Raw genomic sequence first — 144,179 nt, forward strand, 5'->3', positions numbered from 1 at the left:
TGTTTTAAAAAAAACATGTTTTAAAAAATTAACAGCGTTAAATATTTAGGAGCGGAGGGAGTATTTTAATTCAGACTATATGCATGCGTGGATGACATAGCATCGCATTGTGGTATTTTTTATTGGTCGATGACTTTATTAAACCATATTGTAAACATGATGGCTTGTTTAGACAATATAAAACGTCATAAACTAATTAATCATGAAGCAGAAGTTCAGAAATCGTATAGGCTAATTCACCCTTCCCAAATACGAATACTAATCAAACACGAGTACTGGATTATTTGGGAAAGCACTCCAGTTGTTACTTTCCTTATATATAACGTCTGTAATACGTTACGCCTTACCAAGAAAAACACGGAAACAGAAAAAAAAAATCAGTAGTAGTATTTCGCCTCGTACTTGCAATGGAAACACATCAAACTCTAGGATAGACACGGGGTGTGTGGCCCACCTGCAGCGTCACGCATCCTCGGAGGAGCAGGCCGTGCCGAGAGCCCATTAAAAGCCCGCGCGCCGCCGCCGCAGCAAACACCAATCCGATCGAAGGTCTCTCCCTCGTCTCTCCTCGGCACCAACTGCAGTCTGCAGATCGATCTCGCTCGCTCGCTCGCTAGGGTTTTGTCTCGATCGGGCGGGGCCTGTCTCTTCCTTGTTGGGCCGAGCCCGCGACACGACCTCGACTCCCCCCGACCTCCGCCCAAGGTGAGGTGATCCGCCTCGCCTCGCCTCGCCACCTCTCTCTCTCTCTCTGTCCCTTCCTCCGTGCGCTGCGCTCTCTTCTGCCGTTCGCATGGTCGACGAATTCCAGTGGTTTTACTATTCGAGGGGTTTGGTTTTGTGTTGTTGTTGGGGGGTGGTTTGGGTTTCTGTGTTTTGGTAGATCGTGTGTGTTGAGGCGTGATGTGGGGGGAGGCGGAGGGGCAGCCAGGGGAGGGGGGGCCTTCGTTTCTTTCCTAAATTCGTGGGTGCGGCTAGCTGCTTGTGTGTTTTTGTGGATTTCATAGGTTTATTTATCATGTTCATGCTTCTCTCCTGTGGAACCTGTAGAATGTTATTATGATTCTGGTGAGTAAACCAGCCGCGCTTGTCACGGTAATGTTGTCTTCTGCTAACTGCGGTTGCCTTGGTTGGATGCTTTAGTATATTTCTTTGGCGGAAATTGCTGAATCTTTTAGTTATGTTGTTTAAATTTGCTGTATCCCACGGCTGATAGACTCGACTTGTGTTTAATTTGCTACTGGTGACCGTCAGATATGTGTTTTGTTTTCTGCAAGATGAGATGGGTTTGTTCCATAGCTCTCTCTTTTTTTTCTATATCAAAATTACAGGATTCATTGAGTGTCTTTTTCTTTTTCTTTTTTTTTTGAAATATCTTGACTAACTTCATATATTTGCTTTCCTTGAGCATTGTTCAGTTAATTCCTTCCAAAAGATAATTGAGAGGGATTTTGAGAGGACTTATTTCACACCCCCTCAATCCCCTCCAAACCCTTCGTCTTGGGGATTAAACGAACAATCCCTTATTGATATTGGTTACACGTATCCAATAAACAAGTTGAAGTTGTGACAAGCTCTGATTTAATTGTCTACCACGCGTCAGGGAATTTGCATATATTCTAGAAAACTTCAAAACCTGTGCTTACACTTGATCAGTTCAGGGATAGTTCGTAGCGTATCGCTTAGATTCTGCCGGCGCCGATGCATATGTAACGGTACGTCCATAGTATCGGAAAAGATTTACATGTGCCAGCCATTATTTGTCGGTTGAATTTTCTGCTCTTGTAGTTTTGTGTACTTTATCTGTTGCAAGTTGCAACAGATCCCTGAGGTTTTCCATTTGCAATCTATCGGTGAATTTAACTTTTTGCTGACTATAGCCAAATGCTTGTTCACAGTGATCCCAATGAAGAAGATGCTTGTTCATTGCGAGGCATTATGATTTGTACATGATCTTTTTGACAACCACTTATGACTTTGCAAATTAAACATACAAGTCCAAATTAGTGTTGTCTAAATCATATTTTTAAAATGAACTGTATGATGATGATCTTGTTTATAACCTGGCACATCACTTAAATTTTGTCACCCTTTCTGTTATGCTTTTTGTGAAACACTGACACTCTGACAGATTGTGGCATCATTCCCAAACGTTTTTTTTACAAACTGATTATTGCTATGATCTGACTGACATGGTTTTGTTTGTGCGAACTTCTTAAATGACAGGATTTTAGGTTGTAGCAGTAAAAGCCTCCCCACATGGATGAGATGATACCTAAGCCTTTGATCAGCAATGACAATGAGATGATGCACGGCCATGGCTATACCACTATGGTCCACGGTAACAACGAGATACTCAATGGTAACGAGCTTGCCGTTCATGCCGAGGTGATACCATCAGCCAGCACAAGAGGCCAGAAGAGAAAGTCAGCAATTTGGGAACACTTCACTCTTGTAGATGTCTCTGACGGGTGCAAACGAGCAAGCTGCATACATTGCAACCAGTCCTTAGCATACAGTTCAGGCTCAAAGAATTCAGGTACTAGCCATCTCACCAGGCACATTGCAGAATGGTGCCGTGTGTTAAAAGATCGGCAAAAGAGCAGGCGCTACACTACATATAATAGCAGCAACGAAAATGCTTCATTTGACCAAGAACGTAGTTGCTTACGATTGGCGAAGATGATCATTCTGAATGACTATCCACTTCACATCGTTCAGCAGCCAGCCTTCCTATCTTTTGTTGATAGTGTACAACCCAATTTCAAGATGGTTGACATTGGTACAATTGAAACTGAGGTGTATGCTATTTATCTCAAGGAAAAGGATCACCTGCAGCAAGCACTTGCAAATATTCCTGGAAGGATCAGCCTCACTGTAGGGTCATTGACCACAAACCAAAGTATTAGGTACATCTCACTTGCTGCACAATTCATTGACTCGGAATGGAGGCTGCATAGAAGAGTGCTCAAAGTCATGATGGCACCTTGGCCTCAGTCAGAGAATGCAGTTAGTAGAGCCATCATCAAGTGCCTCTCTGATTGGAACATGCAGGACAAGCTGTTCACCATCACCTTGGAGCACGATTGCTCGTCGCACGATATTTATAGCGCAAATCTGAGAAACCATCTCTCAGGTGACAACATTCTCATGCTGAAGGGCCAGACCTTTGCTGTGAGGTGCTATGCCAACATTCTAAATGCAGTTGCACATGGTGTCCTTGCTTCAGTTCACAACGTCATCTACCTCATCCGTGAGAGTATAAAGTTCATAAAAGCCGATGATGCCCATGAGAACAAGTTTGCAGAGATTGCCGTGGAACTGAAGATCACTAGTAACAATAGCCTGTGCTTGGATGTTACATCCGAGTGGAACACCACTTATCTGATGCTGTTGGCTGCCCTGGACTACAGACAGGTGTTCACTCTACTGGAGTCTTACTATGACAACTACGGTACAGCGCCTTCGACGGAGGACTGGAAGAAAGTTGAGGCCGCGTGTGGCTTCTTGAAGCTACTATATGCGTTCACGCTTAACATCATGTCAGCAGAAGGAAACCATCAAACTGCAAACATGTTCTTCCATGACGCATGGGTCCTTCAGCTAGAGCTTCAAAATGGCATGGCTCATGGAGATGACGTTATCCGTGGCATTGTGATCGGCATCCACGAGAAGTTTGACAAGTACTGGAAGGACTGCAACGTCGTCTTGGCCATTGCCGTTGCCATGGATCCACGCTTCAAGATGAAGATGGTCGAGTTCGCCTACTCCAAAATCTATGGCCCAACAGATGCAGCCAAGTATGTCAAGTTGGTAGACGATGCTATCCTTGACCTCTACAAGGAGTACGCTGCGCAGCCTGAGCTACTCCCATTGTCACCGATCTACGTCGACCAAGTGCCAGCTGACGGTCTGCCTTTTATCGAGACCGGCGGCGCTCCGGCGACGGCTTCACCGTCGACGGCGGCGGCTGGCGCTGGGCTCGTGGACTTTGACATGTACCTGTCGGAGGTGACCACCATGGGCCAACCGTTCAAGCACGAGCTGGAGCTCTATCTGGAAGAGGCCCTCACCCAGCGCACCCCGGATTTCGACGTCCTGAAATGGTGGCAGGACAACACGCTCAAGTACCCGACGTTGTCGAGGATGGCACGGGACGTGTTGGCCATCCCGATGTCCACGGTCGGCGTCGGCAGCTCGGTTTTCTTACCTGACAATGGAAGCAGGAGCCTCGACGACTACCGGAGCTCACTGCGCCCTGAACTCGTGGAGGCTCTCCTCTGCGCCAAGGACTGGCTCCAGTATTCGCCATGAAATCCGTAATGTAATTAGTACTCCCAGTCCCATGTGAAGATGGCAAGCCATTATTCGCGTAGAGCTTATGGAATTAAACGTGTTGATACTAACTGAGAGCTCCTGAGCTCCTGGTTTTTTGTGCCAATTTTGATTAGGTAGAGTTGCTCAGTGGAAATTTCATTTTTGTCGAAGGCCGCGGGATGATGTTAGTCCGTCGCGGCTGCTATCACTTGTGTCCGCTCTGCTGTCAGTGTTACATAACTTCGCATTTGGTTCCTTCATTAGTGAGTGGTGTTGCATATATAGCTCCGTATTCCGGAATTTTTTTTGTTCTTTTAGGCCTCATTTAAAGCCCACAACCCCCAGATTTTAAACTGAAACCCCAGCCTTTTAAAGGATGTTCATTTTGGTAGCTTTACCTGATACATGCTCAAGGCTCTTTTCCCTACTTATCTATTCCATCCTGTCATGCTTCAGTAAGCGCAATAGGAGAATTATGGGATACCTCAACATGTAATTTCAAACACCATGGAACCATGTGATTTAACTACCGCTGAAATCTCTTCCTCCACACGACCGAAATTCCTCCCGCTCCAAACTTCAGTGCAGCTGCACGTGTCTTTTCTTATGAATGTACTCCCGAGAACCTTTTCCAGGTCTGATATTCTCGCGGTTATCTTCCTGCTCATGGAGTCAAGGTTGAAGAACGCCAGGTATATTTCTCCTATATAATGGACCACAGACATTAGCCCTCAGAAAAAAAAAATCTGTGACATATATTGCCACAGCCCGCCTCTTAGAAGCTGCAGCTAATGTGCATGACAAATAGGACTAAAACAAATGTCTCACTGCAAACGATTATGTCTAGATTAACATTTGAAGTCTGGTGACATATTCAGAAAAGTGGCAGCAATTTATAAAATCTCTACAACTGCTAAATGCTAAATGAATCGAATAGATCTTAAATCATAATTGTGGACTTAGTGGAGTAGTTTGTGTTTGAAAGTCAAGCCATCAGTTGGCAGATTCATGCTTAGTTTTGAGTTCTTTTTATGCTTTTGAGCCGCTAGAACATATATGTATCTGCATTTATGAGAAGTGGATAGGAATGAGGTAACAGTGTAACACTAATGATACAATAGAAAAAATTATTGAAATTGCATCTTGCTTGACTACTCTATTCAAAGAGTTTATTACAGCTCAGAAAGCAAGTCATGGCCAGTTATCTAAGGGAATATTTGTACTGTCTAATCAAGATAACTTGAGCAACTGACTGCTAACCAAATAAATAACTGGGTGACTTATTCATCTGTTTGTTGCTGTTTAGCATGTGTGGATCAATGCCATGTTTTTCATTAGGGAAACTCTTGTTATATAAAACCTTTCTTTGATGAAAAGAGAGCAACATGATCTCACATTAACAGCATGGATGAAAGGTTATGCACAATACTGCGTCAATACACTGTCACAGCTGCTGCCGGCAAAAATACAGGTTCTACTGCAATAATTCCTTACTACATCACTGGGAACTTCTGTTTAGATACTAGTAGTAAACTTTTCTCACAAAGTACAGAAGCAAAAACCATTCAAATATTAAAAAAGGGTTTTGGGGCCACATAATAGATTATAAAAAACGATTTCACAGATTTTCCAAACAGACCTTGTTAAAGGAAGTATAAGAATTTCAGGAACAGTCAAGTTTATCATTACTATTCAGTTTTTTATTCCTCGCAATGTTAAAACAAAATTCAGTCCGGGATCGTATGTAAGAGATGAAAGATCAGCTACCTTTACTCCCAGTTGCTATCCATGCACGTGCTACTGCTCCTGTAGTTACAACTGCATACAGAATTGTGTTGCTTATCTAATAATGTTGAAACTAAGTCACCATAATTTTCTAAATAAAATGTTGTAGTGTGTACCTCCTTTATTGTTGGATTCCACCGTGGCACATAATCTTGAGTAACTGCTAATGAGGTTTCCTTTCTCATTCAGCTCCCACATCTAAAGTAATTGTTCATGAGTAATGAAGGCATTAATTCAATCTCCAACTAGCAAAAGTAACCATTTTGCTAGAACTTGCTACAGTACAACTCAGTAGAAGAAATTTTGCCACATAGGTTGTTCAAAGAGATTAAGCAAACATGGGCTTAGCTATTTTATCAAAAATAGAAGGGAACATTACAAATTTGACCTGGCAGCAAGAAATGTATTTTGTTTGATAGGACACTCTGATTCTGTAACATGAGCTTCTTAGAATCCAAGAGGAAATTAAGCAATTAAATAGAGGACAGTATAAATACAAATATTTTATAATCAAAATACACAGCAGGAATTTTCAAATGCAAATCCAAATTCAGGTTGCAGTAACTCTAATATTCTGTATGAGGAATGTTTTTTGTCATTTACCTGCATAGCATGCCACCTGCACCTTGAAAACATGGGAAACTTGCTATCTGAGGATGTCCTCCGTTGACTGCCAGATGCATCCAGACAAGCATCGTCACTGTCCATATTTGCCAGGTGAAACTTTGTTTGGTATTCTTCATTATGTACGATTATATCATCCCTGAAATGGAGAAAATATAATCACAAAAACTGTTTAAGTTACTCCAAATTTATAAATTGGGTGGTGCTTACGATGTCAGGAGAGGAATTGTTTTGCCCAGGCAAAATGAGATATTTTTGTCATCCTGCATCCCATAGTTCCTGCATATATGATCTGATTTACCATGTTGTGAAAACATATACCATCCATTTGCTTTGTCATCACTGCAGGCAGTGAGACCAAGAGATACACCATCAATCTTTGGTACGTGTACAAGATCTTCGGATATGAAACGACTAGAATGCTTGTCTTCTTTGGAAGTCCTTTCACTGTGCACATGATGGAACTGGAAATTTGTACAAGCTTAGTGTTGTATTTACGCCTACAAAATGCTCTATCAGTACGAATAAAATACAGGGTACCTCCATATTATTTATGCTGTAGTGATTTATTTTCAGTAATGTAGGATTTGTTATTATGCTTAACGTGTCATTGTCGAGATGCCTCAAATCTCCTCCATACATTAGAGGAGACTTAGCCATTGACCAAAGTGCTATCTGCGAGGTCATGTGAACAAAAAGAGTTTAGTGGATAGAGAATATTGAATATCAGATATAGATTTCCACAAGTGCAAACCTGTGTTCTCTGTTCATCAGATGTAAGTTCACATTGCCTATGTGGACCCTGATTGACACCTATATTAGAGCAAAAATGTTTATTCCTGTTATAATTATATATGCTTCAAGGAATCTAAGATTCTTTCCTTTACAAAGCAGTTACTTAGTAATAAATATGCAGCACTTTCCTAACATTTGAAGAAAAATCTTGATATGGCTCAATTACATGTGAATGGTTCAATAAACCAAGAAGATATTGGTTAAGATATTTCAATATTATATATAATCGGTCAAGTCCTATAATGAGCAAAACCCTTGTTTTGTGTTGCCGAGACATGCGTCTAAGGATAAATTGTGGTATGTAGTGGAGGGTTTTGAATTGGAGTGGTTGAGTTAATCTTTTGCTCAAGCAAGTATTTTAATCTTCAGTGTTCGGTGATCTGTCCTTAATCGAGATATGTCATCCAGTTGCAGTATTATGAAGTTAGGGATAAGATTTATGTTTGAGTTTAAATTAATTTTATTCTGCTGAACAAAAATCTAATGGCATAAATCCTCTAAAACAAAAGAAGTAATGGCATCAATTTATTTGGTACGGACAAAAGTAACAATATAGCCCATGCATAAATATAAACTAGATGATACTCAGCGTTCTGCAAGATATTGATGTACACACCTAGGTTCCAGGTTCCATAGTATTAAAATGCAGATTCAATAGGGATTTATGATTCTAATATTTTTTTCATATAAGTGATTTATCTATGCTGAACAGTTAGAGGGGCATGTCAAGACAAACACTTTCTAAAGAAAAACTGCAAATAATTACCTGCATTTGTAAGCCAGCCAAATGGGAGCATGTCTAAATCTGGCCAAGATCTTCCTCGTAATCCTATGGCCCCAATTTTATTTGCAGCAGCAAAGGAACTGTGTACAATATGTAATGGGGTAAGAAGAAATGATTTATTTACTAGAAAAATAATCAAGCGTTTTTAGATAATGAGAAAAAAAGCAAGTTAAAGGTTAATTAATGGATTGAATTCTTGCAGTCAGAAACTGCAGACAGAGCATATTGGCTCAATTTACCTAGACACGTCAAAATGTGAACTAACATCCTTCCAGTTGTCCCAATCATCCCCTGTTATCCTGTACATGTTAACATGTTGACTGATGTTTTTGGCTAATGCTGGAGTCACTTCGGTTCCTGGTGAGATGGACAGGATGATGGGGCGGTCAAGCTCTGCCAAGAGCTGCAATTTAGAAATTAGCTTATTCGAATAGTGTAATAATTTGAAAGGACATCAACAGGATATGGGGCTACTAACCTCTGAAATAGTTATGATTTCTTTTGGGCTGTAATCCGTACCGAAGATACAATCAACCTTCACTGTGAACAGAACAGAATGGTACAAATGAAACCATCAGAATAAATTTCAGTTTCGGTATGACATGAAAATGATCATCTACTGCCTAATATATGATCTTTCTACACAGTCCTCACAGTTGTAATAACTAAACTGAAGAATTATGCTATAAGAATACCAAAATCAACACCCCAATCAGCGTACTGTTGATAAAGAGATCTTAGGAAGGCCTTTCCAGCTCCAATATCAGTATTTACACTCATAAATCCATGTGGCATCCATGCACATGTTCTATGTGTAAGACCTATATCACGAGCTGTCCATTGCCGGCCATCCTCTACGTAGGGTTTTCCCTGAAAAGGGCCAACAGAACACACTTTGAACAACAAACAGCAGTTCAATGACTTATGTTTCTGGTCATTTTCTTGCTGTAGTATTTCAACCCCCTTTCTTGCAATTAATTTGAAGAATTTTAGAGAAGTTCCTTTTTTTCACAGCGAAGAGGAGTTCCATTTTGCAGGGAAAATAAACAGCCAAATATTTGAATCATCAAATAATAGCATAGCATTATTTGCACCCATAATGCATAATGGAGCAAATTAGTAATTTTCACTAATGATAATATGTTTGTCTGGAAGACTACAACAGGACATTGAAATCCAAAATGGTTATCCCATAACTACCAGAACACACATGTTTAAGCTATTTTACAGTATGATCTTAAAAACGTATTGGAGGATAAAGATTGGCTGCTGAATAGACATTCTACAACATAATGTTAACATGGATCAATAATAGGATAGCATTGTTTACGCCCATAACACATAATGGAAAAAAATAGTAATTTCCTCCAATGATAAAATATGTCTTAATGGAATGAAGCACAGTTCTCCTGCACTCTCAAGAAAAAAAAAGGATAAAATGTTTGTCTGGATGGCTACAACAGGACATTGAAATCCTACATGACACTCAAAATTTGTGTAAATTGCTGGTAGACATCATAAAAACGTATCACAGCTGAAAGACACTCTAAAAAACTGGTAATCTGCTGGAGGACACTTTCGGCTCAATTGGAGAGAGAAATTCTTCAAAAAGACAAGAATGCCCTTAGGGTCAAAAGCTTTTGAGGTGAGACTGGAGCCAAGATGGAATATAATCTATACTAGTGATGTATTTGGGGTGATGACAAATTTAAAGTTGCATAATTTCTATTTCTTCCCCTTAAAATCATGTTTGAAGCATTTGGTCTTAGGGTCATTCTCGTCTTTCTTAATAATTTATCAATCCAATTGAGCCAAAAGTGTCATCTAGCAAATTACCAGTTTTTTAGGATGTCTTTCAGCCGTGACACGTTTTATCAATGTCTATCAGCAAATTACACAAAATTTGGATGTCCTATAGCAAAATTTGCCATAATGTTATGTTTATGCTATTTTATAATTTGATCTTAAAATTGCATTGGAGGTTAAAGATTGACTGTTGTATGTACATTATATAACATATTATCTCCATCCCAAAATATAAAGGATTTTGACAGTACAAATGCATAGCCAAAATCCCTTATATTTTAGAGCAGAGGTATGGTAGTAACTTCAACAAAGGATCAATAAGAAAATTGAGGCAGTCTCAAAAAGTGGAGGAAAAGCATAACTGCCAAAGTGGCTGTAGTTGTTATCCAACTCCATTTGAAGGAAGGAAAACATTACCGTTTTAATGTCCAATATGGGTGTGTTTCCATTCACAGCCTGTAAACTTATCCCTTTCATTAAATGGATTCCGAATTTCAAGCCCATTCCATGCACCTTGTTCGCAAGTTGACTGAACCCTTTATCAATTCTGGATGATGGAAATCTTTGAAGATCAGGAAATGGCCGACCCCACTCATCAATGTTATCAAATCCATATGAATCTGTGTATGCCCCATGAACATACTTTCGGTACCAGAGGTAATCAATAACTGCAAACTACCCACCAATATGATGCAAAATAGTTAAAATGATGATAAAGTTTATATTTTTATATTCATTTTGCTATCAAATAAGAAACCGACCAGCAATTTGAATGGTTACCTCATATCCATGTGGGAGCAATTTTTCTGCCAAGATCTCCGCATTTTGCATGTATGTATTTTCATCAACTATCCATGAAAAGGAATCATAGGAATTCCAGCCTCTTGGTGGAAACTCAGCAAGTTGTTCATTAGCCTCGGAAGTGCCCCTGAAATGTAAAAGCATGAGTAGACGTAAGCCTTTCCTTCTTTTGCTTCGAATGGGCTCGGTTGTCAAAGGATGGAACAGCGACAGTCAAGCTGGAGTTGTCCCCTTGTCAGAGCACACATTTGCACATTTTATGTACGCAGGTGTAATTATACTTTGTAATGAACCTATAACCAAACTAATCATCAAGGACAAGGAAGCACTGGGTACAAAATACATGTTCCAGGAAAAAAAACACACACACACACACATTGATAAATCATAGGTGCGGCCAACTAGTTGTCTTCAACTGTATGAAAAATGGAAACAGAAGAAGTATGTCCAAATCTCCAATTACAATCCGTTGATAGGTAACTCCACTGCAAGAGTATTTAATAAACAAACAATGATGGCGTTTGTGCTGTTGATTCACAAAGTTTTAATTGGGGTTCGAAAAGCATGTCAAAAGCCCGAAGAAAAAAAGTTCTAATTGGGGTTGAGATTTTCTTCCAGATTTATTTATCCGAAACAATGACTCCTCTGCCAAATGAACTCCTATCCTCACAGCAAGAATTGGCAAAAGCATTTATTACTGTTACAACAGCTCGATCCTCTGGATGGCCACACGCAAGAGCATAGCAAACTGAACCAATCAATGATAATCGCCGGGGGAACCAGCTGAAACTAAACGTGTTGAATCCACTCCAAACCGCTAACCAACATACGGGCTAATCCCATAAAACAGCGAACAGCAAGGCGCCCATGGAGATTCGAGATGAGCGGGCGAGGGGAGAGCCGGGCACTGACCAGGGGGGGAGGAGGGCGCAGAGGAGGGCGTAGCGGAGGAGGCGGCGCCATGGCGGCGGATGGGAGGATGGGGCTCCCCTTCCCATCCCGTCGGGCCGAGGCGTGGCGACTGGGGAGTGGTGAGTGAAGCCGCGGCTCGTGAGTGCGCGAGCTGAGGCTCAACTGACGATGATTGATAGAGTACCAAGAGCGAGAGGAAGAGAGAGGTGTCGTGGGGAATGTCGTGTCGCGTACTCGCGTTGCGTGCCGTATAGCGTGTGACGAGTGGGCGCTTGTGTGTTTGATTTTTGGCACACGAAAGGCGGACGTACCCCACAAGGCCATTAACAATGCACACATATGACATTCAGCCCTAACCTTTCACGTCAAATATTTTCAGCCACATCCAGTGGCGGAGCCCGATAAAATTATAACGGGGACTTAATAAAAATGACCAAGAGCAACTAAGAGAGATTTAAAGTTGGGTTAGAACTTTTTTTTTTTGCCTTCTTAGCCTTTTGGGCCTTCTAACAACCTCAAACAAAATCTATATTAGCCCCTCATCTATAAATATATGGATTAGAATTTAAAGGGGTATTATGAAGGCTCTAATGGTTTATTAGGGGATAGGGAGGGTCGATCTAAAGACCCCCCCCACCCCCACGCTATCTCCGCCCATGGCCACATCGATCTCTCCCATACCCAAGTGAGGAACGTGGAGCCTAAGTTGGTCGCGCATTCCTCATCAGAACGTGCCAGTGATTCTTCATGGAAAATAGAGAATACAGTGGCTGGGACGGAGAAATAGAGAACGAGGTGAGGGTTTCGGGCCTACCAGGGAGCCACCGTCACCATAGTCTTCGACCTGCCACCGCCGCGCTATCGAGCTGCCGTCGAGCCACCGTGCTGGATCTAGAGAGCTCGGTGGAGGGAGAGGCAACCGCCACCACGAGTTGTCGAGCTGGGCTTGAGCGGCGTGCGATAGTTGAGAGGCGTAGGTGAGGAGGGGGAGCTGCCGCGGTAGTCAGGGAAGGGAGCTGCCCGGCGATGGTGGGGAAGGAGAGTTGCCCCGGGTTGGATCCAGTTGCCCTGCTGCCACTCTGCCCAGCGTTGTCACTGCTTCGGCCACCTCTTCCACCCGGGTGCTGTCGCCGAGAAGGACGTGTCGAGCCGCCGATGTTCCAGATCCGCCCCAAGATCCTCGCCATCCACGCACGCACGTGGTGCTGAGCTCGTCGCTACTTTGGAACCGGTGACATGGATGGTAGGGAGAGCGGCAGAGAGGGAGAGGGGCCCCGGTAGTGGGTAGGAGGGAGAGAGGGGCACTGGTGGCGGGGTAGAGTGGTTGGTGGGGAAATACAAAGACAGAGGAAAGATGAAAAGCAAGGAGAGAGAACGGGTGGGACCCCACTATCATGTACTGTGAAGGATAAAATAGATCATATGCAGTGTGGAGGGTGTTTCTTACAACTTTCTTAGTTTAACTGGCGTCGGGCAGTTTTGGCTCCTCAAATACGGTAGCTGCACTGCTATTGCCCTAATTAGCGCCTAGTCATACGCGTCCCTCCCCACGTAACGCGCCACGTGGCACACGCGGGGAGGGGGACGGCGGACGGCGTGCGGAAGAGGTAGGTGGCGCCAGTTATTCCTTCTTTTATCTTTTTTTTTGTTTTTCTGTACGTTTTTTTTGGGTAGGTGGCGCTGGTTTTTTCTTTTCGGTTTTTCTTTGGTTTTCTTCTAATTTTTTCGGTTTTTAATATATAGATACAATACAAAGTTTCTATACAGTTTATATATGTGATGTTTTTTCTTGTTTATTCAATTATTTTGATACGTACGTATATAAAGTTTGTATACGTGTATATATTTTTTATATATATCAAAAGTTTATACATATTAAAAATATACATATGTACATACTTTATATACATACGTAAAAACTTTATATATATGTATACAAAGTTTACATGTATATACTTTAGTATATACATATGTATATAGGAATAGTAGTATATATAGCATAATTAATAGTAGTATACAGTAGAGTAGTAGTATAGAGACTAGAGAGGGAGTGGGTCTGGTTGCGTGCCCACGTGCGGGCGTGACCAGGTGCCAATTAGGAATCCCCGGAGACGGAGGCTGGGGCAGCTAGGGGCCCCTGATGTGCGCCGCGCGTGACCAACCGGGGCCTTTAATGGGCGATCGCTCGTCTGGAGATGGGGGCAACAATCAATTCGCCCCCCTCTCTCTACCTGATTTTTTTTTGGCACCGTATTACTTTCCTATTTTAGTAAATTTATGTATCTAAATTTTATACACCTTAAGTTTACACATCTAAAGTTTAGAGACCCAAAGTTTATAAGTCAAAAGTTTATATATCCGATTCAAATTTGAATTTGAATTCAAATATTTTTTATATATAGTATTTCTATACATCTAAAGTTTATAGACCTAAAGTTTATAAGTCAAAAGTTTATAGACCTAAAGTTTATATACCCGTTTCAAATTTGAATTTAAATTATATATGATTCAAATTGAATTCAAATATTTTCTATATATAGTATTTCTATACACCTAAAGTTTATAGACCTAAAGTTTATAAGTCAAAAGTTTACGTGCCCAATTCAAATTTGAATTTGAATTATATCCGATTCAAATTTAAATTTGAATTCAAATATTTTATATATATAGTATTTCTATACATAAATTTTTTTAACTTTTTGTTTTTTTAAATTTTTTTATGGTGTACTGTAATAGTAATAGGAAGAGAAGAAAGGGAGGAAGAGAGGAGCATAGGGGGAGGCGCGGGTGATCGCTGGGGCAGCGCGGGGGCGATCACCCGCGCGTTAGGATTTCCGTGACCAACCCTGCATCCCCGCCCCCTCTAGTCTGACTCAAACTCTATAGATAGAGAGTTTTTAGCATCCTTCAAATGGAAAAAAATTACAAATATACTTAATTTTTCAATAATTTATGTTTATATACTGCATGGGGAGGATTTGCAAAAATATCTCTTTTACATTTTAATTAAGGATGAGCAAATCTAATGTTCCTACAAATAGTAGAAAATAGTGAGAATGTGCACCTCAATATAAACCTCAAATGCACGCAGTTCTTTACTATATTCTTGGAATTAATAAGTGAAGTTTTTTCTCATAAACAATGCAGAAGCTTGATCTTTCATTTAATTTGCCATCAAAGTCAAACATGTATATACCATACTTCCTCTCCCCCAAAAAAAACAATTTTTGGGAATCAATCCGAAATTCAGAATTTTCCCTAGAAGTTAATTTTTTTTTCTGTAACTATGGAGTGTATATAACACATCACACATAATTAATGACTCATAGGAGTTCGATTCAATTAATTCAATCACAACAGTACAAGCAATTGTTCTTTGCAAATCACACACAAACCAGGTCATTCCCTTGCACACAGGCTGACCTTTCTTATTTCAAATACACACCAAACGATCACAACAGTACACGCTTATGTTCTTTGCAAATCATACACAAACCAGGTCATCATCCCATTGCACACAGGCTGACCTTTCTTATTCCAAATACACACCAAACGCGAACCAATACCATATCATAAAAGCTGACAAACTGATCACGAAGCCACATCAATGCACGAAATGAAGCGGCACAAGGTCGTGCAATCAAGGTGCACTACCGTGGACACGCAAGCAATACTTGTGTCCGATGTCTTTATTTTGTCTGACGAAAAACATGCAAACCACACACAAATGCGACAGAAAGGTAGTTAATGGCACCAAACACATCTCTGCAAACATGGATAGTGATCACCACTTCTCCTCAGCAACGCTAGGTAGGCTTCAACATTGGTGGAAAATCACCTGTACAAAAAAAAATCAGATACCCATACCCATACTAGTATTTGATTTAAGGGCCCAACAACATTACAAATAAATATTCGATTATGAGAGAGCTCTAGTACTATTTGCCTTATGAGGTCACTAACTAACCAGGCTGCTAAAGGGGGTGTTTGGGAGAGAGGAACCCTTAGGGCTGACAAAGCATCTATTATTGTATGATTAATTAAGTATTTACTAAATTTTTTTTCAAAAATAGATTAATATGATTTTTTAAGCAACTTTCATATAGAATTTTTTTTTAAAAAACGCACCGTTTAATAGTTTGAAAAGCGTGCACGTGGAAAATGAGGGAGGGATGTTGGGAAAGGGAGGTAACGCACGGAGCAGGTTAATTCAAAACACGAATGAAAGAAATAACACATACCTGAGGACTGATCCCCGGGGCAGGTCCTTCTTGTAGTAGCGTGAGTGCCGTGGGCTGAAGAGACTGCGGCTCGCTTCCATGCCGTCGCCGTTCCACTCCAGCTTGTCCCATACGTCCTTCTCGCAGTCGACCACCGCCGGAGGCTTATCGCGTGGACGGCCGGCGTGGATGGCTGGCAGACGTTTGATACCCCAGCAGCCTCTGAGCTTGATGGTCTCCAGCATGGGTGCTGACATGGCTCTTTCACATATGTCCTGCAGCATGGGGAGATCTTGGAGATGGATTCGTCTCAGGCTTGGGAATTCAGTACGTTCTGTCCAGCAACTACCCGGCTTTGGGAAGATCTGTGTGAGCTCACCACAATAGGTGATGTGGATGGTTTCCAAGCTCTCCATTGTGGGTAAGGACCAGGGGAGGACATGTCTTAGTCTGGGGCAGGAGTGCAGGTGTATGCACCGTAGCTTTGATAAGGCTGCAGGTGTGGTCCTTGCTATTGGTTTCCAAAAACGTAATCCTGTGCTCCAAATGCAGCGGGCTTGTACAAGGTGAGATACCCAGAGTGTCTCCAGGCTCGGGAAGAAGTTACCATACCTCCAATCATCATCACAGAAAAAGACCGTGTGCATCTTAAGGCACCTTGTGACATGACACCATCTGAGATTTTTGAATTGTTTGTTCCCCTTGACTCCAAGGTTACCAATACTGATGGACGAGTTGTCATGTATATGCAAGGATTGAGTATTATAGATTAAGGAACCCATACCATAAAGGTCCTGTTCGATTTCCAAATTGCTTCCTCCTTCGGCAATTTCTATATGGCAATCGAGAGGCACAGGATGCTTGCAATATGGCACTGAACATCCATCTTCACCATCGTTGTTGAAAACCTTGTCAATGACATCAAGATATGGGAATCCAGGAATTAATCCATCTCTAGAACTGGCATCTTTCTCCTTAGCTCTTGGAAGAACTGGTTTGTCATTGACAGTATCAGAGATATGCAAATGGAAATGCTGAGATGGAACATATCTACCGAACGCAATGGTATTTCCATATCCACCAGCCCTGAAGCCACGAAGGAACCTAGCATCTGTAGCTACAACATGTGTAGACGGATGGGCTTCATGCTCTTGTTGGGTGAAGAGATGAGATCCCTGACAGACACCATCCATTGCTCTTGCTGCTTTTCCTCTTGTGTCTATGCATAGCAACTTCAGTGGTGGGTTGCTTGGATCAATCCATTTCACTCTGGTAAGGTTCGCACAGCCCAGTAGAAAGAGCCTTTCAAGTTGTTGGACCTGCATAGCTTCGAGGTCGAGTGCTTGGATTCTTGTCCCCGACAGGTTCAGCTCCTTGAGGTTTGGCAATCCACGTAAGAATAAACTCTTCAGTTGCTCACATCCCTCTAGAGATATATTGGAAATTACACAAGTATGCTCTTGATTTATATATGTGTTTGGTCGCGCTTCTTCTTCTTCTTCTTCTTCTTCTGACCTGGATGCTGGTCCAAATCCATCAAAACTGAATGACTCCAACGACCTAGGAAGGGTATTGGGCTCCACTACTTCCAAGCCAACACAACCATCAAGGATGAGCACCTTTAGTTTACTTGCCCCTGATAAATTTGGCAAAACATGTAGAGTGGTGTTGCCTGATAAGTCAAGGAGCTCCAGGTTCATCATGTGTTGGAACGAGTCATGTACCGCCGCTTTCATGTATGTAGAGGAATCAATCACTCTGAGCATTTGAAGCTTAGAGAGACAACTCATATCAAGAAAGATCTGATCATGCCAGCTTCTTCCTGTAGCCTTGAGATACAGCTCCCGCAGTTCAACCATCAGCACCACCTTTGATGGGGATAAGATCCAGTCCCAGTTTGTATCACGTATGTCCAACACCCATAAACTTTGGAGAAATTCCCATTGTTTTCCGTTCTGCTCGTGATACCATTCACCAGTTAAATCAGCATCCTTGTTTAAGCAGCCATCTATCAGAATAAATTTGAGGTTCTTGCAGCAGGTAAAAGGAGGGGATGCAAAACTAAATGTACACCAAGAGAGTCTCAGCACACAAAGTTCGTTGCCTTGACTAAACATGTGATTTGGCAGTACTACTGGAGGATCAGATCTTTGGAACGTCAAAAAATAGGATGTCACTTCCAGTGGAACTGAAAATGTTTGTATAAGTTTTACCTCATCTGAATTCCTGGGCATAACTGAAACCCATCGATAATCCCTTGCTTGTATTTGGCTCCCAAAATACTGCGGGAACCAAAAGTCATGGTTGTGTCTTGTAGGAAGATATTCCAGCCGCATCCGGTGATAAAGTCTGTCGGCAATCTCCCATGCACTGTCTCCTTCTATGATCCCACTGCATCGATATCATGGGAAATGAAGTTGGAGTGGTTATAATACATAAGTGACAGGTACAACCAACATTCGGCAATTCGAGCTGGGCTGATCTTACGGCTAACTTGTGCAGCCTCACGGTGCAGTAATTCATTTCTGTCGGACCAACCTTCTTGATCTATAGAAAGGAAAAGATCAGCATTTTTCACTTTGTCTTTGATTGCAGGTTCAAGCCGAAACCTCCCCCTGAATGTCCACAACACTGTGTTTCTCCGCTCAAGCACAGGAACACCAAACCTAAGAAAATCAATCTCATCGTCACTTCCGTTGTGAACAATCAGCAAACAGCTACGGTCCTTTACTGCCTGAAAGATGAGCTTTGCAACCTCATCTATCTCAGCTCGGGAGCTCTTTTCTATTCCACTGAAATCGTCATCCTCGTCCTGCTTGTCAAACAGGGCCATCGTGGAACCGCCGAGGTTTAGCTCCTTTGCGATCATCCTCTGCAGTGTTCTCCTGCTTTCCCACACGGAGCAGTCTACATGGAGGACTATTTCATAGTCCATGGATTTCTTACGTCTAGCTAACTCTGCTATGTCCGCAAGGATGGCGGAGGTGCCAAACCCTTTCCAGCCATCAAAGTAAATGCTTTGCCCGCCCTGATAATAGGGTCTATCGCTGTTACTCAGATACTTCTCAAGTATCTGATCCGCGGTGCGCGTAACGCCATCGAACATGATGATCTGCAGAAAGTTAATTAACACGGTTCAGTATGCAGGCCACTTGTATGACTTCAAACATTCAATGTTTTGCACGCACGGTACTCGAATATATATGCAGGAGAATGAGAAAACTTAAGCACTTTACTTTCTATATATTACTGCACCACCAAACTAAATCAAAAAACACCGCACACGTTTGTGTAATTGCCTACTGTGGAAACTAGAATTATATATATATATATATATATATATATATATATATATATTTACAGAAATGGATCATTTGTTTATCTTTTCATTACTGCTCCAGCTAACGGACATAGAGACACATGTTATATACTCCATCCATCCGTAGATAAGCGTAGCCTTAGTCTAAAAATTTGTACCTAAATAAGTGTAGTTGTTGGAGTGGTCCACTAGACCTATTTCTTTTCTTTTCGTTTTCTTTCATCCTTTTCATAATACTAATTCAGCCTTTTCTTTTCGTTTCTAGCCATTGAAACAATAGTACGTGATCCCCCCTACTCCTGAATAAGTATCTGATCCACAGCTTCCGTAATGTTCTCAAAGTAAACCAGAAGCAGAAAGTATTCTAACGCAGTTCAGTGCGGGTCGGTATAATAATGCTTGCAAGAATATGGAAACAAAACAAGCACTTTACTATAATATACCATTGAACAACTCGTGTTGTCATGGATTTACTTGTTTCTATACGGTGTTGTCATGGATTAACTTGCTTCTATAATATACCATCGAATCGTGTTTTTTCTTATATACTATCGCCGTTAATCGATTGTTAATCAAACACTGTTAAGGGATAGAAAATATCCATTTTACCCTTAGGGTATCATGGGTACTCATGAATTTAATTGGTCATGATCCATTATATCTCTCATTGATAAAAAAAATAGGAATAAGCGGTTTCTATTTTTTTGTGAATGAGAAAAAAAAGCGAATCATGGCCCATGAAATCCATAAGTACGCATATTACTCTAGGGGTTATATATATATATATGTATATATATATATATATGTATGTATATGTGTATATGTATATGTGTATATGTATATGTGTATGTGTATGTATATGTATGTATATATGTATCTATGTATATATGTATATATGTGTATCTATGTATATATGTATATATGTGTATCTATGTATATATGTATATATGTATCTATATATGTATATATGTATATATATATATATGTATATATGTATATATGTATATGTATATATGTATATGTATATATGTATATGTATATATGTATATGTATATATATATGTATGTATATATGTATGTATATATATATGTATGTATATATGTATGTATATATATATGTATGTATATATATATGTATATATATATGTATGTATATATATACATATATATATGTATTATATACATATATATATATGTATTATATACATATATATATATGTATTATATACATATATATATATGTATTATATACATATATATATATGTATTATATACATATATATATATGTATTATATACATATATATATATATGTATTATATACATATATATATATATATATATATATATATATATATATATATATATATATATATATATATATATATATATATATATATATATATATATATATATATATATATATATATATATATATATATGACACTCATATGGGGCACCATGGTGCCCGGGCACCATGGTATGAAATACACAAATTCGCCCAAATTTTTCAAAATTTTCAAATTGTGAGTATATACCTACTTATAAGTATTCGATTCATACCTATACCTAGCAACAAAACAACTCAAATTTAACTTTATTTCACAATCCATTATTACATACCTAACTAATTATATGTTTGGATGCTATATACCTAGAATCAAAATCTAACAAAAGCAAGTTTGAATTCAGTTCAAACTTGCTTTGAACTAGTTACTAAAGTAGTTAACATTAATACCTAAATATTTGAAAAAGTTTCATACTCATTTGAATTGGGTATATAGTAAATTTCAATCATGGTGCCCGGGCACCATGGAGCACCAAACAAATTTACTATATATAGGACATATATATATATGTATATATATATATATATATATATATATATATGGTGCCCGGGCACCATGGTATGAAATACACAAATTCACCCAAATTTTTCAAAATTTTCAAATTGTGAGTATATACCTAGTTATAAGTATTCAATTCATACCTATACCTAAAAACAAAACAACTCAAATTTAACTTTATTTCACAATCCAATATAACATACCTAACTAATTATATGTTTGGATGCTATATACCTAGAATCAAAATCTAATAAAAACATGTTTAAATTCAGTTCAAACTTGTTTTGAACTAGTTAGTAAAGTAGTTAATGTTAGTACCTAAACATTTAAAAAAATTTTATACTCATTTGAATTAAGTATATACTCAATTTGAATCATGGAGCCCGGGCACCATGGAGCACCAAACAAATTTACTATATATATATTCTCCTTTTTGAAGGAACTAGTATGTTAGCCCACGCATTCACAATGGCATGTATTGTACGTTTTGTTTGAGAAACTTATAAGAGTGAAATATTGGCCGGATGATATTTGCCACATTTGAAAAGCAAATAGCACTTCCCTATTATATGCATGATCTATAGTTTTATTTTTTATTTTATAAAAACCTAGTCAATATGAGCCATAAAATTTAAAGTTAATAATAACAAATATAACTTTTGAACCAACCCTGTACTCCTACCTATAATATTTTTCATTATCTAGAAAAAAAAACATATCTATAAGATTCTTATCCTAGTTTTTAAGACATGACCCATGGAGGTTTAAGATTTTTCTAAAAGGAGATCTAATTGTTGAATAATGGATTATTCGTTAAGTGGAATCCTACCATTAGATGATTTTTATTACTCAAAATTTCTAAGTTCCTTTTTAAAAAACATTTAAGACATGACACATGGCGACTTAAGAGCGCTATAGAGGATTTAGAATGACTTGCGCTGATATATCTTCACAATAATTTTTTTTTGTTTTCTGGGTTGCCATTCAATAAACTGGGGTATATATTAAAATGACATATTTAATATTTATACAATAAGTAAGGGTAGTATGGACCTTGAATTATTATTAAATAATTGCTCAAATAGACTGAAAACTTATGAATTATGATCTCTTTCTAGCTATTGACTGGTCTTTATATTATTTTGTTAGTTAAGAAAAAGAGAGGAAGGAATTGAGTGGGAGAGAAGATGAGGGGAGATTTAAATGGGAGAGAGACCGGAAGGGTACATAATTACGGAGGAGAGGAATATACCCGAGGGTGAGGAGACTTTGTTTTATGTTTTCTTTAACATAGATCTAATTGGTTTGAGTTATTTATAAATAATGGTATAAAATAATAGGTCTACCGCATTAAGTGAAATTTAGTAAAGAAAAAAATTATAATCATATTTTTATGCTTTACAAATTTAATGTATTTTAATTACTACTACTTTATTAACTAAAAACAGAATAAAAATTAGTTTTATTCACTGATTAAGATATATCATTTTTAATATTTTTTCACTTTCATTTTACTTCTATCATTTTAGATGTAATTTAATTATTGTGAAGTTATGCATCACGATAAAATCTATATCAGTTTTTGTTCATAGTATTTTTAGTTGTTTGATTGACATGTAAAAGTTAAAACCAATAGAAACATAATTATACTGCAAATAGAAATATTATGAATATGAGTCTTTAAATATAATTTTAGTCTAAATAATCTAACGACGTAAGTGGATAAAATTTTTATGTGTGATATATGATTTAGGTGTTAAAGTTATTTTTAATTTTTTATTATAAAATATACTTCTAACTAACGTATAGCATGAAAATTAAGGAAAGAGAGATGGGCTACAAGGTGAAAGAGTGAGTACGTACATACGCACGTGGGCTAGGTGGGATGTGCTTTCTTTTGTTTTTTATAAGATAGATATAATTTCTAACCAATGTAGAGTGGAAAAAATAATTTTAGGGAATAGGAGGAAGAGAGCAAAGCAATACCTCTTTTTTCCATAGGATTGCTAATGGTAGGAATAGGAAAAGCCACATTTTCTCTATACAGCAAGGGGAGGAGGTTCTTTCAGATTTCCAACAAATACAGACTCATATTTATAATTATTACAAGCAGTTGTTTGGGAGGGAAGAATTGAGAAACATTCATTTGGAACAGGGGGTTTGGGCTGACAGGTCAAGTTTGAATGAGGGGGATAATGAAAGCTTGATGAAACCTTTTGAGTTGTCAGAAATTGATCATGTCATGAAGAGTATGAAAACAAATACTGCCCCTGGTCCTGATGGTTTTCCAGTGGGTTTCTATAAGAAACTTTGGCCTGAATTTAGGGGTTTGATCAAAGAGATGCTTGATGATCTTCAGAGAGGAATTTTAGACAGTGATAGGATAAATTATAGGGTGATTTCTCTGCTGCCAAAAATTAAGGATGCTAATACAATAAAGCAATATAGACCCATTTGTCCTCAGAATGTGATTCTGAAAATTCTAACTAAAGCTTTAACCATGAGGATAACTGGTGTGATTGGGGGGATTATTAACTGGACACAGACTGCGTTCATTCCTGGGAGGTATATTTTGGATGGGTGTGTAATTCTCCATGAGGTTTTGCATGAGCTCCATAAAAAGAAAGAATCGGGTGTTATCTTTAAGATAGATTTTGAAAAGGCTTATGATAGGGTGCAGTGGGGGTTTCTTTATGAGGTGATGCAGAAGAAGAATTTTAACATCATTTTTATTGAATGGATTAAGAAGATCACTGAAGGGGGTAGAGTCAGTATAAATATTAATGGGGAACATGGACCTTTTTTCAAGACTTTTTCTAATAGGGGGTCTGAGGCAGGGGGATCCTCTGTCTCCTATCTTATTTAATCTAATAGGGGATGCTTTGTCAGTTATTCTGGATGGTGCTAATAGTAATGGGGTTTTGGAGGGGTTGGTTCTTAATCTGGTTCCAGGGGGTCTTACTCATCTCCAGTATGCTGATGACACTATTCTTTTTACTAAAGCTACTAAGGAAAATGTGTTAACCTTGAAATTCTTGCTGTTCTGTTTTGAAGAGATGTTTGGAATGAAAATCAATTATCAGAAGAGTGAGGTTTATGTGTTGGGGGTTCCAAAGGATGAGGAGGAATTGTATGCTGACATGCTTAATTGTAAAGTGGGCTCTCTTCCTTTTACTTACTTGGGTTTGCCTATGGGGGTTGGTAAGGTAGGGAAAAGGGATTTGCTTCCAATCATGCAAAAAATAGAGAAAAGATTGCAATCCTGGCACATTGGTCATCTCTCCTATGGGGGGAGGGAGATCAGGATCAATACCTGTCTGTCCAGTGTCCTAATGTATGCTATGGGATTTTTTAAGCTTTCTGAGGAGTTCCACAAAAATTTAGACACTGTAAGGGGAGATTCTATTGGTAGGGGAATGGGAAGAAGAAGAAATATCACCTTATTAAGTGGCAGGGCTTGTGTAGACCTAAAGACTTTTGTGGCTTGGGATTCTTGGACACTAGGACCATGAATATCTGCCTGTTGAGTAAATGGATCATGGAGTTGGAAGGCAACTCTCAGGATATGAGCTATGTTGTTCTTAGGAATAAGTACTCAGGAGTTCTGCTAGTGGGGGGTCCCAGTTTTGGAAAGGCCTTCATGAGTGCAAAGTCTGGTTAAATTATTCGGTAGTTAAGAAGATTGGTAATGGAGAAAAAAACCCAGTTCTGGGAGGATGTTTGGTTGGGAGATGTTCCCCTAAAATTTTTGTTTCCTTCCTTATATATGGTGAATAATCAACAACATCTTTTGGTTAAGGAGGTTATGGGTGCCCCTAATTGGGTTTTGTCCTTTAGAAGAAATCTAGATCAGTCTGACAAGGCTCAATTAGACGTTTTGAAAAGTTTGCTGCAGGATGTGAGGCTAGATGTTTTGCCTGACAGCTTAATTTGGCCTCATGAGAAGAATAAGAAGTTCACTACTAAATCTATGTATAGGTTGTTAAAGTTTGGGGGTGTTGTGGACAAAGAGATGAAAGAGATTTGGGGGTGCAAAGTTCCTTTGAAAGTCAAGCATTTCTTGTTTTTGGCTGGGAGAGGGAGAATACCTTGCGCTAAACTCTTAGTTCAGAGAAATTGGAAGGGGTACTAAATTTTGTAAAATATGCCTGGGAACTGAATCTACTAACCATGTTCTTTTTACTTGTCCTATTGCTTGCTTTGCTTGGTGCTCTGTAATGGAGGTAATTGGGGGGGGGGGGGTGGGGTTAATTCCAACCAATTTTTGGGATGGTATAAGAGTTGTTAAGGATAAATTGGGGGTGAACTTAGGTCTTTTTCTTTGTGCTAGTCTGTGCTGGGGTTTGTGGTTGGTAAGAAATGACTTTGTTTCTGAGAATAAATTAGTGAAATCACCTTTGCAGGTAGTGTACAAGGCAATTTCCTTGATGCAGAGGGAAGGTGCTGCTGTCAAAGGAAAGAGATCGCGAAGCTCTGAACGCGCTGCTTGAGAAGCTGAAGGCTAAGCTGGAGTCTCTACGTCCAGTGAATGTGCTACCGGACAATATTAGTGTTTAAGCCAGTAATGTTGCTCTTGGGGTTGAGGTTTCCTAGTCGTTTGGATGTCCTTCTTGGCGGGGTTTGTAAGCCTTTTGGGGTTTTAGTTTTCTAGCGCGTGATGGGTACTGGCAGCCCCAGTTTTACTCTGTTTTTCCTTAAAGTTATTGTATTCAGACCTTGTTATGTCTGGCTTTCTCCCAAAAGCCGGGTAATCAAATTACCTGTTATCAAAAAAAAAGGAGGAAAAGAGCATGGTGTGAATAAGGGTGGGGAGGTCGGGGGTGGACAAAGGGGTAATTTGGTACGTAGAATTCATAGATACGGGTCTGGTTAGGAGTTGGGATGCCTTTTTTTTAAGATGGATCTGATTGTTGAAAAATAATGGACCCAAATGAAAACAGACAGTTAGATGTTTAGTTTTTTTTTCTTAAAATTTATAGTGATTTCTCTAATTTATTATAGTGCCAAGTAGCGATATAAGAGCATTTGTAGAAAATTTAATGGACATTTAGTATATGATAGATAGTTAGATAGATAGATTTGACTAATGGTTGACTAGCGACGATTCCACTATTATTACATATTTAATATTTCTACAGTAATTAAGTATAGTATATATGGACCTTGAATTATTTATTAAATTATAAATAAAATATTCGTTCAAATAAACTGAAAACTCATGGATTATGATCTCTTTCTAGCTATTGACTGGTTTTTATATTAACTAGCAAAAATGCCTGTGTTGCCACGGAAAGAAAAAACGAGAAAATTGAATTAAAATATATTAAATTCTAATTAAATGAAATACAAATTTTCTGGAATATTTGGGTATTTTTTAAGTAGGTAGGTATATAATTAAACTAATTTACAAGTAAAGTAAGTGTGAGAAACAAAATGATATGGTTGGATTTAATTTTTATTAAATTCTTCATATTAATTACACCTTTTGAAGTTTTATTGCAACTTATAGAGCTTAATTGCTAATTTTTATAATACAAACATCATTTCAGCATTTATTTAAATAAAAATCCTTCTTTCCTCTCTGAGCCATTTTCAGCCCATGTTCTTCAACCCGCAAGCGACAAAAGTCTAAATAATTTCCCCATACTCCTCTCACTTGCTGTGCGGCCCGTAACCACAAATGTGTTGGACCACCAGCTCGCGTGCGGCCCAAGTGGTCCGGTCCGGTGATGCAGGCCAGCCCAACGATCGATGGATCTGAGCCGTTCGTTTTGATGCACGGCTCAGATCGGTTCCAAATCAATCAAAACCCTAACCCTAACCCTCCCCATTCCCCGATCGGCTCGCCGTCCCCCATTCCCCCTCCCACCGCCGGCCGCCTCCCCCGCCCGACGCCGCCTCTCCCCCTCCCTCCCACCGCCGCCGGCTCTCCCCTCTACCTTCCAGCGGTGCCGCTTCCCCTCCCCTCCCCTCTCCCATCCGGAGGCGCCGCTCCCTCTCCCCCAATCCCTCCCGTCTCGCCGGCACGGCGCGGAGAAGGCGGGCGCGGCGGAGACGGCGGCGACAGCCGTCCCTTCCCCTCTCCCTCTACCTATCGACCTCGACGGCCGTCCATCCCTCTCGGCGATGGCGCCCTCTCCACCCTCAAGATCCGGCGGCGCCGTCCCAACGGCGGCGTCGACAGCGATGACGGTGTCGGTGGCATCCGCGGGTGGATCCGTCGGCCGTGGTGGCAACCGCGGGCGGATCTGGCAGCGGCGGCTCCCTCCACCGCCTCTTTTCTCAATCCCTCCGGTGGCGGTGGTGGCGTCGGCGACGGCCGCGGATGGATCTGGCGGCGGTGGCGACGACCAAGGGGATCTGACGAGCGCCCCGTGGACGGATCCGGTGGTGGCGACGGCGTTGGTGGCTTCCCGGTGATGTTTTTATTTTTCTTCCGGTTCTTTTTCTCAATCGCTTGATTCTCATCCTGTAATCAACATAATAATCGCTTTATTTGCCTTATGATGCACTCGGAAGATAGATAGACTGAATCTGACTTTTCTTTTTTTGTTTTCATGTTTTTTCACCCTTTTTCGTTATTACGAACGACGGAAACGTCTTTAATTTTTTTTACCTCGTCACATATAATCGGATCCGTGTTTATATTAATTTGTTAGTTAAAAAAAAGAGAGGAAGGAATTGAGCGGGAGAGAAGAGGAGAGGAGATTTAAAGGGGAAAGAGATTAGGAGCGTACATAATTATGGAGGAGGGGAATATACCGGAGGGTAAGGGGACTTTGTTTTATGTTTTCTTTAACATAGATCTAATTGGCTTGAGTCAAACAAGAACACTTATAATGGGATCGACTCCCGACTCCCGTGTTGCTCGCCCTAGGCGACACGGGAGGCAAACGGCCCTTGTGCGCGAGGGCTCCCAGGCTGCATCCGCTCGCGTCACTGATGCCGGCACCGGCGACGGCGGTGCCGGTGGCGGCATCTCCCTCCTTCTTTATCTCCCCTTCTTCCTCCTCTCTCTTCTCTCCCTCCCTCCTTTTCTCCAGATCTAGGGCTTCCGGTGCCAAGAACTACTCCCCACTCGGCGGCGGCCTCCTCATCTCGGGCATGCAGCGAGAGCTGCGCAGGGACGGCTGGATCGGGCTGGCGGTCTTCTCCTCCGGGCGGATCTGGGGTGTCGCCGGTCATCCAGCTCCGGCGGCCTGCCTCACCGCGTCCGGCGCTGGCCCTCCCATCCCGGGTTGGTGGCGGCGTTGCGGTGTTGGGCGGCAGTGGTGGTGTGAGGGGGACGGCCAGACCTGGCTCCTGTAGGTCTAGAACCCGGCGCGCCCTCAGTTGGGGTCGGGTGTGGCCGGGCCCCTAGTGGCAGCGGCGACGTCGGTTGCTCGACAGAGCTTGGGCGGCCTGTGTGGCCGCGCTGTGGCACCGTCAGTCCAGCTCTGCCACTCGGTGGAGTTCGGTTGTTGTGCAGGTGATGTGAATACTGCAGGTACCTTCGGTGTGCAGGTGACATTTGGTGGCTTCCGCTATGGTTGCTATGGTTGAAGGGGATTCCGAGGTGAAAGTCGTGCTCTGCTTGCTGGTGCTAGCAATTGCGACGCCCTCGGGTGTCGTTCACCTTCTTGAAGACATTGCTATTGGAGCCCTTGTTTAACTTCACTTCAAGGAAATTCTCCGGGTGAAAATCTTAGAGATTCGTTTGCATCGGACAATATCACCATTCTATCGGTGTAACTTTCTTGAAGGCTTCGTTTTAGGAGTTTTTTTCTTTATTGGACTGCTATTCTTAGATTTAGTATGTCGATGTCAGGGTTCAGTATGCTATTCTTAGGTTTTGCTGCTGCTTCCTTGTCAGTGAGAGGAGTGAGGACTAATTAAGTGCCTCTTTGATAAATATTTACACTTTATTTACTTTATTTATGTTTTGATCTCTATATTAATTTGTTGTTTTGTATATCCTAGCTGAATTCCTGGATAGAAATTTATACACAAGATAGTCTAGATTTCTAGGCATAACTGATTGCCACGCATCGAAATCAGTCATCCTCACCGTCAACGTTCGGCTATCCAAATCTGCTCACGTCTTCCTGCTGGGACACCCATACACGGCAACGGCGGTGCCACGGGCTTTCTTCAACGAGGTGGTCAGTCTCCATGACATTCCGATCTTCATCGTCAGCGATCGTGACCTGGTGTTCACCAGCTCTTTCTAGTAAGAGCTCTTTTGGCTGGCTGGCGTTAAACTTTAACCTCAGCTCGTGACAAGTGCTATACATACTAAAAATTTCTTACATGGGTTTTCTAAAAAAAATCTCAAATTAATATTTAATTAGTGTGGAAAATCAAGATTCAACTACAATGTGCCACATCAACATTTTCATGGTTTTATTTTGAACGTCTACCTTTTCCTGGATGAATTAATCAACAAACGACTGTGTAAAAAGGAGATTATGTGGCCCTAGTATCACAATATAAAGCCCTATGTATATTTAGTAGTGTTGTTACTTCCTCATGTGTTCAGATTTATCTTTAGAATTGGATTTTTTTTTTTGGGACGGAGAGAGTTGTACACAATACACACTATGTTTTGGATATCATTAGAACGAGACAACTGCAATCTTTGAACCGCCAGTCAATTGACGACGAAAAGTAATTCACCTAAAACACACTACTATTAAGTAAATTTACTTCTCTCTGAAAGGTACTGCTAACATACGGAATGGTACCTCACGTTCCATGGTGTATACTTTCAGAGAAGATCGTAGAGCAGGGACGATTCATGCCAAGAAGTCTAACCCATGATATATAGTAGCCGAAGATTCCTCCAGTCCCTAAGACAGCATGAGATAAATGTTAGTAGTCCACACCAACGCAACATTATATGAAAGAAATATTTCAAAAGATTGGCTAGCATTCTAACAATGGACTAAATAAACTTGACTATTAATTCTTCTTGCTGAACTGGAAGATATACAATGGCAGCTTAGACGCGGAACACATGCATGGTACCTTGTCTTTATACAAAACCAGATAACAGCAGAAACAACACCAAGATTAACCCAGGACAAGCAGTTCAGTTCAACTCCTGGGCACCATATACAACATGATGTTAGTCCTCCAATATCGTGGATCAAAGAAAATCAAATTAATGTTTGTCATACCTTCGTATTAGCAGCACGGATGCAGGGATAATTTTGAGATAACAGTTGATGCAGAACGCTGAGCTAACAATATGATGCGCCTCCAAATGAACTTGATCCCTTAGGCATTTGCTTGGTTATGTTACCTTCCTTTTTCTAAAGCAAAATTCAGATTCTTTGCTTATCCCTGGAGGTTATAGGCACGTAGTAGTATAATATACTCCCTCCGTCCCAAAATATAAGCATTTTTTAAACAGTGACAAGTCAAACTTTTAAAATTTTGACTATTAATAGCAAAACATTAAAAAAAGATTAATCATGTAAATTTTTACATTTGATGTTACTATATTTATCATTAAATTAATGAACTATCATAGTATGCGACTCTTTCTTTCTATTTAAGACATTTTACTTTTGTAGATATTATTGGTTTAGCATCTCGAAGACTGTCCAAATTTTAAAATATAAGAGGGAGGAAGTAAAGAAGTAGTAGCAGTTGGTCAGTTGGACTATTCTTTACCCATTTCCAAGATAAAGAGATATGCTGGTTGAATCATAATGAAGGGGCCAATTGTAGAAGACAGGATGATGTATCTGCGCTTCGGCTTTTGTGTGTGAGAATAAAAATTAGTAGAGTAGCCTTGTTTAGCAACAGCTTTAGAGCAGCCAACTACTAGCGCTAATTCATCTATAGCTAATCTAATAGCTCATTTATATAATAGTTACATTCTATACTATTAATATATGGTCACACCTGTCATACACACAATGCGTCTTGGAGTCTGTGCTATAGCTGGCTATAAATCTGTAGCCCACTGCTCTTCTCTCTATCTTCTTAAAATATATTTGCAGTTGGTTTATAGCCTACTGTTGTACCTACTCTTATATGGTACTATACATGGAGCAATTTCCACAAAGCAATGAACTTTAATAATTTTGGTAAAGCAGACTTCCACAGCATTCCAATACCAGATAGTTAGAACTAATTGACATTATAGACGGAATAATATGTTGCCACACACAAAATATCAATTCCTACTCTTTTTACGAAGATATTAAATCATAGCTTATGCCATCTGCCCACCTACGTTTCTACTAGATACTAAACTCCATTTCTGACAATGTAATCTCCATTACATGCATGAAACCTACCACCTCATTTAATTTTATTTTATAAGGGATTTTGCCTTATAACTGGATGGGAAAAAATATTTATATTTTAGGACGGATATGGTAATTAGTTAATTTGATATCTAATGAAACAGATGAAATTGGAAATGGAATAATCTTAGTATTTGATCCGCATAAATGAATGAATAGAAAGATCAAACAAGAGAACATAAAATGCTCACCGCGCGCAGTTGAGACACTATCATTCTGTAGGCTATACGTAGCACATAAATTTAAAGGTATCTATTCGTGTTAACTTCATAAGCATAAGACGTTATGCAAATAATAGAAATTTGAACTGTTTAATACTGAATATCAGTTTTATTATCTACTCAAAGCATTTTTTTGAGAGCATGCGTGGGTATGAACATATGACATGATAACTAGTTTTATACGATATGTGGCAGAATTAACCTTTGTTAGTAATGTGCCCGTGTGTTCCAAACGATTTACAATGAGTAAAATAAACATGATACCTTACGTCAGCTACACATGTACTCCGTAACTGCCGTTGTATCTTGTCTAACACAAATTTTCCTTCATCTCTATCATCCTCTCACCTCTGCATCTCCTTCCCTATATGTTTTTTTTTATGATTTCATTTGGACTGGGACTTAATTTTTGTGTTGGATTGGGATTTATTTTTTATGATTTTGTCATGATTTTGATTGAATTGGGATTTAGATCTTAGCGTGAAGCATTGGCTCAATTTGATCCAATGCATCCAGACGTTTTATTTTCATTCATAGAACCTCAAAGGTGCCAGTTTAGGAACCGATATCTTGAGTCTTCACTTTGGTGCCACCCGCAAGGTGATGGTTAGAAAATTCAACACCTATGTCAGGTTCCCAGCTAGCATCTATCGGAGTTTCTGTAGTAGTGTCTCCAGAAAATGTAGATGGATTATTCCTTAAGATCTTATGTAATCTTTATCAACACAAAAACACTGAGCCTACAACTTTCATAACAAGGCCGCAATCCACAATTGCGATTTCCTTCATCTCTACCGTCAGCAATAGGAACATGAGAGTATAGTAGGTGACCAATAATCTATCCGTAATTCAACATTTTCATCAAGCATCACTTTTAGGATATACATTCTCAAAAAAAAAAGGATATACGGCACCAGGAAAAAGTAAGAATGCCAAACATGGTATTATTTATCTAAAAACTATACAAGAGCGCGACATAAGTCTGTGACCAACTAAACTCACATGTCGCATAATTTTCAAGAACTTCATAAAAAACAGACGCTGAAATAAAACCTTGAAACTTCTCAGTCCGGTTTCCAGTAGTGAGATAAATCATGAAATCTTTGTTCGGATATATTACCATCATCAAGATAGGGCCAACTTCTGTATCACAACTATCTCAGCTGGAAGATCGTGTTCTAGGACTCGAGAAAATTACTGAATACTATGGAGCAGAGTCCTCAGGACCAAGAATCATCAATTATGATGCAAATGCTACAGCGCTGTCAGCCACATCGAGGATCCATCAAATCTAAAAAACGAAAAGCAAGCAAAGGAAATATGAGAGTAGCCAATTGGCCATACTCAATTGAAATTTATCTCAAAACTAGCAATCCAAACTTGAATATCATACAGCAATATTGTTCTATGGGAAACTGCAAATACTGGTAACGTAAATTGACGAGGTCCGCTCTATACCATGAATAACTTATCCGAGTTTTGTTGCCGCTAAACCCTCCATCAACTCCTTGACATTATCAACAAAACTAAGAAATGGACACTGGGACCAAATCAAGAGATTGAGTTTGACATTCCTCCATTCAGACTACAGCCTTATTGTGATCATCACTATTTGAAAAGTTCCTTTTTCGCTTTAATGAGCCTAATTATTCAGGCAAATGGTTATGACCAAATTTGCAAGTAACAAACACAAATGGAAGCAACTCTAGGAGCAAATGAAACTACATCATGCAAAGCAGAAACTGAGTTTTTCAGCTGGAGGAATATATGTCAATTTAAATAAACTGTAGAAATATATGTACAATACAACTAAGCCGATCAGCAGAACACTATGCTATTACCACCACCGCCACCACACCATCTACCTTCGAAGGATTCAATGAAAAGCATGATTTTATACATGAATTAGGAGCAGGGAACACTTTCCTGGTCGTTTTGCCATGTTAAGCAACTGATGCTCAAACTGCAAATGCATACAAGGACATAGCTACTATCTGATGATTAAATAAATATCTATATGTGAATCAGTCCTCAATTAACTGCTAAACACGATTTAAAGAACAGAGAGGAGTAATCATGACATGAATCGTAGAATGAAGTGTACAAGAACTAAGTTGCCGAAAGAATTACAACATTGAGCCAAGTTCATTATCCTGAAAGCTTAACCTTATTGCTGGTAAAAAGAAGCTAGTTGCAGAGAAGAGAGAAGAGGGCTACATATGGTCAAATCCATTGTGTAGGATCACATGCAGGCTGGGTAAGACACCACCATCTTCTCATACAGCATTCATTGAGCCCAGCAAAAGGCCTTTATCCTTAAAGGATGAAGACAGCAATGGCACACTGGAAGCCTTTGTGTTTGTCTGCTTGGCCTTGAGGAACAATGGTCGGTACATCACTGAACTCAATGTGGCTTGGGTAGCTGCAGACAAGCCCTAATCATGTGTTTGGTTTCGAGACTAGGTGGGATGGGATGAAACCATCCTTGATTTTGGGGTTGGAATGATCCCACTCACATGCTTGGTTTGTAGGATGGGACGATCCTAATTTTTTTGTTTGGTTGAAGGGATGAGGGAGAGATGTGAAAGTGCATCTAGGCCCCTAATGATTTTGGTGATTAATTACAATGCGATTAGAGAGGACTAACATTTTTCTTTAAGCAAATGTGAAGGTTGTTATGTCCTCAATGAGTTAGCGTAATGCGTATCCCGCCAAATACGTTGATGTGATGTGATGCGGCAAATGAGCAAATGGTATTTTGTACCTTTTCTTTTTCTTGAGTCAATAGGAATGCCACACTATTAAGAGGGATGATGCATTGATATATGAGGAGTGATCAAAGTGCTCAAAATCAATTTTTAAAAGTGTTTCTCCTCAGTTTGATGTGTTCTGGAAATTTTCGGAGTTTTCCGAAAGTCATTTTCGGACTTTCCGAAAATGCACAGAACCAATTTTCGCTTCTGGAAATTTTCGGATATGTCTGAAAGACATTTTTGGACTTTCCGAAAATGACTGCGAAGGCAAATATGGTTCTGTTTATTTTCGGACTTTTCCGAAATTGATTTTCGGAGTTTCCAAAAAACTTCAGCAAAGTCAAAATCGCTTCTGTGTATTTTCGAACTTGTCCGAAAGCTATTTTCGGACTTTTCCGAAAACATCCAGAACGATGTTTTTGCTTCTGGAAATTTTCGGACTTGTCCGAAAAGTTTTCGGAATGTCCGAAAAATCTTCAGTTGACTTTGTTGTTGGTGCTGAGCTGGAATTTTCGGACATGTCCGAAAATCTTTCGGAATATCCGAAAATCACAATTATTGTGCATAATGGGCAGAATTTGGGCTGTGGCTATAAATAGCCCCCTCCCCTCACTTGTGAGGGCTGCTGGTCACATTGGATATTCTTGTGCCCTTGGCTTGCTCTTGTTGAGATTCACTTTTGAGCCTTGCTTTCTTGTTTCCCATCTCACCCGTGTTCGATTCGGATTTGGTGTGTGTGAGAATTGTGGATTCAAGTTTGTGTGAGTGCTTGTTGTTGACTTCGTGAAGATTTGTGAGCACTTGCATCATCTCCGGGAATTCATTGCTTCATTTGTTACTCTTGGAGGTTGAGGACTCCTAGGCGGCTAGGTGTTGCTCCCGAGCCACCGATCTACTTGTGGTGGCCGGGAGAAGTTTGTGAAGGTTGGATCACACCTCCGAAAGGGAAGAGATACCCTTAGTGGAAGGAGGAGTGCTTAGTGCAACCTCTTGAGGAAAGGGTTAGCTAAGACCCGGCTCTTAGTGAGCTCCTCAACGGAGAGTAGAATCCCCTCACGGATTCGAACTTCGGGAACAACTTCGTGAGCTTCATCTTTAGTGACTTTACTTTCTCCCTCTCCACTAGCTTTGCTTGTTTGAGCCTCTATAGGTCTAGTTGCTGTTTGTGCTAGCATATTATTGTTGTAGGCAACTAGATCTAGGACTTACTTTGCTATTTGTGCTGACTCCGAAAATTTTCGGATATATCCGAAAATTTCGGAAATGTCCGAAAGTTACTGCTTCCGCTTTTAATTCAACCCCCCTTCTAGGCCTAATTGACACTTTCAATTGGTATCAGAGCCTAATCTCCTAATTAGGCTTAACCGCTTGGAGAGATCATGTCGGGCCAAGCGGGGGATGGGAATGATGGTGATAAGGGAGTTAAGATTCCTTATGACTATCCCCCTACATCTACATCTTATGTGAGTACATATAGCGGCAAAGCTCCGTACTTCAATGGTACAGACTATGCCGCTTGGAAGCATAAGATGAAGATGCATTTGAAGTCTATTAACCCATCTATTTGGAGAATAGTCGAAAAAGTCTATGTTTTGCAGAATCCCGAAGATCCCACCAAGGAGGACGACGAGAACGAGCACAAAAATGCTCAAGCCGCTAATGCAATACTTAGCGCCTTGAGTGGAAGTGAGTTCAACCGTGTAGATGGCATTGAGAGTGCCAAAATGATTTGGGACACGCTTCGGAACTTGCATGAAGGCACAGATAGTGTTCGTGAGTCCAAGGTGGAGATCCTCAAGGGGCAATTTGAGAGGTTTGTGATGTTGGATGGTGAGAGCCCAAGCAACATGTATGATCGGTTGAGCAAGATCGCCAATGAGATCAAGGACTTGGCTCCAAGGACATGACCGATGGGGTGGTGGTCAAGAAGATGGTTCGAGCAATCACTCCAAGGAACTCTACCTTAGTGACCATCATTCGTGAGCGTCCGGACTACAAGACTCTCACACCTCACGATTTGCTCGGACGTATTCTTGCCCATGACATGCTCATGCAAGAGTCCAACGATGTCATCCAATACATCAACCAAAGCTCAACCACAAGCATCAAGAAGGAAGACTTGGCATTAAAGGCGAAGGAAGAAGAAGAAGAGAACCGCAAGAGTAAGAGCAAGGCGGAGATCGATGATGAAGAGATGGCTCTCCTCGTCAAGAAGTTCGGCAAGTTCATGAGGCGAAGCGGTTTCTTCAAAGGAGGTTCTTCCAAGCACTACTCCAACAAGTCAAGTGGAAAACACTCCGCAAGAGTGTGCTACGTGTGCAAAGAGCCCGGTCACTTCATTGCGGATTGCTCCCACCTCAAGGATGGTTCTCACATCAAGGAAGATAAGAAGAAGGGTGAGAAGAAGGAGAAGCACAAGCATAGCAAGCAGGAACATTATGGCCAAGCTCACCTTGGGATGATCTTCGGCTCCGAGTCCGAGTCAAGCTCAAGTGATGAAGGAGTCGCCACGTTCGCCGTCAAGCCTTCATCACCACCGAGACTCTTCGACTACTCAAGTGATGAGGATGCTCCCATTTGCCTCATGGCAAAGAAGCCTAAGGTACCTTCTCCTCCCAAGTCATTTAATGTTGACCTTGTTAGTGATGAGGAGGATGAGGTTATGGATGATGAATTGTTCAAATCCATAACTAAGGAATCCCTACCACACTTGAGTGAGTTGCTTGGGAGAATTGAGGACCAATATGCTACTCTTGAGAGGCAAGAGGTTTTGCTCATTCGTGAGAAAGAGCGGTCTCATGAACTCAAGAGTGAGCTTGCTAAGGAGAGAGAGAAAAATGAGGCTTTGGTAAGGCTTTACAAGCAAACCAAAGAGTCTCATGCTAATCTTGAGGTGGCGAACGCTCAACTTCAAGAGAGAGTGGATGGCTTGGACAAAGCTTACCTCTCTTGAAGAGAAGTTCGAAACCTTAAATAATAGTCTCTCTCTAGCGAGCCATCTTGTTCTAAAATTGTCCCAAGTAATGAACCATGTGTGAGATGCAAAGATATTGATATTGAAGCTTGTGCTACTAACTCTATTTCCTTGAGTGCTTTGCAAAAGCAAAATGAGAAGCTTATGAGACTCCTTCACAATGGCCTACTTAAGTGCCATATGGGTAGTAAGGCCCTAAAGAAGTACCTAGGCTATCAAAGGGACAACTTCAATCATGAGGGTCTTGGGTATGTTCCTCCACCAAAAGGAAAGGTGGACAAGAGTGTGATGATTAAGAGGCCCTAAGGTCTTAGCAACTTTGTTAAGGCCAAAAGTATCCTTTCTAATGATTATGCTTCACATTGTTCTTTTGATGCATCTTATGTTCTTAGGAAGAATGATAGTGGTCGTGTTGTTGCTAAGTATGTAGGCCCAAGGGGCGAGAATATTTCTATCAAGAGAGTACTTTGGGTGCCTAAGGCACTTGTTACTAACATGAGAGGACCCAAGCAAGTGTGGGTACCTAAAACTAGAAATTGATCTCTTGTAGGAATATGTTTCCGGTGGAAGAAGTTGGGTGATTGATAGTGGATGCACCAATCACATGACCGGAGAAGAATCAATGTTTTCAACTCTTGATCCAAATGGCACTTCACAAGATAATATAGTCTTCAGGGATGATGGAAAGGGAAAGGTTATGGGATTGGGTAAGATTGCAATCTCTAATGATCTTTCCATTGCCAACGTTCTCTTGGTAAAATCTCTAAACTACAATCTTCCGTCCGTTTCTCAATTATGTTCTATGGGTTACAATTATCTTTTTACCGATGTTGATGTGACCGTCTATAGAAGGAATGATTCCTCGGTAGTCTTTAAGGGTGTTCTCAAGAGAAAGCTTTACCTTGTGGATTTTTCCTCAAGCCAAACATGAAACATGCTTAGTGGCTAAGTCCAACACGAGGTGGCTTTGGCATCGGAGGCTAGCCCATGTTGGTATGAGGAATCTTCACAAGCTTCTAAAGCACGATCACATCCTTGGACTAACAAATGTTCAATTTGAGAAAGATAGGGTGTGTAGTGCGTGCCAAGCCGGCAAACAAATTGGAGCACATCATCCCGTCAAGAATGTGATGACCACTTCAAGACCATTGGAGCTTCTTCACATGGACCTCTTCAGGCCAATTGCTTACCTAAGCATTGGAGGTAACAAATATGGTCTTGTTATTGTTGATGACTTTTCACGCTTCACGTGGGTGTTCTTTTTGCATGACAAGAGTGAGACACAAGCCATCTTCAAGAAGTTTGCAAGAAGAGCACAAAACGAGTTCGATCTCAAGATCAAGAACATTCGAAGCGACAACGGCAAGGAGTTCAAGAACACGTGCATCGAGAGTTTCCTTGATGAAGAAGGCATCAAGCATGAGTTCTCGGCTCCATATTCACCTCAACAAAATGGAGTAGCCGAGAGGAAGAATAGGACTCTCATTGAGATGGCGAGGACCATGTTGGATGAGTACAAGACATCAGACCGTTTTTGGGTCGAAGCCGTCAACACCGCATGCCACGCCATCAACCGCCTTTATCTTCACCGCCTTCTTAAGAAGACTCTCTATGAGCTTCTTACTGGTAACAAACCAAATGTCTCTTACTTTCGTGTTTTCGGTAGTAAGTGTTACATTCTTAATAAAAAGGCTAGATCCTCTAAGTTCGCTCCTAAAGTGGATGAGGGATTCTTGCTTGGGTATGGGTCAAATGAATGCGCATACCACGTTTTCAACAAAACCTCCGGTATTGTTGAGATCGCGTGTGATGTGACATTTGACGAAACTAATGGCTCTCAAGTAGAACAAGTTGACTCACATGTGTTAGGTGAAGAGGACCCGAGCGAAGCAATCAAAAGGTTGGCTCTTGGGGACGTACGTCCTAGGGAGCCACAACAAGGGGCCTCTTCCTCAACACAAGTGGAGCCACCTACATCAACCCAAGCCGACGATCCCTCTACCTCAAGCTTGGATCAAGGTGAAGAAGGCGAACAAGTGCCACCCTCACCGATCAATTTAGCTTGCCCAAGAATCCACCAAAGTATCCAAAGAGATCATCCCACCGACAACATTTTAGGAGACATCAACAAGGGAGTATCCACTCGTTCTCGTATTGCAAATTTTTGTGAGCATTACTCGTTTGTGTCTTCTCTTGAACCTCTAAGGGTGGAAGAAGCTCTTAATGATCCGGATTGGGTGATGGCGATGCAAGAGGAGTTGAACAACTTCACCCGGAATGAAGTGTGAACTTTGGTGGAGCGACCTCGGCAAAATGTGATTGGCACAAAGTGGATCTTCCGCAACAAGCAAGACGAGGCCGAGGTCGTAATAAGGAACAAGGCGAGGTTGGTGGCGCAAGGGTTCACCCAAATCGAAGGATTAGATTTCGGTGAAACTTTTGCGCCGGTAGCTAGACTTGAGTCGATTCGCATATTGCTTGCTTTTGCTACTAACCTCAATTTTAAGCTATATCAAATGGATGTCAAAAGCGCCTTCCTCAACGGGCCTATCAACGAGTTGGTATACGTGGAGCAACCACCGGGCTTCAAGGATCCAAAGTATCCCAACCATGTGTACAAGCTCCACAAGGCACTCTACGGGCTTAAGCAAGCCCCTAGAGCTTGGTATGAGTGTCTTCGCAATTTTCTTGTGAAAAACGGCTTTGAAATCGGGAAAGCCGATTCAACTCTTTTTACTAAAAGACATGATAATGATATTTTTGTGTGCCAAATATATGTCGATGACATTATATTTGGTTCTACTAACAAGTCTTTTAGTGAAGAGTTTAGTAGGATGATGACCAAACGTTTTGAGATGTCCATGATGGGTGAATTGAAGTTCTTCCTCGGCCTTCAAATCAAGCAACTCAAGGAAGGAACCTTCATTTGCCAAACCAAGTATTTGAAGGACATGCTCAAGAAGTTTGGGATGAAGAATGCCAAGCCAATCCACACTCCCATGCCATCAAATGGCCACCTCGACCTCAACGAGCAAGGTAAAGACGTCGATCAAAAGGTATACCGTTCCATCATTGGCTCACTTCTTTACCTTTGTGCATCTAGGCCCGATATTATGCTTAGTGTGTGCATGTGTGCAAGATTTCAAGCCACTCCGAAGGAGTGTCATCTTGTGGCCGTGAAGAGAATTCTTAGATATTTGGTGCACACACCTAACCTTGGTTTTTGGTATCCTAAGGGAGCGAGGTTTGATCTCATTGGCTATGCCGATGCGGATTATGCCGGGTGCAAAGTGGATAGGAAAAGCACATCGGGTACTTGCCAATTCTTGGGTAGGTCCCTTGTTTCTTGGTCTTCCAAGAAGCAAAACTCCGTCGCCCTATCCACCGCCGAAGCGGAATATGTTTCAGCGGGGAGTTGTTGTGCTCAACTTCTTTGGATGAAGCAAACCTTGAGAGACTATGGCCTCAATGTATCCAAAATCCCACTCCTATGTGACAATGAGAGCACCATTAAGATAGCCAACAACCCCGTCCAACACTCCCAAACCAAACATATAGATATTCGCCATCATTTCTTGAGAGACCATTCCACAAAAGGCGACATAGATATCCAACATGTGAGAACCGACAAACAATTGGCGGATATCTTCACCAAACCACTAGATGAAACTAGGTTTTGTGAGTTGAGAAGTGAACTAAATATCTTGGATTCTCGGAATGTGGCTTGATCTATTGCATGCATGTTTGCTTGGTAGAATAGGTTTGCATACCACTTTGTGACAAAATGGTCATTCAACTCATGGATGGACACTAGTCACTTTTGTGGAGAACATGAATCTATGTGTATGGGGATCTCATTTTTCAATGAATTTTGGTCCTAGCACAACTTGAAATAGATTCACACATTCCCTCTCTCGAGGGTGAATTATCTTGTCTCATGATAATTCCCTCTCTTTTGATCCCTCGGATCGTCCATTTGACTTTTGGCTATTGTTTTGTGTGATTGATTGTGTGCTAGTCACAAGTTCAAATGGAGCCTCTAGTGCTCGACCATCCCTCCATTCCTAATTCCTATAAAAATCTTTGTGAATTGTGTTTTTGTCAAAAAAATTTCCCGATGCTAGTCCCCTGCTAAATTCCTTTAAAAAGTTTGCAAAACTGTTTCTTCAAAATTCCCGGCGAAATCCCCTTGCAAAACACAGTTTTCCAGGAATTTTCGGACCTTCCGAAAATTTCCTGTCCTGTCGCTCTTCATTCTCAGCAATCCCAAGTTTTTTCGGACATTCCGAAAAATTTTCGGATTTTTCCGAAAATCTACAGAAGCGTGCGCAATCTTCTGGATCTTTTTGGACTTACCGGAAATTTTCGGAAATATCCGAAAATCTCGGGGTCCTTATATATCACCCCGTGGACTCCTTTCTCTCTCCTTTCCACTCTTTTTCCCCACGGGATTGACTCCCTCCTCCCTCCCCACCGGCGACCACCTCCTCTCCGGCGACTTCCCGCGGCTCCCCTCCCCTCCATCCTCGTGGGAGCGCGTTTGGGGGACTTCTTGGGGCTTGCATTGTCGATCTTCACCGCGTTCTTCAAGTGTTCTTCGCGTTCTTTAGGTATTCGCCCTAAAATCAAATCCTTTGATTCCTCAAGTTTTATCTTGCAATTCCCTTTGGTGGAGATGTTCCCCTAGTGCCCTAGAACCTGTGGATTCACTTTCACCAGTTTTTGTTGGCGGATTTGTGCAGCATCTGAGTTATAGGGTTCAGCCAGAATTTTTTGGACTTTTCCGAAAATTTTCGGATATGTCCGAAAATCCCTGGCCGACCCCTATCCCTCGGTTTTGCACGATTCTTGCCTTCACTCACTTGTTTCTTGCTTCTTTGGCTTACATTCACTGATCTCTTGTATCCCTTTTGTTTGAAGGATGCCTCCCCGCAAGCAAACCTCCCACAAGCCCAAGCGCCCGAGGGACCGCTCTCCCACTCCATCCTCTCATGATGATTCGGATAGTGATTGGTCCGGTGGAGAGGAGGCGGTTCCTCAGGTTGCGCGGGTGGCTCGGGGCGGCAACCTCCCTCCTCGGCGATCTACTCATGCTCTTGGTGGTGGTGGTGGTGGTGAGGGATCCTCTCGTCAACCGCAAACGCCGTCGCACCAACCCAATGTTCCCATTGGTCCTCTCCGCATTCATACCCCTGAGAGGGATCCGGCGGTGATTCGCCAAGTGTATGATTGGCGGCGGAAGTCTGAGGTTGTTGCTCCCCGCCGGGATGAGGATCCGCGCCCCCTTCGCCGCACCGCCACGGATCCGCGGTTCTGGACTCTCTTTCAACAAGACTTTTATGAGTCTGTGATCAAGTCCAAAGCTCATCCCACCGTTCCCATGCAATGGATCAACTGGGAGGAGTTGCAGGCGCATAATGATCCGGTGATAAACTATGTGATTGCAAATTGTGATCTTATGGGTATTCGATCCTCATGACTTTGCAGCAGAATTGGTGCAACGAAATCATTGCTCAGTTTTATGCCACCATCTTCTTTGATCGTTATCGTGCCATGCACTGGATGACTCAGGGGTCCTGGTATTCTGTTTCCTATCAGCAATTGGCTGAGATTTGGGGTTTCCGTCTTCGTTCCTTGCTCAACCTTAATGACCTGCATAATCTTCAGATTCCTGCCAACACTGAGTTGCTCCCTCTTTATACTCCAAATGATCCTAATGTTGTGTTGGGCAAGGTCGACGGTCTCAGGCCGTACTTTGCCTACTTGAACCGGATGTTTCGCCGGTCCTTTGTGCCTAAGGATGGTGATGCTAGCAGCATTAACCACCTCTCTAGGACCGTGCTTCTCAGGTTTGATCCCCCTCCTCATCGCTTTCATGTTTATCACTTTGTGTGGGAGGAAATCCGCATGGCTTCCATTCAGTACAAGAAAGGGTTGGTCTATGCCCCTCACATTATGCGGATGATCGAGACTGTCACTCAACTTCAGTTCCGTCATGATGTGACTCATTCCCAGCTTCACTTGCGCCTTGTTAAGGCCCCCGCTCCTCAGCTGCTCAGGACATCCCTTCCTCTTCCACTCAGCCGCCTCCTGCTCCTGAGCGCCCTTCCCCTGTGGCTCGTCATGAGCCGTCTCCCTTATTCCGCATTTTGCAGAGTCTTTTTGGTCTTTGCTCCGCGGAGGCCAAAAAGAACCGCCGATTGCGGAATTCGGCAAAGAAAACAGCTCGCGACATCAAGTTCCTCAAGGCAAGGTATTATGAGGACCACCACATTGATGTCCCTCCTCCTCCGGGTTTCAAGGCCGAGCCCGATGAGCCAGAGGACGAAGAGATTGAGGATCCATTTGCTGGGTTGCCTCCTGACTTCGACTTCTTTGGTTATGGCCATGGCTATGGCTATCCTCCACCACCTCTAGAGGATCTCCTCAGGCGTCCTTCGCTTGAGTCGTCGTCTCATCGTCCTCTCTTTTTGGTGTCTTGATGCCAAAGGGGGAGATTATCTATCATGTCTTTAGGGTCGAGCACATTTGGCTTTTATTTGTATTAGACTATGTGTGATTTCTAAGTTAAGTTTAATGCTTTGTAAGACTTTATTGTTTAATTATGGATGCTTGAGATGTAATGGATCTTATTATGTTTAATGTGGTGCAATGCCTTATACTCTTTATATGGTGCTTGTGATGAGATATAATTATTCTTATGCATGTGATGTGTTGGATGTGATGAGCAAATGTGATATATTTGTTGTCTTGTGAGCTTCAATGTGGATGCAAAGATTTAGGGGGAGCTCTCCACTTGCTTTTATGCACACTCTTAGGGGGAGCTTTCACTAAACCTTTGCACCAAAACCTTAAATTATACTCTCTCTCTTGTGTTCTAATCGTATTGTCATCAATCACCAAAAAGGGGGAGATTGAAAGTGCATCTAGGCCCCTAATGATTTTGGTGATTAATTACAATGCGATTAGAGAGGAGTAACATTTTTCTTTAAGCAAATGTGAAGGTTGTTATGTCCTCAATGAGTTAGCGTAATGCGTATCCCGCCAAATACGTTGATGTGATGTGATGCGGCAAATGAGCAAATGGTATTTTGTACCTTTTCTTTTTTTTTAGTCAATAGGAATGCCGCACTATTAAGAGGGATGATGCATTGACATATGAGGAGTGATCAAAGTGCTCAAAATCAATTTTTAAAAGTGTTTCTCCTCAGTTTGATGTGTTCTGGAAATTTTCGGAGTTTTCCGAAAGTCATTTTCGGACTTTCCGAAAATGCACTTAACCAATTTTCGCTTCTGGAAATTTTCGGATATGTCCGAAAGACATTTTTGGACTTTCCGAAAATGACTGTGAAGGCAAATATGGTTCTTTTTATTTTCGGACTTTTCCGAAATTGATTTTCGGAGTTTCCAAAAAACTTCAGCAAAGTCAAAATCGCTTTTGGGTATTTTCGGACTTGTCCGAAAGCTATTTTCGGACTTTTCCGAAAACATCCAGAACGATGTTTTTGCTTCTGGAAATTTTCGGTTTTCGGAATGTCCGAAAAATCTTCAGTTGACTTTGCTGTTGGTGCTGAGCTGGAATTTTCAGACATGTCCGAAAATCTTTCGGAATATCCGAAAATCACAATTATTGTGCATAACGGGCAGAATTTGGGCTGTGGCTATAAATAGCCCCCTCCCCTCACTTGTGAGGGCTGCTGGTCACATTGGATATTCTTGTGCCCTTGGCTTGCTCTTGTTGAGATTCACTTAAAAGCCTTGCTTTCCTGTTTCCCCTCTCACCCGTGTTCGATTCGGATTTGGTGTGTGTGTGAGTTGTGGATTCGAGTTTGTGTGAGTGCTTGTTGTTGACTTCGTGAAAATTTGTGAGCACTTGCTTCATCTCCGGGAGTTCATTTCTTCATTTGTTACTCTTGAAGGTTGAGGACTCCTAGGCGGCTAGGTGTTGCTCCCGAGCCACCGGTCTACTTGTGGTTGGCCGGGAGAAGTTTGTGAAAGTCGGATCTCACCTCCGAAAGGAAAGAGATACCCTTAGTGGAAGGAAGAGTGCTTAGTGCAACCTCTTGAGGAAAGGGTTAGCTAAGACCCGGCTCTTAGTGAGCTCCTCAACAGAGAGTAGTATCCCCTCAAGGATTCGAACTTCGGGAACAACTTCGTGAGCTTCATCTTTGGTGACTTTACTTCCTCCTCTCCACTAGCTTTGCTTGTTTGAGCTGCTATAGGTCTAATTGCTGTTTGTGCTAGCATATTCTTGTTGTAGGCAACTAGATCTAGGATTTACTTTGCTATTTGTGCTGACTCCGAAAATTTTCGTATATATCCGAAAATTTTGGAAATATCCGAAAATTACTGCTTCCGCTTTTAATTGAATTTTTGAATTAGCCTATTCACCCCCCTCTAGGCCTAATTGACACTTTCAAGATGGGATGGACGCTGTTTGCAACCACCGTCAACGAGCGGGCGTGCGAGCAAGCAAGCCGGTGGTGTTCGCAAGCAGGCGTTGTGCACGAGATGGGCCGGCCGGCGGGCAAGCAAGCCGGCGGCGAGCAAGAGGAAGAGCAGTGAGGGCGGGCTCACAAGATGGACGACGGCAGGCGGAGATGCGTGACGACGGCCTAAGAGCGGAGGAGCTCCGGCTCGACGGCAGCCGGGCGGGCGGAGGAGCACGACGATGGCCGCACGCCGCCGCCAACGACCATCGTCGTCGCCGCCCCTACCGCCGGAGCACTCACCCTTGCCCTCTGTCATCGTCGCCACAGCCAGAGCCCGCACGGCGGATCCGAAGATCGCCTGCGACAGATCCGCCGCCGCCAAGTCCCCCGCCTCTGGATCTACCGCCGCCGCCCTCCCTACAGCCAAGCTTCGCCGCTGCAGCCCTCCCCATCACCGGATCCGCCGTCACCGAGTCCCTACCGCCACCGGCCCAAGGTGCCTGCCACCGCTCGAGCGCGCCGTCGTCATCACCACAGGGGCTCCCAAGGACGGTGGTTCTAGCTCTCCCGAGGGCGGCGTCACAGGGCGAGAAGCGCGAGCGAGCATGGACAGACAACGGCGCACGCGAGCACGGACGATGTGAGCGAGCGGGACGAAGTGGCGCGGCTCACGCCGTGCACTCGTCCCAGGTGGGACGAGCTCGTCCGACTGATTTTGCCGGATCGGTTGGTTCCGGATCTAAGAGGAATATTCCTCTCCAGGGACCAACCCAACCCACTCACCCCTAAAAGTGGGTTCGCCCTATCCCATCCCATCCTTGCAACCAAACACTACCTGAGTCCCAAGATTAGACACCAATCCCCTTGTGAGTCCATAGTGATCCATAATAGGAGGAAGAGAGATGACAAGGTTAGCAGTTAGCATTTACAAAGAGGTGGTCTGGTGGCAGCATGTAGGCGTGACCGTGTGACCAAGGGAAGCGGAGGCCAGAGAGGAGCGGATTGGGTGGTAATTTTAAGCTTGGTTCAATTCAGGCTCACAGAACAGTGTGGTTGAAGAGGCAGGCAAAGGAAGAAGGGTAGGGTTAACGAAACTCTCCTTTTAAAGTAGTAGAGATAATGATCTAAAATAACAGCTAGACTGCAAAGATTAGGATAGGCCACTATGCTTAATGTGTCAAATGCAATGCACAACAACATCAACCATACCAAAATATCCTAAACTGGTCATATAACACAAATTCACAAGATCTAAAAAATTTTGGATTACCCAGAGTGAATTGACCAATTCAAAGAACAAAAGACATCCAGGGTGAGATGACGTCACAGCGATAAGAATAGCACAATTTAGAGTTTAGGATTTAATGAACAGAGTAAAAGGGTTTAATGGAAGGTACATCAGGAAAAAAAATTAAGATGTAACCAGGCAGGACTTCAGTATAACTCACAAAGTTTTCAACAGGCAAACCAATTGGATATAACTTGTAAGCTATGAAAGTCATTAAATCTACTCCCACCCTCAATCAACTGATCCATCTGATAAGAGCATCAACAACACCATTGAAAAATTGAAATCTTGATTTCAACCATTCCAACTTATTATTAAGGAATGTAATGAAACACACCTTTTTCTCAGTACTGAGATATTCCAGCATCACAAGGTAGACTGTTAATTAAATAATTATTATTATCAGTTTTGACTTTTAGCAACTTCACACGTGAAATTAGTCTTAATGTGTTCCAGTGTATTGGAAACAAGTTATAACACTAATGACTAAACAGAACAGATGTGGTTTGTTTAAGAAATAAAATATGAAATGATTTGATCAAAAATAAAACAGAAGTACAAAATATGACCTGGAATAGGGGGAAACCTGAAACATGAATGTATCACCAATGCAACATTTCCAACATCTCCACATCAGGCCCAAGATACATTGCCAAAAAGAGTATCCACAGTGTCTGCAAGTACAGATAAGCCTCCACTCTACAATCAGCCAGGAACTATATATGCGTACTATTACTATGTATGATGCCAGAAAAATACTCGTCTAAGAGTAATATTGAAAATTAAGTAGGGAATTGAAATATGAAGGCAAGTATCAAAGCATTTTGTGAACACCCCCCCCCCCCCCACCACCACCACCACATACCACGAATTTGCATAGCTGAACAAACATGATCTTTAATACATAAAAGAACAAGCGCACTCCAAGAAAACGTCATATGTACATCATTAAGACAGAAAAGCATGAATTCTACTTTTATTTATTTTAGTTCTTAGCCGTTGAAAGCTCAACATTAGTAAACAAAGGAAATCTTACCGTATTATCAACATTGCTAATATTTTCTTCAGTGCTCACTGTTTGTAAATATTCAGTGGAAACAAATCACATGACATACTCCCACTACATGTAGTATATGGTTGCAAATGAAAATCCATGTACTTGTTGCATTACATCCAATAAGCAGATGGAGGTTTTTGTAAAGAATGACTCATATTCTGACAAATAGAAGCTTGCATACACAACAAATACATAATAGTATTTAGTTGAAATAACTAGCCTGGAAATACAAGAAAGTGAGCTTCATCATGATTTTGTTAATATCTGCTCCTATTCTGCCAAAAACCAAGAGATGACAGTAATAGCACTGGTTAGATCCATGTAGCAGTGTTTTAGTAAACCATATAACAATCTGGACTGAAAAAAACACCGTGATGAACATGAAAGATGTTTGCAATTTACTGAAGTGTACAAGACCACATAATCCAGGGACAGAACATGATCGGAAAACTGTCAGTGTGTCTTAAGAATTAATTATACATGCACAATCATGAGCCAACACCAGAATTTGTATTTATTTTTAATCATTGATAGATGTTATAAATGTTACAACCTGGGATGACTTGAACCGAAGCATCATGCAGTTATACTACATAAATATTGCTTTCTTTTATATGACAAACAACTAGAGGATCTAGTTATGCCTATTTACACAGACATTTGGGTCAAGATTAAGGCAAAGATGGAGAAGTCGTTTGGTATCTCACAGAAACATACAAGTCAAGAAAACAACCTCGTCAGCCTCAGCTGCACTATCCCAGCAGGAGTTCCACGCGCGGCTCCACGACATGCCCAAACCACCGGCGGCTCTCCTCAACGTCCAAACCAGACACTCGTGACAGCCTAGTCCACCCACCATCCACCGCATCAAACATCACCAGCCTCCCATCTACAGCATTGTACAGGCAAACGATCCCCATTCTGTCTGCAGCCTGAAAATGCCAGAAGCTGCCATGCCGACCAGCCACAAGCTCATCGAACACCTCCTCCGGCATCGCTCCCACCTCCGTCCACTCCGCGGCCGCCTCGGAGCCCTCCAGCCTCCACACCAGCACACGTTCCACCACCCCAAACCTCTCCACCCCGCCTACCAAGAACAGCCGCCCACCGAAGACGAACAGGTGTGCCGTCGTGAGGCCGAGTGGCATCGCAGCGGGCAGCACCGTCCACTGCCCCGTCGCGAGATCAAAGACGAGAATCGCGTCGGGGCCGCGGCCGAGAACGAAGAGCTGGCGGCGGTCGCCAGCCGCGTTGCCGAGGAGCGCGAACGGGAGAGGGAGATCCCCTCGAGGGTCCCACCGCGGGGAGGGATCGGCAGAGTCGAGGGTGTAGGAGCGGACACGGGCGCCCGCGGTGACCGCGACGAGGGTAAACTCGCGGGAGCATGAGGAGGAGGAGGAGGAGGAGGCCGGGATGGGGAGGACGACGGCGAGGAGGTAGGAGGTGGCGGGGAGGGGCGGGAGGCGGAGGAGCGAGGCGGCGGTGACGAGGTGGGAGGGGGAGGAGACGACGGGAGGGGAGGCGGCGGGCGGGGCGGGGAGGAGGCGGCGGGAGAGCGGGTGGAAGGCGAGGCGCGGGGAGAGGAGGAAGAAGGCGTCGAGGCGGTGCGGGGTGAGGAGGGCGTGGAAGGCCCGGGAGCGGAGGAGGCGGCGGAGCGCGCGGGAGGCGGCGGCGACGGGGAGCAGCGCGGTGAGCGGGAGGAGAGAGAGGATCCGCTCCTGGAGGTGCTCCGGGAGGGCGTCCCACGCGCAGGCGGCGGCCATGGATGGATGGATCGCCGGTTTGTTTCCTGCTGCGGCGGATGGAAGCGAACAAAAAAAAAATGGGGAAGATTTGTGTTCCTGCCGGAGAATACGGAAATGGGCGGTCATGTGGGGTGGGGCTAGGGGTGGACAGGAGGTCGTGGCTTGTTAACTCGTACTGCTCGTGATAAATTCGGTTCGGTTTGGCTCGTTTAATTTTTCTAACGACCTGAGCTGTTATTTTAGCTCGTTAAAGATAACGAGTCAGCTCGAGCTGGCTCGTGAGCTGCTCACGAGCTTTAGTAAGTCAGGACTCCAACAGACGACAGCAAAGGCCCAGCCCAAGACAATACTAAGGCTTAAGACAACAGCAAAACCCTAGATAGCTCATCCAGTCATCCGGCGCACCGCATCTTTCTCTGTCTCTGGCGAATCCTCGATCCCCTTCCGCTGTTCCACAGTGCGCCGTTGCCAGCCGCTAGGGCCGCTGCACTTCCACCAGCCGCCGCCAGCCACCGCGCGAGGAAGACGACGTGCGGCGTTCGGGGTCTCTTATCGCGCGAACGAGGCCACGGCACCGTTGAACCAGGCCTTCTCCGTGGCGGACGATGTCACCTCCAAGGACCTCCACATTGATCCCAACTCCTCCCTCTCCGTTCGCATCTTCCTCCTCACCCCGCCTTCGTACCCGCATAGCGGCACAACCTAAGGCTCCGCCCGCGCCACGGCAGCGAGCCACCGCCCGCCACCACCAATGGTGGAGGCGCGCCATACCTTCCGCACGCCGTCTCCTCTCCGCGCACCACGGCATCCACGCGGAGGAGGCTGCCCATCGCCAGCTGCTAGGTCCTCTCCTCTTCTGCCGCCAGCTGGATGGTTTGGATGGGTTGGCTCGCGAGCCTAACGAGCTAGCTCGAGCTTTCAAACAAACCGAGCCGAGCTGGGTTTCTAGCTCGTTACGATAATGAGCCGAGCCTAGCCAGTTCGTTATCATAACGAGTATGACCGAGCCGAGCGGAGCCGGCTCGCTATCCACCCCTAGGTGGGGCACATGGCCAAAGAAAGAAAGAGGGGGAACCGAACATCTGTAGCCGTAGCCCGTAGGGAAGGGAAAAAAAGGTTACTTGGATCCATGTCACTGCAAATGTAACAAATCGAAAAAAATGTCACTACTATTCACGTTATTAGATAGATGCCACTGAAAATTTTTAAAATTGAAATCATGCCACTCCGTCACCCTTCCCGTCCTCCCCCATGTCAATCTTTCCGTCCTCCCGTTCTCTCTTCACGCCGCATATCGTCGCCGCCGGGAGAAGAGCATGAGCAGTGAGAAGGGCTCCACGAGCTCGGCCCCAGTGGCGCACGCGCGGGGAGGCTCGCCTTGTAGTACTCAACAAACGCCCGGAAGTCGACAAACCGTGCAGTGAAGAGGAAGGCGAGGACATGGGAGGCAGAGAGCGCGCAGAGGACGACGAGGGCGTCGGTGAAGTCGAGCGTCAGGACCACAACCACCAGCTAGAACGCGTAGAGCACGGAGCAGGTCCACGCCCTCTACCAACTTACCGTCCACCTCGAACCGCGCCATGCCGGTGCCGCAGATCGGGGCGGGAGAGCGGCGAGGTCATCATGGGGAGGGGGGAGAGCTCAGATCGAGATTCTCTCCCCGTCATCCTCCTCCTCCGCTGCCCCGGCGATGGTCCCTCCCAGTCCATCGCTCGCTGTCACCAACCCCTTCCACTTGTCACCGTCATCCACCACCGGCGCGAACGTCATGGGCCAGTCCATGGCCGGTCACCTCCTCGCCGCCGGGGCGCCACCCTCGCAGAAAGCCCGCGCGCGCCCGCCGTCGCAGCCGATGTCATCTTCCTCATGGCCGGCTTCCCCTCCGACGTCCGCTCCACCTCCCTCACCCCTCCACGGGCGCCCTCGCCGGCCTCGCCCTAAGCGGCGTGCTCGTCAACATGACCACCTCCGACCCCACTCTCGCCACGGAGATTGCCGAGGTCGCGGCCGCCAAAGGCTACGCTGCCGTCGATGCCTCGGTCTCCGGTGGCGACCGTGGGGCCTGCAAGGCGACGCTCTCCATCTTCGCCGGCAGTGACGCGGCCGTGGTCACCCGCCTCACGCCGCTGTTCAAGCTGATGGGGAATGCACTGTACATGGGCTGAGGAGAAGGACGGGAATAGGATGCGAGAGGACGGAAAGAATGACGGGGAGGACAGGAAGGAAGGGTGACGGAGTCGCATGGTTTTAATTTTAAAAATTTTCAGTGGCATCTATCTACTAACGTGAATAGTAGTGATATATTTTTGGTTTGTCATATTTGCAGTGGCATGGATCCAATTAACCCAAAAAAAATTAATTGTTGGATGTGACTAGATAGCTATTGTTAGCCGGTTTGTCTTATCCAGCTACCACTCTATCAAGTATAAATATGTCTTTTTTAACCTCTTAAAAAAACTTATATCTTTTAAATTACATATTGTTTTTAAAATCTATTTGCACCATTGTGCTCCACTCAAAATATGTGACAAAATAAGATCCATATTGAACATATTTAAACATTTTATTAATTTAAAAGTAATTTATTACATGTTAGGAAGTAACTTCGATGTTATTAGGATGTAACTTTTACATCTTATACATGATTAATTCTCATTATCATTAGTTACTCCATCAATGTTATTTACAATCCATCAAAAGTTTTATCTTCTTTTCTCATACTACATGAAAAACAAAAGTGAAAAGGAAAAAACAATCAGTATTTAAAACAGATTTATAGAAAGTTACTTCTGAACCATACAAAAGTTACTTTCAATTAACATCAAAGTTACTTTTCAAAATTGTTAAACTTACTTGTGCTGATCTGTACTGATTAAATTTAATTTCTAGATAGAGTCACATTTTTATGCCTAAAACGAATTTACTTCTAATGTCGTGACAAAGTTACTTTTTTTTGTTTTAAGTTACTTTTATAATTTATGTAAATTACTTTTAGACTTTACTAAATTTACTTTTATATGTCTAAGAAGTAATTTAGTGAAATCTAAAAGTAATTTAAATATATTATAAAAGTAATTTATAATTTTTCATCAAAATATAATCATGTGAGATCTTGTTATAAAGATTTAATTGGTACGAACACAACGGTGTAATCGGATCATAGATCGGATGAGTAGTTTAAGAGAAAAAAATTATTTGAAGCATAGGTGGTTCCTATTTGCTTGATGGACTATTAGTATATATTTTCAGTAGAGTAACACGGAAAGCGCCGTCATTTATGGAGCATCCTCGGCCGATCGGATGGATCTTTGTGCGTCGCTGGATAGGGCGAAATCGAGAGCGCATGCGATTTAGATTTTACGATAATTGTTTTGAGTCAAACTGCTTTAAGTTTAACTAAATATAGTAATGTTACATTACTAAATTAGTTTTATTAAATTAATAATTAAATATATATTTATAATAAATTTATCTTGGATAAAAAATATTACTATTTTTTTCTATAAACTTGGTAAACTTGAAGCAGTTTGACTTTGACTAAAGTCAAAACATCTTATAGCCTGAAACGGAGGGATTATCTTCTTGGACGGGAAACAGGTCTGAAGACATTACTGGCTCAGATATAACTATGTTTATGTAATACTTAAACAAGCAAAAGGTGCTAGAGATTTGTCGCAGAAATATCATCACCGTTCGGATTTAGTTCATCTCGCGTCGTTAAATGCATTTATCATCCTGTAGCATTGAACGGTAGCATTAAACGGAGTGCTTCAAATGGAACCCTAACAGAGATGGCATATTTGAGACAAAATCGTTTGTGCGGTGGCATTTCATAGAACTCACATTTGTCGAGGGCATTTCTTAAAATTGGTGCTTGTCAATGGCATGTCTTGGATTTTCTCTTAGAAAATACAATAATTTTAATGAGTTTTAAGAAAGTATGTTACAATGGAGCCAAGTTGTAAAATTGAGTATGAGAGCCTTTCATGGTCCGAAAGAGAACTTATTTGCTACATGATAAAATATATTCGCATTGAGAGTTAAAAAAGCACATGAATAAGCATAACATCACTATTTACCTATGGCATTAAGAGTCGGGAAGACGTTTCGATAGACCACAGTCCATGTTTAGCAATGTTAGTAAAATATGGATGATAAGATTAGATAAGATTACCCAATATGATTTACATCATTAATTTATAACAAAAATAGGACGATGTTTAGGATAAGTGTTATATTTGGATACTATTAGTCGACGTAATAAATTCGGTGAGGAAAGCAAAGGTAACATTGTGGGTAGTTGATATTGATTCAGTGATAAAAACGGAATGCATGATAAGAAAAATTTGGTGATTTGAGAAATAGATGGCACAGACATTTTTCCAAATAAAAAAATAACTCATGAACTCATGGTCGTGGACATGTTGTGTACCGTGTACGGATAAACAAACTGGTGGCTGAGAAATAGAAAAACTGACAAAAGTCTATCTTAAACTCCTGAACATTTTCTAATGTTAGAAAGTCGTTCATAATTTTTCATACCAGAGACTATATATTGACCATATTTGTTAAACCTCTTGACAAACCGGATTGGACCAATTCTAGTGGTGTTGACCTGTCCAGATGATTTGAATACATGCCAAAATTAAAATTGCAAAACCCATTATGTGAACCTCACATCTCTTCTTTTTCCATCCCTCTTTACCTAGAAAAATCTCCAAGTAGCACTGATAAAATTTAAATTATTAGCTCAAAATTAGCGAAAAATTAGATATAAGAGGAAGACTGGAGGCATATTCCAACTGATAATCTCAGCCCTCACGTCGCCCTCCCTCTCGGGCGACACGAGGGTGATGTGGAAGGCAACTAGGCCGCCGTCGCCCGCCTCTCCCTCCCTCGTCCTCCGGCCGCCGGCAAAGCCACGTGGCCGCAAGGACGACGGTGGTGGGGCTTCGTTTCTCTCACCACGTAGGGGCAGGGGGGCTGCTCGGAACCGTCCAGATCTGTGCCGTCTGGCTGGATCTAGTGAGGAGGAAGTCGGTGGTGGGGTAGTGCAGTGGGGCGGCGGCGTTTGACGGGGGTGGCGGTGGTGGAAGTGGCTGGCGATGGGGTCTGCTGCTGGTGACGGAAGGCGGTGCCCGGTGGCGTGACGGCGGGCGAGGTCCGACTCCGCGACGGTTGGATCTGGCCGGACGATGACAGGGGGTGGTGGGAGCATCCATGGATACGGCGGCCGGTGCTGTGGGCGACGGAAGCAGCGGTTGGCGGGGATGGTGCGACAGCGAGGAGGCCAGCGGAGGCACATGCGACCGGCGCGGAGGCACATGCGACCGACGCGAAGGCCTCGGAGACCGCAATGGCGATGGAGGTGATGTCGGTGGAGGCGGAGACGTGCCAGCGAAGGTTTTGATGGTGGTGGAGCAATGGATTTCCGTCGCATGAGGCCTCAGAGACCTTGACGGCGGCGGAGGTAATGTCAGTGGAGGCGGAGCCCGGTGAGGTGGCTGCACGCGGAGACTGGCCAGCGGGGGGCGGCGATGCAGTGTGCCCATGCACCAGCGAAGGTTTTGATGGTGGTGGAGCAATGGTGTTTCTATGCTAATTGGCAGGTGGTGGACGGTGGGTGAAAACCTAGCCCGGCCTCTGTCGGACCGACAATCGATGGTACTCAAGTGTCATTCCTCTCCTGAGGGTGTTATCGTGCCGTCTCACCCCTCAAGGGTGGTTGCTGGGCGAAAGCCCAGTCTCGGCTCTCTTGAGACCTTAACGGACGATGGCGGTTGTGTTTCCATCGCTTCTCTCCTTGGAGACGTCGTCTAGGCATCCCCTTGCCAAAACCACCCAAACTTTTGGCACAAGCACGCTCTAGATTTCTTCCTCTTGTAGCGGTGTCTAGTTTATACAAGTTGGCCACGACAGAGGGCACTTTGTGTTGTTTGTAAGGGTCAGGTTTTAGGTGATATCGGTTGTTCTGTTGTTGGCTTAGCGGTGGTCGGTCTGGTGCTAGTCTTCTCCAGGACTTGTGGTTTGGCGCTATCAATGTATGGGTAGCGGTATATTTTTTCGTTTTTTCTTGGTTACGAGCTTTCAGAGTCGTAATCTTGTCATTTTTTCCTTCTCTATCAATAGAACTTCGCACCATCTTGTGCGACTCGTTAGAAAAAAGATATAAGAGAAAGATGTAGCCTTGTACTCGATAGGTGCTTTTCCCCTATGCTAGCAAAGAAACACCATCTCCTCTATGATCTCCCAAAATACTAACGAATGGGAGCATATAACTAGCTTGAAGGCCATAAATGTATTGGCAAACCTTCACAATCTAACCGATCCACCACGTCAATAACTGAAGATGATGTCGAGCCCATTCAGCAGGTTCCTAAATCCACTAAATCGACAATTGATATTCAGGATGTTCTCGGACCCACTATGTCGATGATTGTAGAAGATATTAAACCTATTTAGCACGTTCCCTGGTGGATTTGCGATTCATTACATCCTGCCGGCAATCCACCACATCATGCTGGCTATAGCTCATAATCAATGTCGGCATTGACTTCATCATATTGGATGGTCGATAGGCCAATCGGTCAATTGGATAAATGTTCCATAAATAAAGTAAAGTATGGAAATAGAGTCGGCTACATGTGTTTAATGGCGCTACCCCATGCTTGGCTGATGTCCTCCGAGCCATCATTAATGAGGACGCTCTTTGGTGCCTAGCAGAAGCTGCTTGGCTCCATGATCTCTTTACTAGGACTGTGCTATTAATGCACTAGTTTGTGTTTTTTTCCTTTGGGTGTGTGGTACTCTGTTGTATCCTTGGTGTACGGGTGTTGGAATCTTTCTCTAACACCGTACACCTTTTTTTCTCTATCTTAATGAAATGATACGTAGATCTCCTGCGTGTTAAAAAAAAGTGGAGCCTATTCAATTTGGTTGGCCTCTAGGATGATTGGCAAGGTGGCGGTCTAGCTTGACACTCCTTTGCCTTCCATAGTGAGTAAGTGGTTGGTTGGCGTGTTTGAGGTGGCTAGCCAGCCACCCTTGACAAGCCGATAAGGCCTCCTGGCCCTTGACATAATTTTCTTCCAAAATTCGTGTATTTCTAACTTTATTTAGATATTACTTGCAAAATAACTAAGACATGATAAAACTAGTGGAAACCTATTAGTCTAAACCAAATCGATACATTGAACGTTGTTCTACTTGGCTGTCTCATACTTTTTTTATTTCTCTCTTTCTTTGGATTTTTTTAGTGTACCTCTAAATGAATATGGATCGTTGAATAGATGAGATATAAGGGTGGAAATTCGTTTAATTCTGGAAAAAATATTATGGCGTTCTCGTAAATTCAGCATTAAGAGAGGGAGTAATATGTCCTTGCCCAAGGATCGCCCCGTATAGGATCGGCACCCTGATCTGGACGCCAGAGGTGGCCGGCGCCGTCCGTCTCCGCCTACCTCCCGCTCCCTCCTTCCTCCCGTCGCCTCATGCCCCCGCATCCGCACGGCTGAAGTCGCCTACGCAGGGGAGGAGCGAAACCCTAGCTCCGGATTCTTCTCCTCTCCTCCTTTCTTCTCTCCGATGCACCCGAGTGACCGAGTGTGCGGCGGCGATGGTGACGACGACGGTCCGGCGGAGTGGTGCGCACGAGCTGTCGGCTGGGGGCGCAGCGAGGTGTGAACGGCGCGCGTGCGGTGGCACCGGCGCACCCAAGAGGGGGCTTGGAGTGCAAGCCAGAGCACGCAAGGACGGAGCGTGTGCCGGCGCGCGAGGACGGTGTTGCATGCTTCCTGGCGGTGGCTGCACAGCGAGCTTATGCCTTGATGTTCTTCGGTGGTTTAGGGCTCCAATTCGGTATGCAATTTGCCCGATTCGAAAACAGCTTTAGTAAATTTTGGGGCTTTTGATTGTAGTGTTTTCTGAATTTGGGGATTTCTTGAATTAGGGTTATTGGGCTTGACGAATTTTGTGATTTTGGGACTGTGCGTGATCTGCCGGCACCTCCGCCGCTGACGACAGGGGAGGTTGCATGCCATCGACATTGTGCCCCCGTAGTGTCGACTTGAACCGGCTTGGACACAACTCCAGGCTTCGTCTCAAACAGGCATGTGATTTCCTGATGCGTTCTTCGTGGGAAAAAAAGTAAGCAACCCTGTAGGTATTGATACTTTGGTAGAATTGTCATAAGGTAAAAGTGCTCTGTTGTGATAAATTGAGATTGTAACAATGCGATTGGGATGAAGTATGTAGATTTCAATAATAGCTGGATTCATGATTAATAGCTGGATCGAATCATTAATTGATCCCAGCGTCCACCTTTTGTTGTGCGAGTTAACACATACTCGTAGGGAGGGCTTATCAGTTTTAGTAAGCAATTTTTTCAACTACTACCGGCAATTGTTAGAAACTACTGGCAGGCACTGCTCAAATGGACATCATACGATTCATAACTTACATGTCCTCACCAAAAGAATTTTATATGACAAAAATAACATTAGTTAAGGGTAGGATCACTTGTTTAGATACATAGGTTTGGCCAGTTCAACCTGCTCCATTGTTTCAGCCTGAAAAGCATTTTGCTATTTTTTGACCTTTGATGGCCTTTAGGGGTTGATCTAGTTGATTTGGCCAAATAATAAGGACTTTAAAATGTTGTAGCATGGCATATAGTGGTGCTGAATATTTAAAATTCATGTGGCCGAAGTAGTTTGTTGGTAGGTTTGAAATTTTTGATAATTTTGTTTGTAGGTTTGAAAATCCAGATACTAATGATGTTAGTGATTTGTTATAGATGGCTGTGGCCTGTGAAAGTATGAAAACTTTCAGAAAATAGTAGATAGCTGTTTAATTTGCTTTATTATTTAATTTATTTTTGTGCTCGGTTTTTGTACTTGCATAGCAGATCCTTGATATTTTTGAAATTGTAATGATTTCCTTACATGCCACTATGAGTTAATTGTTGCTAGCTGTTCAGGTTATTTTTCCAAGATGAAGTGACTGCAACGTCATTTGACTGAATTGGAAGGATATTGCAGCTAGTTGCTTGCCTATTGCAGCTGTTCTGGCAATATAGAGTGCAATTACCAGGATGTTTTTGGCAGAAGCTGCATATTTTTGTTGTAGGTGCAATATTCTTCTGAAGATACAAAGCTTCATATTTTGCTGAAGATAGACAAGTTGTACAGATGCATGTGCTGATCCTAGAGAGAAATTGTGTTTGTGTAGCCTACTTTTGATGATTTTCGTTTTCTGCTGGTTACTTGTATGAATACATTATATAGATGACTTTGTATGAATGCATGTTCTGTAATTGATTTCAGACATGATGAGGATCTTGTAAGATATTTTTGGTTGGATTGAAAACGCATATAAATTACATGGCAATGCTCAAATCTGATCCATTGCAGGTTCAGCACATGACAAATTTGAGAAAATAATATGACAGAAAAATTTCGGTGGTGATTTTGGCGTGTGTTTGACGGCGGCGGCGAGTACTGCCAATAAGATAAGTATCGTTGGCGTGTGATGGGCCTCCCGGAGTTTAGATTCGCATTACCAACTGATCTCTCTAGCGACAATAAATTCAGATATGGCAATATGAACTGGTCATCCGCTGCAGCATAGGAATTAAGTGATGCGGTTAGACTGTGTGATAATTTTAAGAAAATGTTGAATTTAACATCCATGATACATATATGTGCCCAAGTTAAACAACACTGCAGTTGGTCCTAGTTTAAACTAAAACTTCCAGTCACTAGAACTTCAGTATCTGTAGTTTCAATACTAGAGCATAAGGCAAAACTAGACAGCTTGAGCCACTTGAATTTCAGTATGTTAAACCTAAATTCAGGAGTTGTTCATTAACTGGGTTATATACTGAATTTAGAGCTTAGCTTCAGGTTTCAGTTTTTTGAAAGAAAATTCAGTACTTGAACTCAGATTTAGAACAAACACCACTACAACATCAGATTTCAGAACTGAGATGGAAATTTCAGAACAAATCATAGGAGGAAATGTGTTACATTTGTCAATATTGCTACATGCAAATGAATTTTCTGGTTGAAACCAATATCCCATAGCAAAGTAAACATTGAACAAAGCTAGGTTACTAAAATCTCAGGTGAAAATATGATTTGCAAGAATTTCTGAAGCCAATCCTGGGGATAGTTTCTATCAAGAAATCTTTACAGACCATGGACTGTACAAAAGATGTTGGCAATGCTTCTAAATTTATCTATCACAAATCACACTATTACAAACATTCCCGAATCCAGACTTTCTCTAATTGATAGCACATAGCAAATCTTTAACCTGGCAATGTAATTAATCGATTAGAAAAATAGAAAATCTTGCTTAAGAAGATGCCTTCCTTAATAATTTCCTAGCCAGATGCAGTTTTTTGTAAATCCGAACACCCTTCTGACCACCTGCCTATTTGTTGTATGTTGGGATGTCGGTGTTATCATTCGATGTGGAGCCAACCAAAATTGCCGCTAGCTTGCGTCTGAAGATGTCTATATCACCCTGTATAATATGTAGATGTAGTTTTTTAGCCTTAAATTTGAATTGATTGCATTACATACATGCTTTTGTAGTAAACTACATACCTGCTTAAATTTTGTGGTTAACTTTGATCCATTCCAGTGTTCCATGCACTTCAGCATGAAGAGACCACATGAAGACCTATAGAAAGATAATCCTTAACATAACAATTAATTTTGTAACAAAGATAATTGCATTTAATCCAAGAAGAGTAACATACAAATCTTTCTGCCTGGGTATGCTTGTCACACTGAACACAGGCCAAGTCGACAAATCAAAATCCGGCCAGATAGTTTGGTTAGATCTTTCATTGTATCCAGATATTTCGAAATATCTCTCCATTCCTTTCAGCTTTGATCATGCAGGAGATCGAAATATGAATAAATCGGAAGGGATGTTATTTACTAGTAGAAAGTAGTACGGGATATTATGGGCCCACCACTAATGTCAGTTCCGTGTCTTGTTTACCGGTGCTAGGTGATGAGTCCAGTAGTTGAATCTGGCGTTGCTTAACATGGACGACAGCCAGGTACCAATGATTCTTATTTCTATTTATAGGGATAAAGATCTGCATTTTCAAGCTTTGTTTAGTTCTGTTATGCCGAGCAAATTTTTTTAACTGAAATAAAATAGTTTTACCTGTTCGTTCTGGGCAATTTGGTTAGTAATTCTTGATATATATCCCTTTTCCAACTGCCGCTTGGAGATTTCGTGCACGCAGTCAATCGATATTTTACCTGTGATGAACGTTTTCATCATATATACTCTTCTGCGAGCTTGTGACTCTTCAAGGTATTTATGTTCCAGGTACATTATGTATGTGTCGATGATCTACATTTTGAATAATTTAGTACACATAACAATTATAATTTAATGATACAATAGAGGGTAAGTACGATGTTACTTCGTCAATAACATATCTAGCTTCACCATCGGGCAAGAACCGATTTGTCAACGGTTGCAATTGTTCCCTTGTAAGGAGCAATCCTTCCAATCTCACCAAAACACGGTCAGGCGGTGAAGTGTTAATGTAGTCGATGAGGAACTCATCCTCTTCGGTGCATGTAAACTCTGCAATCACAACCCAATTAATTTCAATGACAAATATAAAATGTTGTGTTACGAAATTTTTGAAGCATTTGTGCAAGGCATGCCTTCGGAATGTATTGGGGGGGGGGGCTGGAGTTGCCTTCTGTTTGTTCTTGGGGTTCTCTGGGTACACAAAGTCAGTGTTTAATTGTACAGTTGATGTGCGGGCCCTTCCTGTTGTTTGCACCCTTTTTGCAATAGGCGAGTTACTTGTATCTTTTTTCTTCTTGGCCTGCTACAGGAAGTTATGATGAACAATTTTCGGTTACAACAAGTTTCTAAATCGTATAGAGTTACTTATCATTATAGAATTTTTTTGATACCTTTTGTTGTGGGGGGGGGGGGGGGGGGGGGCGATGCATGTGTCATGCCATGTTTTTTGTTGGACTTCATCCTAACACCAGGTGCGTCGACTTGCGACGACTCCTTAAGGATTGGTTTGTTTTTCTTGCATTCATACGCTGTTGATTTAATAGCATGCACAAATGTTAATACGTAAAATAGTTAGTTCATGATAACTGATAGTTGTACTTCTCAACTCGTACCTGAATTTCTTTTCTTAATATGATTAAATGTTCATTCATTGTTTTAAGCTGCAACTGGACATCCACCATATCTGTTGTCTGTGCCTTAGTATTATCCTGCATGGAAAAATAATTAGAAAACAACTTAAAAAATTTTAGAAAAACAATTCAGTATGTACCATGTTACTTGGTTGGTTGGCATCTGTTCCGGAGTGATCTTTAGTGGTATACTCTTTGGTGGCCTCGATTGGGAGCTTGATATCATTCACAATCTATGTTCGAAACATGTGTACAAATTGTTAATACTAGGCATTGTCCTAATTATGTGTGCAAAAATTACAACGCACGAATTACCTGTCCTACTCCATACAGGATTTTTTCACGCTTTCTGGCTTTCTTCACATCCCAGTATTGTATCAGTGGTCTGTCTCGTCCGGTGTAATCTATGGAAGGATGTATGTGACTCACTCGAAACTTCTCCTAGTACCAAAGCTGAAAGAAATTTTTTTAAAAAATTTTCTATAGTCACACCATACAAGCATAAACCATAACTTGAATTGAAATTACAGCTACCAGTAGAAGAATTTGGTTGCCCTTAAGATTGACCTTATCATGCTGGAAACTGACGATTGACCTCTTCAGATGGTTTAGGGTTAAGCTAGCCCAGTTGGTTCTCTTTATATCTGCTATATTTATGAGTAGATTTAGGTAATCTGAATGGACGAATCTCTCAGTTGTAGGACATAGGATCAGACCAATTGTATATAGCACAAACTGCCTTTTAAAGTGATCGTCACAAGATTTATTCAAATTCAATGAATCCCGCAAGGCTGACAGAGTTATCTTAGTCTCCCTTTTGTCTTTATATAATGCAAACAGAGCGGCCTTTGTTGCCTGTAGAGCTTCGTTTTTTTCTTTCTCCTTTGGGTCATCAACGTCAGCTTGGATTGCTTGTGGCACTTCAACCAGTTCAACACCTTCTGATGGCACGCCGAGTATGTGATCTACATCTTCAATGGTTATCTCATGCATGGTTCCATTTATATTGAAAGCTCCAGTATGCTCATCATACTCCCTAGCAATTTGCTTGCATAAAATCCGGCGAATTTGGACTCCATTCATTTTTGTTAAGCCCCCAAATCCTAGATCATCTATGGCTTGCAGCTGGTCTTTGTCCAGAGTCTGTATGAATTTCCAGTAGGCTACTTGTGAGCATACTTGCGTTCCCTGCGATAATAAACATCACAATTTAGTTCATTATTGCATAGAGAGCGATCGTTAAGTCCTAAGAATAGTTGCTTACCGGTTTGTTGGCTCGAATATTATTCTTTGTCATTCTCGCTGGCGGCTCATAGTTGGGTATCATCAATGACTATATTCTGCGATGCGTTCAGAATAATTAAATCATTTAAAAACATTTACACAGTAATGCATGCGTTAATACATTGTTAATTAAGAGATATTACTTGAGCAACTACAAAAATTCAAAATCTACAATGAGACCAGGGGTTTACTTTCTAACTATGAAAACTGAAAAGCGTAGAACATGGACTGATCTGGAGAATTAATTCGGTCGTATATTAACAGTGGGTTAATTTCTAGTTTGTTGTGTACAGCACGCCACGAATCCTATATACTTATATAGTTCAATAGCACTAAGTGTACTTAATGCTATTTCTCTCTTCTCTCAGTAAGCCACAAGCCTTTCGATGATAGATCTATGGTTCAAATTATCTCTTCTTTTTTCTCTCATAACACAATGCAATCTCAATTATTTTTTAGGTTCAAAATTCATAAGTATCATTTTGTTATAGTTTTAATAATTATATTGCAACGCGGCTTATTCATCCAGTTGTAAATAATTACAGGCACAACAACCATCTACCTCGTGCGCACATGTGTGAATGTCAGGGCGGCTATTTTTGCTTTAACTGACAGACATTTCGTTGTATTGTGCAATGTATTTTTGTGGCCAAAAGTGCAGTTTAACATCAAGATATAATACATACATGTGCGCACGTTGTACCTCCTATCTGGCTTTCTTCAACACACACACACATACATGGATACAAATGGAATGCGCCGCTGTTCCATTTGGTAACCAACCATGGATACAGTCAACTGGGCGGTGTAATTAAAAACGAAGAGAAGACTAACCTTGAGTCAAAGTCTCCTGTTGATCCCGGACGGAGAGGAGGTGTCGCCGGAAGAAAGTCACCTGGCGACGCCGCAACGGCGTTTATCTGGAAGCACTATTAGGGTTAATGATGGCAAAGACTGGCGGCGTAATCATTAGGGTGCCAAATATTGCATGCGTCCGGTGTTGGGCCTCCTGAACTACAGGCCCAATCGTTTCAGATATTTATGATTGATTTACTGTTTTTTTTGTAAAGGTAATACCGATATACTGTGTGTAAAAAAACTGTAGTGGGTCCAACTAAATTACGTTCTGTCACCAATCATGTCCTAAAATAATATAAGTCCAAAAAACCTTTCCGCTATATTGTATGAGCGATCGACCGAAAAATTATGTTTTTAAAAATTGACCCGGTCTGGATGGTCACGGACTTAATTATTTATTTATCAAAAATATGACCCGGTCCGGATAGACCCGAAATTATTCTTTTCTGATAAAAAATACCGTCCGGACTTAATAGTTATTTTGTTTGAAATAAACCGTTCCGCTTTATTCTACGCGCGGTCGACCGGAAATCGTTGATTAGTTAAAAATTGACCCGGTCTCGGACTTAATAGTTATTTTGTTCGAAATAAACCGTTCCGCCTTTTTCTACGCGCGGTCGACCGGAAATCGTTCATTAGTTAAAAACTGATCCGCGCCCGGACTTAATAGTTATTTTGTTCGAAATAAACCGTTTCGCTTTATTCTACGCGCGGTCGACCGGAAATCATTGATTAGTTAAAAATTGACGCGCCCCGGACTTCATAGATATTTTGTTCGAGATAATCCGCTCCGCTTTATTATATGCGCGGTCGACCGGAAATCATTGATTAGTTAAAAATCGACGCGCCCCGGACTTTTATAGTTATTTTGTTCGAGATAATCATTCTCCGCTTTATTATATGCGCGGTCGACCGGAAATCATTGATTAGTTAAAAATCGACGCGCCCCGGACTTAATAGTTATTTTGTTCGAGATAATCATTCTCCGCTTTATTATATGCACGGTCGACCGGAAATCATTGATTACTTAAAAATCGACGCGCCCCGGACTTAATAATTATTTTGTTTGAGAATATTCTATGCGCGGTCGACCGAAAATTATTGATTAGTTAAAAATCGATGTGCCCCAGACTTAATAGTTATTTTGTTCGAGATAATCCACTCTGCTTTATTATATGCGCGATCGACCGGAAATCATTGATTAGTTAAAAATTGACGCGCCCCGGACTTAATTGTTATTTTGTTCGAGATAATCATTCTCCGCTTTATTATATGCGCGGTCGACCGGAAATCATTGATTACTTAAAAATCGACCCGCCCCGGACTTAATAGTTATTTTGCTCGAGATAATCCGCTACTTTTTATTATATGCGCGGTCGACCAAAAATCGTTCATTAGTTAAAAACCGACCCGCGCCCGGACTTAATAGTTATTTTTGTTCGAAATAAACCGTTCCGCTTTATTCTACGCGCGGTCGACCGAAATCGTTGATTAGTTAAAAATCGATCAGGTCCCGGACTTAATAGTTATTTTGTTCGAAATAAACCGTTCCGCTTTATTATATGCGCGGTCGACCGGAAATCATTGATTAGTTAAAAATCGACGTGCCCCGGACTTACTACTTAATAGTTTTCATCCCTAGTTATTAGCTATTCTAAATCCGTCGCTTAAAAAAAACAGATAATTCAGCATAAAAAATAATCGTACGATCCATCTAACCAAAGAAATTATCGGACTAGTACTACCAGTTAGTTATTAGCTTTATCTTTTGCTAAATCCCCGGCAACAGAAAAAAAACAGAAAGACGCAGCGATACAAAAGGGTTCGGTTCGCATCCGCGGCAACTGGTATAAAACTGAAAGGCGCAGCGATACAAAAAGCATTTCTTTCTCCTATCTTCCGTGCGCCTCCGTTCTTCATTGACCATCATGGATCCCGTGACCGGTCCGTCGCCACCCTCCGCATCGCGGCGTCAATCCCAGGACTTTTCTACGGTTCATACGGGTCAAGATGACAGTCCTGCCATGGACTCTACGGCAAAAACACATCTCAAGGTATTTCTAATTACTTTTTTTACAATTACTATCGATTCACGATACATGACCCCTATTAGATCGAATAACCATGTAGATGTATAGCCATATATACATGCACCAAATAGTTTTTCTACAAATTCAGCTAATATTAAATACATAGAAAAGTTTTTCTAGAATAGTTTTTGTTTCACATTCGATGGGGGCGGCGCCGCTGCTACGGCCATCTAGGCGGAGGCCATGGTTTCTGACTTTTGGGCTGGTTTTGCCCCTAATCCGGTGATTAGTTGTCTCCCATTATTATTAGAAGTAATTAATTATCCAAGAAGCAGCCGCAGAACCTCCGTCATGGATTTCTTTATACAGTTTAATTCTAGCAGGGGCTCTAGCAATTTGCAAATTGAACTCGATGGATTTTCTTCTGTATTTCTAGGTCAGATGATAATTTTAACCTAGCTGATTCAATGCATATCTTTTCACTGCTTATGAGTTAAAAAAATAGCATTACAGTTCAACCATTTGGAATGCAAAAATTTGCTGAAAATTACCGATACGAACTTCTGGATAATTCTGATATTGATACCATGATATGTCTGCACTACCAAAGTACCAATTGTACTTTAATTCCTGATGAGAGTGCTAACTATTGTTGTATATTTTAGGTTTCTGGTTCGCTGAACAACATTCAATTTGACTTGCCTGTGGAGATTGTAGAAAAAGTTAACCATTTTGCAAATGAAGTAACTGAAATGAGGAGAGGGTTTGACAACATATTAATGGTCCAAGAACTCCAAATGCAACAGATTGCGGTATTCTATTTTGCTATTTTCATAATAGTTCAACATTTTTTTATACAACTAAGTACAATGTATTTTTTGCTTCAGGATTTAACTCACGGTGTTTCACGATATCCACGCAAGAAAGAGATCTCCATTGACCCCGCTAACTCCATCGCAAAACGAGTACATGGACTGGATGGTAGGCCTATCATAGCAAACAAAAAGTTTGATTATGATAGAAGGACATTTGTGGAAAATAAGAAAGATTTCGATTCCGAGGCAACATTTCCAGAGCAATGTACTGTAATAGACATACAATCTTTGGATCGTGAGAACACCATCGTGCACATTGACGATGTTGTGCTTACAGGAGCAAATTTGGAGTGTCTGACCAAACTATATTGTTACGACGATGATAAAAAATCCATTAGCCCAGAGGTGTGTAATTTCCATTATGATAATTATTTCTGTCATGTTTGGTGCTAATTATAAATATTGTACCCTTGTGTAGACCATTGATGCTTTTGTTGAACACTACAGGCATACAAAATCTGTTGTGGATGGAAATGCGTACATAGAGAGGGCGTCAGTCGTGTCTATGCTTATGTTATCAGCTTTCTATGATGGGGTGGATATCAATAGATATAAAAATATGATGCACGAATCAGCTGGCCATAGATATTTACGCCATGATATGGTAATTAATATGTGGTTATCTTGTAAATTTTTTTGGCCATCATGGATCTCTAATCTCTAACTAAAGCAAAAAAATCGATGCAGGTCTTCCTTCCAATATGTACTTCATTAAAGCAACTGGTATGTAGCAATCGTTGATGGTACTAAACAATAAGTCCATGTACTAGAATCAATGGAGACCACTGTAAAGGACCATACTGAACTAATGCTTGCTGTAAGTTTTTTTAACATGTTCATTTCACCTCATGTGGAGTTTAGTCTTTCTTGTGCACGATTATACTAAATCTAAATTTGTTATAGTTGCAAGGAGTAGAAAAATGCATCAAGCTTGCCATGGATTCTGATGTTCATTATCCTACGTGGACTGATTTCAATGTCACAAATTGGGATATAAGCATACGATACTTGGCCAGGAAGAAGGATAGGTACGCACAACATTTGGAGTTTCGTGTACATAAATTACTTGCCGAATAACTCATTTGTGTCAAAATTTTATGTAGGACCTCAAGTGGACTATTCATAATAAAGTTCATCGAGTACTGGAATGGGGTGTGTCTGACTAAAACTTTTTTTCAGGTAACACTTGATGTAAAACACGATAACTATTTATTTTATCTCGTGAGATAACATATAGTTGTGATCTATGCAGGAAGACATCGATGAATACAGAAGAAAGATAGCAGCGATTCTTTACAACTCTCCATCCAACAAAATTCAGAATCATGTACAGGCCATCTCCGAAGAAATCTAAGATGTTCAGCTTTGCATTGGGAGGAGATTTTTTCATTAAATTCTTAGATGTTCATTTATCATTGCGATGTTTTATTTTGGAGATTCTTAGTTTGTCTTGTCGGATGTTCATTTCGAATAAGCTAGGTGTAATTTTTTTAATATTAAACTCTATCTGTTATTTATTAAATGATACTCTATCTGGTTATTCAACGATGTCAGATGCGGGAACTTATTCTTTTTTTTTAAAGAAAATAACGTTCTGCAATAATATATGCATGCGGTCGATCGAATAACCATGATTCTCTACTACTTAAAAATAGTAGTACATCTGGGGGATTTTTTTCCAGTATTCTGAATATTTTTAACATGAGACTTCTGATTCTTGAATCTGGGTTAGCACCATAAATGCAAGGGTTAATGGGTTAAATTTTCTACCGTATAATTTGAAGGTTACAAAACTAATTCACTTCTTCATATACTAATAGAATTTCCCTTCTTTTCAAAACATGGTAAATGTGTTAGCTCCTGATGATATAGAAATTGATATAGTTAGTCGATTGTATTTTCATAGAAGGTGAAATTATATTTATATATCGTATGTTTGTAGGGAACACAACCTCAGGATTACCCCTGCTCTTTTTTTTAAATGCGTTGTGACAAATAACTTGAGGTGGAAATTGATTTCCTGAGGGATCATGTGACAGTGTTCGTACCGAGATGCATCAAGTACGTGGCTGGGTGCTGTGTCCACTGAACTTCATCTCTAAACAGTTAAGATGCAATTGATCTCTTGCTCTGGCATTTTTCATTCAGCCTTGTGTTCTGATAGAAGAAACATGGTTTATAGTGCTATTTCACAATGAATGTCTGCTCAATCAAGAGGAAACATTTCTCATCAATTTTCTCCAAAGTACACATCTTGTTTTGGGAGGGGGTCAACATTTTTAGAAGCTGAATTTCAACTGAGCCAATTTCAGCACCAACAGCAGTACAGTTTCAGCAGCAGCAGCATTACAGTTTCACCAGCAGCAGCAGCCGCCCAGTTTGAGCAGCAGCAGGAGTTCAGTTTCATAGCAGCAGCAGCGGTTCACTTTCATTTCAGCAACAGCAGCAGCAGCACAATTTCCAACAATAGCAGTATCATTCCAGAATCAACGACAGCATCATTCTAGCCAACAGCACCATTAAAGCATCACACAACCATCACCAAAATGAAGTCACCATTCTAGTTGCAGATCATTTATTCCTAATATTTAAAAAGGCCACTAAATTTATTTGTTCATTACACTCCTTTAATAATAAATAATCAGCAATGAACTGCAGCCTTGCAACGCAATCAACAAAACTGTGTGCTTCCGTCGGAATCATCTCAGGGCAGCCAGGTGCGCCACAGTTATGCTGCCCAGGGACGTCGCCCCAACGTTGAACTGCAGGAGGAGCTACTGACCACCAGACAGGGTAAACCACAACTCCATGATCTTCATCCAGGACCTAATTTCAGAAACCAAGCAGCAACCAGTCAAGTTAGGACACAGGAGGCAGCTCAATTCTGTAATTTTCTGAAATTGGAATAAATCAAGTTCAATTCTGTAATGTTTCTGTCAAAGAATTGTTTTATAGTTCTAAAGCATTTCAGCTTATTTGCCTCTGTACACATGTAAAATAAATTAAGTGCCTCAGTAAAGCACCAACTTCTGAATGTTAAGAGTTTGTTTGAGATAAGTTGAAAAAGGAATGGCCTATCTATTGTACCTAAAACATCTATCAGCCACAGTCGTAAATAAACCACCAATCTGTCATAAGCATAAAACTTGAACAACTACATGAACAGATTCAGAGACAATGTTGGAAATACACAGAAGCACAGCCCTCCCCTGTCGTGCAACACATTCTATTCCATAACTGTGTTTCACTAGTTGTGTTCCAGTAATCAACATAATAAAGTGCAAAAATTAAAAAGTCACATTAATGTTGGAAGAAAAGGTTTAGTGTGAAGCCCTCTTATTTGCGTAGGACTCACGGCACGGCTTCAATCTCTTAGAAGGAATCCTTCCTTTAGGAACAATCTTATGTGGATCGAGGACTCTCTCACCACTGGGTTGGTTCGACGCTGAGAAGTGCGCCGGCAAAGGACCAAGTGTTGTCTCATTAACGCTACCCTCGTTCTCGGCACCTTCCCGCATAAAATTTTCAAAGAAATCAATGACTTGCTGTGACCTCTCAAAACTCAAAGAAGCTTTGACTAAAGCCTCATTAGCTATGTTACGGAGAAGGCGGTACTGATCCATCTGTTCGGACCACTCATGCACATTTGCAGTTCTAATTGAAGGGAACGCTGCCTTCGCTTGCAATGTCCATCTAACCGCAACACAGCACTGAGGAATAATGTCAATTCGGAGATACTTCAGAACTGTAAATATATGTGAGCATGGTATCTCTTTGCTATCCATCATCTGACAGTAACACTTCACGCCCATCAACAATGCACCATCAAAACTACAACTCACTTCACCATGCACTTTATGGTCATATTTCGAAGCAATACTGTACCTTCGAGCCTCATCCAGTTGCCTCACCTCCAAAATCACCCATTTACAAATCTTCCGAATCTCTGCCCTTACCTCCCTGAAAATGACATGGGTGAAAAAGCGTGCAGCACTAATTTTAGTGAATGGTACCGATTGTGATGCTCTAGCATCCATCTCAGCCTCATTTCTACGCATACGCGACACACAGCACATGAAATGCTCTATGACATCGATCAGTGACATTTTCCTGTCGAGATGACTATGAATTCTTGAGTTCAAACCCTCACTCCTTTGATTGCTCCTCATCCCTAAGAAATATCTCCCATCGGTATACGCCGCGGCCCACTTTTCCCTTAGCGCATACATCATGGCTAGCCATAACTCCTTCTCCGGCACATTATCCCTGTTCTTAAAGGCACACCATCGTCTCTCAAATTCATCGGCCTTCATTACTTCGTAGACGAGTCTACGAAATTTGGTGAGCGCATCCCCATGGAGATGGCGTTTTGCGTTCTCCTCAATGTACCATGTACATAACCGATGATCTGCATCAGGACAGACCTTGGCGATGGCGTTTGCCATGGAAAGGTCCCCATCGGTGATAAACGATCTAGGATGCTTGCCACCCATCGCCTTAATGAAGGTCTCCAGCAGCCACACATATGAAGAAACCGTCTCATCTGAGAGCAGACAACACCCAAAGACAACCGTGCTACGGTGATGGTTTACACCAATAAAAGGAACAAAAGGAAGGTTGTACCGGTTGACACGGTAAGTGGCGTCAAAAACCACAACACCTCCAAATGCGTCATAGTTGATCCGAGATTGTGCATCGGCCTAGAACATATTCTTCAGATGACCTCCGGCATCAGTATTGTACTCAAAGAAAAATTCTGCATCTCTTTCCTTCTGTTCGTTCAAAAGGCTCAGTGCAAATTGAGTGTCCATACCCTCAATTCTTTCTTTCTTGTAACGAGCAACGAAGTTGTACAAGTCCCGAGACACAAACCCAACCTGATCATAACCACCATGATTCTTCTCCATGACGTCCATTATATTGCATGTACGAAGGCCACTGACCCCGAGTTCTACAACCTCAGCCTTTTGAGCATCACTTAGATTCCGATGGGATCATAAGAATGCCACTTGGTCATGCTTTGCAAGTGGGTGCGCATGACCATCGTTGAAATCTTTAACAAACCAAATCCCCATCTCCTCATTCAACTGTATCTCAAGTTTGGCCTCACATCCGCAACGTGTCAGGGCCCTTGGCTCCCTAATTTGGTCTGTTCTTTCAAAGTATTTCAACAACCTATAGCCTTCATATGAGCAGCACAAACGCCTCCAGACCACCTTACCATCTCCATTGTACCTAACATTGTCCTTTCTGATGCTAAAACCTTTCGACCAAGCATAATCATTATAGAACTTATATCCTTCATCCTCGCTTCTAAACTCCTTGGTTATCACACTCTCATACTCTGTGATCTCCTCCAAACTAATGTGATTGCCAGCCATGCCAAAATTCTGCAATTCAAAATTTCAAAATTCAACAATAAGTCAAACCACATAATTTAATACTACCAAAATGTACTTATATGGAAGTAAAATACTCAGATTTATATTCGTAGAACTTAAAGTTGTATTCTTTTCCTTTGCCTATTCATTTCATGAATAGTATGACGTGCTATCTGAATTCTATAATCTCTATTTACACACCAGTCCAGCACATCAAACCATGCTTCCTACATTGCTACGAGTGATCAGATCGAATTATTCTTATATGCAAAATTTATAGCTTAACTATATGACAAAACCAAATATTTTGCTTCTAACTACTCATCGACAATATATTCTAAAATCAGAATTAATCTAATATATCCTATCAGTGCAACAAACATCTAAAGGAGGCAGCGGCTAGCTTGCTCCTAGTCACTGAAGATGTGGAGTTCGACGGTGTATCAGCACAATTCACAGGAACTAAAAGCTTAAATAATGTCAAACATGAGTTCAGAGATTACTGAAATAAAAGATCCGAAACATCAGAAAGTTCAGAGAAATAACTTTAATTTAGTCCAAGTTTGAGACCAGATTAGGTTTCATGTATTTAATGATGTTTCAGTGCTATCTGATTTGCTCCTTTATTAGCATTGCTAGAAAAATATACAAATCTTTAGACGATTTACATATTTAACAGGAGACTGTAATATTCCCGGCAACACCACACTCCTATACGACATCTTCCTGGTTGGATTTTACAACTGAGCATATGATCAAAAGGAATATGCTTGAATTGAACAGACTAGGTGCAAACAAGGTACAGTGGTGGTATTCTGAACAAGGTACAGTGCAAATAAGAGTATGGGCTACCAATTGCAGAACAACATATATCCATTTGTATATAAACTAGGTGAATAAACAGTCAACAAAAAAAAATAGTAGTAAGTGAAGTGGATTTGTTACTCAAATATTTAGTACTCCCTGAAACAAATCAATGCATTTCGGTGACATTCTCTTGATCAAATCGTACTTTTAAAATTCAGATATCTTGATGATGTTATTCTAAAGAGGGTTTACCATCAGACAATTGTGCGCTTACTAGGGCCAAGAGAAAAGTAAAGTGAGGGGCGCCGTGGAGCGCGGGGGCGCAGGGGTGGCGCGGCGGCTCGAAAGGGGAGGGTCGCCGCGGGAGTGAGGGTGCAGGCGCGGCGCGGCGCCGCGAAAGGGGAGGGTCAACGCAGGCGCGGCGGCGCCAAAGGGGAGGGGCGCCGCGTCCGCGCGAGGGTGGAGGGGCGGCGCGGCGGCGTGAAAGGGGAGGAACGCCGCCTCCGCGAGAGGGTGGAGAGGTAGTGCGGCGGCGTGAAAGGTGAGGGACGCCGTGGCCGCGCGAGGGTGGCGGGGCGGAGCGGCGGCGTGAAAGGGGAGGAGCGCCACGGGCCGCGCGAAGGTGGCGGGGCGGGGCGGCGCAGCGGGGGGACGGAGAAGATGGAGGCCATAAACCCCCCCCCCCCCCCCCCCCCCCCCCAACGACGCGATGCGAAGCGCCTGAATCGGCCGGGTCCAGCGAACAGATTTTGGAACGCGAAAATACTGTAATACCCTTCCACCAAAATTAAGAGAAGGACAAAAATACCCAAAAAAATCAACCGTCAGATGTTCTCCTACTACACTACTACAGGTAGTAGTGGGGGGTACCGTAAAACCCCCCCTCTCTTTCAGCCATTGCTCTAACCATATCCGCCCAATTCCATGATCCTTTATGCAGATGGACACCCTAACAAGAGCGGCTGATAGAAGACAGGTAGTATGATATTGGAAACGAAATGGATACTTGTTTTCCTTTTTCAGGACAGGTCTAATGAATGCCTGTGCGGTAAAACAGAATGACCAAATTTAGACTCTTCAGTAACGTACCAGCGAGAGCTTAATTAGCTGTAAAATTAAACACTTGGATCAGGAACGATGAGTATTTGGAAGAATATTACTACCTCCTGGACGCCATTAATAGATGATAAACATAGACAATCATCCTTGCTTTATATATCTTAGGGAGCACAAGGATCTGTGAGGATATGTACCATGCGTACAGATTGATCCCTTTGAAACTTAACAGAGGTCATAGGTAGAGATTGCGTCATTTGCTATGGCTGGACACAAAGTATTTCTTCTTTTCCTGGCTGTCCTCGGATCCTTGGCCATTCTGTCACAATGTAAGTCAACTTATCTGCAAGAGTTTATATCAAAAGTTATTTTAGTTTGAATCCTGTTGATTGTTTTTGCACCATGAACAGAGAATAATAGCAAATCTCACTACTGCATCCTTTATTTTCTTACTTGGCAGCTGAAAGCACCAGTGACATGGATGGTGACAAGTCCACGGTGGATCTGTGCTCAGAGTCAAGTGGAGGGCAGTACTGCTGCTTCCCTGGAAATGGTTGCTACCCGGACAGAGCACAGTGTATAAGTGCTGCAAAGACTGGAAGAACACCAACTGCACCAAGGACATTATTGCACCTCCCTCTCCCTCCCTCTCACCGTAACCGATGTGCAATAACAAGGATATGCCAAGAAATCTGTCATCTTTGTCTTGAAACAATAAGTAGACATGATCAGGAAATCGCAACTTTCTTGGCGTTTTTGTTCGAATTTATCTTTTCACTTGTGGATTAGTGACATTGTTAATTGGTCCCTAGCTAAAAACGGAACGTTGTTATAACCAGCGAAACAATACTTTGATAGATGATCAAAACTTCTGAAGAAACATTAGTTCTGTCCTATATTTCCTCGCATGGCGCCCTAATAATTTCAGCGTAGAAACCTGTTATATACAGCAAAAAGAGAAAATTCTCCTTAACCATAAGTACCGTGACCACAAAATTCGAACAACTCTCACATGCCAAAAGTTATGAGCTTGACCGGACTTGTAATGCATATATTTAACAATAAATTCGATATTTTAGTTATATCCAAATTGTGAAAAAAAACACTTTATCGAAGAAATAAAACCTCTGTTAAAAATAGTTTCTATTAATTTTTAGTGATGTGTATAACTGTGGGGGCTTCCCCTACAGTAGTGCTTTCCTAAAAAATTTTTTAGTGACATAGTAGTACACAATGCATACCATTATATATCCGTACCACATGGGCACACCAACACACTAAGTGTGTCACCATAACATATGCTCACTGAAATAAAAGCCGATATCGACACTAAATTTCTGACACATGTGTATACGTGCTTGGAATATTTGTGGGCTCAGTATATAAATTCATATACAATCACACATATGCATATGTGTGGCCATTAGGATTTAAATCCGAGTGGAATTGTCTTTTTTTGGCATTTTTATTTTTTATTTAAATAAATAAATCTTGTATGAGAGTACAAACAAGAGGGACAACCATTTGAGCAAAGTGTAAGAACAAAACCTAACAGGAACAGTCTTATCCATCTACAAATTCTAGATGTTCAATAGACCTTTTGTCAATGAAAATACAATGTCAAGCAAAAATAGATAAAAAACTTAATAAAATAAAGCCTTATGTTGAATTGGCACGACATAAATTCAGTAAAAAAATAGCCTTAAGAAAGAGGCAAATTATTTATAAATAGTTAGACAATAATACACCAATATATAGAGATGCACTAAAACATATGCTGTATGCGTAATAACTACGACGCAGCCCTTACATAGTATTTTTTTACTACACGCTATATGTTTCTCAAACACCTTATATTAAAAATTTTACTAATAGGCTTAATAGGAGAATTTGTGATGATTTCACTCTCTAAAAGAATTACTAACATTGGACGCGTTTTAACTATATATAACGTGTCACTGGTGTAATATAGTATGTCTATATATATTTAATTATTTATTAGGTCTAGACTTTGATATTATCCGATAAGAACAAAAATAAAGACTCCTAACCGATTGTGATTTTGGCAATTACTATCAAATAAAATATAATGCAAAATATATGCCAGGATAGTTTATATAGTAGTATTTCACAAAATGTACTAGTTGTGTCGAAGATAAAACCTATATTTAATACCCATTGGTAATCCTTTTGCTGGCTCAACCCATCTATAAATGTTTCATAGAATATTCTCGTAGGATAACATAGTATTTATTAGTATCCTACCAGGCATAGCTATGCAGGCATTTAACTCACCTCCTGAGCCATTACTTAGTGCTGCTAATTATAGCTCATTTGCTTTGCTTTATATATCGGATGAATCACAGGGAATATGTATGCTAGCCAGACATTACATATACTAGAGCCTGGGGCGCGCCGCCTGAGCGGAATTACGGTGGGCAAGAAATGGGTAATTAGCAAAGACGCCAGATGTGAGATATAAATGTAAGTATTCTTTGGTGTTAAAAAAAAAGAGCAAGAAAGCAGGAAGTGAAATAGAAGTAAACTGCAGTGCCAAGCAGTTATAGGCATACCGATATCTAGTAGTCTTTAGCAGCAACATGGATATACACAGACGTTTCTTAACATGTCCAAGCTAGTGCACTATGGATAGTAAGCACCTAAGGTGTAGAACTAATAAGCATGGTAACAGTTCCAGGGGAGGGAAGCGGCCGATCCTGATAGTGATCAGCTTGTTTACTGGCAGCAGAAGCACGATCATAAGATAGCTATGAATGCCCATATGGTCTTCACAGGACATCAATAGTAACCTCCAGGCAGGTTGTCATGTAGAAATGGAAGATGCAAACTGATCCGAGAGCTATGTCATCTGTGCTGCGAACTTTGTCCACCCTTTCTTCGAGTTGCAACGGTCATATGTTGAAACGTGGAGGATCATGCTGGTTGAAATACCTCCTGCTACTTGTACTTCAGTGTCGACAGTTTTTTACCTTCCATTAGCGGTTTTATGTAGTTCTGTGAAAATTCCTTTGTAAAGTACTGTAATTGCACGGTATGTTAGTTCTTTATTAGTGGTAGAAAAGCAATACTATCATGAATGATAGGGGTGGCAAAAATAAACAATTGTTGCAAGAGCTTACAACTCTATCTTGCTTGATGAATGTGCTGTTGATGGTCACAGCATAGAAGCTGCTTGAATTAATGGTGTAGGAACCGCTTAATAGCTTCGATGTACTTTTTTAGATCAGTTGTGGGCTGGATATTTTTTTTGCGCAAAAGCACAGCTCCCTGTATGTACGCCCGCGGTTACCTGCACGAATATATTTGTATGTGAGTTTTCATTGGATGGGAAGATGCAGGTGATGTAAATGAATAACAATGTCTATAGATGTTCGTAGGCAACTAGGCATTGCTATAGCGTGTAGTACTGAAGCGACTTAGTGAATATCTTCTGTTGTTGTTGGGCGGTGGTAGGGCTGAAAATTTTATAAGGAGGTGATATGCTGCAGCACTATAAGATAGATGTAGATCGTGTTTCAGCACAACTTTGTCTGTGGGAGATCGCTATGCTAAAATGCGAGTGACAACACTATAGGGAGTCTTTAGTAACTGCCTTTGTGTTACTCCGTATTTTGTTATTTGTAATTGTTTGTATTTGATTATATCTGGGAAGAAAGCAAATCAATTTAGATAGAAACAGAGGTTAGGTATACCTGATGCCTTGCCTTTGGAATATGAATCGATTGATAGTTCTTGTTCAGTGTTGGATGACGTGTTTGATATGCATGCGACCAACTGCTTATCAATAAAAATAGCTATATATATGTAGTTGTATATGCAGAGATAGGTAGATAGTCTAGGCTATACATAGACATGAAATAATAGTATGTTAAGTAGTAAAGTAGGACCTTCAGTTGAGGTGCTGGAAACGACAGTTGCTTTCTTGGGAGGTCCTTCTCTGATTACAATACCCTTAGATGGTTGATGGATATATTTACTTGCCTTGCTCTTCATCTGATGGTTGGATGAAGTAGCTAAAGGGAGTTTGCTGGCTCCATCTTTATCAAACATGAGGACATCAAGCGTTGATGAAGAGGTAATCCTCAAGCGAATATATTGTCCAAAACGTAGGCCAACACTTTGGGTAAAGGTTTTCCATCCTTTAGAGATGAAGAATGAGCCTGCTCTCTGTTCTAACGTAACATTCGTTGGTGGGCTGTGGGTGCAAAGCAGGGTCAACTTTTTGCCATGGTACGCATCGCAGCCATGCGCAATCTTGTCTGGCAGACGCTGGAAAACATTGCAGCATTAGTAATAGATATGTAATTGAGGCGCAAATGCAAAGGATAGATTTATCTGTACTTACAAAATGATCACGGTCGAAACGAGTAAACTTCAGCTTTGCTGATGTAGATTGGACCATGATTAAGAAGCTGCAGGGTGTGTGTCTTATTTGACAGTAGCCTGATGAGCGAAAGAAGAGAAATAACAAACAAAAAACAAAAAAAGTAAGAAATTGGATTTTAGGATTTGGGGTGCGCCTTGGCACGCTGCCTGCATATAGCTGGATCACTCACTATTATTGAACAATAATGTTAAGGCAATAAAGTTATATGGAAAGTTAAGCTAGGTCTGCTAACGAACTTATGAGGTAGGTAATTAGTCATGAGTAAAATATCGAAATGCTGGATATTAAAATGAAAGGATTTGCTAGATAAATAATGACGGTTGGAAGAGTTTGAAGATAATAAAACACATGGATATACACCTACTGTATATCCCTGTGCGATCTTTACTGTCATAGAATCAGACTCGTTGCAACAGGCACCCGTAACAACACTGACCAAACTTCCTATAAGATCTTTACTGTCATGGAATCAGACTTTTGAAGTATAGGCATAGTATTTGCAATGAATTTTGTTCACTTTTTGAAATTGATCTGGGATATTCATATCCATGCTCAGCCTATTGGACATTGGTCCAAACCAATGCACCATACTTATTCCACGAACAGAAGGTCTGAACCTACAGAATTAGTAATGTTGTTTTCTGTTTAATGTGCATTATAGCATATAAGTTGCAATGCATCAAAGAGTGCTGCAGAAAAGCCAAGGGCCTCACGTGTCCTTACGGCAATAACAACGCAAGGCACGTATAGCATGTGTCCTTAGGGATCCGTCTTGTTGCCAACTCCTAAGTGGTGTATCTCGGGCACCTAATTTGAACACGTGTAAAACAAAAGCATCCGTGATTTCATTCAATCACCGTATATAGTCCCTTAAAGATTCATCTGGATTCTGAGTTAATGCGTGGAGGTCGTCCTCGACTGCATGATGTTTGTATGTCCCTTGGAAGCTGGCAACGAACTACTGCCACATATCTCCCCAGGAAGAGATTGAGTTGGTCGGGAGATGAACGAGCCACGAACGAGCAGATCCTTTCAACGCAGCTGATATACAGTTTGTTAGCGCGTTGTTGTCTGCTCCGGCGACATAGAGAACTATGGAATATACGTGTAAGAACTCCTATGGGTCAGTGCTTCAATCGTATTTCTCTACGGCCCATGGGCGGAACTTCTCAGGTCACCTTACTTTTCTTAAAGTTGGAGTGAGTGCTTTGCATCCCCCTCCAGGTACGAGAGGTGATCGGTGTCCCCGTGATCTTCGAGAACCGCTTGTCGATGGTGTTCTTGATTTCCATCGTTGTTCCGTTGTTCCAAATCCACATCACAAATATTAAAGTTACTTATACACACAAATCAAATACATCACAAATCCTAAAAAAATACACATAAATCAAATACATCACAGATCCATACAATGAAAAAAAATTGTACATCTCAGTGAATAACAAATTATAAGAAAAACAAAAACAAAGCCACTGCCGCCGCTCGCCACGGCCACCGCCGGTGGCCCCGCCAGCCGCTGGCCGCCAAGTGCGGCCCCGCCGGCCTTCGGCCGCCCGCCGCATGAGACTGACAGTTGGTCCTCCAGGTTCAACAACTATAAAAGAGTTGGGGAGGCAGGGAGGAAAATTTTAAAAACCGTTTCACAAAGAAATGCCGAAGGGTGAGAGGAGACATTTTGCAAATAGGGTTTTCAGAAAACTTGCCCTTAGGGTTTGACCATTTGGCTCAACCTACAGTCAACCTGGCTCTGATACCACTTTGTCACGCCCAGAAATTTAGCCCAAATTTCCAGACTATTTTGTGTATTAAATCCCTGTCCAGGACCAGCCAGGGTACACAAAATGACAAGTAATATATAGTTCCAAATGTAAATAAAGCGTAAATACTTACAGAAGAGGCACTTAGTCCTCACACCGAAAGGAAACGGCAGCAGCGGAAAGAAGGCGATCCTAGCGGGGCTTCATCTCCACTCCACAGGCAAAACTCAACTGGGGTCTGAGCCTTGGTCCTCTAACTTCGTCTTCAGCTCAGAAGCACTACACTTTCAAAAAGGGGGAATAATAGCAAGGCTGAGTACAACCAACGTACTCAGCAAGCCACACTAATGATGCAGACGTGCAAGGGGATACAAGGACGGGTTTGTGGCTATTTGCATAAAGGCAGTTGTAAAATATTTTATTGAGCAAAACAGTAAAACAGTTGAATAATTAAGGTAATATTATATCTCCACTGATCAACGCTACACCACATTGAACCGGCCCAACCAAACCACCTGAACTACACCAGTTCATTAACCAATTATTGAGTATGGGACTAATCACGGTGAATCTGGTCGATCGCCCATAACCGCGGGTACGGCTATTCGAATAGTTTTACTCTGGCCAGAGGTGCACAACTGTACCCACAAGACACAATCCACCGGCATGTCACCACGTCATCATGCACCCATGATGAACACGTCACCATGTCGAGTGATTGTGACAGACCCTTCATATAACCCCCTCTGACCAATCGCACCACACCTCAGGTTTCACCCCCGCCACCAGCTGGCAACGGGCATCCCCCCTATGCCACGGTAAATCCGCAAGCCGATCAACCAAACACCCCGGCCGACCCAACTCCATCATGCTCACCCTTGGCTGAGAACGTCAGCCAGAGGAAAGCTATACTTCAAGTCAGGCAGTTACCCATTCCCGCTTGTGGCAAGCGTTGTAAGTCTTCCAGGGTTTCCCGCGAACCGGTCCTTAATTACCATGGGTGCGACCAGCAAAACCATGCACCCGCAGCCCACCATTCAGTCGTATTTTAGTTGGATAATTACGACCAATGAACATGGCCGGATGTCTCGAGCACGCAGCTCGTTCTGATACTAAAGTGTCTAATACTGCAATTATCCCATCGACTGAGCTAGTGGTAATTAAGCATGGCTAAGCATATAGTTCTAGCTAGGTCACATAAGTAACACGAGCTAGTCAAATTATCACCCAAGTTTAACAAAGAACGGATATCAAGTAAACATGGCACAAGCGAGAAGATAGGTAATACTCGGATCCCATGTAATTAGCAAAACATGCATATTTATTTGCAAATGGTAAAGCATTTATAAAATAGACTCAATATGCTCAAGGGGAATGTATGACTTGCCTTGCTTCTTCACTTTGATCTTCCGAACTCTTTTCCTCGTGACCATGGACTTCCAAACGATGGGTTCTACATGTTGGCACACAAAACGAGGAAAAACCCTAATAAAAACCAAGCAAACAGTACATAAAAAGTAAACAAACATGTATATATCAATTTTAGATGAATTTTGCAAGTTGAATGGCCCAATTTGGAGTTCAAATGAATTAGATATGAATTTAAAAACTTTTGAGCCATTTAATTGATTTTCTAGAACTATTATTGATTTATTGCGCAACTATTAATTATTTTTCCAAAGGAAAAGGGACACGCTGACGTCAGCAAGGGGCCGGACGGTACCGACATGCAGGCCCCACATGTCAGCGGGTCAAGGGGAGGGCACACGGTGGACACGGTCCACCACGGCCGGGGCGGCATCGTGGACCGAGACCACGGGAGTGGTCCACGGGCGGCCACGGGCAAGGCAGCCAGGGCATGGGCGCGGCCGAGACCGGCCCGGCCGAGCGGCGGCGAACGGCGGCGGCGGCCTGGCCGGACGGCCACCAGCGACGGCGGTGCGGCACATGGCGGCCAGCGAAGAGGAGATAGAGGGAGAGGGAGGGGAGGTGCGGGGATGGTTTTTATAGGCTTGGGAGGCGGAGATAGTGGCCGAGAGGGGCGGATTCGGGGTGGCAACTGGTGGGAAGTGGGGCGCCGACGTGGAGGAAATGGCGGCCGGATTTCGCGAGGAAAGTGGGGAAAACTGACGCGGGAGGAAGAGGTGGGCGGCGACCGCATCGTGTGCGCGCGCGGGAGCTACACAGGAACGGGAGGAGCGGCGATGTGGAGCGGATTCGGCGACTATGGCGGTTGGAGCCGAAGGTTGGGGAAGGAACTAACCTGTGGGTCCCAACTGTCGGTGGCTTGGGAGAGAGGAGGGAGCCAAGGGGAGGTGAAACGGACTTGTAGGGAAGGGGGAGCGAGCTGGGCTGACCGGCCCGAGAAAGGAGGGGAGGAGGGCTACCGCGGGGAGGAGAAAGGAGGAAGGAGGGCGGAATTGGGTCGAGCCCAAAGGAGGGAGGACTTGGGCCAAAAATGGCCCAAGGCAAAGGAGGAGGATTTTAATTTGTTTTTCTTTTTATTTAATTGATTAAATGAACTTTGTGACTTTAAAATTACTTCTCAAGCTCCGAAAATTCACGGAAAAATCCAGAGAGTATATTAGGGCACAAAGAATATTACAAAATATTCTCGGCCAATGATTTTTAAAGGAAAATTTTAATTTCCTCAATAATTTCACTTGACTAAATTGCTTTAATTTTTATTTAATTTCTGGGAAATGTATTATTTAATGATTTTTAATCCCGACCGAAAACCGGGGCGTTACATTACCAACCGGGACTAAAGTGGTGATCTTTAGTCCTGGTTGGTGACACCAACCGGGACTAAAGATCCTCGACCCCCTGACATACATCTGACAGGGGATGAACCAGGACTAAAGATCAGTAAAGATGATCTTTAGTCCCGGTTGGTAAAAATGGCGGTAGGGTTTTCAACTGGGATTAAAGATCATTTTTAGTCCTGGTTCTTTTTGGAAACGGGACTATTGTGGTTTTGGGTCGACCCAGCAAACATCATTTCTCCACCAGTGTAAGCAGTTTAATTATAGGTTTTGCCGAAAGTCTAACACTGTAGATCCGCTCCTGATGGACTTTGTCTGGTCTTAAACATATATTTTTCATCGCGCATGTGTTGATAGAAAACACGAGGCCTGGGAGATATGCTTAACTCCAGTGCAGGTCCAAAGCTCGCCTTCGAATGTATGAGCGTGCCAGTTGATTTGATCCTGTAATCAACAAGAAATAGAGACAAAGAATTCTTGGTTAAATCTATAAATGATAGCCGATCGGCTAGGTGCCGATGACATATCATTTATCTTTGAGCCGATGTCATATATGAATCGATCGGCGGTTATAAATAGATAGTAAGGAACTAAATCTATTCGATCGGCTGTAGATATTAACGATATATAGTTCTTATATTAATATATACTTAAATTAAGTGATTGGGATAGATCGGTCACCATGCCGAGACAGTATAAATCACTTAAATCGAAATATATATTAATAACAGGATTATATACGTTTATAGCATAGCCGATCAGATAGATCTAGCATGTATCGGCTAATACTCCGATACTACTTTATATAAAGATATCAAAACAAATATAATATACCAGACAAAAGCTTAATATACTTAAATGCAATAAGATCTTGACATAAAGGGCGGATTTAGCATGTCATCGAAGCATATAGATCGAATATGCTTAAATCAGATAAGATCGGCTGAAACTCCGATACTACCCTAATCGGCAACTAGAGGACATGCTAGATATTGATATTCTAAGCACGACTTAATAGATCAAACTCAACTAATGCAGCATTAAGTATAAAAAGAAGAACAATATCTAGACAATCAAGCCGCTGGGTGTTTCATAAAGTGGTAGATATCTTATATAATCTAGGACAACGCCGCTATTTAACCTAATCGGCTGCCTTCTATTAACAGATGTTAGCCGATTGTAGGTTAGATGACGATATTGCCAAAGATTATGTAAGATATATGATAACTTGACGAATTATATAGACAAGATTAGAGTGTCATAAAGATGGAAGCACTAATCTCGAGAACACAAGTCGTCATAACAAGTTTTACCTCTTGTTGAAGATCGAAACCGATGCAGCTCAACCCGAAAGCAAGAACTCGTCGAAACAAAACTAAAGCAAAAAGGTGGCGATACGCTGAAATTGTATTGAACGTGTGTGTTAAAAATTACATAGGGCTCGAGGTCTATTTATACCCGAGAATTACAAGATATGTCCATACCGGACACGACCACTGTCTCTAACAAACTCTAAGATACCATAAGTCTTTGCGGTAGACTTTTACCCAAACATATCTCTAAGGAAGTTACATAAAACATCCTAATTAATAGATACAATTGCCTTCTCAGGACTCTATCCATGTGCGGCAATCATCTTGAAGCACCTCAATTCAACCCAATGTCATACACCAAATTATACTGTCAGAATCGGCTGCATCGGCTCACCTAGTCCGACTCAGACTTCAGCCGATTCTTGCTCTGTTCTCGGATCAATCTCCGCCTTCGACTCCACCTTGATCTAATCTCCTTTTCCAATGCTGATATTACCAAATTTGGTCGTTAACAACATGGTATAGTTGATATATGACAACCTTTGTAGGTGGTAAAAACTAATTAGTTAGCAAAGAGAGATAAAAAAAGAAACAAACCGTAAACAAGGCTAATAGATGTGATGTTTCAAAAAAAAAAATTAAATACCATTAAAAACTTACTAACTACGGACGAGATAGATTTTTCCCTCGCTTACTACATCTAGCACAGAAACCACACACACTGGTGGAGAAAGCCTTTTTACTCTCGGTTGGTAACCTCCCTATAGTCTCGGTTTTCCAACCAGAAGTACGAATTCGAGACTAAAGATCGCTATCTTTAGTCTCGGTTCAAATACCCGGGACTAAAAATCGATCTTTAGTCCCTAAAGAGAGGGATCTTTAGTCCCGGTTGGTAACAACAATCGGTACTAAAGAGAGGGTAGCGGCAATCCAAATGATCCTTTTTTTTATTGTTTCTTTTGCCAAAGTTAATTCCTATATTTTCTCCCGAATCTAGTGCCATGTATATCCCCAAATCCCCAATTGAAAGTAACATCCCAAATCTTAAGTTACTTATACACACAAATCAAATACATCACAAATCCTAAAAAAATACAAGCAAATCAAATACATCACAAATCCTAAAAAATACACTGAAATCAAATACATCACAGATTCATCTCAGATCCATGCAATAAATCACAAAATTATACGTCTCAATCAATCACAAATTACCCAAGAAAAAAACACCGGCCGGCAGACGAGAGGGCACGTCCGCCGCCGCGCGCGGCACCTTCGGCCGCCTGCCATGGCTGCCGCCAGGCGCGGCCCCACCGGCCGCTTGCTCGCCTGCCCGCCACCGCCCGCCATGGCCGCCGCTGGGCACGGCCCCGCCGGCCGCCGCCGCAGCGGCCCCGCCGGCCGCCGGCGGAATGGGAGGGCAGGGGAGGAGGAAGGGGAGGGAAGGGGAGGAGGAGAGCTCTGTGGATCGAGGATAAGTGTGAGGAAGGCGAAGGGAAAAGGATAAGTGTGAGGAAGGGGAAGGGATCTGTGTGGATAAGGAAGTGGGATTATATACTACGCATTAAATTTTAATTTATGTTGGTAATACTAACCGGGTTAGTCATATGATCTTTAGTCCCGATTAGTATTACCAACCGGGACTAAAGATCCTCGGCCCCCTGACATCCCACTGATAGGAGAAGAACCGGGACTAAAGATGATTTTTAGCCAACCGGGACTAAAGATCATCAAATGGCTGTGGGGTTTTTAACCGGGACTAAAGATAATTTTTAGTCCCGGTTCTTTTTGGAACCGGAACTATTATGGTTTTGAGTCGACCGACTAAAGTTAGTTTCTCCATCACTGACAGATGCAGGAGGGAAAGGAGAGGGACAATATGGACTGGCATACGGTTGGTTCTTTTCATTCTCTCTCCGTCTGTGCTCCTCTGAAAGTAATCTCTCTAGGCCAACGTTGTATTCTCCTTGCTAGATCCACTCTCCTATTCATCTACAGTGCCCATTGGTCTCCAGTGAGGAGAGAGTGTTTAGGGCGCAGTCAAGCTTGTCCTCTGTTCGAGTAAATTCTGTTGCAAATTTTTCCTTTTCTCTTTCATGTGCACATCGAAGAAGATGGTGGCGTTTGCCTCCTTCATCCCCAAGGTGTCTGGCAATGGATAAACACATGTTGGACCTTGCTCGCATCTATTGTCTAGCTGGCGACCATATATTGGGTTAGTCGCCGACGTCCTACTCTTCTATGTGTTCAGCTTGGAGTCCTGTAGATCCACATGGGCAGAGGTTGCACCGAGCGTTCAGCTCTTCCTTAGCAAGGGCTTCTAGATTCGTAGCACTGTATTGTGTCCAGCATAATTCTAGATTGTATATTTTTTGATTGGATGGAGAAGTATCTTTAATTTTAGACACCTAGAGTAAGAGGTGCCCTTATAGCATGAAGTAGAAACGATTGACAAATTGATGTTATATTACGGATTGAGATAAACTCGATAGGGTAAATATTGAGATCATTAGCTTCTTATCATAGGTCCTGTTTAGATCCTACTCAAAATTTTTTACCCTGTCACATCGAACATTTGAACACTTGTATAAAGTATTAAATATAGACTTAAAAAGTAACTAATTATTGCACATATTACGATTAATTTGCGAGACAAATCTTTTAAGCTTAATTGCTCCATGATTTGACAATGTGGTGTTACAATACACATTTGCTAATCACGGATTAATTAGGCTTAACAAATTTGTCTTGCGGTTTACTCACGGATTCTGTAATTAGTTTTTTTATTAGTGCCCGAACACCCCATACGACACCCTATATAATATCTAATGTGACACACCAAAACTTTACACCCTAGATCTAAACACCCCGTAGAAAGCTTAAGCGAGAATTATCGTTTATGTGTCAATCATAGTCATGTGATTTGCCACATTCATTTGTCTGGTTCCTGGGGCAAGTCCACAAGTGAACATTGATCTTGTTTAAATATATGTTGTGTGGAGATTAGAATATCAGAACTTCAGACACAGACCAGAATATCAGAACAGCCCAGAATATCAGAACAACCCATATATTGATATATATAACACATTATTATTAGTAGGGAGGTTTGTCCTAGGATTCCGATTTATTTAGCAGTGTCTCGGCTTAAATTTTACATATAGTTCATAGCAGCTCATGTCGGTTTTCTAGGCTGATGGGAGGCTGGAGAGCCTGATAAATGGCAGTATAGTTTGCAATCTTTCTGTCTGGAAGCATGTGCCATTGCAGCAGTAACACCTAGGTTCACATGGTCCTATAAGTTGTCTTCCGCATGGAAGTATGACCGGCCCATGCCCTTGGCCTGTAAAGAAAGAAATTGTCAAATCAGAATGAGACACACAAATGTATATTAAAATTAGCATACACACACAAGTTCAAATAGAGTCTAAACTAGTTAGCAAACAAGTTTATCCTCATACCCAAAATTAAAGTTTCAAAAATAAAGTCACACTCCTTTAAAATTTGTATATACACCTAGAGGCCTGGACACCATGATGCACCAGTTAAATTTTCTATATATCATAGTATGTTATTATCTCCGTTCATATTATAAGTCATTCTAACATTTCTCACAATCATAATGATGTTAATGAATATATATATATATATATATATATATATATATATATATATATATATATATATATATATATATATATTCATTAATATTAATATAAATATAGAAAATGCTAGAATGACTTATACTGTGAAACGGAGGAAGTAAGATTGTGTGGTTAGGTACGTCACAGTTCAACGAGCACGCCAAAAAAAAAAAGATGGGAACTACTACAAACTAGCTGTGAGCAAACAAATGAAGCATGCGTTACCAAATCTACGAATACCCAAAAAAAAGAGAGTATATATATTTGCTTACTCTGAGTGAATCCAAGAAGAGCCAGCAGAAGCACTAGTCACCGGTGGAGAAACCATCTTTGGTCGGTCGACCAAATTTCACAATAGTCCCGGTTGCAATAAAAACTGGGAGTAAAGATCATCTTTAGTCCCGGTTAAAAATTTTATGATCTACCAACCGAGACTAAAGATCATTTTTAGTCCCGGTTTAAAGAAGTTGGTGAGTAGGGTCAGGCTCCAATTATCTTTAGTCCCGGTTGGTATAAACAACCGGACTAAAGATCTATTTTTACTCCCGGTTGTTTATACCAACCGGGACCAAAATAGACTGCCGAGCGCGTGCCCCAATTATCTCCTTGCGGTGACCCCTCCCCTTTTTTTTCTCTCCTCTTTAAGTCTCTCGGTATCCGCCTCCAGCGCCTCCTCGATATCCCCTTCCTCCCCTGGCCCTTCCCCTTCCTCCTTCCCCTCTCTGCTCCCCCTTCCTATCCCCGCTTCCTCCTCCTCCTTCCCCTCTCTACTGCGGCCGGGCGGCGGCGACGGAGCGAGGTGGCGGCGACGGAGCGAGGCGGCTGCGCGGCGGCGGCTGGTGGGGCCGCGACTGTGCGGCGGCGGCGGAGCGAGGCGGCCGCGCGGCGGCGGCTGGTGGGGCCGCGGCTGTGCGGCGGCGCGGCCGAGCAGAGTGAGGTGGCCGTGGGCGGCGATGGGTGGGGCCACAGCTGTGCGGCGGCCGCGCGGCAGGCGGCCGTGCGACGGCGGCCGATGGGGCCACGGCCGGCGGCCGACGATAGTAGCAATCAACATTGTTTTTTAATTTGTGATTAACTGTGATGTACTTTTGTATGGACAATATTGTGATTCATTGTACATTTGTATGGATCTGTGATGTATAAGATTTGTGATGTTACTTTGGTTTGGGGTTTGATTTGGGTATTTGGGGTTTGATTTGGGATATGTATCCCACTTGATTCGAGAGAAAATAAAAAAGAAAAAAAAGAAAAGGACCATCTCACCGCCGCTACCTCTCTTTGGTCTTGGTTGGTGTTACCAACCGGGACTAAAGATCCCCTCTCTTTAGTCCCGGTTGGTAACACCAACCGGGACTAAAATCGATCTTTAGTCCCGGGTATTTGAACCGGGACTAAAGATAACGATCTTTAGTCCTGGATTGGTAGTCCCGGTTTAAAAACTGGGACTACAGGGAGGTTACAAAACGGGACTAAAAAGCACTTCTCCACCAGTGAGTGCAAGGCACGCATGTTTCAGGAAGCTCGCCATTAGGCTCTTTGCAATTGCAATCTTGGAGAAAATACTACTGACTAGATAGTGACTACTCGATGCGGATGCTGATGCTGGGCTGATCCTCTTGTCTATATACTTCCTCCGTACCAGAATGTAAGACTTTATAGTATTACCAATATTTATATATAGATATTAATAAATCTATACTATATATAGATATCTAAATTCATTAACATCTATATAAATATGGACAATGCTAAAAAGTCTTACGAATAGGCCGCCCAGCATTATATTTGTCAAGGTTTAATTACGGATATATATGTGGAATAAATTTGTAGAAGGTGAATTAACTATATGTTGATAAAGGATGACCGATTTTTCAGCAATTCACATATATGGGAAGTAACTATGCGCTGACAAAGATGACCTATTCTTCAGCAATTCACATATATACACGGGATGACGGGAAGTGATTATTTTCAAGCCGGCGTTCTAGTGTGATTTGTATGGTGGATAATTTGATAACTTTTGGATTTTCCTTCTATTTTTCCCAATTTACTATTTAGCCCATTCCAAAAACTTATTTTATAAACATACCTCTAAAAAAAAATTAAATTTATTGTAAGAATGCATCTCTGGCTCGGCTCCAAGGCACCGAGGACCACACAGGCACACCAACACAACGGTACTGTAGTTTGTTTGGTCGAACAGTTTTTCAGGATTTGGGCATACGGCTAATTGTTTTTTTAAATCTTGTTTTTTTTTGCGAGGGTTTTTCTAAATCTTGTTAGGTGGATATTTTTTTGACTTTGCAACGAGAATAAAACACATTCAGAAACTTTCTTTTTGACCCACTTAAATATAAGCTTGACCGGACTTGTAATGCATATATTCAACAATAAATTCGATATTTTAGTTATATCCACATCGTGGAAAAAACACTTTATCGAAGAAATAAAAAGTCTGTAAAAAATAGTTTGTATTAATTTTTAGTGACATGGTAGTACACAATGCATACCATTATATATCCGTACCACATGGGTACACCAACACAACAAGTGTGTCACCTTAACATATGCTCACTGAAATAAAAGCCGACACCAAATCTCTGACACATATATGTATGCGTGCTTGGAATATTTGTGGGCTCGGTATATAAATTCATATACAATCACACATATGCATACGTGTGGCCATTAGGATTTAAATCGAGTGGAATTGTCCTTATTTTTAGCATTATTCTTATTTTTTATTTAAATAAATAAATCTTTTATGAGAGTACAATCAAGAGGGACAACCATTTGAGCAAAGTGTAAGAACAAAACCTAACAGGAACAGAGGATAAATAGGCTTATCCATCTATGAATTCTAGATGTTCAATAGACCTTTGTCAATGAAAATACAATGGTAAGAACAAATAGATAGAAAAACTTAATAAAATAAAGACTTATGTTGGATTATCATGACATAAATTCAGTAAAAAATAGCCTTAAGAAAGAGGCAAATTATTTATAAATAGTTAGACAATAATACACCAATATATAGAGATGCGCTAAAACATATGTTGTATGCGTAATAACTACGACGCAGCCCATACATAGTATTTTTTTTACTACACGCTATATGTTTCTCAAACACCTTATATTTAAAATTTTACTAGTAGGCTTAATAGGAGGATTTGTGATGATTTCACTCTCTAAAAGAATTACTAACATTGGACGCGTTTTAACTATAGCGTGTCGGCATAATATAGTATGTCTATATATATATTTAATTATTTATTAGGTCTAGATTTTGATATTATCCGATAAGACAAAAATAAAGACTCCTAACCGATTGTAATTTTGGCAATTATCAAATAAAACATAATGCAAAATATATGCCAGCAGGATAGTTTATATAGTAGTATTTCACAAATTGTACTAGTTGTATGGAAGATAAAACCTATATTTAATACCCATTGGTAATCCTTTTGCTGGCTCAACCCATTCATAAATGTTTCCTAGAATATTCTCGTAGGATAACATAGTATTTATTAGTATCCTACGAGATTTAATAGTACAGCCGACTGATGGCTCCAAAAATAACGCATCAATATACTAGAGATAGTGCTAAGAATTAGTGCATACAATATGCTATCTGTACATAGTTCCCAATAACTGTGTACCTAGTAATCCTCTACGTTCGGATACATCATAGAGCTATAGCCGAAACCACGCTGGCAGACTAGTAGGGGTCGGTGCCCGAAGCAATAGATAGGAAATTACCTTTTCTTAGCGTAGATAATTAAAATAGATAGAAAGTCCTCTCTAGCCTTGCCTGCCAACCATCAGTTGTTGTCCTTGGATAGTCTTAGCCTTAGATTACACACGTTCCCTGAGTTCGATATCCTTTTGGGGTCACTCGAAGGTGAAGTACTACAGCGGTATTTCGTGTGCTTGCGGATTTATCTGTGGTCGTAAGAAATACCAATAAGCATTTCTGGCACCGTTGTCGGGGAACGATTGCTAATTTATCCGAGTCTAGATCATCCTTGTATCTTTATTTTTATTTCTTCTTCTTTTATTCCTTGATGGAGCAACCCACAATTCAAAACCTTTTTGCTCCTCGGGCTGATCTTTGTGAGCCGTCCTGTTCTTCAAAACCAATCCTTTCGGATGGCTACGAAATCAGTCCTGGCTTTATAGCCATGTAGCCATGGTTCGAGAGCAAACCTTCTCTAGTGGTATTAGTGAAACCCATACCTCCATCTTCGGGACTTTGAGCTAGTGTGTTCATGCCTATCCATCGTAGGCATGACACATGAAACTCTATAGTGGAAGTTGTTTCCTTTTTCTCTTAGACAAGAAGCGAAGAAATGGTACACTCTGTCTGTTAAGAAATTCCACGGTGAATGAGAGGAGCTTAAGTGCAAGTTCTGCCTTACTTTCTTTCCATTAACCCATATAATCAATCTTCAATTAGACATCCTTTCTTTCCAATAGAACGAGAAGGAATCTCTCGGTGCAGCCTAGGCCAGGTTCTCACTGTTAATTCAATCTGGCCCAGACTTGTCTTTACCCGACCATGTGTTGCTGCAACATTTCGGTACGGGTTAGACAAGGAGTCTGCTACAAATCTCGATATTTCCGTGGGAGGATCATTCGCATACAAGATAACCGCCGAAGGAAGAGAACTCTTAGATCTGATCTTAGAGAACGATTCTTTCGGCCGAAGCGAAGTCGTCCCGGAGGTCGAGATTATCCATGAGGAACCTCTGCATGTGGAGTCGGAACCCGACTCAATTGCTGAATCCTCATCCCAGTCGCAGGAGCTGGAGGAAGAAGAAATTCATCCTTCAGAAATTCCATTCGAATTCGAGGAGAATCTTTTCAAATTTTGTTGGAACACCTCAAATTATTCCTGCGAGAAGAGACCACCGACCAAGGTCAATTCTGATGAACCTCTCGATAAAGCTATGCTTAAAGAGACGGTGAAGAAGTTGACCACCATCATGAGTAACAAATGGTTGAGGGAAGGAGAGCTCTCATCTGAAGCAACTCAGATCCGTTGCCCCTCCTCAACCGTTACGTATCTCATTGGATGTAATTTGGTTCGTGCTCTCTATTATCCCTCTGTTGGTGCCAATGTTATGTCCGCAACCTTTCCATTTGATTGCTTAGGGTATAGACCGTTAGAACCAACCGTCAAAACCGTTCGAATTTCCACAAACTCTACTACCGAAGGTTTAGGGATTATCTCTAGAGTGCCCATACGGCACAACAGCGTTGAGATTTTCATGTGTTCAATATCTCTGATTTTGACATACTCATAGGCCATCCCATAGAGAAACTCTTAGATATGCCCGAAACTAGTGTCCTCGACCTGAAAGTAGGAAGAAACGGCACCTTTGTCTCTGTGTTGCAATCAACCAATTCTTTGACAGAGCCTCTTCCTATTCCCAAGTCAATTGAGGAAGTGATGGCCATTTCTCCATTTGAGCCCCTAGACTCTAATCTCGATGAATCCATCAAGGAATTCAATGAAGGGGATGATGAATATGAAGAAACGATTGATCTACCAAAAATGGATCAGCAGTCACGAGCCCCAATTGAGCTAAAGCCCTTGCCTCCAGGCCTACGCTATGCATTTCTGAACGGCGATTCGGAGCCCTAGTCATTATAAGTTACAAACTCTCTAAGAAGGAGACGACCCGACTTATCACCGTTTTAGAAAAGCATCGTGCTACTTTTTGCTATTCCCTCCCAGACTTAAAAGGCATCAGTCCGACCCTTTGTACTCATCGCATTCCCATAGACCCATCTTGCACACCATCTAGGAAACCTCAGAGGAGGTTAAATAATGCGATGAGGGAGATCGTTGTTGGTATTTCTTAACGACATTAGTAGAAATATAATTCCCAGCAATAGCACAGAAAAACTCCTGGTATATTGTTGTTACAGAGTTTATCCGCAAGTGCACAGATATACCATTGTAGCATTTCATCCGAGAGTATTCCAAGGGTATCGTATTTGATTAATCCCGTGGGAAGATTGTAGTAGAGAGAACCGTACTAATAATTTATATGTTACTTGTAATAATTATAGTCTAACACTACTAGAAAACTCATTTTCAGCGTCGTAGGGGTCCGATTTTCGCAGGCGGGCATATAATTTGGAGCCAAAACCCCGCCGGCAAAAAATGTACCCGGGGTGGATGGGGCGGTCCGCCTGCGAAGATCGATATTTGCAGGCGGACCATATAAGCGACGCTTGCGAAGATCAATCTTCGCAGGCAGCAGGCATCGTGCGCCTGCGAAGATCGATCTTCGCAGGCGCCGCTTATATGGCCCGCCTGCAAAGATGCCCCTATATAGTCTTCTTCCTCCCCGAGCCTTGTTTATTCTCCCCAAAGTTTCTCTCTCCTAAAGTGACTTAAATATAGGGGGGAGGTTTTGAACTTCAAATCTTCGGGGGATTTTTTTCTACGGTGCTTAGATCTACTCATTTCCACACTAGGTATGTAATTTTTTAAGCTTTTAGACCTCAATTTGTGATGGATTTATGCATGCAAAATTGTGAAGGAAAAGCTCCATGTTTTTTAATTTAATTTCTTTTGATATGTTGATGTTAGATGTATGTGTAATACTTGATGCCTCTTGTTGTAGTGGTTTAATGTGGTAACATAAATTCTCAATTTTTTTTATTTTGCTATCACATCCACCTCCTAGTTCTAGATCTAGATCTAGATCTTGTCATATATATATATATATATGAGAGAGAATAAAATTTTTAATGTCTATTTATTTGGTGCAATCAAAAAATAATTATATTAGTTTGTAATATGTCGATGATATGATTTTGTTAGGTTTTCCTAATATACTAACTTGGCATGTCTGTGTAAAAAAATGAAATAAACTTTTTTTTATTAATTTGCAATTAACCTTCAGTTAGTTTGGAAGAGCGATATGTTTTTTTTCAATAAACCCTGCAAATTTGGTATTAATAGTGCAAATATTTTATGTTCATTTTTTTAGAGATATGGAAAGTCGGGAATGGATGTATCATTGGTTGAGGTTTTTGTCTTCATATAGAGATGAAGTGTCTAAATATATTGGTATTGCGAAGGCACATGCTGAGAAGAACAATATGAGGAAGATAATTTGTCCATGTGCTGACTGTAATAATGAAATAGCCTGGGAAAATGCTTATAAAGGGAAGGAGCACTTAGTAACTTGTGGATTTATGGACAAGTACGAAATATGGACATATCATGGTGAAGAATAAGTGGACGGGCCTGAAAATGTAGTTCCGACACAAGTTGAAGACATGGTGCACGATGATGGTTCTGTTGTTGACAAAATCGATATAGAGGAAATGTTACGTCATGCAGAACCCGAGGTGCTGATGGGGTCGGCTAGAGGTTTAAATAATTTTGATGCTTTACAGAAGGCAGCTAAGGAAGTTCTGTACGATGAGTCGAAGGGCTGTGACAGCGAGTTCACAACACTACGGTCAATTCTTTAACTTATGAGGTTAAAGGCGAGGCATGGATGGTCTGATACCAGTTTCGATAGTCTTTTAGAACTTCTGCAGAAAATGCTCCCGAGGCCTAACTCACTACCATCTAGCACATATCAAGCGAAGAAACTCATATGCCCCCTTTCACTTGGTGTGGAAAAGATTTATGCGTGCGTTAATCACTTCATACTGTACAGGAAAGAGTACGCTTCTTTAGATGAATGCCCAACATGCGCTGCTAGCCGGTATAAATCGAATAGCAATACTGGCCTAGAACCGTCTGGCAGAACTGAGGGAACTCAGAGAAAAATCCCGCAGCTTGTGATGTGGTACCTTCCTGTCAAAGACCGCATTAAACGGATATACTCAAATCCGCGAGATGTGGAACTAATGCGTTGGCATGAAGAAGGACACAAGAAGGATGGGATTATTCGACACCCGGCAGATGCTCGTCAGTGGATAAACTTTGATGCTCAGTATAGAGAGTTTGCTAAGGACCCACGGAACATTAGGTTTGCCCTGAGTACTGATGGAGTTAATCCTTTTGGAGACATGAGCAGCTCACATAGTACTTGGCCAGTGCTTCTAACTATGTATAATCTTCCTACCTAGCTTTGTCAAAAGCGAAAATACGTACTACTCTGTATCCTTATACAGGGACCCTGTCAGCCTGGTATTGATATTGACGTATTTCTTGAACCATTGTTGGAAGATATGGCAGATTTATGGAAGGAGGGATTGAAAGTGTGGGACGAGTACTTAAGAGAATACTTCACAGTGAAGGTCATCATCTTTGTGACCATTAACGATTATCCAGCAATGTTTTCAGTTTTAGGTCAAATTAAAGGTAAAACAGGATGTGTGATCTGCTTGAATGGAATGTACTATACGTATCTCCCGGGTTCCAACAAGTTTGTGTACATGTGGCACCGGCAGTTCCTACGCACAAATCACAGGTACCGCAAGATGAAGGCGGAGTTCGATGGCACTGAAGAGACTGATCCTGCACCAAAACCTACATCTGGAGAAAAAGTGTGTGCAATGATAGAGAAAATTGTTTGCGAATTTGGAAAAGTGACTAAGAAACCATCAAAGGGGACAAAGCGCAAGAAACCCGAGAAGACTAAGAAACCAGAGGATAGTAAGAAGCAAGATGATAGTACGAAGCTAGATGATAAACTCCCTCCCCCATTCAAGAAGCATTCCATATTCTTTAAGTACCTCTCGTACTGGAAAGATCTGGAGGTTCGGCATGCCATAGACATCATGCATCTAGAGAAGAATGTGTTTGACAACATAGTTGGAACATTGTTGGACATGCCGAAGAAGACTAAAGATGGTCTGCAATCACGGATGGACCTAGTCGAGATGGGAATCAGGGAAGAGTTACACCCTCAGGAAGGAGAGAAGAATGGCAAAGTATATCTTCCACCAACCTGTTTCACACTGACTCCTGAGGAGAAGTCATTTTGCAAATCACTCCACGATGTCAGAGTGCCCATAGGTTTCTCATCAAACATCAGTCGACTTGTTTCCATGAAAGATTTATCGGTATCTGGTTATAATTCACATGACTATCATGTCTTCCTCAACGTGTTTCTTGCAATTGCAATAAGGGCCATAAAACCGGAACATTTAAAGGTTGCTATCACAAGGTTGTGCTACTTTTTGAACGCACTGTCACAGAAGGTCATTAGTCTCGAAGAGTTAGGAAATCTCCATACATTCGCACATGAGATATAGTGCCAACTTGAGATGTGTTTCCCTCCGTCATTTTTTGATATGATGGAGCACCTCATTGTTCACATAGTGCCGCAGATGGTTGCACTTGGCCCATTGTACCTCCATCAAATGTGGTCATACGAGCGTTACATGGCGGTTTTGAAGGGTTACGTCCGAAATCGTGCACATCCAGAGGGATCAATGGTTGAGGGTTATAGTACTGAAGAGGTTGTCGAGTACTGTATCGATTACCTCAAAGATGGATATGTAATTGGAGTACCTGTGCACCGACACGAGGGCAGATTGAGTGGCAGGGGAACGATAGGAAAGAAGAGATTCGTCACCCATGATCACAAATCATTCCAAGAAGCTCACTTCAGTGTGCTTCATCAGTTTGCTATCGTTGAGCCTTACATCGATCAACATATCGAATTAATACGAGCTAACAATAAGAGTCACACCACCGAGTGGATAATGAAAGAACACAAGCGTCTCTTCATAGATTGGTTGCGAGACCTAGACTTACCTGAGGGACAAACTACCGATGAAATAACTATAAAGCGGTTGGCTTGTGGTCCATCAACTATAGTAAATTCTTGGCAGGGATATGACATTAATGGATACTCGTTTAGTACAAGAGCCCGAGATAATAAGACCTGTACGCAAAACAGCGGTGTCCGTGTGGAGGCAATTGATGAAGCCGAGGAAAAACAATCATACTTCGGGTTTAGTGAAGAAATATGGGAAATCGACTATGGGCACACAATGCAATTCCCCATATTTAAGTGCCAGTGGGTAAAATACCCGAACGGGGTCAATGTTGATAAGTTCAGTCTTACTGTTGTTGACCTTGCGAGTGTGGGTCACAAGGATGACCCTTGGGTACTTGCCAATCGCGTGGCACAAGTGTTTTATGTGAAAGACCCTTCAAATTTGAAGAAAGATATAGTGCAACCAGGGAAACAAAAGATATTGGGAGTGGATAGGGTTGAAGATGTCGAAGATTACAATCAATACGATAGTATGCCACTTTATAGTCAGTTTGTACAGAAGATTAAGAATGTTGAGACATCTACTCAGAAGACTGTGAAGCCTTACATGCGCACGGACGGTGTGGGAAAAAATGTTAAAGGGTAGTGATGGTTGAGTGGCATGTAAGCATATAAGAAGTTATTAGTTATGTGATGGTGGTATGTAAGATGATGTGTGATCATATCGCAAATTGACAAACAATTCTACTCAACATTTTGCATATTAGTTTGTACTAATTTTGATGTGCAATTACCATTTGTAGGGTAACATTTACAGTTTTTTATATTTTAAAAGTTTTTCTAAAAAGAGGTTTAAAAATTTAGTAGCAATTTTTTATATGCACTTACCATTGTTTGAAAACTTGTTAAAATATTAAATTAGTAATATTAATGTTTCAAACATTTAAGTAAGATTTACATTTCAAAAGTAATAATACTAAGGTTTGTATATTTTGTAACAATATTAAGGTTTGTATATTTTGGAATAAATATATTCAACTCTGTACCAATCTTCGTAGGCGCGTGGTTCGCCTGCAAAGATTGTTATACTGAGTAGGGTTTACATCTTCGCAGGCAGACGGCCCGCCTGCTAATATAGTAAAAACGATCTTCGCAGGCGGACAGCTCGCGTGCGAAGATCATCTTCGCAGGCGGACCGCCCGCCTGCAAAGATCGTTGCCCTATATAAAGGCAAGCCCGTGGCGCCAAAATTTCTAAGTCCAGGCGGGAACCCTAGAAATTTTGGCGCCGTCAGGCTGCCGAATTTTTTCACCGCCGCCCGCCTGCGACCTTCACTCTCCGACCATCGTCCTCCGCCGCCGCCGATAGTCGTCGTCCGCGCGCCGCCGACCTTCGAGGTCGCGCCGGCCGCTCCACCGCTGAGCTCCACTGTCACGCCCTGAAAATCGCCTAATTTAATAATTCATTCTTTAATTCATTTTTAGAAATTATTTTAAAAAGCTTACAAGTTAAACTCTAATAATCTAGGAAAAAGTGCAACATAAAATTTAGCTGGAATTTTAACTTGGCTTATTTATATGTTTCCTGGAATTTTCTAGGATTTATTTGAGCAAGGGATGTATTTTTTTAAATGAAACATCATTTCACAAATTATTTTAATTGAGAAAGTTTAAAAAACCCTCTTCTAAGCCGTTGGGCTGTTTCCAGCCCAACTCTTCTCCCTCCCCTTGTGCTGTCGAGCGGCCCAAGTCGGCCCAAGCCGATCTGCCCCTCTTTTCCCCTCCTCTGCCGCTGATGGGTGGGGCCCACCTGTCAGGGCCATCTTCAACCTCAGGCCGGCCAAGCCAAGCCGAGCTGTTGCCGCCTCCCCTTTGAATCCGCCTCCATCGGTTGCTCCCGAGTCCAATTGGTTGAGGGGATTTTATCTCCTCCTCATCTTCTTCCTTTCCCCTAAAGTTTTGGAGATCAATTTTGGCTGGATAAACCTAATCAAATTCATTTTCGAGTTTATCTCTCCAAACTAACTCTAGGATTTTCCGGCTCAAAACCTCTCGTTTGGAGTCTGATTTCTCTCACCCATGCCTATATAAAGCATCCCCTAGTCATTCTATTCCGTTTGCCTCAAGTCCAAGCCGCGTGAGCCCTAGCGTCGCCGTCGCTGCTTCAGCCGCGCCGCGCAACTGCTGTGGTCGTCGCTGTCACGTCCTGATAAATTCATCCCGAAATTAAAAATCATTTTCTAAAAGGAATAATAGAATTAATTAAAATTCGAAAAGAAATTGGCAAACACTAAAATACGTACAAGAAAAATTCGAATGTGGCCCGGAGAATTTTTGTTAAATTCTCCTTGGTCTAAAAGGAGCCCTCAAATTTTACTTGAATTTTCAGAGCACCGGAAACAATTATTAAGCAACAAAAACAATTATCAAAGTTTATTAAAAAGAAAACCTAAAAATAATCCCCCTCCTCCCTTTGGGCCAAGTCTGGCCCAAAACCTCCCTCTCTCTCTCTCGGCCCGCGGCCAAAGTCCTCTCTTCCTCCCTCTATTCCTCTCCCTCTCCTCCTCTCCCTCCTTCTCTTGGGCCTCCTCTCCTTCCCCTCGGCCCACTCCCTCCTCCTCCCTCTTTCCCCCAGGCCGCCTCCCCCTCCTCTCCTCCTAGGCCGGCCGCCCGGCCCAAGCCGCGCCCAAGCCAGGCCGAGCCGAGCCAGCCGTGCACACGCGCGCCGCGCGTGCGCTGACCGCGCGCCCGACCGCGTGGGGCCCACGCGCCGGTCGTCTCCTTCCTCCCGCCCGGCTCCTCTCTCTCCCGTGAAACCCTAGCTCGCTCCCTCCTCCAAATCCGCCTCATTCAAACCGAGGATTCCAAAATTAAGTGGGGGGTTTTAATCCCCATTAATTCCTCTTCAATTCCCCCCAATTTCCCCCTTGAATGGCGCCCCCAATCGTCGGGAACGGACGCGTCTTTCCCGGCCGCCTTCTATGGCCGCCGGCCGTGTTTCCCGTCGCCGTTCCGCCCTCTCCCATACCCGGCTTGCTTCCCTCCACTATAAAATGGAACCCCCTCCGTGCGTTCTCTCGTTTTAGCCCCTTCCCGAGCTCCCCCGTGGCCGCACCACCTCTCCCCGCCTTCTCCTTCTCTCTCTCCGGTGTCGGCCGGCCTCCAGCCGCCTCTCCCTCCTCGCCCGAGCGCCGTCCGGCCGTGCCGTCGCCTCCTCCAGCGTCGCAGCCGCCTCCTCTCCACCGGCCTGCCCTCCGTTTCGCGCGGTGACCGCCGGAGGCGCGTTCCCGCCGTCGTCCAGTGGCGTTGCCGCCACTGTACCACCTCCAGCCGCCCCTGCCGCGCCGCTCAGGTGCGGGCCGGCCGCGCCGTCTCCTTCTTCAGCGTCGCCGCGTCGACCTCCACCCCGGCCTGCTCTCTGATTCGTCCGGAGACCGCCGTCGCCCGCGCCGGCCTCTCCATCCTCTTCGTCGCCGGCGTCCCTTCGGCCGCCCCTTCCTCCTCCCCGGCTCGTCGGCTCGCTGCGCCACCACCACCCCCGGCATTGCAGCGGCAAGGTCGCCCTCGGCCTCGCCTCCCCTTTGTCCAAACCCCTCCGCGGTCCATCGTCGTCGTCTCCGTTCGTTCTCGTCGTCGACGTCCCGTCGCTCGCCCGGCTCGTCGTCTGGCTGCGCTGCCATCGTCGTGGGCATTGCTGCGGCGTGTCCCTCGCCGTCCTCACCTCCGTGCAGCTGCTGCCGGCTGCCCTCGTCGCCTCCTCGCCGGCCCCGGTCGTCGTCGTCGTCGTCCTCTCGTCGTTCCGGGTCGTTGTGGCGTTCGTCCCTCCGTCGAGCCGTCCTCGTCCGTCCTCGGTGTTTCGTCAAGGTCGCTGCAGCCCCCGTCGTCGTCTTCGTCCTCGGCTCCGCGTCGTCAAGCCTCGTGCCGGCCGCGTCTCGCCTTCATCCAAGGATCGCCGCCGAAGTCGTTCCCTCGCCGTCCGTCTCCGCCGCGCCCGTTCGTCGTTGTCGTTCCCTCGCCTCGTCGCGTGGTGGTAAGGATCTCTCCTCTCGCTGCCCCGTCCTCATCCTTTCGGTGTCGCCCGTGCCCGTCGTGCGGTTGTCGACCCCGGTACCCGTGTACCGGTGTCGGTAGTCGTTCGCTTGTGCGTGTGGTGACCGTGTTAGTGTGCCCGCTCGGTAGCCGCGTGGTTTCCACGTGTGCAGCCCGTGTGGTGTCTAGTGGAGTCCGTTTGTCGGCCACTCGCCTAGGTTGACACACGGGATCTGCTTCCGTCAACCCGTGGACCGTCTCTGTGTACTCGGTCTACCGCGGTCCTTTAGGTTGACATGTGGGGTCCGCATGTCAACGGCGCAGCCTTCCTGTCTTTTCCAGGCTAGCGCTTACACATGTTTTATAGTTGCAAAGCTTAATTATAATAATCCGCAAATCTCCATATAACAGCATTAAACTTCGGATGATCATATCTTGGTCATACGAACTCTGAATCGACCCGTTCAAGTCTCCTAATGTTTGTTATAACCTAAAGAACCGTGTACTTTCTTTTTATGTATTGTTATCGCTTCTTTATAGGCTTGTAGCTTTGCTTGTGTGCTTCGCGTAGCTTCTGTCGTTCCGGAGGTTCCAGAAGCGTGGTTCGCGGTCGTCGCCGAAGGTTCGGAAGGCCGTTCTCTCGGAGCAAGGCAAGTCACATCATCCTTGAACATATTGAATCCCAGTTTATAAAATTATTTTGATTTAAATTATTGCATTATCGCTCCGCGTTATCACTGTTTTATTTAGCCATGTCTATTTACCTTTGTTATGACCTTAATATTATTGTTATTGATATTATTACCTTGTTCACCCTAGATTAAACAAAACCCCAACTAGTGGACACTCTACTCTTGGTACCACTGGTATGAATTTAGGTAGATGCTTCGCTGGCTAATTAGACAACATTAGGTGGTTTTATAACTTTAGACTTGGGGAATTCTCATATCACTTGGATACTATGGAATGGTTGGCTTATGGTGGAATTGGACATACCCCTCTCTTCCTCTTTCAAAACCCCTAAAACCTGTTTTCCGGTGGGATTTGGGTGCATGCCAGTTGTGGGAAGTAACACCCCGGCCAATATAAGGATTAAGCTCGGGCCTCTGTTGCAAAGCACTACCGTACTTCCACATGTCTAGTGGGTAAGGCTTAGTTTGTAGCTCAGTCTGGTTATAAACAAAAGTACACGGATGGAGATGGACGAAGTCGGGGGTCGATGGACATCTCTAGGACAAATGAAGGCTACAGGAGCTGCGGCCTGGTAGTCGAGATGTCATGGCACAGGGCTGGTGTCCTGCTGCTAGGGGGCTCAATCCTGCCTGCCTGTCCCGGGGGTTCCGGCCGTAGGTGGGGTTGGGTCGGTACTCTTGTTTATGGCTAGGATGGGTTGGGAACTATGTCACGTCTTCCGTCCGTATACCGTGGTGGTATGTGGCACGTGGTTACACGTGAGGAAGATGTGTCTTGTGGGTAAAGATGTACACCTCTGATCAGAGTATAATCTATTCGAATAGCCGCGCCCTCGGTTATGGGCAAGCCGAGCAATGTACCCAAGTTAGGGTTTTAATTCTTAAAACCTGCTTAACAACTAAAATGTGGAATGGTTGGCCTGGGTTGGCTTGGGACGAGCTGGGACCCAGGGTCGGGTTGCCAGTTCGGTCTGAATCATCGTAGGCCTTGGGTTAAGGCAGGTTCGTGCAGGTTCACGACCTTGATTAATAATACTGTGTAGCTCTAGGATCGTCTTTTTAAAATGTCTTTGGGCAACAAAGTGACTTTTAAATGCTGTTTACTACAAAACTTAACCCCTATTATTAACCCCTTGTACCCCCTTGCATTAATCATGCATCTGCCGGTGTGACTTGCTGAGTACTGTGGTTGTACTCATTCTTGCTCAATCTTTCCCCCCCTTCAGTAAGAGAAGCTTCGGAGAAGATGTCTTAGGTGGAGTCCTGGCTTATACCCCAGTTGAGCGCCTGTGAAGATGGAGCCGTAGGCCCGCAAGTCCGCTGCTGTTTATTTTTGTTTGTTAGGCCTGAAGTGCCTTTGTAATAATGTATTTATTATCGATATAATAAAGATGTGCCTTTTGTATCATGTTTGTTTGGTGTACCCCGGCTTTTCCTGGGACGAGGATTAATACACTAGCGTTTGGGAAAAGGCAATTTTCTCGGTCGCGACAGTCGCCGCCGCCTTCCATCACCATCTTCGGGTTCGCCAGGTGGAGGAGCACCCCGTCCCTCCCTTCGCAGCCACCAAAGACCGTCGGAGCGCCGTCGCCGACGTTGCCCCGATCCGAGCCGCCGTCGGACCTCGTCGCGGGCCGTCGTTCATCATCGTCCGTCGTTGTTCTCTGTACTAGTGAGTTCGCCTAGACGTCCTTTCTGCGTAGGTGTCCTCGGAAAGCCCAACCGAGCTCTCTAGCGCCGGCGACCTCGTGATCCAGTGCCATGGCCGACGATGATGTTGTCATGACATCGTAATTTCCTTTTTATTAGTTTTTCTGTATTAGGTGAAAATCGATTAAACTTAGAAAATCCATAACTAAATCATCGTAACTCGGATTCAAGTGGTTCAAGTTGCTAAATTCATATAAAATAGAGATCTACATGTTAAAAATATCCACATGTACTGTTTATGCTTGCTTTTGTACTGTTTTGTTGATTTTGTTCATTTGCTTTAGTTTCCGACGTTCTGGAGGAGAGCGTTTACTTTGAGGAAGGTTCAGAAGCATTTGAAGAAGCTCAAGGCAAGTCACACAGATCCCAAACAACCCTTTGAGCATGTTGAACCAGTTTAAAGCTAATGTTTTATTTCAACTTATGCATTATTTTCGAATCTCATCAGGTGGTGAGCCTTTCCCATTTAATTATGTCCAACGATGACTTTATTTTCCTATGGGTAATAAATTGATTAGCTTGAACCTTATATATTGGTTTGGTTCAGCTAAATGCTATATATAATTGCTAAGCCATGCTTAGAAACATTAGTTCATTAATGGGATGAATCATATTACATTATTACTTATGGTTATATTTAATGGTAGCTCACGATGGTTAATTGTGTTATGATAATTAATTGATAATTAAACCTGATTAAAGGTGGGTTGTGAGCACATGGTTTTGATGGTCGTGCTCATGACAATTAAGGGCCGGTTCGCGAGCTACTGTTGTGAAACATTTACTGTGCCAACCACAAGCCAGCGTGGGCAACGACTTTACCTTTTGTATAGCATGGTTCATTACGGGGTGCCAGACTGAGAAGCAGCGAGAAGTCCGTGTGGGTCGCTGGGGAGTCCATGCCTCTGGTTGTAGAGGGGGTGATTATGATCCAGGTATGGTGCACTGTGGTGAGTTGTGTTGTGCGAGGGATACTGTCACAGTTCTTTTCCGAGGTATCGTGGTGGTATTGAGGCGCATGGTGACATGTTGTGGAGCTGTGTCTTGTGGGTACAGTGGTACATCTCTGGCCAGAGTAAAACTATTCGAATAGCCGTGCCCGTGGTTATGGGCGGGTCTAACAATGTTTTTCGTGATTAGTCTCATACTACTCATTATTAATGATAATACTGTGATAATTAAATTGATTCCTGGTTTAGAATGGTATATTCCTGGTATGGAGGTTTGATTTGTACAACCGGGGTTGGTTGTTCAGATGAGATTGGGCCTATGCAACACAGGTGTGTTGTATAGTGTTTATTTAACATTGCCTAATTACTTAACTGTTTTACTATTCTCTCAAGTGTTTATTAAATGCTGTTTATGCAAATGAGCTTTATTATGCCATCCTTTGTTATCCTGTGTACTTGGATATTTACTGTATCGCTTGTTGAGTATGTCATATGCTCATTCTTGCAATATTCATTCATCAGAGGAGGAGTATTTCAGTGAAGGTGATGATCAGGAGGATTAGGCTTTGTTCAGGTCGGGTTGCTTGTGGAGTGGAGTTGCCATAGCTGTTCAGTCTTTTGTTTTTTTCCGCTGCGTAGAATTTTATTCTTTTGAGAGGAACTATCCACCTCTGTAATAATTTATTATTTTGCGAATATTAATTAGTAGTTTGATAGTACTGTATTATCAATTTGTTATTGTGTGCCTCGGCTGATTCCTGGACAAAGATTTAATGCACATGTAAGCGTTTGGAATTTTGGATAGAAATTCCGGGCGTGACATCCACCGAGACTGCCTCTGCTACCGCTCCACCGACCGCCTCTACCGGCCCCTCCACCGCTCCACCGCTGCCGTTGCCGACCGTGCACCGCGCACGAGCTCCACCACCGCGCGCACGCGAGCTACGCCGCCCGCTCCACCGCCGTCGGCCCCTCCACCGCCGCCGGCCCCTCCACCGCGCCGCCAGCCCCTCCACCGCCACCAGCCGCCACCTCTCTCTCTCTCTCTCTCTCGCGGCCGAAGGGCTTCATCGGTCGGTCGTCGTCCACGAGCGAAGACGTCCGCGGCCGAACGACGTCTTCGGCCGGTCGTCGTCCACGGCCGAACCTCGTCGTCGGCCCTTCCTTCGTCGTCCCCGACCGTTCGTCATTGGCCATTCGTCGTCCACGGACGTGTGTGCATGTGGGTGTTTCTTTTTTTTATGTGTGTGCATGTGGGTGTGAATGGGAATAAGGGGTGGGTGATATGTGAATGAGGGGTTATATGTTGATTGTGAATGTGAATTTGGGAATGTGGGTGATATGTGAATGAAATTGGGAGGGTATGTTCAATTTTGCAGGATATGTGAATTTGTCAAAATTTTTTAATAACATGTGGGAGGGTATGTTAATTTTTTTTTATAAAATGTGGAGGGTATGTTTGCCTGTTTAATTTTTTATTTAAACAACATGTCGAGGAAATGTTATTGTGAATTACTACACTACTTAATAATAACATTTCAAATTTTGTACAAAGTTGTTTGTACTAATTTGAGTAATTTGAAATGTGGAGGATATGTTTGCAATATGTCATAGTACAATACTTATCAATTTTTTAAACTATTTTCGCTGAGTGTTAATATATGGGAATCTCAGAGAATTTAAATTTGTTAATATGACATATTGTTAATATACAGTTTATTTTTTATGTATGAAGTTTGAAACGATGGCCGATAGTACTAAAGGGACTGAAGAGAAGGGTTTAGGGAAGGGAGAGCCATCCCTTGCTGTTGTGGTTGCTCCGGAACCAACGGTCCCACCGGAGGATAGTTATGACAGCGACGTAGCTGACGAAGACGATGAGTACTCGTCGCCAATCAATCCTTGTCCAAGCCCAAGCCTGAAGAGAAGGAAAAAGGGCGACGGTGAAGAAGGCGACAAGGACTACATTCCCCCTAAAGAAGGGGTAAGTAAACTTAATATGTAAACTGTTCACCGTGATAACTATTAGCCCGAGCTAATTCGAAACTTTGATATATACCTTCTCGTAGGAAACGGTGCCATGGCGATCAAAATGGCAGCCAAAGAAAAAAGATCTGTCGAAAGACGATGAGGTACCAGCTAACACAACCGGCTCAAAGAAAAGCGAACGGCCAGCAAAGGCGATGAAAAGGAAGGGCGAGAGAAGCGTGAATAGAAAGGATGAAGGGTTCCATGTTGTTAGCCATGTTTCGCCAAAAGGAGAGCCGCTCGCCCCTAAGACGGCACGTGCGAAATTCAGTTCACAGTGTGGCATAATAGTAAGGGAAAAGATCCCCATCACGGTCAAGGACTGGGATCATGTATCGAATGGGGATAAGGAAGTCCTATGGAAAGAGTTGGAGAAAATCTTCTAGTTCCCGGATGGATCAGAGATAGCAGTGAGGAATTGTGCATTGCAAACAATGGCCTAGTCTTGGTGTGGTTGGAAAACCACCTTGAACAAGAAATTTGTGAAGACGGGACGGGACGTACACCGTTTTCGACGTATGCCAACATAACCCCGAATCAGTGGGATGACTTTCTGACGTTGAAGAACTCCCCGGAAGAAATTGAAAGGAGCCAAAAGTATTCAGAGTTGGCCAAGAATAACAAATTTCCTCATCGCTTAGGCTCCGCGGGATACGCACCAAAGGTGGAGCAGTGGACAAAAGAGGAGGAAATGAGAAAGGTGGGGCTTCCGGTACCAATGGAGGAATGGACACAGAGATCAAGGAACTAGGTAAGAGCTAGAACTCCGAAGATCACAGATGAAGGCAAAGTATCATTTGAAGATCCGGAGCTGCAAGGCGTTGCCGATAAAATAGAGAATTTATCCAGTTCATAGAAGAAAGGATTTTTGAAGCCTAAGAGGGAGAAAGATGTGCTAAGTACGGCGCTGGGTACTCCTGAGCATGGGGGTAGGGTTCGAGAAGTGACGTCCAAGATGAGTTGGAAGGAAGGGTTCAAACATGACCCCCACAAGAAGCGTGAAGCATACAAGGATAAACTTAGAGACGAAGGGGCTGCGGATTTTGAAAGGCAAATGATGTATTTCTGCGTCAAGCACATGCTTTTGCCTCGCCACGAAACCAAAGAACTTGAGCCAAATTAAAGCTTCGATGACATCAAGGAGAATACACCTTGCAGATTGCACGTTCCCATTGGACGCTCCGGGAAAACTCTTGAGGCCGCTATAGCCATTGCTATCCCTGGGAGAACATATAATGAAGAGTTCATACCCGATGCGTATGCCAAAGTGCAGCCGCAAGTGGTCCACGAAGGGTTTGAGTCCTACGACATTGACTTCCCTAATGCAGATGGTGTATCCGTACTTAGGGATGCGGTCGATCTTGTAATTCTCTAGCACAAGAATGACATATCCTTTGGATTGGGCACCGACGCCATGCGAAAACCTGTGGTGCCAAAACCGGGGTTGGAAAAACCTCCGAGACCTCCTAAGAAGAAGGTGACTGATAAGGCGGAGGAACCCGAGATGCATAAGGAAAATCCAGTGCCGGAAGTGCCACCTGAGATTGAAGTGCCGGAGATGCCCACGGAGATTGCAGTGCCGGAGATTAAAATGGTAGAACCAAAGGTGCAATTTGTCATCAGTCAGGACAGAAATAGAAGAAGTACCAGGATTGGAATGGGACGGTACAGAGCCAGAAATATTTGAAGACCCTTCTACTGCGAAAGACCCCGAGGTGCAAGAGACCACGGTCCCTGAGAAGGCCAGTACCAGTTCTAAGGTGCCTAGAGTGCTTAGGAGCCACGACTCCAAGTCCAAAGATGAGAACAAGGAGAAGTTCAAGGTAACCGTCTTCAGAGGGGGTAAGGAACGTGCCAAACTCAAAGATGATGACCCCCAGAAGGCCGCTGAACTAGCTGGGCCAACATACTTGGCAACTGATGATTTCCCGGAAAAGTACGAACATGGGAAAACACTCTTGCCGGATTAGGCACTAAAAGAAGGACCATGGGAGATGAGAAGGTTACATACCTTCTATATGGAGGCTAGCAAAAAAGGCTTGGGCAATATAACTGCTCGATCATTGGCAGATTGTTTCGGCACCGAAGGTTACGTATGGCTAGATTTCTCAGATCTCCACGCCATATATCGTCGGGATAAGATGGACGTCAACTATGTCGGTGTTTGGTGCATGTGAGTAGATGAGTTTTAATTATTTATATGAAAAATATGTACAATACAAATCCATGTGATTGTTACTAACAAACTTCTTTTGTAGGATGCAATACATGAATGCTAAGAAGAAAAAAGAACCTATCGGCTTCTTGGATCCAACTCGGATCTGTCAAACACAGCATACCGTGAGGCTAGCACAAGGGTCAGATCAGCTGAAGGGCAAGACTCCAAAAGAGATAGCTGAATACAAGAAGGGCTTGCACAACGAGAAATTGATTACTGTCGCACAATACATTGGACGAGCCTTCTTGCACTTTCAAAATAAGAGAGTCGTCATGGCCGCTTATAATTTTAATTTAAGTCCGGTACATTTATCTTCTACACATATGTCTTATTTTAGCTGGTACTAGCTAACTATGCTGTTGTTAATATGTAGCGATCATTATATCTGTTTACTCATCCACCCTAAAGACGGAACCGTGGTAGTCTTGGACCCTCTCGATTACAGATACCAGTCATACAAAGAATTTCTAACAATCTTACAGTAGTAAGTGATTATGACTCTTGCATTTTTATATGAATGTATTATAAATAAATATCCTTCTTAATGTGAAACGGTACGACATCCGTACAATGCGTACCAGTACTACAAGTTCAAGGGTGGAGAACAGACCCGAACAAGGGAGAAGCTGCTAGTACGTACCTATTGGCTGGTAATACTCCACTCACTTAATGTATTCCAATTGTTTCACTAATTACAAATTTTAACTATTTTTTTCTATGATATGTCCTGAAGTGTCACAAGCAACCGCGAGGAACGGTCCTTTGCGGGTATTACGCGTGCAAATTCCTTAGGGTTAATGGGAGGTACAGCAACCGCGAGGAACGGTCCTTTGCGGGTATTACGCGTGCAAATTCCTTAGGGTTAATGGGAGGTACAGGACTAACGCAGAGGATGTAAGTCTCTATACTATGTACTAGACAGCTTCACATATTTATGGTACTAATATATTGTTTATCTTCAATGCATGCAGTTGCCAAGATTAGAACATCGAACAAGCTTTGACGATACAGGCATCAAAAATGTCCAACGTGATCTGTGCCACTTCATCCACCATGAATGCTGTCATGTGAAAGGAGATTTCTTCGACCCAGAGGGTGCCTTAGCGACAAGTGATGAATTCAAGAATCTTCGGGAGTGGAACACTGCTATGACATAATGTAATTAGATGGCGTATTTGAAGTCACAATGTAAAAAAAATATTGTAATATATATATATATATATATATATATATATATATATATATATATATATATATATATATATATATATATATTGGCAACAATTTTGAGTTATGCAATATATGTAAATCTCTTAGTACCAAAAGCTTGATAATCTTCCAATATATGTACATAATAATCTACCTACAAGAATTTCTATTAATGGGCAAATTATTATTAAATTTATGGGCAAATTATTATTAAATTTCAAAAATTTCTAAATATCTTCGCAGGTGGATTTTTTTTTAGGCGGCAGTATCCTATTTTCGCAGGCGGACCAGACTAGCCAACGTCCGCCTGCGAAAATTATCTTCGCAGGCGGACGGCCTCCCCGCCTGCGAAGATCGGCGATCTTCATAGTCGTTTCCTTATAGGCGGACGGCCGCGCCGCCTGCGAAGACCGTTTTCGGCCGCTTGCGATAATGCTTTTCCTAGTAGTGTAAGCAAGGGTTAATATAATTCATAGGGTAGAATGGCACAAAAGCATAAGTCTACTCATTCTCGTATTAAAATATTTTTGCACGCGGTCAGAACCTAAGGTGGAGGGTCGGGGCATGTAATCTCAAGTTGAACATTAATAAGCAGAGTTGCAACAGTTACCAAGCCCAACGCATAGAAAGATCTTGATAACTAGTCGACAAACCACTTTCATCAAGCCATCTCGTTGAAATTAATCCCCGATGAGATTAGTCTTATAAGTCTAGAATAGGCCCATATATATTTTGTCCCATAGATCAATCCCAACAGGACGTAGATTTATTATTCCGATTAGGGCTTGAAGTTGTATGAAAGTCCTATGTGTGTCTCTGACCTGCGTATGTAGAAGGCGAGGCAAATCATAAATTGGACCCATGTAAACATTTGATTATAGTCAAGATATTTTTACTTCGCTTATTAATTTGTGGAACAAGCCAAATGGCATATTAGCAATTTGCAAATGAAAGTAATTTATGAATAAAACTTTTGTATACGTATTGTTAGCGATGTAGAAGCAAATGCTGAAAAATAAACTTTGACGAAAAAACCCAAAATCACCTCCAAATTTAAGTTTAAAAATTTAAATTTTAGCTGATAAGTATAAGCATAATCAAAAAAGATAGGGGATATATTTGGTGTTTTCTGGATCTCGTGCAGAGAAGTAGGCTAGGTATGGTTTGTATGATGAGGGTTTCTACAACAGTTTTGGCATGGAACATCTAAACAGGCCAAGATCTTCTGCTACCATCCTCATTCTGAACTACAAAAATCAAGATTTCCTAGTCGCCATCGGATCACCAAAATACCTGGTCAGATCAGTACTTCGGATGATCAGCTTTATCAAAACCAAGCTGAACAACATGCTCAAATCCAGACAAGTTGACACACCGACTCAGACAATGATTTCGAGCAATCAAGATCCAACAAGTAAATGTCCCGACAACGAGCAATCAGGATAAGCTGGAAGAGGCCGCCAGGCCGTTGCGGCCAATAATGTTGTCAATGCAGATGATGAAGACTCAGTGAGTACCCAAGAAGAAGCGGCAAGACAAGCTCGCAAAGTAGAGGCTCCAGTGGCACAAGAAGCTTAGGCCCAAGATAAATTATCGGCCGAGTGCAAAGCACAAGCGTTGGCCAGCTGTTAAATACTGTTGCGACCCTCCCCCCTCGAAACAAATGGGTAAATATAATATTCCGTGCATCGATTTTTCTTAGATTAACATATTTTCACTATTTTTTTCTCTTCTAAGTTGTTTTGCATTTATCTATTGAAATAGAAAGAAAATGCATGATTTTAGAAAAAATGGGACCAAACAAGTTATTGAATCTATCTCCTAGAATGAGGGTAGCATGGACACTGCGGCTAAGTCAGGCCGACCGGCTACTACTAACATGGCCCACCAAGCCTTTCGGGACAAGACGCCGTGACGAGGACATCACCAGCACACATGCCTAAGTTGTACATTAATAGGCTAAAGGTGCGTATTTTCTATATTAAGTCTACTTATTATATGTATAAACAAACTTTATTGCACCATGAATTATGTCTCTTCTCATTAACAGAAATACTTGCATGGATAAAGGAAAGGGGAGCGGGCGCACGAAGTGCTCAGATGATCAATGAAGTTGATTGAGGACCAACCAATATCCTTCCCCAAGTCTACTCCAACAACCATCGCGTCACTTTTGGGCTGTGAAAGTCAAGAGATAGCGTTCTGCATGATTTGGATTTGGTCCCAAATCCAAATGAGTACTTATTGAAAAGCTTATGAAATCTAAATTCAAATGGTTTTGGTCCCATGTAAAAATTCCACGTGATGTTCGGAATAGTTGAAACAATCCACATATATAGATGTCCCCTGTCCAAGTAGAACTAGGGAGATAAATATCGATATGATCCGAGTAGTCCTTGTCGTTCCCAACTTGATTGCTATTTGTCCTTCCTTATCCAGAACTCCTTCTATATACGAAGTACGATTCCGTAACACTACTACGAAAACCATATTTCGTGGCGGCCATTTTGGGTTTTCGCTGGCGGTTTTTGCAACCACCACAAAGCAAAGGCCAGCGAAGATCAAAATCTTAGCTAGCGGTTATCGGCCGCCAGCAAAAATCGATTTTTGCCAGCAAAAATAGTGGCCCAAGTTAAACAAAATGATGGAGCAACACCGCTCCGTTCGCCTCCGTCAACACCGGTTCAAATTATTCCCAAATCGACTCCACGATTCACAAATTCACAGAAATTTACATGAACAATTTACAATAAAAAATTCCCATTCACAGTCACAATTTTCCATGCACAATCCACAGAAATCTACACAAATCAACAGAAATTTTCCATTCACAATCCATAGAAATCCACACAAATGCACACGAATCCATAGAAAACCGAGCACCACCGCCTGCGGCCCGGTGGCGTCGGTCGTGACAAGGTCGACGCCGACGGTTGCGCTCTACCGCCCAAGGCCTGCGGTCGTGCTCCCCGCGCCGCCGCCGGGGCGGATCCGTCCTCTCCATGCCCGTCCTCCCCGGTGGCGGCCTCCTCCCCTCGGACAGATCTGGTTGAGGGGGAGAGGAGGGGATGGGAAGGCGCGGCGACGACGGCGAGGGGATAGGTGGGGACGGGAGGGCACGGCGCCGCCGCTTCCTTCGTGGTCGCCGTCATCGCTGTCACCAGACACCGTCGTCGCCGTGCACATCCGCGCCGCGCCCCTCCTGCCCGTCGTGGTCGCTGACAGAGGAGGAGGCTGGGGGCGCAGGAGGAGGAGGGGAGAGAGGTGGGGGAGTAGGAGGAGAGGGAGGTGGGTGGGTGGAGAGGAGGAGATAGAAAAAGAGAGAGGCAGTGGGTGGGTGGATGGGTGGGTGAAGGGAAAATATCTCAGCGCGCGCGTGATTTGAAATGCCGTCAAATTTTTTTACCGGGCTTTGTTTTTTCCCAGCGGTCCCCTGCCCCTACCGCCAGCGAAAACATGATTTTTGCTGGCAGACACATAAGAGGTCCGCCTCAAAAAATAGAGTTATTTTTTATGGCAGACCTCTTAGCACAGCCGCCAGCAAAAATCGGTTTTTGCTGGCGATCCGTAACCCCCCTCCCCTCATTATATTTTTGCTGGCGGTTTTTGCGTATGGCCGCCAGCAAAATTTATAGGGTAACGCCATGAAACATTACTTTTCTAGCAGTGTATAAGACTTAGTATATGGTTAGTCCCGCCGAGCTTAATTAGTTGATTACTGTTGGGTATGGGTTATCCATAACCCTGACACATATTACCTTAAAAAATTGTACTCAACCATCTTTTCTTTTTTTCCTTTTCTTGCTACGTACCCCACGTATACTTTCTCGACGACAAGGCCTAATAATTGAAAAATAATAATATTATTATAGTGGTTTAACTCATCTAAATTAGTCTACAAAATTACAAATCTAAATTTAAAATCTTACCAATTAGTTGGTTCCGAGCGTCCGAGTGTGCATAGCAAGTGAGTCGGAAAAACCACACTAGTGCAGCTTCGTACCTTTGTCGATTCATCTAACAATTGGTCCAACCAAATTAACCTAATATAAGACATAGTAAGGTGCACATCACTGTAATCAGGACATGGCATGATGGCAATAGGCCAACTAGCAACATAATTACAGAATACACATCGAATCATAGAGTAACAAATTTTCATATGGCGATAATAACTGCTGCTCACCTGATCTAGCAGTGATCATTCAAACGTTCCAGTTATTCAGAAACAGCAAGACAACAAGCAATCAATAGAGGCTGTACAGCGACGAGCGAGGCGATGAGACACACGACGCCGCCGCCGGAAAGAAACACCCCAGCGCGGCTAGCTGGGCCTCGCGTCGCGCGGAAGCGGAACCAGCCGCGGACGGGATGGCTGAAAGTGATGCGTGCGTCGACGTTGGCCGGCCGCCGCCGGCGGGTCTGCGCTTTGCGGGATATGACGCGGCCGCGATCTCGTTTGTTCGCGGGACTGCCTGAGGACGTGTACTGTGCGACAGTTTGGCGTGACTCGCGTCGATAAACCTAAGCAAGTAGCGATGTGTTTAGCCGGCCAGGATGTGGGCTTTGCATGATGGCCCGGCCCGGTGTATATATTGTCGGTGGCGGTGCTTGTGCATATGTTCATACACCTTCCACGTAATAAAAAAGGACTTAGTTGATCCATACAAAATTGAAGGATTTCACATTTGTTCCTTCTTCCTTCTACACCAGATAAACCCATTCTAGATTTGAATTTAGACATAGTACATGTCAGATTCGAGCTCAAAAGTGATTTTTTTTTATGGACGGAGTAACTAATTAAGTTGGCATTTATTGTCTTGTAAAAAATAATTGGCATTTCCAGTGTTATCAGCTTGACGTTATTAATTACCGCATTCAAATATTCGAGTGAAAGTCGTACATGTTTTGTCGGCGTTCCAGTGCATGAGTAAGTGAGGTTAGAGGTTTAGAGAGAGTTTGGGCTTGGTGATTTCATATAGCTACAGTGGAGATAAGGACCAGGTAATATTTCCAGTGCGTGGAGGATTTATGGTTAATTCACTGAATGGAATACGGCAGCCTTTTTCTTTTTAGAGTAGGCCTCTACATCCAATCGGATACATGCAGTCTTTTTAATCAGGATCTTAGCCGGATATAGGGTAGCTAACTAGTTAGGGTTGAGTTACGGTGAAATTGTGAAATTGGTTAAGTGGCCGTGTTAAATTGATGTTTTTAGCTGTTTTGATCGATTTAATTAAGATATCAGAGGCTTAATTAGCGATAGAATTATGTAAAAAAAATAATATGCTTGCTAAAATGTCTAGAATTTTTCAGTTCCATAGAATAATTATTAAAAATTTCTCTTAACTGGATTCAACTATGCGAATACGATTATATTATGCAAGAAAATCAAAAAACTTTGCCAATTACAGGGTGCAAGCATATATAAACTGTTCATTGCATTATTTTTAAGATTTTTAAATCTTTGCTTCTAATCGTTTACACTAAGATTGTATTTAAAGTGAATTTAAAATGTGGAGGAGATCAGTTGAACGAATTAGCACTGGTGGAGAAACCCTTTGTAGTCCCGGTTCGTAACCCCCCTTTAGTCCCGGTTTCCAAACCGGGAGTACCAATCCGGGACTAAAGATCGCTATCTTTAGTCCCGGGTGAAATAACCGAGAGTAAAGATCGATCTTTAGTCCCGGTTGGTAACACCAACCGGGACTAAAGATCGAGCTGACCTTTTTTTTTTTGCATGCCCCTGTTGCTGCATGGTTTATATATATATATATATATATATATATAAACCATGCATATATATGTTTCAATACATATATATGCATACATATATATATGTATATATATATATATATATTATATTATATTATATGTATATACATGCATAATATATATGTATTTATACATATATATATGTTATGCAAATGCATATGTATATAGATATATATATGAACAAAATATATTTACATTATAGAAAATGTGTACACATGCATATAGAAACATATGTAGTCATGTATTAATTACAATCCATTATATGTCCTAGCTAGCTACGATTTCGACGTAGTAGTACTCGCTGCTAGCTCAGAAGCTAAGGACCGGTGAATTGTGTTTCCGTCGTAGTAGAATTCACCCTTGGGATCAAGGATTTCTTCGTTGATGAATCCCATGAGTTGTTCTTGAACCGCCGCGATAAATTCCTTGTGTGTGGTCAGGTTATCCCTCATGCGAATAAACTATATGAGTGTATGAAATTGATTAGTAATTAAACAAGAAATCGCTACGTAATGAAATTTTGAATTTATTTGTACGTACATCGAGCTCTCTTGTGGTGATGATTTGGTCTGCAAGGCAGTGGCAATACTCGCACACGTAATAGCCGCACAAGTTAGTTCCCTGCTTTTGCTTTGCGCACTACAAATAAATGACAAACAACGAGAGATCTAATTAATATACACTTGTATGTATTTGAATCGGAGAAATATAAATGTAGAGCATGTGTACTCACAGGAAATTTGAACTTCCGCCTAAGTCTTTCTCTCCATTTGCCGCGGACCAAATGACGGAACCGATACCAAGCCCTACATGGAGTTTAAAGCTATGATTCGTAGTAGCAATTAACATAACAAGATTTTCTTAATTGACAAAGGAACTTATGACGGTACCTGTCTATAAGTTCGAAAACCTTGTCAAACGTAGACTCTTTTTTATCCATTGAGTCATATACGTTGACGGTGCAGGCCTCCAGGTCGATGAGTAAAAGCACCCAGTGGAATCTGCAATGTGCGTGGGATGCATTACATATGAAACACTTAGCAAGTTCGTACGGGAATGAAATTTGGTATGTAGGAAGACAGTAAAATTAAACTAACTCTGGGTTGTATGGCAACAGTATGAACGTCTTGTAATGCTGCGCCTTCAGGAGATGGACGAGATTGTCCTCTGTTTCTTGTGGATATTGGTCGAGCATTGCGACGTTTACTTTCCGAGGGTCGATGAATCCAGTATCGAAAACCCTCCGCCGTCGGGCCCTTTGAATCTCCATTCTACAACGATAAAAGGGAGTATATTATTTTCTATGGTCTACTTATATACAAGGACCTAATTAATTAAAGGAGACGTATAGTAAGAAATCTAACTGAACGATATACTTACAAAATCCAGCAACTCATAATAGAGACGTCGAGGGCGTCCAGCTGGTATAGTTCGTAGATTCCCCTGAAATTGATCCAGAGAATGTCATCTCCTTGCAAGAAGTCCGTGTCCCTGATCCTCGCTCCGATCATCTCTCTACCGGTGGCGCTCATCTCCATGTACAGCTGATGGAACTTGTACATTTGTGTGGGTAGGGACTGCAGCAGCTCAGGCTTGACAAGCGGTTTACCGAGTTCGTACATGTATTTCACTTCCGCCTTTTCGATTGGTGCGACTCCTAGCAATTGATCCGTAGTTAGACCGGTGTCAGTAATAAATTGTTCTATCGTCATTTCTTTACCGGTCACCAACGGCTCGATCTCCTGGTTTGGTTGCTCTCCAAGCTGAGGGACTGGTTTGGACTTTCCAGAAGATGCTTTCTTCAGCGTTCGCTCATAGTCCGATAGCTTGATGGCCTCCTTGACAGATGCAGACATACCCCTGAAGAAGTTCCTGACACTGGGGTCTATAGGAATCTTCTTTTCTGGACTTCGAGGCTTGAATTGTCTCTTGACTTCTGATGCAACGTAAGCGTCAAGCTCCTCTTGCGTGCAATCGTACCCCGGGTCCTTGTTCTTGGCAGCGTCAACTTTCGCCTTCTTTGTTGCCCTTGTGTGGGCAAGCGGTGGAGCTGGGGGGGCCCTTGACTTTGAAGGTGCCGGAAGAGGAGCTTGCGGGGGAGACGGTGCTGGCGGAGCATGAGGAGGAGTCGGTGCAGGATCCTGAGGAGGAGTCGATGCTGGAGCCTGCGGTGGAGACGGTGCTGGCGGAGCATGAGGAGGAGACGGTTCAGGATCCTGAGGAGGAGATGGCGGAGCCGGAGGAGATGGTGCACGAGACGCCGCTTGTCGCCCAGGGAGGATGATGTACCGCCTGCGCCATAGAATAATGGCATGGCATGTGTCTCGTAGATGCGTCTCACCGTCTCCTCCAGGGTAATCCAGCTCGAGGTCCTCGTACGCGCCTTCGACCAACTCAACTTCGACCTTGGAGTATCCTGCTGGAATCGGCCTGCAGTGGTAAGTACCTGAAGGGTCCGTTGGGATGGCCATGCCCGACGCCACCTTCATGTTGTGAGAGATTATTTATTAGTAATCAACATATATAAGCAGCAACTAGCGGAATGGCTAAATCTTACCTTTATTGATAAGTTCTTGAAAGGAATATGCAGCTCACATGGTGTCCGCTGAGTGATGTCATCAACGGGACAGGTCGATTCGTCCTGTGTTTGCATGGCGTCCATGCTCTGTGATCCTACCTGCCCCGTTGAGGCGCAGCTGCTACGGTTTCCTGACGGACTCACCATTGCAGGAGGAATGGTCGGCTGGGGATCATGGGACCGATGTGCGGCCATGCGTTCATCAACCTTCCTTGCCACCTCCTCTTGCATGTTGAGTTCGTAGCTCGATACCCGGAACTCTAGGTCTGCAATCTTCGCCTCGGTATCTCTCTTGCTCCTCATCCGACTCCTGTACGTGTGGATGTCCTCCTTGAAACAAATCTTCCAAGGAATCACCCCTTTCCCTCGAGTTCGTCCTGGATGCTCTGGAGTCTGCAGGGCGAGTGTCAGCTCGTCCCTATCTCTGTCTGGTCGGAACATGCCCTGAGAGGAGGCTTCCACTGCATCTGTTAGTCGTCGCGCAGCCTCTTGTATCTGATAGCTGAAGACCAGTGAGCCATCAGCTGGGTTGAGCGTTCCACCGTGAGCATAGTACCAGAACTTCGATCGTTCCGGCCAATTGGCTGTTGCCGGTTCGATACCCCTCTCAATCAAGCTAGCCTCCATCTGCTCCCACTTCGGCATCGCGACGCTATAGCCTCCTGACCCCAAGTGGTGATGGTACTTCTTCTTGGCGGCATTTTCTTTGTTTCTTTCCATCATCGCCTGCCCTTGTTCACCTGTCTTATATGCAACGAACTCGTCCCAGTGATCCCTTAGCTTTGGGAATGTGTCGAAGTTCGGTGTCTGCCTCTTCAGTATATACTTCTGGTACAGATCTCCCTTGAAGCTCTGAAACTGTTCTGCCATTTTCTTCAGAGTCCACCTTTTCACTTTGTCCTCTGTACCCGCAGGAAGGGTGAATGTCTCGAGCATTGTGGTCCACAGCATCTCTTTCTCCGAATCTGGGACAAAGCTCTCATGATCTCCGCGTGCCCTTGTTCTTCGCTAGTACACCGTACTGACAGGCACATTATCCCGCACAACCCAACCGCTGTGACGTACATAGTTCTTGGTGGCTTCGGCCGGGGCACTAGGACGTCCATCTTCTTCCACTTCCGTTATGATGTGCCGACCCTCAAGCTTCTTCGCTGCACCTCGTTGCCCGCGTGCCCTCTTCTGTCCAACGGAGGGTTGACTACCACTAGCCTCCTCCTCCTGGTTCCCCTCCACATCCCTTTCCACGTGCCCCTGCTGGTTCCCCTCCGCATCCCTCTCCACGTTCCCTTCCTCGTTCAAGTACTGGTTTGGATCCTCGTTCCCCTCTTCTTCATTCCAGTACTGGCTGCTTCCCTCCGCGATTGTATCGTACAATATCTGTTCCTCATCACAGTCAGCCATCTGTTGATACAAGAAACATCTGCTAAGTCACGAGACATTTATGTTTTAACAATCTAAGTCATGTATGCTAAGTGTAAATGTCGTACATTAGAACCCTACACAACCTTACGTGCTAAGTCTAATTACAAATTGTGATATAAGCTAAGTCTAGGTGACATATATTATACAACCCTAGCTAGTAAATAATTATATACTAAATCTAATTACAAATAAAATAATCTTATATTAAAACTCAAATAATATTACATGCTAAGACTAAAATAGTCATGTATATGCTAAGTGTTTCGTGCGTATATGCTAAGTCTAATTAAGACTACAATAGTCAATTGCTACTTGTCGCACCAATTCCGTAGTCAATAATTACATACCAAGTCTAATTACAAATAAAGTAATATTATATTAAAACTCAAATAATATTACATGCTAAGACTAAAATAGTAATGTATGCTAAGTGTTTCGTGCGTATATGCTAAGTCTAATTAAGACTACAATAGTCAATTGCTAGGAATCGCACCAATTCCGTAGTCAATAATGTCATACTAAGTCTAATTTGCAATAAAATAATCTTATATTAAAACTCAAATAATATTAGAACACTACACAATCTTATATGATAAGTCTAATTACAGGTCTAATAATCTTAATTAATTGCATTACAAATATAACAATCATTTATATTATTACGTCACTTGCCTGCTCCAATTCCTTCTAGGGCTAGCTCTTCCACTCAGGCTTAACGGACGACTCCGACAACACGTCTTTTCTGCAAGATACAAAAAAATGTATTAGGATAAATGCGAAGTAACATATATACATATATATACATATATATACATATATATACATATATATATACATATACGCTTGTTCTCATTCACGTTCGTTCCCTCGTTCTCGCTTGTCTTCGTTCGATCGTTCTCGTTCTCGCTCTCGTTCGTTCGATCGTTCTCGTTCTCGTTCACGTTGTCTCGGCAACGTACGTTGACGTGTTCGTTCTCGCTCTCCTTCGTTCGATCGTTCTCGTTCTCGTTCGTTAACGGCGGTGTGGCGGCATCGGGGCGGCGGTTGGCGCGGCGGCGTGGCAACGGCGGCGGCGGCGTGGCGTTGTGGGGCCGTGGCGGCGGCGGCATGGCGTGGCGGCGGTGGCGTGGCGTGGCGTGGCGGCGGCGGCGTGGCGTGGCGGCGGCGGCATTGCGCGCGCGGCGGCGAAGGCGGCGGCGGCGTGGCGACGGCGGCGGCGGCGTGGCGTTGGCATGCGGCGGCGGCGTTGCGTGGCGTCGAAGGCGACGGCGTGGCGCGTCGTCGTGGCGCGGCGTCTCGTGGCGGGCGCGCGGCGCGACGGAGAGAGATCGAGATCGGAGAGATCGAGATGCATGAAGGGAGATCTGGCGGCGGCGGCTCTCACCCCAGAGATGCGGCGGCAGCGGAGGAGGCGGAGGCGGCGGCGAGGACGACGAGCTCGAGACGACGGTGAGATACGGCGGCGTCGGCGCGGGGATTTGCCCTAGGCAGTGGCGGCGAAGGAGAGAGGCCGAGAGAGATCGATCGGCCGAAAACGTTTAAGTGTTGGTGAAGAAGACGAGGGCGCACCGGGAATATATATACCCCTGGATCTTTACTCCTGGTTGTCCTCAACAACCGGGACTAAAGATATCTTTAGTCCCGGTTGTTGAGAACAACCGGGAGTAAAGAAAAGATAATTACTCCCGGTTGTTGAGAACAACCGGGAGTAAAGATATCTTGATATCTTTAGTCCCGGTTGTTGAGAACAACCGGGAGTAAAGAAAAGATCTTTACTCCCGGTTGTTGAGAACAACCGGGACTAAAGATAAAGATATCTTTAGTCCCGGTTGTTCTCAACAACCGGGAGTAAATATCTTTTCCCGCTATTTCGAAATTCTTTTTAAACCCGGTTAGGGTTAAGAATCGGGACTAAAGATTATAGCACTGCATATGATTTTCGCTTACATATGTGTTTATAAAATAGAAGTTAATGCATTAACATTATTTAAAGTACAAAGATTAATGACAATTACTTCGAAAAATTATTTTTGGCTGTAATAAATTAAGTGGATAAATCGTAATAAGCAAATATAATTAATAAAAATTCCAATAATCATATATACTTAGCATATATATGAATGATATTATTATATTGGTAAAAACTCTAATTAAGATATGTATGTACATACTGCATGATTTAAAATTAATAAAAATTGTAATCATCATATGTACTTAGCGTAGGAATTATATTAAATTAAATGCTAAAAACTCTAATTAACATATGTAAATGCCACATGCATGATTTTAACCTTTTAAAAATTCGAATAGTCATATATAAGTAGCATATGAAAGATAGTAAATTAAATTGTGAAAAACTCTAATATATGAATGATAGTTTTAAAAATATATTAAATTTAATACTTTTAAAAATTCTCCAGTCAATTATAATTAGCATATGAATGATAGTAAATTAAATGTTAAAAACTCTAATTAACATATGAAATTGCCACTTGCGTGATTTAAAACTTTTAAAAATCCTCTAGTCAATTATAATTAGCATATGAATGCTAGTAAATTAAATGTTAAAAACTCTAATTAACATACATATGAAATTGCCACCTGTGTGATTTAAAACTTTTAAAAATTGTAAGTATCACATATAACTAGCATATACATGATTTAAACTTGTTGAAACCTCTAATAATCGTGCGTAATTAACATATGCCATACATCAATTGATTTATATGGATAATCAATACATCCAAAATAGTTTACATCGTGTACACAATAATTACGGCACGTACTTTCTCCTCACTATTGTTCCCTCCTTGTGATCGCTGCGAGAGTAAGGGGTGTCTTCATTTGATAGGAGAATGCTAGGGTCAATCGTCACCGTGAAAGGGGGTTGCCCATCCAACTGATCGTAATCCTCGTCAGTCTTGTCCTCAACTCCGACGATTTTTCTTTTGCCTGGGAGAACCACTTGACGCTTAGGCTCATCAGGCCCTCTGCCCTTCTTTCCTTTGCTAGACATGTCCTTCACGAAAAAGACTTGCGTTACATCATTGGCAAGGACAAAAGGTTCGTCCGAGTATCCAACCTTGTTAAGGTCAACAGTTGTCATCCCACTGTCATCAATCATTACGCCTCCACCAGTCAACCTAACCCATTGGCACCGGAACAGAGGAACCTTGAGAGGACCATAGTCAAGTTCCCATATGTCCTCGATGGCACCGTAATACGTGGCAGTTGTTCCATCGTGTCCCATGGCATCGACACGAACAGCGCTATTTTGGTTCGTGCTCTTCATGTCTTGGGCTCTCGTGTAGAATGTGTACCCATTGATCTCATATCCCTGGAATGTCGCGATCGACCCAGACGGTCCCCTCGCCAGGAAGGCAAGTTGTTGGTTGATCGACTCGTTACCCATGAGATGTTGTCGTAGCCACGCGGGGAAAGTATCAATGTGATGCCGTGTAATCCATGCATCGGACTTACCGATGTTCCTGGCGCGAACTAGAGCCAAGTGCTCCTCGATGTAAGGAGCTACCAATGAAGAGTGTTGCAGAACAGTGAAATGGGCTTTACGGAATAAATTGTTGTCTACCGTCGTTATTGCTTTCCTTCCGAGAGTTCCCTTTCCCCGTAGTCTCCCTTCATGGCGTGATTCAGGTACCCCGATTGGGCGAAAGTCATCGATAAATTCTACGCAAAATTCGATGACCTCCTCTGTTCCATAACCCTTGGCGATGCTTGCCTCTGGACGAGCACGGTTACGAACATACTTCTTCAGAACGCCCATGTACCTCTCGAAAGGAAACATGTTGTGTAGGTACATAGGCCCGAGAATACGGATCTCTTTCACAAGGTGACAAAGCAGATGCGTCATTATATTGAAAAATGAAGGTGGAAATATCAACTCAAAACTGACGAGACATTGCACCACTTCATTCTGAAGGGCTTCTAATCTATCCGGATCGATGACCTTCTGCGAAATTGCGTTCATGAATGCACATAGCTTTGTTATTGTTGCCCGGACATTGTCTGGAAGGATACCCCTTATTACAACTGGTAGCAGTTGTGTCATCAACACGTGACAGTCATGAGACTTTAGGTTTGTGAACTTCTTCTCCTTCGTGCTTATTATTCGCTTGATATTCGTGGAGTATCCAGACGGTACCTTTATGCTCTCCAAGCATTCAAACATACTTTCCTTCTCTGCCTTGCTAAGAGTGTAGCTGGCTGGACTCAAGTAATGGCTTCCTTTCTCCTTTGGTTCCGGGTGAAGGTCGCCGCGTTGTTCCATATGCTTCAGATCATTACGTGCTTCCAGTGTATCTTTCGACTTTCCGTATACACCTAGGAAGCCAAGAAGGTTTACGCAAAGGTTCTTAGTGAGGTGCATCACGTCGATTGCGTGGCGTACGTCCAAGAATTCCCAATATGGTAACTCCCAAAATATAGAGTTCTTTTTCCACATCGCCGCGTGACCATCTTCGCTCTCTATATGCTGGCTTCCAGGCCCCTTTCCGAACACTACTTTAAGATCTTTAACCATAGCAAACACTATTTTCCCGCTGCGATGTTTAGGCTTCGTACGGTGGTCGGCCTTATGTTCGAAGTGCTTGCCTTTCTTCCGTACCGGGTGGTTTGCTGCAAGGAATCGACGATGACCCATGTATACAACCTTCCTACAGTGCTTAAGATACGTACTTTCTGTTTCATCCATACAGTGAGTGCAAGCCTTGTACCCCTTGTTGGACTGTCCGGATAGGTTGCTAAGTGCAGGCCAATCGTTGATGGTTACGAACAGCAGCGCTCGTAGGTTAAACTCCTCCTGTTTGTCCTCGTCCCACACGGGGACACCTTCCTTCTTCCACAACTGTTTAAGATCTTCGACCAGTGGTCTTAGGTACACGTCGATGTCGTTACCAGGTTGCTTGGGGCCTTGAATAATAATCGGCATCATTATGTACTTCCTCTTCATGCATAGCCAGGGGGGGAGGTTGTAGATACACATCGTAACGGGCCAAGTGCTATGGCCGCTGCTCATCTCTCCAAAAGGATTCATGCCATCCGTACTCAAACCAAACCGTATGTTTCGTGCGTCCTTTCCAAATTCTTTAAATTTTCTGTCGATGTTTCCCCACTGCGAACCATCGGCGGGGTGTCTCAGCATCCCGTCCTGTTGACGCTCTTCAGCGTGCCATCGCAACATTCTAGCATTCCCCTTGTTCCTGAACAAACGCCTTAGCCGTGGTATTATAGGGAAATACCACATCACCTTAGCAGGAATTCTCTTCTTTGTTAGCTGCCCGTCAACTTCTCCTGGATCGTCCCGTCTAATCTTGTATCGTAGTGCTTTGCAAACAGGGCATGCTTCTAGGTTCTCATACTCCTCACCGCGATATAGGATACAATCGTTCGGACATGCGTGAATCTTATGAACTTCCAGTCCTAACGGGCAGACTATCTTCTTAGCCTCGTACGTTGTCTCGGGCAATTTGTTTCCCCCCGGAAGAATGTTCTTGACGAGTTTCAATAAATCGCCAAATGCCTTGTCACTAACCCCATTTTTTGCCTTCCATTGCAACAACTCCAGAGTGGTATCCAACTTTTTGTGCCCCTGCTCGCAACCTGGGTACAACGAAGTTCTATGGTCCTCCAACATCTTGTCCAATTTATGGGCCTCCTTTTCACTTTCGCAGTCCTCCCTGGCGTCCTGCAACATCTGACCAAGATCATCCGCAACGTCGTTACCATCAGCAGCTATTTCCTCCTCGCCCGTTTGATTTCCTTCAAATCCAACATACTGAGCAAAGTCCGGAATATTGTCGTCTTCCACTTCATCTTCTTCCATTTCAACACCTTGCTCTTCGTGGGATGTCCAACAATTATAGCTTGGCATGAACCCCGACTCAAACAAGTGGAAATGAATAGTCCTGGATGCAGAATACTCCTTCTGATTCTTACACTTATTGCATGGACAACAAATAAAACCCCTTTGCCTGTTAGCTTCGGCCACTCTCAAAAAATAGTGCACGCCGTCAATAAACTCTTTGGACCGCCGGTCAGCGTACATCCATTGCCGATCCATCTACATGAGTCAAAAAAACCGCACACAAATAATTATTCTTACAATAATGACAGTCATACAATAATTATAAGATATCTTTATTCATACAAAAATCATAAAATATTACACCAAATAATTCTTAAAAACTATTTGTAAAGTTTTAAACTAATTTTAATGTGTTTTACTTCTTTTAATTTTCATTTTAGTTTGTTTTCTATTATTTAAGATTAACTTTCACTAGAGTTTTCCTTCTCAACTATTTTATAAAACCTTGTTTAGCAAATGAACTAAATTTCTATATATTCTTTCTTCCCCACACACATTTTCTCTCTCATCAACTTACAACTAAATTTTGGAGACAAAAAAAAGTGTGCAAAACATAGGTGCAAATGTAGTATGACAAAAAAAACATTGGAGGATGAAGTTGCAAACCTTTTAGGCACCTCCGATTTGTATGTAATCACCAAAATAAATTCAATAGAAATTTTGGCATGACCTCCCCTCTTTTTTGAAGTAATTTTGAAGCTTGCTCGGGCAGCTGGAGGAGGAAGAAGACATATATATAGGGGTGGGACTTTAGTCCCGGTTGGTAGCACCAACCGGGGCTAAAGATCACCGGGATCTTTAGTCCCGGTTGGTATTACCAACCGGGACTAAAGTTAAGATACCAACCGGGACTAAAGATCCCGGGGGGGCCTGACAGGTCCTGACAGCATTCGAACCGGGACTAAAGATGATCTTTAGTCCCGGTTGGTAACACAAACCGGGACTAAAGATCAAATATGCCCGTTACCCTTTTGAACCGGGACTAAAGATCATCTTTAGCCCCGGTTTTTATTGCATCCGGGACTATTGTGGAAATCGGGCGACCGACGAAAGATGGTTTCTCCACCAGTGTAGTGCCTCGATATTTAACTTCATACAGCCACGTTTTTTGTATTTCTAAAGTTTTAATTTAAAATTTTGATTTGAGTTTACAACATTGGCTGAGTGAACCACAGTGAAGAAACTCTACGGTTTTGAGGAAACTCTTTATGGCTATTAGTAATTAATTATCTGCGGTCACTGGTTTGCTACATTAACGAGAGTTTGGCTGCACAGAGGCTGCCATAGCTTTGTCGTTAGGATTCGGCGGTGCGGAGTCGTCGATCGATCGGCAAATGTGTGATGCGATGTTGGGTGTAGAAGAAATTTGGTCTCTGATCATCAGTTGTCCGGTTGGTGATTAGGTCTCGTCGGGAGGATGTGTCGGGCTGATCCATTTTTCCGCTTCCTATTTCATGTTGCCTTGGAACAGGGAAGAAGCATCCATTAATTGTGTGATATACACTCGTGTATATACATATACAATAGTGTGTATAGGGTGATAAATGTGTCCAACATATTACACTAATGTGCCCAACATATTACACTAGAAAATTTGAGAGCTAGGTTCAAATAGGTTGCGCTTAATATTTATACATTTTTGGCCTAATAATATTTGAGGGCTAGGTATGGTTGTGAACAAGCATATGGGTTTTAACCTGTAACTACCCATTACAACTATGTCCTTCGTATAATAAAAAACACTTTGTTTCATAAAAAAAATGGAGGATTTCACCAAACAATTTAACATTTATTTCTTATTGTTTTGACAGCAGATAATTAATTTGCCATTAATTTTGTTTTAAACAATGATTGGCAATTCTATTTGTTATTACCAGCTGGACGTTAATTACTACCGCCAAGTTTTTTGTAATTCTAAAATTTTAATTTAAAATTTTGATTTGAGTTTAAAACATTGGCTGAGTGAACCACAGTGAAGAAACTCTATGGTTTTGAGGAAACTCTTTGTAGCTACTCCCTCTTGGTTGATAATACTTGTCGTTTTGGACAAGGGCACGGTCTTCAAAAAGTAACTTTAACAACTATTTTCTATTATAAAATATATAGAAATTTCAACAAATATATGTTTTTATTGAAGTACTTTTTAACAATAATCTACACATGTGGTTTTTATATTTTTAAGATAAATATTTTAGAAATTATTTGTAGTCAAAGATTTTAAAGTTTGATTTTACCCTTGTCCAAAACGACTAATATTATCAGCCCAGAGGGAGTATTAGTAATTACCTGCGGTCATTGGTTTGCTACATTAACACTTGATAATAGTTTCAACTTTCAAGCGCATATAGCTAGTTTGGCTGCACGGAGGCTGCTATAGCTTTGTCGTTAGGGTTCGGCAGTGCGGAGCTAGGGTCGTCGACCGATCGGCAAATGTGTGATGCGATGCTGGGGTGCAGAAGAAATTTGGTCTCTGATCTGTTGTTCGGTTGGTGATTAGGTCTCGTCGGCAGGATGTGCCGGGCTGATCGATTTTTCCCCTTCCTATTTCATGCATGTTGCCTTGGAACCATTAATTGTGTGATAAACACTCGTGTATATACATGTACAATAGTGTGTACAAGGTGATAAATGTGCCCAATATATTACACTAATGTGTCCAAAATATTACACTAGAAAATTCGAGAGCTAGTTTAAAATAAGTTGCGCTCAATTTTTATACATTTTTGGCCTAATAACATTTGCAGGTTAGGTAGGGTTGTCAACGAGCATATGGGTTTTAACCTATAACTACCCTATATACAACTATCTCCTTCGTATAATAAAAAACACTTTGTTTCTTAAAAGAAATTGGAGGATTTCACCAAACAATTTAACATTTATTTCTTCTTGTTTTGACAGCAGATAATTAATTTGGCATTAATTTTGTTTTAAACAATGATTAGCAATTCTATTTGTTATTACCAGCTGGACGTTATTACCGCCTTCAAATGCAACTGGTAATTCGTACCACAGCCGCTTCCCAAACCGACAACCAATGACAGCTGGACCCCACGCTCCCGGCGATGCGATGTGGCCCCACCAACCAGCGACAGCCAACCTGCAAGCCACCTGGATTTTTCACAATTTGGTCCTTTTAAAAAACTTATTTCACCAATAAACCCCTGAAAAAACTTATCCCAGAAATGGTCCTTTTTGGGGCGCCAGAGTAGCTGGCACCGTCGTCCAATAGGACGGCGCTAGCCTATCTGGCGCCGTCCTTCTACCGACGTGGCGGGCCGATGCTGAGGTGGTAGGGAAGAGCGCTCCAGAGTGGATGGCGCCCCCCCTGGAATTTTTTTATTTTATTTTTTTGATATTTTTTCACGCTTAGAAACACACAAAAACCAACCATAGAAAAAATAAACTTAAATGGACAAAATATGTTACCTGTAGAATTTTTCTCTTCTCTCCTCTAGTGCAGAGGAGAGAGATGTGCAACTTTTTTATTTTTATTTTATTTTTTTGATATTTTTTCACACTCAGGAACCCACAAGAATCAACCTAAAAAAAATAAACTCAAATGAACGAAATATATGACCTGTGGAATTTTTCAAAGCTCTACCGAAAAGCTTCTCGCCTCAAAAACACAATCTTGTAAGAGAAATTTGGAGGTTTTAATCTCACCGAACCCGGCGAAGCGGGAGAGAATCGGATGTAGCTTTTTCTATAGATGTCCGTGGATATATTATTTGCCTGATTCCGAGTCCGTATGAGAAAGTTACGTCTATTTTAATAAATGACACCCAAATGACGCCTATTTTCGGTAGAGTTTTGGAAAATTCTATAAGTCACATATTTTGTCTATTTGAGTTTACTTTTTTTTATGATTGGTTCCTGTGTTCTCCTAAGTGTGAAAAAATATCAAAAAATAAAATAAAAAAAATTGCATCTCTCTATACTATTTTAACTTATGGCTATCATTTCATGTGGTTATATTTTGAATTAGATTAAGTAATTTCAACTAGTGGTAGAGTGTATTATGTTTAACATGTTGTTTAAAGGGTTTTACTAAAGGAGTTATGGTCTAATTTTGGTAAAGGTGTAAAGTAAGCTAAGTGGTATGCTATTTTCAGACTTCTAGCTAAGTGGTATATTCTGTTCGAGTTTAATTTTTTCTGTGGTTGGTTGTATCGTGATCTAAGTGTGAAAAAATATCCGAAAAAATAAAATAAAAAGGTTGCAACTCCATATAGAGAAATAGGAATGGAGGCGAGGGGTGGGGAGGGGGGCGACACCAGCCATGGTGGTGCCCTCCTCCTGTCACGTCGGTTCGCGTGTGCCATGGTGGCAGGCGGACGGTCTGGCGCTGTCCCGTTGGACCACGGCGCCAGCCACTCTGGCGCCCCAAAAAGGACCATTTCAGTTTTTTCAGGGGTCTATTTGCAAAATAAGTATTTTAAAAGGATAAAATGTAAAAAATCCAGCAAGCCGCGCCACCAGAGCGCGTGCGAAATGGGACACTGCCACTGGTTTCCCCTGCCCTCTCCGCCGCCTACAAAAATCCCCAAGCGAGGGGACGCATGTCTCATTTCCCAATCTCATTCTCGCCACCATCTCGTGCCCTAGCTAAGCTAAGCTAAGCTATCTCCGGCGGCGATGGCTCCCCCGTTGGTCTCCTGGTCCGACGGCCTCCCGCCCGAGATACTCCTCATCGTGCTCGCCCACATCCACTGCCTCGCCGACCGCGTCTCCTTCGCCGCCGCCTGCCGCAACTGGAGATCCACCAGCAAGCTCGCCGACGCGGAGGCCGACAAGCCGGCGCCGCCGCCGCCGCGGAGGCATGTCCCGTGGCTGCTCGCCCCGTCGCCCGTCGAGAGGCCCACCATCACCAGCCTCGTCTCGGGCCAAACCCGCCGGATCTCCATCCCCGCGGGCCTCCGCGGCGCCCGCTTCTTCGGCTCCTACACCGGCGGCTGGCTCGCCGCCGCGCTCACCATGTGCGGCGAGCACCTCGTCGCCAACGTCCACTCCGGCGAGACGGTGTCGCTCCCCAGCAGGGTGGTGAGCCAGGTGACGTGCACCAGGAAGACCACGACCGTGGCGATCATCCGCGCCGTGGCCCTGTCGGCGGCGCCGAACTCGGCGGGCTGCCTCGCCGCGGCGTTCGTCTGCGGCACCTCCAACCTCGCCTTCTGCCGCGTGGGAGGCCCGAGCAAGAGCAACGTGTGGACGGGGATGGAGGTGTTCCCCGGCACGATCGACGACATGATCTTCTTCGAGGGACGGTTCCACGCGCTCACCACCTGTGAGCTGATGACGGTGTTCTCGATCTCGCCGTCGCCGGAATCGGATCTCCCCGACGGCCGCGTCGAGATCTGCCATCGATCGTTCTTCATGCCGATGCGGATCGAGACCGTGATGCCCCACCTCCGCGAGTCCGCCGACATGTCCCGCTACCTCGTCGTGTCCCGGAACAAGCTCCTCATGGTGGTGCGCTACTACGTGACCGCACACACCGCCGCCGCCGCCATCGCCGGCGTCGGCGTCAGCCACGCGCGCACGATGCTGTTCAAGGTGTTCCAAATGGAGAAATTCTGCTCGCACGGAGGATTCTGGGAAGAGATCGAGGACCTGGACGGCAGGGTGCTCTTCCTTGCCCGATGCTGCTCTAGGGCTTTCGAGGTTTCGGAGATCCATGGATTCGAAGGTGGCAGCATCTACTTCCTGGATGACATCAACTTCCATCTGTCACTGGTGATCAAGGACAAGGCCGACTACCCCTGCGCCGACGTCGGCATGTACGCGATCTCACCAACCGATGGCGTTGCTCGCCCTGGTATGCAGCTCGCAGCCGGTATGCGCCCTTCAATCTACAGCACCAAGCATCACCTGCTGCGCATTATGGATTGCAAGGGGATCGGCCGCATATATCGCTATGTTTCTACTGCTCTTGAAGGGTCCGGTCTTATGCCACCACCATCTGGTTCGGACACGGCTAGTACTAGTAGCAGTGCGAGTGCTGCTGCTACTAATAAGAGAAAGAATGAGAGAAGCATCCTGGGAACTATCTGGGGCATCCGGTCTGCACCATTTTCAAGGTTCTCTCCTCCGCTGTGGTTGGAGCCATAGTTTCTCGATCTGGATTGAGTCTGCTGGAGCATTGTTGGGATTAGAAGTGGAATAAAATGTTGCTTGGCATCTATGGCCATGGAAAAATAATATAGCATGGTGTAAAACTGTTGTTGGAACATCTCTGGGAATGAAATATAATCATCATGTTGCTCGTTTCAGAATGGGGAAAACTCTATTGTCATATTTCTTTCGATTGAGAATTGCATTATATGTCATGATTTATGTAGTGACCACAATGTGTTCCTGTCCAAGAGTAGGAAGAACATATATGATTTCAACTCATCAAAGTGACAGTAATGAAGACAAAGCACATCTGATTGTACGTATGAGATGAGTCGGTGTTGAATAATTGGATTTTGCTAATCTTGGGATCATTTTCTACAGATACCTTTTAGCTCTTCACGAACAGATCTCTTCTCATAATTCTATCATTTCAAAAGATAATTAAGCGATCTAGCAATATAATGGGTCAATTTGTTTTTCTGGGTCAATTTGTACATTTCGTATTCTCTTTGCCCATTCCAATCATCTGAACCATTGAAGTTACTAAGTTATTCTAGCAAGTGATAAATATTTCTACGGTATGCATTAAAGTTAATCAGGTATTAAGTAAGAGTCCTATAATGTGGATCTTTTATTAAAAAAATAAATGTGTACTGTCATTTGTAGTCTTGATAACAGATACATATAAAAGAGTTAAAACATAACATTCAAAAATATACCCAGATAATTATCACACTTTCGACTAAATTAAAAAGTAATCCATTGGTTTTATATTTTATCTTCTAAGAAAAAAAATATTTGAGTGAATGGTTAGAATTATAACGTCTGATTTGATTATTTTACACCTTCTCCAGTTCTTTTAGCTATATGCACATATACCATTTTCCTTCAAAGCTATCATATAATTGGTTCTGGTCATCAACAGTGTCTGTGCATGTTGAAGTTTATACAGCACTATATATGCTACTCTTAAAAATAAATAATAGTGACCTACAGTATTTTATGAATTACTGATCCACCAATTTGATTACACGATTTTCTAGAACGACTTATATATATCTGGGATCAGAGGGAAATCAACAACTGATTATTACAATTTGTGCTAGCTTGTCCCTCCAATTAAATAAAGCGACACTGAAACGGTTGTTTTGTGTCCACCTAGGAAACACCAGTATCATTCTTGTAACGGCAGTGAATTATTCAATCACCCGCCTTTTTTTCTTTTGCGAAGCAATAACCTGCAGTTTTGATCATGATGATATCAGGGGCTTCAACTCTAAGTAGACAATCAAGCCGCTGAATAAAGAGAGCATGATGAAAGCAAGATATTTTGGAAACAAGTTGATCGATTTCAATAAGAAAAATTGACATGAACTGTTATTATTTCCATGCACTTAAAAAATTGCTCAAACAATATTGTGCATTTGTACAGATCGTGTTAAGTGATAGTAAATTATGTATACCGAAGTATCATTAATATTAATTTCAACTCCAGGGATATATGTATACCAAAGTATCAATAACATTAATTCTATCAAAGAGTACTATCTCATTAATTTCAACTCCAGGTGATGATAAACAATAGTTAAGCTTGAATATTAGTGACAAGAATAGCGGAAGGTAAAATAATACCTGATTGATAGTTTGAACAGGTACTGTTGACTAATTGGATTTTGGTTATCTTTTCATTCCAACATGGTTTGTGTAATAATTAATCGATCTAGCTAGAATGACTGGAAAAAGGAAATTTTCAAAAGAATATTGTGCAATGGTGTAGACCCTGATAACAAACAATCTCAGAGCCCAATCTAGTCTGTTTATATATAGTGCCAAATTTTAATTCATTCTCTTATCTTCTTTTGAAAACTGAATGACTGACTGCTAAATTGCTACATATACCTGATTAGTAGTTGAATAATTTTTGGGTCAGTCCATCTGAGCTAGCTCTTGTCAAAGGTCTCCTCTCCAACACATGGTTTTTACAATAATTAATTGATCTAGAACATTAGGGGTGTGAGTCATCAGAATGGATGGAAAAGAGAAATTTTTAGTGCAGCGGCAAGAAATTTGAGAAATGATGTACACCTGGTAATACAAACAATCTCAAAGCTCACTCTAGTTATTTTATATGCACAGTGCAAATTTTAATTCACTCTCTTATTCTTCTCAATGCGAATGCCACTTAATTTGTTATAAAGCCAGTTCCTACATATTGCTCAATTATCTGCCGCATTCTATCAAGCTTTTCACGCAATCTGGATATCTCTTTAACTTTACTATGTCAAATCATCTTGATGTAATTGTCATATTCTCTGTAGTATGTATCATTTAAACATATATATGGTAATCCTTTTAGGGTTGAGGTTTCATCAGAAAATTTTGTAAAATATTTGTACATAAAAACCAATTCATCAGTATGAAAATTCGGAATAATTCATAATTTTACAATAAATAGTTTTCTGAAATGAATTAGAGTACTATACTTCTATTCTGCCATGTTTTTGTTTAAAATTTGACAGACAAAAACCGCTTACTAAACCGGTTAATTACTTCTGCCAGTGCTAACTATTGATGTCGAACTATCATTGTCAATTAAAAAACCCGGAGTGATGCTAGTTTTGAAACAAATTAAGGCTGCCAAACCATCATTGTCCATTAAAACCAACACTGATAGCAATTCTGAATCGACAATAATAAGGCTCGTTTTACAGCGATGGTAGAAAATTGTAGCAATATTATGTCGTAGGATTTTAATGTTATTTAGTGCACTAGAGTTCTATGGTAGAATATTATTATAGCAATAGGTCATGGGATTTTAATGTTGTTTAGTGCACTTATGTGAATTTTAAATGTTATGCCAAATATAAAGAACAACCATAAGAAAAACAAAAGCTCTCATAATGTATGAAGTCCCATGATTTTGTGGACTAAATAATAAAAAAAATTATGGTCCAAAGTACACTTACTCTGTTCAGCACATAAAGTTACGAAATCGTCGCGGCTCCAAGTATTTCTCTGTAAAATGTCCAATTCAGGGCCAAATTTTGGTACCAGTCTTGTTCGTCTTCACGGCATGATTGGGCCCGGACCAAATCTTTCTACAGATGGGAACAGTAATCCGGCCCGTTTCCAGAACTAGATTCAGTCTGACCTGTATCGTGCCAAGCTGACTTTGGTCAGTCTGCTGCCGGCGAACGACAGCGGTGGCATGCACCATGTCGTGCGAGGTTCTACGATGATGCAAATGCATACTTATTGACGTACCAAATGCATACAGCATACTCCGTACTTCGCAGAGTAGTAGTATAGTGGGTTTATTTTTCTAAAAATATATTCAAGACAGTTCACCAAGTATAAAAATATTAACTGTACTGTTCTCTTCCCTAATTATTGATTCGAATGGTAATTTCTGTCCCTCATTAATTATTGGAACTGCTGGTTGTTCTTGCTGTACATGTGGTGTGTGCCGTCAAATTTAAAGCAGCACATTAATCAACAGTGGTAGAGCCTAGATCTCCTTAGGGTGTGTTTAGTTCGCGAAAAGAAAATTTTTAGGTGTCACATCGGATGTTTGACCGGATGTTGGAAGAGGTTTTCGGACACAAATAAAAAAACTAATTTCATAACTCGCGAAACCGCGAGACGAATCTTTTAAGCATAATTAAGCCATCATTAGCATATGTGGGTACTGTAGCACTTATGGCTTATCATGGACTAATTAGACTTAAAAGTTTCGTCTCGCGATTTCCATGTAAACTGTGTAAATAATTTTTATTTTTATTTATATTTAATGCTTTATGCATGTTTTTAAAGATTTGATATGACGTTTTTAGGAAAAAAAATTTAGAAACTAAACCAGTCCTTATTGCTAGACAAGAAGGTTGAGTTTTTACGATAGTGTGGTATTGAAGATGGGTCCGTACGTAAATAACCTCTTAAATTTATAATTTGAGTTGTTTGTTTATAGGAGAAGATCACGAAGGCCACAATTCCGGTGTGGAAGAAGCCAAATCCGTCATAACCGGGTCCGCTATCTTTCGGATTAATCGCCCATCACCGCCTTGAATTAATGAACACACCGCACATATGCATATTTATCAATGCTGTCACCTCTCATATGTCGGCATGTCAAAAGCCCCATCCGTTGGTTTAATAAGATAAAGTAAAAGCCAAAATTTAAATTATCAAACTTTTGAATTTGAAATTGATTTTAAGATATTTTTAACATAATTTTTTTAGCATTGGTATTTACGTCGCTACAAACAAATATATAAAAGTATCACCTATAAATTTATTTTTATTCCGTAATAAGCTGTTTTGGCTTATTAGATGGGTAACAAATGAGGCTCAAAGTATCTGCTTCTTTCTTATCCTCATTTTTCGCTAAATCATCATCTCTATGATGTCTGAATCAGTATGAATCTCATACTTTTTTTGCAAGGAAGTCAACTAGCATATATCCTCTTCCATTTTCCCAAAATTATTATCCATTTTCTCATTCAATTCTGTTTGGAAAGCTAACAAGGGAATTTTCACGGTAAACTCTATGTGCAAAACCCTTATGTGTCATGATGTAGTACCAAGGAAGATATTTATTTAGAAGCTTAGAATTCTCAAGATCTTCCTCTCGTATCTAAAAAGATGGGTCATTTGATCAAAGGTAATCTAGCAAAAAGCAAATGGAAGGTTAGTATCAAATATTGCTTTGTAATTCTAATTAAACAATACAACGGGGAGAGCTAACATGTATGTATGTGTGAAGTGATATGAAGGTAGTGGTTTATCCGTCCGATTTTTGTTGCTTGCGTCGAACGTCTAATCCTAAGCATTTTCGCAAGGAGAGCTACAAATCGGACGTCCGATGTTGTAAAAAAATCGGACGGTCAAATGTTTCAGTTGACCATTGGTGCAATATTAAGTTATACATGGTGAAACAGAAAAATCAGCCTATGAAACATATAGAAATTTTGTGAAACACAATAAGAACACATGTGAAACATATTGCTATCACGTATGAAACATTAAGTTTTTATTGTCTGAAACATACATTTTTCTTTCATCGGAATATAATAATGTGATATCTTGTTGTAAAGATTTAATTATAACGAATTCAACGGTGTGATCGAATCGTTCATCAAATAAGTAGTTTAGAGGAAAAAAATATTTTTAATATCACTCAATACTTGCATCATGCATGGTGTGGGGAGAAAGCCAAATTGATGGCAGGAGAGAGAGTGAGAGAGTAGTGGCATGAGTTATACGTTGGTGAAAAAAAATCGTTGTTGAAACATTAAGTTATACTTAGTGAAACAAAAAATCAATTGTTGAAATATTTAATTTTTTTATGAAACATAACAAAAACATACGTTGAAACATATTGCTACCGCGTCTAAAACATTAAATTTAACGGAGTGAAACATATGTTTTTCTTTCATCGGAATATAATCATGTGATATCTTGTTGTAAAGATTTAATTATAACAAATATAATGGTGTGATCATGTCATAGATTGGATAAGTAGTTTAGGAGAAAAATTATTTTGAAGACCATTATAACATGTATGTATGTGTGAAGTGGATATGAAGGTAGTGGTTTATTCGTCCGATTTTTATTGCTTGCGTCGAACGTCGGATCCTAAGCATTTTCGCAATACAACATCTCTTTTTATTGTCGCTTGGCAAAATATGTTTGGAATGTTGTTTTTACAACCTTTGGGATCCAACCGCGAGTGTCGCTAATCTTTTTGGTATTTTCTTAAATGGAGGTTCAACCTAGGCTAAAATATTAAATGTATGTGAGAATTGCGGCTTTGTGTTGGGCGACATATTTAATTAGAAATGGTGTTGTCTTTAATGGCTCCAAAATTAACTCTGTTATGCAGGTAATCTTCAACGGAACACAATTGGGTGTGACAATGATATTTGTTGCTAAAGAAGAAGATGGCCACTAGATGGAGTGTTTGCAAGTTTTTAGAAGCAAGGGTTATGGAGTTCTATGCAAGGTTCGCATGGAATTTTAGAAAGAGATTGGAAGCTTAGCCTCTCTCTCTTTTGTCGATTGATGTAGTCGTGATGCTTTGTTAAATCCTTGATGTAAGGAGATTGGATCTAAGCGCATGACTTTTGGTTTTGTACATCCATTCAAAGAAAAACTCTTTTTCCAGTCGGCCGAATCATATTTTCACAGGCGGACAAGCCATCCGCCTGCACCTCAACGCCTGCGAAAATAGTTGATTTTCGCAGGCGCGCGGCAGGTCCGCCTGCGAAAATAGCTTCGAGCGCTAAAAAAAAATTGGGCAGCCACCGCCGTTTCCGGCGGTAGCTTCCCGTTCCCAATCCAGTTCCCACCCTTTCCCCATCCAATCCATTCAATTCATCCAGTTCATCCAAAAAAACACCGAATCAATTCATCCACAGTTCATCCAAAATCACCGAATCAATTCTAAAAGAAAGCAAATAAAAACATTCAAGAAATCACGGCCGCCGCCCAGCCCTCATCCACCGCCGCTGCACGTCCGCCCCGCGCCGTCGTCCGCCGCCGCCGCACAGCCGCGGCCCGCTGTTGTCCGCGCCGCCGCCGCACGGCCACGGCCCGCTGTCGTCAACGCGGATCTGGGAGGGAGGGGCGGCCGGGAGCCGCCGCCGCCGCAGCACGGCCGCGGCTCGCCGTCGTCAACGTGGATCTGGGAGGGAGGGGCGGCCGGGAGCCGCCGCCGCCGCAGCACGGCCGCGGCGCGCCGTCGTCCGCGCCGCCGCCGCACGGCGCCGGCCCGCTGTCGTCAACGTGGATCTGGGAGGGAGGGGCGGCCGGGAGCCGCCGCCGCCCGCCGTCGTCCACGCCGCCGCCGCATGACCACGGCCCGCCGTGGTCACTCCAGATCTAGGAGGGAGGGGCGGCCGGGAGCCGCCGTCGCCGCCGCACGGCCGCGGCCCACCTGCGTCCGCGCCGCCGCTGCACGGCCACGGCCCACCGTCGTCACTCCAGATCTGGGAGGGAGGGGCGGCCGGGAGCAGCCACCGCCGCCTCAACCGCCCTCGCCGCCGTGGTCGTGCTGCCGCCTCGACCCTCCTCGCCACCACCGCCCGCCGCCGTGCTCCCCCCGCCCCCCTCCGGCCAGATATGGGAGGGAGGGGCCAGGAGCGCGCCGCCGCCGCCCTCCACCGTCACCGCCCGCCGCCGGCCGCCGCTGCCGGGAGAGGAGAGAGGTGAGGGGAGGGGAGAGAAGTGAGGTGGGGAGAGGAGGAGAGGTGAAGGGGAGGGGATGAGAGAGGTGAGGGACTGAGAGGTGAGGGGATAAGATTGCCGGCCGTGAGTGGTGAGGTGTGGAGACTTAGAAAAAATCTCCTCCTATCCCAAGTCTATTTATATTCAAGTCTATTTTCGTAGGCGGACATCAAATTTCACCTCGATTTATATTTTTGTAGGCGGTCATTTGGTTCTAAAGGTCATGTCCGCCTGCGAAAATAAGACTCTAACATTGGGAAAAATGCTTTTTTAGTAGTGCAAGATGTGAGGCATGTTTAATCATTCTTTTTAAAAAAAATCATCTCATTCAATTCTACAGTATGTGAATAGTCAGTTGAGCACTCAAAAGGTAAATCATCCTCTTGAGTCTCTTTGCCCCTCTTCTGGAGTATTAGAATTCAGGCTTGGCTTCCAGTGTTCTGTCTCGGAAATCAAAAGTATATATACTTTGGAGTACTGGTAGAAGCGAAATTTCGGACAAAAAGGTTGAAATTTGAATGATATTTGCTTAATTAAGAATTTTGAATTTTCTACCGCTATTTCTGAAATTTCGTTCCATGGAACCCTGGTGGCTTCATCTGTTGTATACCAAGGTGAGCCTGAAAGACAGATGCACACGTGAAAAGACAGAAACACCTTAATTTGTTACCAATGGAGCATATGATCATATTTCTTTCTTTATGCCCCGTCGTCGTTTGCACGTCTAGACTCTGAAGAGCACTGATTTTTCTCGACCATATAGATCGATGAAACTGCTACCAAATAAACACGTTGGCATGTGATCGCTAAGTAGTATAGTAGGTACCAACAAACTACAAGATATTGATTCCTTCATTGCACAGTTCCTCTTCCAACAATTATTGATCAGAGCTTTCGCGCCGCCTAACTGCATATATGCAAAACTCTCTTTGATTATCTCACTATCTAGTTGGGTGCACAAACACCAGATCGAGAGCATATACCAACATCGCACACTGCCCTTGCAATTCACAACTATTTATATGGTGAAATTGGTGCAGAAATTAAGTTCAGTTCCATTCCATCCACCAGTCGGCGTGACACTGCAGAGACACGCTGCACGCTGCCCGCACCGCCGCACGTAAGGAAAGAAGGTAAGAACATGGCGTGGAAAGCAGCATTGGCCGCTCTGCTTCTGTTCATGGTTGTGGCTGCCAACGGCGAGGTCGGCCATGGTGGCCACGCCGCCGTGCCGCTCAGGCGAAGCCTGGGCCTGGGCTGGATGACCGGCTTGAAGGGTGGCCCGCCTACCGGCATGCAGCCATCATCAATCCGTCCTGCTGCAACTGGTAATCCGTTCGTTATCCATAGTTCTGTACATGCATAACAATCTGTTTCTTGCATTCACAGTTGCAGAGCGTATTATCTTGAAAAAAAAAAGATAACAGTGTATAATTTGGTTGACAGTGTAACTAACTTGGTTGCTGCTACATGTTTCTGCAAATTAAGATAGCTGAAGATTTAAATATTAATTGTTTCTGCGAAGATAACTGAAAATTAAATTCAGTATATACAAATGTTTCTGCAAAATATAGCTACTAGAGATTTGAGATGTCGGTGTTTTGGTTGGGATCAGGAGAAGGTGGGAGGCGTTTGAGCAGCGAAGGGGAGAAGTTCATCCACACGCTGCCGGCCTTCAAGCGACCGCCTATCCCACCGACGTCTAATTAATTAATCTCACAGCCATATTATATGCCGGCCTTGATCGGCCCCGACATCTCAAAGCTGAAGGACCGAACAATGTAAGCAGTGTGTTAAATGGATGCCATGCAGATCGACATGGTAATCATGCATCTTAATTTGAGAATAAACTATGAGAAATGGAGAAGTTTGTGTTCGGCTACTTTTGTAATATGATGCAAGCATGGCAGCAAGCCAGCAACGCCTGGTTCTTTCAATTACAAAAAATAAACAAAATATGAGATGTTGTGTAGGATGAGTTTGTGTTATCAGTGGTACGGATCAGTGGTATATACTATATTCGGAAGTGAAACTTGAATGGATTACCAATGAGCGCTATAGAGTTGATTTTATTTACATTACCAAGAACAGAACATCCAGCAGCATAGCATTTTAGTATATTTGTAAACATAACAGAAGTAATTAACGAAGCTCCATACCATATACAATAAATAAAATCGGCAGAAGGGAACATGAAAAAACAACGGAACCTTACCATGATTACTTAGTTCTTGGATTATTTATAGCGGCCATGTCTACGACTTGAAGAGGCAAATGGTCAAGTACCAGTCTTAAGGACTGGTGAATCAGCATTTTTTCCCCTACTATTAAAAGCACCCAGAACAAAATAAAAGGCCACTCAGGTGCACCATTCAAACGCGCTAATATGCACGGTATACACAAATACAGATAAAAAAAATTGAATCGCCGTTTTGCAAAATGTTCAGATGAGCATATCGGCAGGTGCCTACTTTTACAAAAGCTTAATCTAAACTTACCCAATTAAAAGAGTGAAAGAGACATATCTGTTAAATAAACAACATAAACCTTTTTAAAATAGGTGAACACCATGTTAAGCATATTATAAGTTTAACTATAATTGTAATCCGCAAAATGTTTGGAAAATGCACTTCAGTTATAAAAACGTTACACCATTTCACCAAATTTACATTGTTCTGAAGAAAATTATGTAGCACCAATTCCATTTAAGTTGTGTAAAATTTGAAGTGAACTTAATTTACCCTGTGATAAGTTTTCTCACACCACTAGCCTACAATACAAAACAGGCTAATTGTCTTGAGCTGTTACAGATCAATTATCTGTCTCGAGACCATAACGGTTATATCAAAATGTATGACCAGCCATCCCATATGTATCTTCAAGAAGTTGTCGTAATAAAATGTGGTCAATTACAAAAGTATCACAGCTTCCCATATGAATCTTCTGGATTTTCCTGAATGTCCTAATCAGGAACGAAAATATCAGAGTGAATTAACATCATAGAAACGAATAGAATATCAGAACGTTGGTTTACCTTATACTCTATGTCATGCCATTCGCACCACTTCTTCAGCCTCGGACAACAACAGATTACGGCAGTTTCAGGAGCAGCTGGCATCAAGTCCCGCAGCTGAAGTAGAGGGCAATGAAGAAGTTTCAAGCTTTCAAGGTCTCTAAAATTTCTTAATCCTCCAATGTACATGAATCCACGGCAGTCGGATATCTCAAGCTCCGTCAGAACTGCAGGGTTACATAAGTGCAGAGATAGAAGCTGATGGCACCCGCGAATTATCAAAGATGACAATAGATCTGGAAATTTTGTTCCAGTTGACATATCAAGTAAAGGACATTCAACCAAAACCAGTCCTCGAAGATTATTGAGATAATTCAAACCTATCAACGATTCAAGTTTAGCACAGTTCCTGATCTCTAGTCCCGAAAGCATCGAAAGACCCTTGTGGAAATTAAGAACACCAGAGAAAGTGCAAGAACTGAACTGCAAGAACCGCAAGTTAGATGGTAACCAGCTCTTGGTTGAGGAAAGCAGGTTTTGGCCTATCTGCGTGCAGTTCTCAATTGTCAAATGTTGAACGGCCACGAAATTCTTAACACCATATTCTGTGATCAATCGCACATCTGAAATATGCATCTTCCTAGTAACCTATTGAAGAAGATAAAGAGAACAATTAGTGAAAATTGAGCCTAAATATATCCTTAGTTTTGACAACAGTTTATTGTCCTGATTGAAATATGATGTAAAAACCATATGGATATGACGTATTAGTTCAAATATCCATGGTTATGATGTCCTGATATGGATGACATATTAGAACATCCATATCAGGACATCATATGGCAAAACCACCAAAATGGACAGCAAGCTAAGGAATTGAGTTTCACGCAGATTGCTGCATTTCAAATATCCATGTACCTAATTATGGGCTTAGGGCACTCACTATGTTTCTCATAAATGAAACTAAACTGGTCTGCATGTTTTTATTACTGAATTTTTTTTATGTGAATTAAAAAGGTCTAAAACCTCAAACAGTACGGGAGTACATAGGTTTATTAATTTACAACAAAGTAATCGTTCCAGCATAAAATCCTCTGTTGAAGTTTATAATCCACGCCTCCACTTGCAACAATCTACCAAATGGAATTTTACCATTGATTTGTATCAATCTAACTTTGCAGTAGCAAAGAAATCGTGGGCACGAGAGGAAGTCCCCAACTACACCACACGAATATGCACGAGCACTAGAAATTGTGGATTTGGCTCTCACCTCACTTGT

The 144,179-nt window shown here is 42.5% G+C and overlaps 9 protein-coding genes, 2 long non-coding RNA genes and 1 other non-coding gene across 23 annotated transcripts in view; 5 read left to right on the top strand and 7 right to left on the bottom strand.

The window, feature by feature from the left end:
• Positions 1–529: 529 nt before the first annotated feature.
• On the top strand, positions 530–4,430 carry LOC4323974 (zinc finger BED domain-containing protein RICESLEEPER 4-like). The gene is made up of 2 exons (NM_001428034.1): positions 530–705; positions 2,227–4,430. The coding sequence occupies exon 2, from the start codon at positions 2,260–2,262 to the stop codon at positions 4,312–4,314; it is 2,055 nt and encodes a 684-aa protein (NP_001414963.1). The 5' UTR covers positions 530–705; positions 2,227–2,259; the 3' UTR covers positions 4,315–4,430.
• Positions 4,431–4,548: 118 nt separating this feature from the next.
• Positions 4,549–11,993, bottom strand: LOC4323975 (uncharacterized). Its single transcript, NM_001428039.1, has 14 exons — positions 11,825–11,993; positions 10,892–11,039; positions 10,529–10,786; positions 9,001–9,175; positions 8,784–8,845; positions 8,545–8,708; positions 8,288–8,385; positions 7,481–7,539; positions 7,267–7,401; positions 6,937–7,190; positions 6,706–6,865; positions 6,219–6,300; positions 6,085–6,135; positions 4,549–5,020 (listed from the first exon to the last, which is right to left on the bottom strand). The coding sequence occupies exons 1-14, from the start codon at positions 11,908–11,910 to the stop codon at positions 4,803–4,805; spliced, it is 1,950 nt and encodes a 649-aa protein (NP_001414968.1). The 5' UTR covers positions 11,911–11,993; the 3' UTR covers positions 4,549–4,802.
• Positions 11,994–15,136: 3,143 nt separating this feature from the next.
• On the bottom strand, positions 15,137–18,955 carry LOC136351130 (uncharacterized). Its single transcript, XM_066309609.1, has 2 exons — positions 16,066–18,955; positions 15,137–15,662 (listed from the first exon to the last, which is right to left on the bottom strand). Exons 1-2 carry the CDS (start codon positions 18,378–18,380, stop codon positions 15,659–15,661), a joined length of 2,319 nt encoding a protein of 772 aa, XP_066165706.1. The 5' UTR covers positions 18,381–18,955; the 3' UTR covers positions 15,137–15,658.
• A 10,814-nt stretch (positions 18,956–29,769) lies between these two features.
• On the bottom strand, positions 29,770–32,123 carry LOC107279872 (uncharacterized). Its single transcript, XR_010735870.1, has 3 exons — positions 30,367–32,123; positions 30,215–30,290; positions 29,770–30,036 (listed from the first exon to the last, which is right to left on the bottom strand). It is a non-coding gene; the product is annotated as an uncharacterized lncRNA (long non-coding RNA).
• Positions 32,124–32,647: 524 nt separating this feature from the next.
• On the bottom strand, positions 32,648–50,115 carry LOC4323976 (protein ABERRANT PANICLE ORGANIZATION 1-like). Of its 4 annotated transcripts, XR_003242833.2 has the most exons (4): positions 48,965–50,115; positions 47,744–47,848; positions 47,512–47,552; positions 47,136–47,422 (listed from the first exon to the last, which is right to left on the bottom strand). XR_003242833.2 is itself a non-coding variant. In XM_015766184.3 (2 exons), exon 1 carries the CDS (start codon positions 50,100–50,102, stop codon positions 48,984–48,986), a length of 1,119 nt encoding a protein of 372 aa, XP_015621670.1. In that variant the 5' UTR covers positions 50,103–50,115; the 3' UTR covers positions 48,127–48,506; positions 48,965–48,983. The 4 variants fall into 4 exon arrangements, 1 of the variants encoding a protein (XP_015621670.1); XR_010734887.1 differs by lacking the exons at positions 47,136–47,422; positions 47,512–47,552 and adding an exon at positions 32,648–33,018 and having other exon boundaries at positions 47,761–47,848; XR_010734886.1 differs by lacking the exons at positions 47,136–47,422; positions 47,512–47,552 and adding an exon at positions 32,648–33,018.
• Positions 35,860–37,780, top strand: LOC136355341 (uncharacterized). Its single transcript, XM_066307830.1, has 2 exons — positions 35,860–36,310; positions 36,367–37,780. The coding sequence occupies exons 1-2, from the start codon at positions 35,860–35,862 to the stop codon at positions 37,431–37,433; spliced, it is 1,518 nt and encodes a 505-aa protein (XP_066163927.1). The 3' UTR covers positions 37,434–37,780.
• Positions 50,116–57,410: 7,295 nt separating the features above from the next.
• Positions 57,411–59,363, top strand: LOC4323977 (uncharacterized). The gene is made up of 3 exons (XR_001542817.3): positions 57,411–57,833; positions 57,925–58,121; positions 58,954–59,363. It is a non-coding gene; the product is annotated as an uncharacterized lncRNA (long non-coding RNA).
• An 8,275-nt stretch (positions 59,364–67,638) lies between these two features.
• On the top strand, positions 67,639–68,760 carry LOC107275969 (uncharacterized). Its single transcript, XR_001547610.3, has 5 exons — positions 67,639–67,824; positions 67,908–68,037; positions 68,124–68,248; positions 68,324–68,399; positions 68,473–68,760. It is a non-coding gene; the product is annotated as an uncharacterized protein (transcript).
• Positions 68,761–69,677: 917 nt separating this feature from the next.
• LOC9271442 (protein FAR1-RELATED SEQUENCE 12) lies at positions 69,678–74,085 on the bottom strand. Of its 6 annotated transcripts, none has more exons than XR_010737109.1 (3): positions 73,683–74,085; positions 70,308–72,610; positions 69,678–70,046 (listed from the first exon to the last, which is right to left on the bottom strand). XR_010737109.1 is itself a non-coding variant. In XM_066304922.1 (3 exons), the coding sequence occupies exons 2-3, from the start codon at positions 71,711–71,713 to the stop codon at positions 70,036–70,038; spliced, it is 1,077 nt and encodes a 358-aa protein (XP_066161019.1). In that variant the 5' UTR covers positions 71,714–72,610; positions 73,683–74,085; the 3' UTR covers positions 69,678–70,035. The 6 variants fall into 6 exon arrangements, 4 of the variants coding, with proteins under 4 accessions (XP_066161019.1, XP_066161017.1, XP_015621876.1 ...); XR_001542591.3 differs by having other exon boundaries at positions 73,661–74,085; XM_066304922.1 differs by having other exon boundaries at positions 70,648–72,610.
• On the bottom strand, positions 71,921–72,601 carry LOC136355344 (protein FAR1-RELATED SEQUENCE 5-like). The gene is made up of 2 exons (XM_066307835.1): positions 72,285–72,601; positions 71,921–72,197 (listed from the first exon to the last, which is right to left on the bottom strand). Exons 1-2 carry the CDS (start codon positions 72,599–72,601, stop codon positions 71,921–71,923), a joined length of 594 nt encoding a protein of 197 aa, XP_066163932.1.
• A 21,565-nt stretch (positions 74,086–95,650) lies between the features above and the next one.
• On the top strand, positions 95,651–98,701 carry LOC112937837 (uncharacterized). The gene is made up of 4 exons (XM_066307836.1): positions 95,651–95,835; positions 96,040–96,421; positions 96,500–97,531; positions 97,661–98,701. Exons 1-4 carry the CDS (start codon positions 95,651–95,653, stop codon positions 98,699–98,701), a joined length of 2,640 nt encoding a protein of 879 aa, XP_066163933.1.
• A 43,785-nt stretch (positions 98,702–142,486) lies between these two features.
• Positions 142,487–144,179, bottom strand: part of LOC4323979 (putative disease resistance protein RGA3) — an 8,991-nt gene continuing 7,298 nt past the window's right edge. For 3 of the 4 annotated variants that reach the window (XM_026026117.2, XM_015766774.3, XM_015766775.3), the window contains 2 exons: positions 142,922–143,548; positions 142,487–142,849 (listed from right to left, as the gene is read on the bottom strand). In XM_026026117.2, coding sequence (XP_025881902.1) covers positions 142,808–142,849; positions 142,922–143,548 — 669 coding nt within the window. In that variant the 3' untranslated portion in view covers positions 142,487–142,807. The remainder of the gene's footprint in view (positions 142,850–142,921; positions 143,549–144,179) is intronic. The other variant, XM_015766776.3, reaches the window with a different exon arrangement.

This window comes from Oryza sativa, chromosome 1 (genome assembly GCF_034140825.1).
Source record: "Oryza sativa Japonica Group chromosome 1, ASM3414082v1".
In the NCBI taxonomy this organism is placed as follows: domain Eukaryota; kingdom Viridiplantae; phylum Streptophyta; class Magnoliopsida; order Poales; family Poaceae; genus Oryza; species Oryza sativa.

What these genes read in the sequence shown, in the direction of transcription:
- LOC112937837 (XM_066307836.1), top strand. Translation starts at nt 95,651, where the DNA reads ATGGTGCACGATGATGGTTCTGTTGTTGACAAAATCGATATAGAGGAA. An exon ending in AGCGAGTTCACAACACTACG is followed by an intron (nt 95,836 to 96,039) that starts GTCAATTCTTTA and finishes CATACTGTACAG; the next exon opens with GAAAGAGTACGCTTCTTTAG. An exon ending in GCTCACATAGTACTTGGCCA is followed by an intron (nt 96,422 to 96,499) that starts GTGCTTCTAACT and finishes ATCCTTATACAG; the next exon opens with GGACCCTGTCAGCCTGGTAT.
- LOC4323974 (NM_001428034.1), top strand. Translation starts at nt 2,260, where the DNA reads ATGGATGAGATGATACCTAAGCCTTTGATCAGCAATGACAATGAGATG.
- LOC136355341 (XM_066307830.1), top strand. Translation starts at nt 35,860, where the DNA reads ATGTCGGGCCAAGCGGGGGATGGGAATGATGGTGATAAGGGAGTTAAG. An exon ending in GAGGTTTGTGATGTTGGATG is followed by an intron (nt 36,311 to 36,366) that starts GTGAGAGCCCAA and finishes AATGAGATCAAG; the next exon opens with GACTTGGCTCCAAGGACATG.
- LOC4323975 (NM_001428039.1), bottom strand. Translation starts at nt 11,910, where the DNA reads ATGGGAAGGGGAGCCCCATCCTCCCATCCGCCGCCATGGCGCCGCCTC. An exon ending in ACAATTCCTCTCCTGACATC is followed by an intron (nt 6,866 to 6,936) that starts GTAAGCACCACC and finishes TCTCCATTTCAG; the next exon opens with GGATGATATAATCGTACATA. An exon ending in GCAGGTGGCATGCTATGCAG is followed by an intron (nt 6,301 to 6,705) that starts GTAAATGACAAA and finishes CAATTACTTTAG; the next exon opens with ATGTGGGAGCTGAATGAGAA.
- LOC4323976 (XM_015766184.3), bottom strand. Translation starts at nt 50,102, where the DNA reads ATGACCGCCCATTTCCGTATTCTCCGGCAGGAACACAAATCTTCCCCA.
- LOC9271442 (XM_066304920.1), bottom strand. Translation starts at nt 71,713, where the DNA reads ATGGGTGGCAAGCATCCTAGATCGTTTATCACCGATGGGGACCTTTCC.
- LOC136351130 (XM_066309609.1), bottom strand. Translation starts at nt 18,380, where the DNA reads ATGCGGCTGGAATATCTTCCTACAAGACACAACCATGACTTTTGGTTC.
- LOC136355344 (XM_066307835.1), bottom strand. Translation starts at nt 72,601, where the DNA reads ATGGCTGGCAATCACATTAGTTTGGAGGAGATCACAGAGTATGAGAGT. An exon ending in AATGAGGAGATGGGGATTTG is followed by an intron (nt 72,198 to 72,284) that starts GTTTGTTAAAGA and finishes TCGGAATCTAAG; the next exon opens with TGATGCTCAAAAGGCTGAGG.